A 144,179-nucleotide genomic window follows, 5' to 3' on the forward strand; every position below is an offset into this window, starting at 1 on the left:
TGTGCTTTATGGCTCAGAATGTCATTTATTTTGATAAATAGGCACTTTAAAATGTTATTCTACAGTTTTGGGGTGGATTTGTATAAATGTCAGTCAGGTTGATGGCATTGTACAGCTTTCCTATTTTCTTTCTGATTTTCTACTTGTTCTATCAAGTATTGAGAGGTGCAGTGAAGCTTCTGAATCTAATTGTTAATTTGAACATTGTCCTTGCAGTTTTATCAATTTTTTCATGTATTTTGAAGCTCTGTTATTAGGTGCAAAACTGTTTAGTACTGTTACACTCTTTTAATGAATTGACTTCTTTTTCATTGTAAAAAAACTTTTGAAAATTATTGGTAGTATTCTGTTGTTAACTTCACTTTTTCTGATGCTAATGTCACCTCTTAAACTTTCTTTTGAGTAATGATAGTTTTAACATAATATATATTTTTCCATATTTTATTTTTACTGAGGTATAGTTGACTTACAATATTTTATTAGCTTCAGCTGTACAACAGAGTAATTTGGCATTTTAAAAGATTATACTCCATACAAAAATGATTATAAAATATTGAATATATTCCCTGTGCTGTGCATTGTATCTTCTAATTTGTTTATTTTATAACTGGTTCTCTGTACCTCTTAATCCCGTTCACCTATTTTGCTCCTCCCCCCTCTCCTTTCCCCTCTGGTAACTGCTAGTTTGCTCTCTGTATCTGTGAGCCTGTTTTGTTATATTTGTTTATTTTTTCTTTTAGATTCCACATACAAGTGAAAACATACAGTATCTTTCTTTCTCTGTCTGACATATTTCACTAAGAATAATACCCTCTATGTTGTCACAAATAGCAAGATTTCATTTTTTATGGCTGAGTAACATTCCATTATATATATGAGATAATTATATATATGATAATTTCTATTCTTATGTCTCAAATGCAATAATCCTTTCTCCAATAATGTCTAACCACTATTAATCTCATCCAGTGTATTTTTCATCTCACACATTGTAGTTTTTATCTCTAGAACTTCAGTTTTGATCTTTTTCATATCTACCATAACTCTACCTAACTCTTTGCAGATATGAAATATAATTCTGAGAACTGTTTGCTCCTTTTGGATCTTGCTTTTAAGATTTGTTTAGTGGGATCAGAGTGAAGTTTAGAGTAGGGCTAATCATTCCCTTCTACTAACAGAAGACCTTAGTTCTTTACTCAAGCCCCATAAACTATGAGTTTCCATGGCTGCTCACACAGGCAATATTCCCAACCCTGTGTAAGTGCTGGATATTAATTCTTCTAATCTTTTAGGATGGCATTTTCGTGGGCTTTGAGCACTTTTCTTACACACATGTGGTGATTAGCACTTTGCAAAATATTCAAGGGGCAGTCTCTGAAGGTTGTTGGAGTTCTTTCTCTGTACAGCACTTTTCTCTCTGCTAATCTGTCCTGACAACTCTCATGTTGTTGATCTCTCTGAACTCTCAGCTCTGTCTTCTCTAGGTAGGAAGTCATCTGGGCTCAGCCTGAGCTCCCCTCCCTGTGTCATGCCCAAAATTCTTTCAAGGCAGTTATCTGGACCGTTACTGAGCTTTCTTGAGTAAAACTTTAAGTGATTTTGTTGGCTATATAGCATAGTTGAATTTCAGGAACAGTTTCAAGTAAATTTCCAACCACTATTTTCACATTAATTCCATTCCACATCCCTAACCACCCACATAATGAATTTGAGGAGAGAGCAGTGAGGATGGGCAAGTACAGTTCATTTGAAGTATCATTACTGGGGGAAATTAGAACTCCAGCTTTTGTCCCGGTTCCTTATCACACCATTTTAAATCCAAGTGGTCCATGGGAAACTCTGAATTCTCCAGACCAAATCTTTAATGTCCTAAATTTATATAGCAGATGGGAAAACAAGAATTCTTCATCACTTTCACCTGGGTTTTGTTTACAGAGGGCTCTATCTATAATTAAGGAAGCATTTCTTAGGATTTGACAGAGATGTTCTAAGGAAATTCCAGAAAATTGAAAGAAGAGTAAGAACAGCACCAAGCAGATGTCTGGCCATTCAAAGCCATTCTGTCTTAATTGTTAGCAGAGAGAAATGTTGCCCATGATTTTACATTTCCTTATAGTGGCTATCAAGCCTAACTATCTCAAGTAATGCCTGGCAGAAAATCATAGAAACAATCAACATTTATCTCACATTTGATATTTAACTGAGGAAAGAATTTCTATTTAGAGCAGTCCAAGTTGTGATATAAAAACCATGACATTGCCCAGTTTGGATAGAGGCAATTTGGGTAGACTAAGAAAAGAAAAACTGTAGCCTTTTACTAAATGGGCAGAGAAAGCTAAATTTTCCTTGGTTGTAAGAACTGTAAAATCATGGGAGAGATTATCCAGGCTGGCGGTGCAATTGCTTTTCCTGGAGAGAAATTTCAAAATAGACCAGTCACCCAAGTACTCTGAACAATTAAGGTGCAGGTGCAGCCGCACCTGCAGAGAAGCATGACTACAAGGAGCCCAAAGAGAGCATCCTTAAAGGGTCAGCAGTTGGTATTTGATGTTGGATTGAACTTTTCTACCACTGGTGAGTTTTATAACAAAACAGAAAATCCATTTGAATAATTCAAGACAAGCTTGTAAGTCTACAGCTAATCGACAAAGAAGGAGTTGAATGACTAAGTCAACTTTCGACTGCAAACAAGAGAAAAAAAATAGGGTGCAGCCGGTCTCTGGGAAAGTGTAATTTACAGTAGAGAGACCATCTGCTGAACCAAAAGAACCTGCTAACCGCCCATGCAGGTATATTTTCAACAGGGCCCCTTAAACAAAGCAAAGGAACATCTTGCAGATGGCAGTCTATGAAAGAGGACTCAACATGTCCTTTCAAGCAGAGCAGTTGTTTACTACATTTTAAAAATCCACGGTAGACTGGAATAGGGTACAGCTTGAGTGTCTCAGTAGAACAGCCTGTATTTTCACTTAAGGGATAAAGCATCTCTAATGTGAAGGAAACTGCTCTAGTGACCCAGGGGGGCTGTCAGTGTTCTCTTAATGAGGACAATTAACCACAAAAAAATTTTTTTTCTAATTTTGCTACAAGTCTTAACTGATTTAGAAAGTAGAATACAAACTTCGGCCTAATAGAATTAGGGACAGATTGTGTATGTGGAAAGGTTCAATGGCATCACTTACCCTCTGCAGCAGGAATCATTGAGAGATACACAAATTCCATGGAGATCAGGCTTATGTAGATCTGGTTTAAGCTACGTTGGGTTTCAGGGTATCGGGTTCTCCCTGAGACCAATGTTTCATGTTGAACTGTGCCAGGTGGTTTGGGATGGAACAGGTATTTCAGAGATGAAACAAAATGTTCACAGTATGAACTGCTTAACTGTGACAAAGTTATCTTTTTCCAAATGTTTGCAACTTGAATTCAACAATTGGTTTGAAACTTAAAATTTTGAAGGTTGGTATTCATTGTAAAATTAGTACAATCATAAAATTTTGAAGCAAGAAGAAGAACCAAAGACACTGTTTACTTCAAAGATTTCATTTTATAGATGAAGAAACCAAAGCACTGAAAGTTTAATAACCTATCACAGCGGGACACACATATTAGGGGCCGAATCAATGTTTCGGCTCCGTACCCACGCACATGATGAGGCTGAGAAGAGAGAAGCAGGTGTAAGTGAGTAGATTATAGTTGAGTCACTTCTATTAAGAGAATTGGAACTCTAGTGTCTGTGCAGGCTCATTATTTCATCCATTGCAATCCCAGGTGGTTCTTGGGGAACTCTGTTCACCATACCAAACCTCTAATTTCCTAAAGGGTAGGTCTGAAATAAAATACTCTAAAATCCCCATCCCTGTGTTCTAACAATATTCTAGGATAGGGTTTGGCCAGCTCTCTGAAAAGGGCCAGGAAAAAATTATTTTAGGGACTGGTAGACCATATAGTCTCTGTTGTACCTGCTCAACTCTGCCCTTAAACATGAAAGGAGCCACAAACAACACATCAACAAATGAGCATGGTTGTGCTTCAATACAACTTTATTTATGGGCATTGAAATTTGAATTTTATATCCTTTTCATGTGTAATGAATTGTTCTTTTGATTTTTTTCAACTGTTGAAAAGTGAAAAAAACCTTCTTAGCTTTTGGGCTGTACACAGATGGTGTCAGGATTTGGGCCATGTCTGTAGTTTGCTGATTCCTATTCTAGGAAGTCATGATGATCATGTTGATAAAAAGCCAAAAAGATCATGATTCAGAAACAGAATGGAAAGTGCAAAGAGCACTTTAGGGCACTGGAGGTGGATGTGAATCCCTGGCACGAGGCTGGACCTCAAAGAGACACAGACTGAGGTAAGAGGATCCCAGATTCCTTTGGAAGGACTTTCATGTCCTACAACTGGGATGGCAAATACTGCCCAGGACAGCTGTCGTAGCTCCTCTTCCACAGACGCCAACTCAAGAGAGCCTTCCCTGAAGCACCCAAACAACTGTTTGCAAAATGCACAGGACTTTAATGAGTGGCGGCCAGAAGCAGAGGAAAAAGTTAATTAGGCTTTCCTTGTCTCTAATGTGTCAGGGTGGGGAGGGGTACAATGTGCCACTGAAAGCAGAGAGTGAGTGAAGAAGAAACATTTGAATTTTCAAAAGACCCTCAGTGGGAGGCAGGGGGAGGCATCCACATTGATTCTTAGGCTAGGAGTACAGAGAAGTGTTAGAAGAACATCGCAGTGGAATGGATACAAACCACAGTTATATCTCAAGAGATAAAATATGTTTTCATGCACTTAAAAGGAAGAGATTAATTAGTGCAAGCTCTTGATATTTAAGAGTTCCAGGTCTGTTCTAGTTAAAAATTTTATGATTCACCACATAAGACATGGGGGTGGAGCGGGGGACGGGGGGAGGCAGGTGGTCCCAAGTGCTGAATTCAATTTCCTTCTTAACTTGAAAACTTCTCAAGTGCTGCACAACCTAATAGAACTTTTAACCACCTTTGGCTTTATCAGAAAATGCTCTTCTCTTTTCCTTTTAACTAGATGACAGGGACCAATTAAATTAATGAGCCTCACAAAAGTATTTCCCTTGGCAAATGGCAGACTGTATTAATGTTTGCACAGTGCAGTTTTTGAGCTATAAGCCGCTATGTTAAATGCCAATGTTTCACAAGATACCTCCATGTGCTATTGATGTCTACCAAACTATAGTTATGTATGTAGGTATGTGTGTGTGTGTATATATACATATATATATATATATATATATATATATGTATATCTACACATATATATGTACATAAATATATTCAGAACCGGATTTAATTTTCTGTTGTTATGCATAATGTAGATATACAGAGAATATGAAAATATGGCACACATGAATAGTGTCTTCATGTGAATCACCTCATTTAGTCAAATCTTTCTTTTTTCTATTTAACAGTCTCTAGATGATCATTTTCTCTACAATTAGTTATTTAATAGTGACAAGTAAAATTTCCCAAATGATCACAAGAATCTAAAAGATGATAAAAACCTGTCTATTCACATTGCTTGAATACTTTAATACTTTGATTGTAGTCTAATTAAATGCTTATTATAATCTCTCTAACATCATATTTACACATGCTGTCAGTTGGAGAGTAAAGTCAGAGTAAAATAGCAAAGGCTCAATGATCAGGAAGAAGCCTTCATCTTTATCCTGGACAAAAAGGAAATGAAATATATGCCTGTGTTGTGATCCCTTCAAAACAGCGCAATGCTCTTGCCACATTGTGTACTTTGGGAACTGGTTGAAGAGCTCTAATTCTTTAGCTAAGCTCTTCAGCAATATTATTTGAGTGTAGATTTTTCCTAAAATAGTTTTCAGTGTGGTTAAACATCCATGCTACTTGGAAGAAAACATCAACATGAATCTCTTGGTTTGTTTCAGCATGTACTGTTCTTACCACATACGTATATCTTAAAATAATACCTTTTAAATCAGTATTCACAATTGAAACTAACTAGAGTCAATACAATTAAAGAGATCTCTCTCATAAGGAAAATCTTTGATAGAAATAGTTATTCAATTCAATGTATTCTCTATAGAAAATTATTACATTCATTGAAAAAAGTAACAACAATTGAATAAAAAAAAGATTTTTTATTTAATACTGAATCTTTGAATTTATAGACATATGGAAAAAGGCTAATAGACCGGAGTGAAAATAAGCCAGTATCTCAAAGATTACTTGACTTTTTAATTTGTTAAAAATGCAAAAATTCACTGAGTACATACAAAGAAAACACAGAGCCAATTCCAGCATTCTAGAGACATTCCAATATAGAAGAACTGATTATTTAAATGGAATATACATATTGTAGAATTGTGTTGTGTTTTTATCAGATACATAGGTTTTATTTCTAATATGGGTACTTTTTAGTCTTTATAGTTACAACTTAATGTAGCTGATTTGCTAGTCTTCCATTGAAAGATACAAGTTTATCTGGAAAAAAATTTTGGATAGGAAACCTTCTCTTTTACCTGCAGGGCAACTAAGAATTGATACATAAGTTGTTATCTGGTGTACAATCACCACAAGGACTTCACTCCTATTAGTGCTTGGAATATGTAAGCATTGCATTTCTACCACTTATAAGTTCAACTCACTATACTCTGGAAAAAAATCTACTAAAGCTGCAAAAGTGTGTCTCCATGGGCTGTTAGTGCACTTCTAAGAACATGAAGTCATAGTTTTAAGGTAAAACAGACTAGACAACAGGTAATAAATATATTTAGGATGTGTATGTTCAAAATAAATGCATTTAGAGTTCTACTTTTGGCCCATAGATAGTAAGATGATCCAGAATTAGCCTTCCAACATTAACAACTAGAAACTGAGCAAAATACAGAAACAACTATATTCAGACATTACAAAACAGGCAACTCTGACTGTGATCCCTGGGAGAAAGGAAACATCACTCAGGCTTTGTGTCAAGAAGCAACTTCCAAAACACAGAAGAGGGAGAGGGACCACAAACAGAGCCTGGCAACCTTACAGGTGTGAGAAGACAGAAATTACAGTTTGAACAGACTGAGAGTCTAGAAGCTTTGAGGCAAATTTCAGAAAGGAAGGAGTTATGCAGAGGACGATATCTAGATATCTGTGTAATAGCCCAAGTGAGTCTTTGGCTGGATATCAATCTGTGTATAGGTAAGGTGAAGCTTCACGGAGCTGGCCAAGAACAACTTCTGGGATAAGAAGAAAAACAAATTGCTAGAGAGCTGTAATAAGAACAATTTTCAGAGCTTACATAAGGTTAGCAATCTTGATAATTCTCTCCTTCAGATTCATACATTTATATGAAATGCAAAGCGCCAATAAACTTGAAGAAGAAAAACAAAGCTGATATATTGATAAAAAACATGATATCTCATATCAAATATCAAGGCAATGACCAAGACAGTATTTTATTGATGCAATGATAGATAAATAGACCAACACAATATAAGACGAAATCTAGAAACAGCTCATACTCCTGAATTATGACAAAGATGAAACTAGAGTGAAGTTTGGAAGGCATGGCTTTTCAATAAGCTTTTCCACATCACTTGTACAGCCATATAGGAAAAATGAATCTTAATCCCTACCTCACAGCATACATCAAAATCAATTCCAGAATGATTTTACATCTAACATATAAAAAATAAAGCATTAAAGCCCTAAAATGTTGTTCGAGAATGAAAGTATATTTATGTGAGTGTGGGATAGGTAAAATTTTCTTAAACAGGACAAAATATCCCTAGCACAAAAGGAAAACAAAAGGATAATTCAGACTACACTAAAATGAAGAGTGTTCACCAAAAGACAGCCTTAGAAGGGTACAATGGTGAGACAAAAACTTTGAGAAGATATCTGTGGCACATATATTAACAAGAACTTGGACCCAGAACATGTAAAGACTACCCTCACTCAGTAAGAGAAAGGTAACCAACCCCAATAGAAAAAAATAAATGCCATGTGAGATAACAATGAAAAAGAACAGAATTGTTAAATAGGAAAAGAGAGAAAATATTAAGCATTGACTAGGGTATGGAGCAACTGAAACCCTCATGCACTGATTGTGGAGATGTAAATACTAAAACTGCTTTGGATCACTGTTTGGCAATATCTACTGAAGTGGCATCTCTTACCTTATCATCAATTCCACTTCTATGGTATATACTCAAAAGCATGAGTATATATGTTCCGTGTGCCCATAGCAACACAAGTCACGATAACAAAAGAAGTGTAAATAACTCAAATGTCCATCAACCATAGAATTTATAAATAAGTATAATATAATTATAAAGAAAAATGATTAAATTGAGTCTTGATTCTAATGTATAACAATTCTTTGAACTTGGGCAATTTAAATTCTCTAAGTATCAATTCTGTAACTATAAAATAGTCACCATATTTGTCTGGCTGGATTGGTGAGATTAAAAAATAAATAAATAAATAAAACTGTGTGAAACACACCTGGAATACATCACACCTGGAATATAGCACTATCATTAGCTCCCCTCCCCCAACACTCCCAGCCACATTTCTAATTTCATTTACTTGACCAAATTTATCTCTTTCCTTTTGCTTACATTCTGGTTTATCTAGTGGAAGAAATCATAGTTTGCATTTTTAATTTAAACATTTAAAATCTTTTCTACTAATTTGTACATGATTTGTGTTTATTTTCTTTCTATTTCTGCCTTGCTAGATCTTTCACACTTTTCAAACCTCCTGCTCATTTTTTTCTTCAAAGTCATCCTGCCATTTGCTGCCTTTTCTTCTGCTCAAATATAACAGTGAATTTCAAATGTAGCACCTATTGCCTTACTCTTGAATATTTTATTAATAACTTTGATGCTGGTGAGTAGGAGGGAAAGATGTTAGATTAACACATCAGAAGACTGAAATCTTTTCTTCAAATATGCATCATAAAAGACAGAAGAGAGAAGATTCCCTCACATTAACCCTCCCACTCCTCCTCCTTTAGTGATGCTCATGTTAATTTTCTAATAATAGCAATGTCTGGAGAAACCTATTACCAGTTGACAGTTTAGTGGGGAGTTTCACTTATGACTAGAGAAAATGGACTATAAAAATGGAACTGACATCTTGCCACAAAATCCTACAGTTTAAGGATTTTAAAAAATAAGAATAGTTTAAAAAATACACACAAATTTTACTGATTTTTCTTAGAATTTGACTGTGTATACAAGAAAAATAATAACTTACATGAATTTAGCAAAATTGTTATTATTGGTGCTCTCATTTTATACCATGGCACCAGCCACCTCCAAAGAGCCAGTTGTCTGGAACAGCCCACATGTAGTTGTAGGGGAGTTAAGATAGCTGATGCTAGGTGATGACTTTATTTTTATGACATTTTTTCTTTTTACAATTTTATTCAACTATAATAGATATACAATAAATGGCTCATATTTAATTGGACAATTTGATGAGTTTTGCCTTATGTATACACTTGTGAAACTATCACAGTTAAGATAAACATCTCCATCACATTCAAAAGTTTTCTCTTGTCACTTCGTAATCCCATCCCACTAACACTCCCTGCCCCATATGCAGGTAACCACTGTTCCACTATCTGTCCTTACAGTTTGGTTTGCATTTCTACAGGCTTATATAAATGGAATCATACAATATGCACTATTTTTAGTGTGGATTCCTTCTCTCAGCATAATTATTTGAATTTCACCTATTGTTGCATGCATCAATAGTTCATCCTTTTTTTAATTGCTGAGTACTTATTCCATTGTGTGGATATACCAAAATTTATTTATCCACTTACCTGTGTATGGACATTGGGTTGTTTCTACTTTTGGCTATTATAAATAAAGGTACTATGAACATTCTTGTACAAATCTTGGTATGGACACATGTTTCAGTTCTCTCGGGTAAAAATTGGAGTCGAATTGCTGGATTGTATGATAGGTATATTGCTAAATTTTTATGAAACTGTCAAATGGTTTCTCAAAGTGACTGTATCAATTTCATTCTCCCCAGCGCTATATGATCCACATCTTTGCCAACACTTGATATGGTCAGTCTTTTTAGTTTTAGCCATTCAGTGGATATGTAATTATATCCCAATATTTTAATTTACATTTCCCTAAAGATCAGTGATGTTGAGAAACTTTTCATGTGCTGTTATGCCATCCATAAATGTTCTTCTATGAAGTGTTTATTCAAATTTTTATCCAATTTTTCTTTGTTATTCTTAACTTTATGGATTTTTTCCAAAAAGCTGTAATTCATTGAAAACACTATGGCAAATAAAATATATCTCAAAATGACATGATGAAGGCTCCTGTAATCAGAAGTCACAAAGTAGAAGTATAACCTCATTTAAAAGTCAATGGAGTACAGAAAATTTCTTCACGGTGTCACATTGAATAATCTTTGAAATTGTTAATTTTCAATAGAGAACAGGCTATGTCAGGTTATTTTTCAATGCAGTTAACCTACATTTTAATATTCTATTCCTCTTCTTACCTCTTACTCTCCTTTCTGGCCCACCTCAAATCTCCTTCTTTAGCACTATTTTTGAACTTAGACATTTCATAAATTTTATTATATTCTTAGTTTATCTTTATGAATAAACATTTTATTTTGGAACAATTTTAGATTTACAGAAAAATTGCAAAGATAATACAGAGAATTCCCATATTGCCCTCACTCACTTTCACCTAATGTTATCAATTACATTACTTCTCAAAACTAAAAAAAAAAAAAAAAAAAATTGATGCATTACTAATAATTAACTTCAGACTTCTTTTGAATTTTATCAGGTTTCCCACCAATCTCTTTTTTCTATCTCAGTATTAAATCCAGGATATCACATTGCATTTAAACACCATGTATCCTTAGTTTCTTTTGGTCTGTAGTAGTTTTTCACTCGTTTCTTTGATGACCTGGATGGTCTCATGGAATCTTCACCAGGTATTTTATAAAATGTTCACCAGTTATGGTTTTGTCTGGTATTTTCTTTATGACTAGATTGGGGTAGTGGGTTTTAGAGACAAATACTATTGAAATGCCCTTCTAATCATATCTTATCAGGGCTGCATAATATCAACATGAGTTATTACATGGTTTTAACCTTGATCACTTAAGGTAATAGTTAAGCAAAATTTCTCCTCTATAAAGTTACTATTTTCCCTTTTCCATACCCTAGTCTTTGAAAATGAATCATTAAGTCCAGCTCACATTCAAAAATGGGTTTTTCACATTTTAAAATTAGGTTGTATAATAGTGTTTTCTTGTGCATAACAAATGGCCACAATCTGAATGGCTTATAACAACACAGGTTTATTATCTCACACCTTTCAGTGCTCAGGAGTCTGTGTTGTTTAGCCAAGTCCTGTGCTCTTGACAGATGCAAAAGCCTGAAATCAAGGTGTCTTCAGTGTTGTGGAATCAGCTAGAGTCCAGTGCCTCTTCCGAGCCCATTCAGGATGTTGGCAGAATTCAGTTCATTGTGGTTGTAGGACTGACATCCCCATATTTTTGCTGGCTGTTGCCCAAAGAGTGCCCTGAGCTCTAAGGCTACCCTCAAAACCTAGTTCCATAGCCTCTCCATAGGCCATTCACACATGGTTGTTTGCTTTCTTTCAGGCCAGCAGGCCTCCTGCTCCTGTTACCCCAGATAATATCCCTTTTGGATTAGCTGAAAGTCAGCTGACAAGTAACTTAATTATGAGAGTGAAATCCACCATATTCACAGGTTCTGCCTACACTCAGAGGGGATTATGCAGGGTGTGTGTACCACAGAAGAGTGGGAGGATCTATTCAGCTATATTATTATGCTTCTTATAACAGGTTGTCTTCCTATTATTAAGTTATAAGACTTCTTTATCTATTGCAGATACAAATTCGCCATCAGATATGTGTTTTGCAAATATTTTCTCCCAGTCTGAGACTTGCATTTTTATTTCTGTAACAGTGTCTTTTGAAGAACAAAAATATTTGTCTTACCCAAGGTCATTAAAATTTTCTTGTGTTTTCTCCCAGAAATTCAAAAATGCCAAGGCAATTAAATGAGGAAAGGAAAATCTTTCAATGAATAATGCTACAACAAATGGACACTATTTAAAAAAAAATGAATTCATCCTTTACCACACAGGTTTTACAGATTTTAAATAAAAATTAACCATAGGATGAAAACATAAAAACAAAACATAAAACTTTGACTTCTTTATTGATAATACGAACATTATTTATGATGAGCTGGATACAAAAACATAACAACTATTTTTGTTATACTTTCTATCATAACAAAAACCTCACTCTTTTAATAACAATTTCATAGCAAATATTTACTCTGTGCCAACTTTGTGCCAGATAATGGGAAGAGAATATTGAGGAAAAATAAACAATCTGCGTTCAGTCGAAGCTTAAAGTTTAAGGAAGAACAAATATTAATCAAATAACCAAACAGATAAGTATAATAACTAAAATAAATCTACTAAAATTGCATATGCATTTACCCTTTGACACAATAATCTCAGGAATGTATCCAAAGATATACTAGCAATAACCAGAACTTCCACCTTCCATCCTCCAGTTGAACTAATATTCCAGCAGATGACAGTTATAAAACCTGGACAAAATTTTTTTTTAATGATTTGAGAGAACTAGAGAGTAACCAGACATTGGACATCAAAATGCAGTCTCTTTTATTATCTTTTATATCTGCAGAACACACCACTGTGATTGACTTTTTTTTACTTCACCAGCTTCCTTTTTATAAGCAATTGTCTTATTTTTTCCTTCTGTCTTTTGCTGTAACAACAACAAAAATGCTGTAACGAATAGCCTTGTGCATATGTCATTTGATACTTTTGCCAGAAAATTTTAAGGGAAATGACTTAATGATTCACTGTTAAGTATAATGTTAGCTATAGTTTTTTTTCTTGTATATGACATTTATGAGGTGGAGTGATTCCTTCTGTTCCTAATTTGTTGAGAGTTTTTCTCAAGAATGAATGTTTAGTTTCATCAAGTGCCTTTTTATGCATCTATTATGAAAAAAAAGCTCTGAAAATATTATTGAAATTTTAATGTGAGCTCAAAACCAGACAAAGATATAATTTAAATTTTGGATCATTAAATTGTGGTTATACAAAAATGTTTTTGTTCTTATGTAATACACACTGACATATTTACAGGTTAACTGGATGCAATGCCTGTAAATCTTGTTTCATTTGGCAGTCTTCATTTCGCAGTAATATCAGTATTGCTATTCTTGAAATGATTATTTTATGATAAAACAAATATGTAATTTGGTAATATTAGTAGAAACATTGATTTTCCAGGTGATATAAAATAGATAAAAATATGAACTCAAAGAAGTAAGTAAAAAATCTCAGAATTTGACAAATTAGTATAAACTCATGAATTGTCTGCTTTTAAAATGTGTACTGAAAAGGCATAAAAGTAGTGACAACTCAACAAACACTTCTGGCACTTAGATCATGATCTCTAGATAACATTTTCCATTAGCAGGAACCAGGAGTGTTTGAAGGAATGTCTGATTTCTTGTCTGAGGAAAATACAGGATGAGCCTGGACATCATATTTTTTCAGAAAAAGAAAGGAGTGAATGTTAATGGGATCATGTCAAAGAACAAAGGGAGAAAACAAAGAGAGTCTGACTCCAAGTGGCTGAAGTTGAGATAATTTGAACATTAAGAATGCTCACTATTGTAGGTTGCTAGGGCAATAACTCATTATTCAGGAAAATTGATGAAGGGAAATAATTAAGCATTTAACTCTTCTTTCCAGTACAAACTGTTTTCAGGATAACCAATTTTATACAGGAAGAGTTTTTATTTTTCTTTGTGGAAACTAAAACTAAAAGCTAAAAAGCTTCTGCACAGTAAATGAAACCATGAACAAAATGAAAATCAACCTACTGAAGGCAAGAAAATATTTACAAGTCATATATCTGATAAAAGGTTAATATCCAAAATACAGGAAAAATTTATATAACTCAATAGCAAAAAATAAACAATGCAATTTAAAAAATGGACAGATGATCTGAATAGACATTTTTCCAAAGAAGACATACAGATGGCTAAAAGGTACATGAAAAGGTGCTCAACATCAATAATCATCAGGGAAATGAAAATCAGAACCACAATGGGATACCACTTCATACATGCCAGAATGGCTATCATTGAAAAGACAAGAAATAACCAGCACTGGAGAAGATGTGGAGAAAAGAAAATCCTTGTGCACTGTTGGTAGGAATGTGAATTGGTGCAACCACTATGAAAAATGGTATGAAAGTTCCTCAAAAAATTAGAAAATAAAACTACCATATGATCTAGCAATTTCACTTCTGGGTATTTATATATATAAAATGAAAACAAGAATTCAAAAATATATATGCACCCTCATGTTCATTGCTGCATTATTTACAATAGCCAAGCAACCTAAGTACCCATACATATATAAATGGATAAAATATATCGTATATATACATACACACACACACACACACACACACACACACGCGGAATATTATTCAGGTATAAAAAAAGAAGGAAATCTTGCCATTTGTGACATCACAGATGGACCCTGAGGGCAGCATGTTAAGTGAAATAGGTCAGACAAAGAAAGACAACTACCACACAATCTCCTTTTTATGTGAAATCTTAAGAACAAATAAACAAACAAAAGCCTGAACTCATAGGTACAGAGGACAGATTGCTGCTTGCCAGAGGTCAGGGGTGGGGTTTAGGTAAAGTAGATGAAGGTTGTCAAAAGGTACAAACTTTCAGTTATAAAATAAATAAGTCCTGGAGATGTAATGTACAGTATGGTGACTACTGTTAATAATACTGTATTATATATTTGAAAGTTGCTAAGGAAGTAATCTTAGAAGTTCTCATCACAAGAAAAAAAAACTGTAACTATGTGTGTGGTGATGGATGTTAATTAGACATTGTAGTGATCATTTCACAATATGTACAAATATAAAACCATTATGTTGTACACCTAAAACTAATACAATGCTATATGTCAATTATACCTCAATAAAATAAATAATAGAGGGCAAGGACTGTCCACTTGGACAGGCAGGCATCTGACATACATTGAGCCAAGGGAAATATTCAAAATAGTAACAACCTATGCTGCCTAGGTTCTTTGTATTTCTCTGGCTCTTAATAATTTATGTCCTGCAGGGGCTCCTGTTTACATAAATGGCTAAGTGAGGCCACCACTGGTGGCCACTGGTGGACAGTCAGGGCCTCCTGGAACACAGAAGTCTAAGACATTTGCTTCTGCCAGGAGCTCAGCCTCCTCCACTGAGGTCTGTGCCTGCGCTTGCCCAGAGGAGAGTGGGAACACAGGGTCCAGGGCTAGCATGCTGGGACCCCGACAGTGTCCCCGGGGGCTCACTATGGCCTAGGAGAGGAGGGGAGCTGGTGGGTCAGAAGAACAACCCGAGCTGTCTCTGAGGGTTCAACTGAAACCTACAATGACCAGGGATGCCATGTGACCAACTTCCACACTCAGAATAGACTCAGGTTCTTCCGGAGGAGCAAGCAAGTTGTGCAGAGAGAAGCAAACCCCCCTCTTGGGCATTCTTGGGCTCCCCTACCAGTGGGTTGGCAGGATATCCTCCTCAGAAGGTTGAGGTAGGAATATGGAAAGAGGAACAGGCTTCCTGCAACCCACTGCAGTCAGGAATAAACTGGATCAGAGAGCTCTTGGAAGACCCTGCTCTGCCTGCCATTAGCTCTTTAGCTTCTGGATCAGGGGGACATCTGGGAGGGAAAGGTTAATAAATCACTTTGGAAATATTTTAATATTTTAACAATTGGTATGGTGTGTGCTTAGTGGGTTCAAGTTCTCTGACTTTTGACGTGCACTGTGGAATCTTGAGCTGAGCTTCCCTATTTGCTGCTGGGTCCCTTACAGTAAGGACTCTGGGGCAGGCCCCTCTCCCCATGAGGCAATCTGCCATCAGTCCCATCCTGGAGGCACGCTGTGCTCCTCTCAGATGGCTACGTGAGCAGAATGAACTCTGCATTGCAGACAGAGATTTCCCCACAAGCAGGACTCAAGGACAGCCTTGAGGTGGAAGTAAGAGGCCTGGCTAGACCTCAGGTCTAAGCTAAAATCTCGTACAATTTACAAGAAGCCCTAAAATTTTCAATAATTGTGTACCTGCTCCGGGTATTAATGAAGCAACTGCTATGATCCTTTTCATCCACAATTTATGAATTCATTAGAATCCAGGGGGAAGGAGTGTCATTATCCCCAGCCTACCACCGTAACCACATTCACATGTTCCCTAAACTTATTTATAAACAACAGCTTCAGAATTCATGTCAGGATGTATAAAACCATCTAAATAAAGTACTGTTTCCAACATTTGTATGAGCCTATTTTGTGGGGAATGTATTTAGACACAAAGAGGAGAAAAGAGCAGTACATGCATTGCATCTCTGTTCTTAGGTACGTTTTCATTGCATTTGCCAAAATGTTCATAAGATTAAGAGTCAATTGACCTAGATTTCAGGGCACTAACAAATCCTGCTAATGACATCCTGTGCTGCCTTGAGCAACATGCCAAACCTCAGTGTGCCTCGCTTGCCTCTGTATCGGATGAAGGGTTTGAACTAGAGCTCATCTGAGCAGAGGCTGTGGACTACCTGGACGGCGCCCTCAGCCTCTCACCATGCACACAAAAAACGCCAAAGGCAACCTTCACGCCCTGCTTTGATTTGTTTGCCCACTGAATTCAAAGCTGCTTCTTAGGAGGAACGGAGGCAGTGTTAGTCTAGATCCTTAGAAGCATGCCAGGGTAGGCTTGCCAAAGCCAAGAGCCGTGAGGATTTCCAGGGAATGGGAAAAGGTGTAGAAGGCTGAGAGGAATCTTCCCAGGCCAGTTTCAGAGGATGCGGTATGACAGAACTAGGCAAGGAGCAGCGCTCAAAGTCATGGAAGCTTTCGGGAGTGGGGCAGAGATGCACACGTGCAGTTTGAGTGTCACTAGTAAAACTGATCCTTATTATTACCGAATGATGCTGTATTAGAAGCCAATAACTAAACAACAGCAACAAAATAAGTCTTCTGATTGTCTAAGCAGGGGATTAGGAAAAGGAGCCTGAGAAAGGAATATTCCTGTGTCTTTCAAAATGAGATAAACAGAATGCTAGTGTCCCACAAACTATTAATAAATATTAATCAGAAAAGAAGGGTCTGTGATCCAATACGTTTGGGAAGTTGTGGCTAAAAAGTGATGAAGATTTAACAGATTCTCTAATATGCTAATATGCATGATAATTCTCCAAGAGTATGTGGTGTTTCCCAAACTAATTTACTTTGAGGATTTCTTTTCAGAGCACCTATTAGTATATCATTGGGCATTTGTGGTCTGTGCCACTCAGTTTGAGAAACATTAGTGTAGTTCCATTTACATTTCAATGGCTGCCAAGAAATAAGCCCGGTGAGAGCGGTTTGAGTTTTCTGGCAATAAAACCCCTCAGAAGCAGACTTCTGCACGGACAGGGCTAAAGCAGAGAAAGGCCGTTGTGTGGATCTAGGCAATGCCTCAGCTGGAAAAACCCCAAACTGACCTAGATTGTTCCCTAATCGTCGTAACTGACAACAAATGTTAGGATCACTCACATTGGGTGCTCAGATATCTCCTGATCTTCAAGGTGCCGATAAACCCTGTGGGAAAACCCTTGCACCCTGTTTGACAGACTGGGGTGGGAACGGGGAGCAAAGAAGGCAGGAAGGGACAGGGGACTCTAGGATGCGTGAGAGACAACCAGGAAGAGTGGGCTGCAGAGCCAGAGAAGCTAGACTCTGGAGCTAGACACTTCCTCCGCCTCCTGGAATTCCCTTTAGCTCTTAGGAGCTGTGGGATGAGTGGAGAGAAGCAAGAAGCACACCGGGACCCAAGGAGCTTTGTCAGAACCCTCAAGTAAAGACAATTACTTATAGTCCAGAGAGACGAGAAACTTCAGCAATGAGGAGGCAGGAACCATGGAAATTGGTAGGAGAGCAGCTGCTCATGTATGGCATGGATATCAGCTGTCTGCTGGACAGAAGCTCATGGCAAATTGTTCAAGAAGAGAGTCAAATCTTGGTTAGTCGCCCCAGCCAACACATTGATATGAGTAACGGCAGAGGAGGACAGCAAGCGATGAGATGCCATAGAGACAAAGGTAGGGGCTCCCAATGAACGTGAGTCACACACCCCGATCATGACATAGACACCCACTGAAGAGATGGGTTCTTGACTTAGGACACCTAAAAGGCAGAAGCTAGAGAGATCTGTGGACGCTCCCCCAGGGTATTTAGAAAGGACTGGGTTTTAGGCACAAACAAATGGAGATTCAGACGTTTGGAAATTGTTGAACTGTCACCCATGTTTGCTGCCATATTTGTAATTCCTGGAGAGGGAGATGTTCAGAATTCAGTTACCTGTTAATAAAATAGAAAAATTAATACTTAGAAAGGTGTCATTTACAATAGCTATAAAAATTTTTAAGGTAACCTGAAACAATCTTTTTTAATGTTAAGTCTTTTTTTAAGGAAATTTTAATACTCAATTGAAATTCATTTAAAAATACCTAATTAAATAGAGAGACATACCATATTATTGCATATAAAGCGTATTATAAAAAATTGATTTCTCCCCAACTTGATCCATTACCCCAATAAAAATTTCAATAGAAGATTTTGTATAGTTTAATAAGCTGAACAAATGGTCAAAGTTAGAAAGACATTCTGAAGAAGAAAGAGAAAAATGTGAAGTAGAGTTTGCCAATATGGTGAGCATGAAAAGTTATCTTCTTGGGGTTTTAATTTACATTTTTCTGATTATTAAAAAGGTTGAACAAATATCCATATTTTTGCTCTTTATTTGTTTTTCTCCTGTGAGACGACTGAAAGTTATTTGCTCTTTTCTCAACTGGGTGATTTGTTTTTTCTTTCTGATCCATAGAAATCCCTTCTAATATTCTGGATTTTAAATTGTTTTTCAGTTATAGTTAAGTAGATATTTTCTGTTAGTTTGTGCTTGTTCTCTAACTCTCTTTATGGTATCTTTCAATGCACAAGTATCTGTCATACAGTGGAATTATCCTTTAATGTTTCAAAATGTGCTTTCAAAATGTATTTTCTTATTACATACAGAGATTTTCTTATGTTGTGTTTTACATTTTGAAAATTTGTCTTTAAATTTTAAGTTGTTAATACATATGTCATTTATTTTTGCTTAAGATACAAGGTAAGAACATAATTTCATTTTCCCATATAGATAACTAATTTTCACCATTACTTCTTGAATATCTCCCCTTTCTGCCCGAAGTGTAATAGTGCCTCTAACATGCAACAAATCTCCACATAAGTATGGATCTGTTTCTGAACTGTTTTATGATTTATTTCTGCTTTATGTCTCTATCTCTGCATAAATACTGTAATGTATTAATTTGCATATCTTTTTAAAACTGTGACTACTAGAACAATTTAAATTGCATATGTGGCCTGTATTTTACTTCTATTTTACAGTGTTGACGTAGGCATAGTAACCTCCTCTTCCTTTCCAAACCTTAAACCATTAATTCCTTTTTCTTGTTATTATTCTGCTGGGAATCCCTGAACCGTGTTGAATAGATATAGTAATAGGAGGTAGTCAGTTATGTCCCTGATTATATGGAAATATGTTTAATATTTCACCATTAAATAAGATGTAGTTGCAAGACAGTTTTGCTCACCCTTATTAAGTGATACATTTTTTCTTCTATTCCTAAATTATTAGGAGTTATTGTTTTTCTTTTGTTTTAAAACATTAGTGGATATTTAAAAGTATCTAATGCATTTTCTGCATTAATCTATTTTATTAATTTGTTTTCTAATGTCGAATCAACCTATTCTCCCTAAAATTCACTCAACTTGGTCAAAATGCATTATGTTTTTAATACATTAGATATTATTTATTACAATATTTTTTTAAATTTTGGTATCTATGCTCATAACTGAGCGAGTTTAGCTGGAAATTTTAAATGATGTTGTTCCCTGGATGGTACACACTCAATGAGGCACACACAGACATATTCACACACACAGATGGCATTCTTACCGTTTTATAAAATAAATATTTGTTTATACTTATACCCATGTTTAACTTTTTCTTTGATCAAGGTTCTTTATTATGCCTCAGACCTTCCTCTAGGATAGTCTTCCTCTTCTTGAAGCATATCCTTTAGAATTTTATCAAAAAGGGATTAGTATAATTTTTTTTAGATATTTGCTTGAAAATAACTTTGTTTTTACTCTTGAAAGATACATTTACTAAATTTAGAATTCTAAGTTGAGATCTATTTACTGTCATCATATTGAAGATATGTAAAACTACTCTTTTTGGCTTCTATTGTTACTGTTGGTATGTCAGCTATCAGTCTTATGGTCAGTTTTTGGCAGGTGATTTATTTTTTTCTCTGACTACTTTTAAGATCTTCTTTTTGTCTTTGGTGTTCAGCTGTTTGATTATGATATTTTTAGGTGCACATCTTGAATTTTTGTCTTTTATCATATTACAAAATGATCAGCCTGTGTCTCATCCTTTTGTTCAGTCCTTCTCTTATTATCTCTATTTCTTTTTTTCTAGATCTTGAATAAGGCATATATTTCATGTTATTCTTCTATCATCTATGTCACTAAAATCTTCTTTTTATGTTTCATCTTTCTTCCTAACAATGGACTTATTCTGATTCATTTCTTCAGTTTAGTACACTGAGTCTTTCTTCTGGTTTGTCTAATATCCTATCTAGTTCATCCATGGAATTTATAATTTAAGGTAGTGTGCATGCATGTGTAATCTATTTTGAGAAGTTATATTTATTTCTTTGTCAAATACACCTGCTCACTTAGGATAGCCTTTATTGTTTTATTCACTTCTTTATCTCTTATAAATATTTAAATATTTATTATATATTTTCTATTGGATAATTCAAGTATCTACAACAAGTATTGTCTGGGAATTTGCTTCAGTTCAGATCTATGTTTGAAATTTTTTTTTTTTAAAGTTTATCTGGTATATTTAGCTGTTATGAACCACTATGTTTTCTTTACCATATTCCGAGAAATAAAAGTTTCCTAATTGCTTTTTTTTATTATTAATTAATTAATTTATTGTTGGCTCCATTGGGTCTTCGTTGCTCTGCCCAGGCTTTCTCTAGTTGCGGCGAGTGGGGGCTACTCTACGTTGCAGTGCGCGGGCTTCTCATTGCAGTGACTTCTCTTGTTGCGGAACATGGGGTCTAGGTGTGCAGGCTTCAGTAGTTGTGGCTCATGGGCTCTATCGTGCAAGCTCAGTAGTTGTGGCACACGGGCTTAGTTGCTCCACAGCATGTGGTATCTTCCTGGACCAGGGCTTGAACCTGTGTCCCCTGCATAGGCAGGCGGATTCTTAACCACTGTGCCACCAGGGAAGCCCTCCTCAACTGCTTTTAAAGAAATTTTATTTTAATAAAATACTGGCTTTGTAACAGAAACTTTGTAAAATACTTAAAAGTATAATCTAACCTGTAAGAGAAATATTTTACATGCTTGCTTCAATGAGTTTTCTTAAAATATTTACATATTTGATCTCAAACAAAGTAAATGCTATTAAATGACATGGAGAAATGGTAATGATACAAGATAAATGAAAATAGCAAAACTGCTTCTCAATATGTCTGAAGTACTAAATGCCTAATGTAAATGTTAGAAAATAATCCCCTTTGCTTTCTGCTTACCTATTCATTTCAACCGTTTCTCTTTGGATTCAGCTGTAATTCCAGTGATGCTTGGCCTATTACTAAAGGATACTAACTGAATAAATCCATGATACATTTGGGAATCTGTCTTTAAAGAAAAAAGTTCTCAGGGTCCCAGTGTGAAGCAAAATTTGGAAAATTCTGGAGACAAAGATTAGATTTCTTATATAGAGATCCCATGATTACATACAGAGATTACAGTACTTTAATACAATGTGAAACACAGGTCTGAGCTAGTAGAAAAGCAGATCTTAACTCGCATTTAGTGGCATTTTAAAGTACCAAGAAAATATGATTTTAGTTCAAGTTATACATTGATTAGTCAAATCTTATATCCTGCCTTTTGTCCAACTGTCTGTAAAAAACAAATTAGGGTGTATTTGCATGTAAGAAAATAAAAACAGAGATAAGTAGAGCAGAAGCACAGTAGATGCATTCTTTGGAAAAGGAGGGTCTCCTCTTCCAAAGGCCAGATCAGAGGCACTCTGCTCCACCCTCAGTCACAACTCTTTCATTTAAAAAGGGTCAAACCTTGGGACTTCCCCAGCAGTCCAGTGGTTAGGACTCCACGCTTTCACTGCTGAAGGCCTGGGTTCAATCCCTGGTTGGAGTTAGGATTCTACAAGCTGCGCTGTGTGGCCTACAAATACATAAATACATTTAAAAAAATAAAAAGGGTCAGGCCTGCATAGTAGAAGTTTCCGGGAAAGTAAGGCACTTATTTTCCTCTTTAAATTAGTATTTCTTGATCAGAAGCCCTGGCGGTTCTTGGAACTCCCGTTTTAAAATTTAAATATTGAGCCAATAATTTTAAATGGCATGAGTTCTGTTAATAATTTTTTCACTCATCATACAGAGAAAAAGTGTGCGTATACATTTTAGATAAAATGTAGCCTGTGTTACGGTTTTGCTAAGTCAAACAAATAGATGTAAACAAAATGTAAATTAAGTACAACTTTCATTATGAGTTTTAATCCCATAGATCTTTCTAAGAATAAGAAAATTTAAAAGTTACTGTTTTTCCATTTAAATTCTTCATTCTGTGTCAGTTTTAATATATCTTCTTCATGCTGACACAACAAATGTTCTCTAGTAGTTAATGGGTATTGTAATCTTATTCATAAAGAAATTCTAAAAACTTGTATACAGTGAGAACACAGGATCCACTGGCTTTTTGAGGCAGTAACTGGTTGACTTTCTATAGACCCCATAAATCCAGTGAAACAGAAAAAGTTGTCCCATTTTGCCCCAGAATACATTTAATTAAATTCATGCCCTTTAGAAATCCGTCCCTTAAAATGGCATCAACCATGGAGATATATATCACAAACCTAGGGAGGAAAGTATGTTTTTCCTATGTGTACAACATCTGCGTAACAGAGGAGAGGACATTGTGGGAAAGGGCAGAACAGAAGTTGTATTTTCCAGTGACTACCCCACTTAGGGCTGTGACATATTAATGGAAAGTCTTTTGATGTTAGCCGATGGTCTTAGTAAAAGAAAAGAAAGGTTTTGCAGTTCATTTTTGACTCCTCCTGAAGTTTTCTTTATAAAATAAAATATTAAAAAGTAACTATTTGAAGGGATAAATAAATCACACCTATCTACACATGAAAATCAATAAACTTGGTGGTTATATAACAAACCTGTGAGTGAGCATGAGATGTTTTTTTAAATCCCCATAAAGTTGAAAGTTTATGGATTGAACGACAGCAGCTGCTATTGAGAAATCACTGATAACATCACACAGGAAACACAAATAAATATCTTCGGAGTCAGGGCGAAAGGGGAACATTTTCCAAGGCAGGAAGGAGTCTATAGTTCTTTTTTAGTTTAGCAAAGAAAAGGTTTCTACTTTCCCCACTCTGCCTCCTGTGAAAAGCATTTATAGACATTTGAGAGAAGAACATTTTTAAAGGATATTACCAGAATCCAGTTACATTAAGAGACCTGTGCTTCTAGCTTTTTAGCATCATGGACACAGAATTGGGCAAAAGAACGAGCAAATAAAATGCCTAAAGCATTTGAAGTAAAGCTTAGGTTGTATAATTTTATAACATTTTTAAATAAGACATGCTATTTGGAAAAGAAATTCGAATACACAGGTAAGAGAAATACTAAAAGATCAAAATCATTTGTTATACTACCTCTTAGATACAACCACTGTTGATATTTTGATGTATCGTATTCCAGACTTTTATATTCATCTATCAAGGTATTTAAATATCTACATACGGTGCTTTGTGACCACCTAGAGGGGTGGGATAGGGAGGGAGGGAGGGAGGGAGATGCAAGAGGGAAGAGATATGGGAACATATGTATATGTATAACTGATTCACTTTGTTATAAAGCAGAAACTAACACACCATTGTAAAGCAATTATACTTCAATAAAGATGTTAAAAAAAAATCTACATATATCTCAATCTCTACCTATCATAAAATAAGAACATATTAGATATCCTGTTTTATAGCCCATTTTTTTTTTTTTTTAACTTGAAAATATGTAGCACACAGCCACCGTTTTCTGGGAAATAAATGTATAATTTTCTCATCATTTTAAATCATTATATATTGTTCCATTTTATGGTATCTATATCTGTCTATCTATCTATCTATCTATCTACCTACCTATCCCTATATAGAGATAAAAACAGAGATAGATTAGAGATGTTATATAAATAAATTTTTTATATTTAATAGTAATTTGTATTTTCATAGACACAGACGAAGGGTTTGGAGAGTTCAGATGCAGATGTAGTTAAGATCAGACAGTAGAACAGTGGAAGAAATAGTTCAAGAAAAAAAAAATTTGGTTTTGTATAAAATTAGATTATTATTGAAAAGTCATGTCAGTATAAATATTTCAGTTTATACAGCAAAGCTTTTACATTGAAGTTAAAATGGTAAAGAGTCAGAAGAGAAAAGCAATTTGGTTTTTTAAACTAGTTTTTTTCCTTTGTGGAATTTGAAGTTTTACATATGGAGATTTCTGTATAACCTATCTCTATTTCTATCTCGTGTCAAAATTCCATAAATAGCAAAATTAACTACCTGGTTAATAAAATAGCAATTAGCAAGAGTTTATTGTGTACATAGGAGCAGTTTGCAAACTGAGACTTTCAAATCCAAAACTGATAGGAAGCTCAGGATACGAAGGGCGTGACATTGCGAGATGGCTTATAAAGTAAAAAGGAGGAACTTGCTCAACATTTACAGCGATTGGTTATTACAGCGGGGGTTTCCAGACGGCAGGGAATTACTTAAAAGTGATTATCCTATTCCATTTTAGGAAGATGAATTAACTTTCTTTCATGATTATCAGAGACATTTATAAGAAATGACCTAAGTTTCATACCTGTTTATGAAATAAGTAGATTTAGTTTTGCTCATGTGGTTTAAAAGGTTTTGTCTCCTTGGGGGATTTTCAAGCCTGGTCCCCATTTTATTTTATTTTAATGCTATCTATCTATCTACCCACCCATATATGCTCTAAACCTTTTGGGAACATTTAATTTGTTTTTATATTTTCACCTGAGTCTCTCCATGGATTGTTTAGCCTTCCTCACAGCATGGTTGCTGGATTCCAAGAGCAAATATCCTAAGAGAGTAAGGTGCATGGCACTTTTATGACCTAGTCTCAGAAGCCACTTAATGTCTGTTCTGATGTCCTCTGGGGTTCAAGGCAGTCACGATGCCCTATCCAGTTTCAAGGGAAGGAAATATATCTCACCTCTTGTCCAGGAAGTGCAAGATTCCATATATACATGCAGTGTATTTTTACAAAGATCTTTGGAAAATACAATCTGCCATACATATCGTCTCAAAGGACAGAGATTTAAGGAGGGGCTGGAAAATAGAGAATATCTTCATAGTTTGTCATAGTTGAGAGCAGAAACAAGACGTTAATTATTTCCTAAATGTATTTTTAATTTCTCTTTTTTGTTTACAAAAGTATTTTCACTGTGAAAGAATGAAATCATTACCTGAAACTTAGATGCAAAATTTAAAGGTGATCTGGATTTTTAAAATTTTTGATAGCTCTTAGCTTTGTATAGATTTTTAGAGATCTGAAAGCATGGGGCATTGTTTTTAAATCCTCTGCTCAATTCCTGGTTTAGTGCCATACACTGATGGATACCAAATGCACTCTTTTAGGCGTCTGAATCAGTCTTATTATCAATCAAGTGTTCAGTTACAATGTACATGCAACAGTGATACGAACTGTGAGTGTATTCCAGCAACCTGTAAGTTAATTACCTACATGGGAAGTAACACTGAATTCTTAATCGATGAGAGGTTTATAGGTGAGCTTTGAATGATTTTGACTCCTGAGACAAAAGGATTAGGATATGAGTGCAAGAATTTCTGGCCAATCATAACACACTTTTTTTTTAATAGTGAGAAAGATTCTGAGTATTTATGTGCTGTTCTGACTTCAATAAGCACCTAGCCTCTGGAATGACTTTCTACTCCTGACCCCTTCAAACAAGCCATTGTTGGTTGAAACTTCTGCCACTCTCCTGACAGATACTGAATAGAGAAGTTTTTCAAAATCCCCTATAGAGATACTTTGGGAGTTTTTATTAGCTTCTAAACAGACTGTCTTTAAATAAAGACATGGTATTTTTCAGTAGCTCTTGCTTTATACCCCTACCAATTGAGTAGTTAAAGACCACTTGTCTGAAGTGAATTTCTTTCTTTACAATGAAAAAATTATACTCCCTCTTCTGAAATATCTAACATTCTGACCCTAAACTATGACTTCACACTCTCCACTTTCTACTCAGTGTCTTTGTTGAGAGAGAATGGAATCCTTTTTCTTAAACAGCCACTAATGCTGAAAATAGACTGTCCTTTGTCATTGTTTTAAAAGAGAGAATTATTGACTGTTGCTTTACCTCTTACAGAATTCTTACCTTGTCATAATTTTTACATGTCTAATGAGAACTGCTGTTCTATGAATATTATATATTCTTATTGAAACCTGCTAGCTATCAATTTCCCTTCTTTCTTCATTTCATTTATCTTCATTTTAAGGGTTCTGGTTGTGCGATATGCTGAACAGAATCAAAGAAGCTGGATCTGTCCCTACTAAAATGTCTTATGGTCTGTGAAGCCTTTTGACATTTGTCTGTTTCTTTTTTTTTTCTTTTATTTGTTCGTTAGCATTCTAATGTTTTTCTGTTGGTAATGGCCAAATGACATCCAGCCCATGGAATAGTCTGCTTTCCAAATACACATGTGAAACATTCTAGTGTCTGATGGTCTCTTTTGTGCTCCTGAAAATACATAATGACTTGGTTCTAATTTCGGAAACCCTTTCTATATAATCATGTCACTAGAAGGCAACATAATGAGATATGTTGAAAACATGGAGAATTTTGTTATAATAGAGATGTAACTCAGGAATATTGGAGAGGGTGCAGTCAGTAAAAGTGTGGTAATAAATGTAATGAATATGAAAGTGCTTTTTAAACTATCAAGTGCTATATAAATATCAGCTTGCATGATGACAATAAAAATTAATAGTTTCAGTTAAGAAGCTCACTCTCAAAGGAGACATTTACTACAAGGAGATACATGCATATAAAATGAAAAGAGATCTAATGGAACACATCCTATTTTCTCATTATTTTTCTATAAGGATGAAGCAACTATTTGGCCATAAATAGTGCTTTGAACAAGTGGGATGTGATAGGGGACAATCACAAAGCAATTTTCAATTCTTCTCACCAATTCTTTAAACCTTCTTGATGAAGTAATCTCAAGTAGGTCCATTTGCAATTCTGGTCACTACTAGATAACAAATAGTTCTCAGAATCAAAGTCACACAAGCTGTATGATTCCTATAATTAATCTATAATAATGAAAACTCCAAATTTCATTACTCACCAGGCTTCCTTCTTGCCCCTGTCAGGCTGACTTCATTCAGCCTGGAGCCCTGCAGAGACGAACGTGAAACACCAGTTTTCTCCCTCTTCCAAATCTTGGTTCTTCCTGTCTTCTGCCGTTAGGCAGCCATTGGCTCTTTCATGATTGGGGTGGAAAGGACGTGTAAGGTAGAGAAAAAATATTGCCTGACTGTTATGTTGTGATGTATTGTAAGTGAATATTTGAAGTTGACTCCTCAGAAATCTCCTACTGGAAATATGCAACTGTACTTCCTGTGGTATGAACTCTGCATCTCATATGGCTGACCCTTCCCTTAGCCCCTTGATATCTTTTGCTCTCATCTTAGGCTCTACAATTAGTATGGAGACATGTTCGACCCTTGGACCCACCACTGGTAGCAGTGCAAATCACTACTACTTCTGCCATCTTTACTCTGCAGTTACAAGGTAGCTAGTTAGTCGTCTCTTGCTTTGGAGTTTGCCCAAGAAAAATTCAGATATCATTTCACTGTGTTCACAAACTCTAGGAAATACATATTGACCCTGCACTGGCCCTCACAGGCTTGAGATGACGAAGGAAAGGGGAAATTACCATCTTCCCCTCTATCATAAGAAAGAGAGAAATCATGCCACAAAACTCAAAATTTAACTCCATCAAAAGAAGTTCTTTTACCAGATTATACAGAAGGTCTACTCTCTTCAACAAGTTAGTAACATAAAAAAGGGATGGAACTATTGACACAGATTTAACACCTAGAAGAAATGGGCTCTAGTTGACAATGTTTGGACAAACCAGATATAAAAGATACCTTTGAAGTAAATGAAAACATTTGAACATGGTGTAGGCTCTAAATAAAATAAAAATTTATTGAAATGGAAAGTTGGAGAGTGATTGAAAAGAGGTAAAAACACAATACACGGTATGATCCCACGTAAATTAAAAATTGCATACATATGGGGAAGAATATATGTGTATACGATGTATATTAAGGTACTGACAGTGGTAATCTTTGCATGGTAGAAATATAATATTTATTTTGCCATTCTTGCTTGTCCTTATTATCTAGTTTTCAACTGTATATTTGAATAACTTCTGTAATACAACAATTTATGGAAGAAGGAGAGAAGAAAAGAAATTCTGTGCAAGAAGTGTTTTCTTTCCTCATTTCTCCAACTTTGTAAATATTCATTTATGGTAAGTTAGGGTCAAAAGTTTAAAAAAAGAAAAGACTAGTTGGGCCTCCTCTTTGCCAAATTCTCCATAAATGACCTAATTCCTCATGTTCAATTATGTTGCAGTGGAGTCATACCTGGTACCCATTTCTTTGTTTCCTTTGTTTGCCAAAACTAAGGCAAACATTTTCAATTTTAACATCCTATTACATACATCATTCTTTCATTTGACAATAAAAAGGCTTGGACCACTCAAAGAACTCTTCAAGAACATATAGACAAGCCCAAGTAGGTTTAATCTCTGTTCTATATTTTCTATTGCTAAAGCACCATTGTTTAGGCAGAGCCAGAGAATACTACCGTCCAGTAATGTCCCGTGGACAGTCATGGCTATGTTGACAACATAAAACAGATAGGTATCCTCCACTTAAAAAAAAACTTAAAAAAAATAAAGACAAACAAAGCCTGCAGTGTCTTCCCATTACAACAAGAGTAAAATCCGTGTTTTTCACCATGGCCCACATTGTGCATTTGTCACCTTTCATGCTCCCTGAGGACAGGGACCAGGGCTTTCTCCTGCTTTATGATGAATTCCCCATATGTATTCAGTATTTGGCACATACTAATTGCTTGATAAATATTTGGCAAATGAGTGAATGGATGCCATAGACACATGGGTTCCAATAAATATGCTGACTGTAGCAATAACCATAGTAGGTATTGCATTCAGCCAAGAGCCAAAGCTAAAGGTAATTTGTTGAGAAACAGAACTGTCAGCAAGCATTTGAAAACATATCCAAATATGAAAATGAAATATATGAAAAAATAAAGAATAAAATGACACTTTCCCCCTACTGTGTTGAAAAAGGATTAAAAATTTGACAAACTGGTATTGTCAAGGTTTTAATGGAAATGAGTATGATCCTGTTATGGTGAAGAGGGTGTAAGTTAGTATAATCTCTCTGTTGAGAAACTTTGAAAAATGTACCAAGATGCAAAATGCTCAGCAATCACCATTTTGGGTATCTTAGGAAGAAAATGTCACAAGTGGGATTTAGACAGAGGCTATCCCTGGCTATTTTCATAATAGTGAAAAATTTATATAGCTATTCCATCAATAGGGAATTGATTTAAGTGAAACAGTATAGATATAAAATGGAATAGTATGCAGCCATTGAGATGCTGAAGCAGAAGAAATAACTATGATTATTTCTGGTAGTGGATTTGAAGTGATTTTTTACTTTTTTCTCTGTACATTCTCAAGTGATTAACTTTTGTATTTAATATTCCTATTTTAAAAAATAATAAAGCATTAACAAAAATCACATTTTCATACCTTTCAAAGGCTATGGTGTATTATACTAAGTGTAGTATTTTAACAGTCCAATATAGTGTTCAATGATGTACAAAATAATGAAGAGCCTCACTTCACAATTTCCTCAAATGTGGATGTAGCTTTAACCTTGAATTAATTGAATTTTAGAATTTAATCTGTGTATATTCCATGAGGCTAATATGAAATTTATGTCTGCTATTCAGAGTTGTAGTTTCTTTTATTATGCTTTTGACAGTCTAAGCAATAATTATAGATATCTCTTGTAGAAACCTCTGAACTCCTGCCTGGATTTATAGTACTATTCATGTTGATCCAGAATTCTTTTGAATAGCCTTGTACCATGATTAAGTAGAATAAAAGATGAATCATTGCATAACAGAAACTGCAAAATGAGGCTATATCTTTTCAGGAAGAAGTAATCTCCATTGCATTATGATTTGGGGATAGCTATTTAGCCTCTAGCCTCATGTTTACTTTCAAAACAACAATATTTAACTTACATTAAAAATCTAGGGATTCTTTGTTCATAGTTTTTTCCTTGTGAATGACTTGAAAACTGACATAGCTGAATACACATCAACATAGGAAGTATTGACCCTGAGATCCAAAAAAAAAAAAAAAAAAATCCACATACAGCAGTAGATTTATAACCAGCCTGACTTAGAATTCAAAAAATTATAAATAAAGGGTATTCAGTGTGAGTCACTGAGAAAATTTATTCTTTAGTTTCCTCTCCTGGAAGAAATTTGTTAACACTTTTTGTGCAATTCCCAAGGTACTGTGTAGATATTTTGTTTTACTGTGATATGCCAAGATAGTTTTTCCATACAAAGTTTGTTGTTTTAACATAGTCCTCTCTTTAAGCACTAGATGGTTTTATAGATATAGCTTGAGCCTTGCTTTTTCTTTCTAGTGGCGATGAGTGAGTCACTGTGTATTTTAAGTGTACTTTAACTCTATTGGGTATAACCTAAACTCATAAAAAATCCCTTAGTTCTTATATCCTTCTACCATGTCAAATGGGAAGAAGACATACAACTTAAACACTATAGTGAGAACCAGCCAGAAAAAAAGATATTGCTTATCTTCCATATTCATCCAACTAACCAAAACAGTAATTTTAATAAACTTTCTACTGAGAAGGTTCACTGATGTTTCTCTCATTCTCTCCTTGTTTTAAAATTGAATCATTATTTCCTTTCAACCATTTTACTGACTTAGGTAACATTTCTTGAGGAAAACCTTTGCTTGGTCTTGATGCTTCTTCAACTATACCATATAATGTCATTCATGTTGGAAATGTCAAAGAGAATAATAATAAATGCTTCTGTTCTCTCACTGCTCTCTGTTAGGTAATTCATGCACTCTAAAAGACGAAGTACAATGGAATTTTCTTACTTTATTCTATTGGATCTCTCTCCAAAATGGTTATTAGTCTGGGTTCTTTAACACACACACCATGGATTACTCAAGTCTTCTCTTCTTATTTGTTCTACTTTGTCTCTCTTACTTGCCTTCTTCCTGCTCACCAACCAAAGACATTCATCTCTCAAGGCTGAAACAGTGATCTGTTACTCAATTCTGTTATAATCACCCCTTTTCCATTCTCTCAAACTTAAACTATCATCTACTCCTCTCTCATATTTCTCATTTAATCATCATAGACTGTTGCCAAGTATTGCTCAATTGTATCTTTCATGCATTTTATTTCTTTTTCACTTCTATAGCCACTAGCTATATTTATACATTTATAGTCCTATGTAGAGTTCTGATCATAGAAAGTTGAATATGACATGGCTTCTTCCATCAAACACTCACAGTATATTACATAAATTTCCAAACGGCTACCAACCTCTTCTCTTTCCTAGATACCTTATAGTCATCCACTAAGATAGTTCTACAAGTATGAGAAAGAAAAACTCTCAATTACTTACAGTTTATTGAAAAATAAAATTAAGCTCTCTAGTCTAGTCTAGTATTTAATGCTTTTCATGAATAGACTTCCAAATTTCAGTAACATTTTTTTTTCAAGTTTTAGAATTTTGATTTTAATTTACCCAAAAGCAAAATTATCAGTAACATTTTAAACAGAGATTCTGTACTTCCACCAAGACATTCTCTAGCAGACCTAGCAGACTACATTGAAATATCCCTGTTACATCCCAGGTAGATAGATAGGTAGATGATAGATAGATAGATAGATAGATAGATATATAGATAGATAGATATAGATACATAGATAGATACATAGTTGATGCATAGATGCATAGATAGATACATAGGTAGATACCTGTCTGGAAAATAGACTGTCTTCCATTTAACTTTTGAGAACTAATTCAAGGCTTACTTTTATCTATAAATAGACTTTATTCCCATTAAAAATATTGTTGGAAATTTGTCATGTACAAGATACTGACAAAACCATTACTATATACAATACAGCTGGGGTAGTAATAAATATTCCTATGAAAAATATAACTACACAATTACATCATGTGTTATTAGTAAGACCTGGTATAGAGAAGTCCTTTTGTCATCATGTTACACATAGAAAAAATATTTATAGGATACCTTGGTGTAAACAGAGAACTCTGCACATCCAGGGGTGACCAGCCTGGAGGTTTCAGCAATCCACTTCACATCTGGACATCCAAAGGGTTGAGGGGATCAATATCTTGAGTATTCCTGCAATTACTCATGGCACACTCTGTACTCCCCAATACTGGTTGGAAAGCTGTGGTGCAGGAAACCCCAATAGAATTGGTCTCTTTTACCTTGAGTAGTCATGGAAGTAGGATTTAAATGTCCTTGAAGGAGTTTTTGGCGCTTAGCTTTTTAAATAGCATAGAAAGAGGAGAAAACCTCTGGTGCACAAACGTTCAGGGTAAATAAAAAACAAAGTATGTTTGCAAAGAAGAGAGAAATTTTCTGGACCAGAGAAAATTTGGTTGCTATTCATTCATATCTAATTATATTGAATACGTTATTTAATGTCTTTTAGAATGTTTATTTTAAACTTTTGGTCTTTAATTTGCATTTTAAAATATTGCATAAGGTTAATAGCTAATTTTTTTTCATTCCTTTTACCCTATTTATTCCTTTCCTAGCACCATACTATTAGTGCATTATTGAGTATTTGCTACAATAATGACTCAGAGGGAGGGTAAATAAGACACTGAACAAAGAAGACAATTGTGCTGAACATAGTTTTGGTAAATCTATACTAAATAATTGGATACATGAATAAATGAATGAATGATAAATGACAAAGAATAATATTAAAAACAAGGTTTTTATTTGGAAAAGCCAATCTTTTGTGGGTTTCAAGAAGAAAATTCTTGCAAAACTGCACAGAGCATTTATATTATAAGTCACAGAGTTTAACAAAAGTAAAAATCATCTTCTTATTAAAAGGGAAATAAGAATTTCACAATCAACTGGAAGAGGGAGATAGGAGAGGGTAGGCCTAAGATTTGGGCCCAGTCTGAATTCTAGAGAAAGGATCCAGTTCTTCACATTCCTAGGATTATTGGGTTCTGGCTACAAAGCAGAGTTGGAAAGAAAGGGTTAATATACACTAACAGAAATCCAGATAGACTAATGAAACATCTACAAGTTTAAAAAAGAAATCCCAGGTCCTGCATGCCACATAAGCTGTAAAAGAAGGCTAAACTGACAGTGCTGGGAGACTGAAATAGGTCTTGGATGGAAGTCAGGCCAGAACCATGGACAGCAACAGCAGATTCTTTGTCCTTCCAGGAATGGTAAGCAGGACTTCAGGGACTGTTAGCTTATGACACCCACCAGGATAGTTGGGATGAGCTTCACTGCAAGCTCTGCGAGGAAAAAGGATGGCACGTGGATAAGAGCATCTCTTCCCAGATGTAAGGACAATATATAGATCAACTGGAAACATATCCTCCAGAGAGGAGTGAAGAACAGTGGGAAGAGAAGAATTCTGAATTTGATTATTTATCCAATAGAACCCAATTTAAAAGTGGAAATGGTTGAGTCACCCTGATTTATTATATTAAACTTTCAACTATTATGTTGAATAGGAGCTCATGAACTGTAATGAATTCATTTATAAACAAATAAAGAAAATTAGATTTATTCACTTATTGTTTTATAACTATGAATTTTAAACTTGTTATAATGTGTTCCAGAGTCCATCCTCTTATGGAAGGACTAAGCTCTGGAGCAAACAGGTCAATAGTTTTAAATCATTGGAGAAAGTACAGGAGTTATATAACTCAGGTTCAAATTTGAATTCCTCTATTCACTAGCTGTGTGACTTTTGTTGAGAATAAATTCTCTATGGGTCTCACATTTCTGCATATCTTACGAGCAGAGGCACTGCATTCTGTGCTCTGTACTTTCCTTTTACTGATGTTTATAGACAGCCCTGAAAGACAGAGATCATGTCTTCCTCTGGGACAAAGGACAGGCATGCTTACTTCCTGTTGTAGAAGATCTGGGTTCCCAAGCTCAGGGTCCCCCTCTTATAATGCTGTCCACTGCATGTGAAATAGTCACCTGCTTCTCTTCCTTTCACCCTGTTAGAATTGGGGCTTAGGGAACTGGCACGCAAATAAAAAACCCTGATATTCTGGCTACTATTATTACTGTGAGTAATAAAGTCCTTTGTCTCTAACCTAGGAGTCTCTTGTCTTCCATCAGTATCTGTGAACCACAGGCAGGATAATTTGTTAGCGTGCATGACCATAAGCCTGATTTTTATCATCTGTTAAATGAAGACTGTATTTCGTTCTTTACAGGATTGTTGTAGGAATGAAAGAAGATAATGCAAAAAACATACGACATACTGATTAAGAGCTTGGACCCTGGAGTCTAATAGCCTAGGTTTAAATTTCAGCTCTACCATTTACCAACTAAATGACTTTGGGTAAGACACTTTATGTCTCTGTGCCTCAAGTTACTCATAAGTAAGATGTGGCTGGGTAATAATATTACCAACCTCATAGTGTTCTGATACATACTATGCACTGTATCAGTGTTTGCTATAAAGCATTGAGCAAAGAAATTTGTACCTAGCAGGTTTGCAATAAATGGTAAATTAAAGACAGACACAGACTGAAAGTAGATAGATAGAAAGATAGATACATACATACATACATACATATGTAGATGTATAGATACATACATGCCCATCTACATTATTGAAAAATAGAAAATGTTGGTTCAGAAAGGAAAAAGATAACTCCTGGTCACAGATTCTTATGTAGAGGACTGGGTGTTTGAATTGCCCAATGAATGATAAATAGAATTCAGATATGTATAAAGAAGAGGAAGCATGTGCTGTCCAGAAAAATACTCTAACACAGACACATAAAAATTTGAAGCAAGAAGGGACAATAGTAGGTTACAGCTACTATGCCTGTTTTGCACTTCTCTCATATCAAGTTCAATGTAAAACACACAGTAGGTGTTAAATAATGTCATTGACAAACTAGAAAATTAAGGTCTTTAAATAATTATCATGCCTGGTGAATCTTTAAGTTAGAACGTAATATGAATGACTTCTATGTGCATTGATTTTTCGAAGATTTTCCAACTCCACTGGCTGGCAAGACTGCACCCAGTGCTATTTAAGGCCAAAAAACAGAGCTTCAAACACCACTTCTTTAAATGCAAATGCATAATCACTCTCTCTTCAGTCCATTGAATTGAGGTTTATTGGGCACTTTCTCTGTTGCATTGATCTGGCACTAACGATGTGCTTCAATCTTAGAGTTAGATTATTCCACTTTTCTCTAAGAGAACATAGTGATAATCTTAGTTTTTCTGTCATCTTTTTCATTTTTAAAAATTCTTTGCTTCTGTACTTTTTGTTCCAGTTTTATGTTATGAACATCAGGTGGTAGCCTCAGTGAAGAAATACATTCTATAGCAGCTGTGAACGTTATCCTAGATACATACACTTCCCTAAAGAAATTAAACCATCTGGGTATTTTTCCAAATGCATTGAATTTATTGAAAAAAAAAAAAACCCATAAGATGCATCTTATTGGAGAGAAGAGGAAACGAATAGGTCTTTATCATAAATTGCAAATTGATGTTAAATTTTAGCAATCTAGAGTAATTTCACACACATGGAGAAAATAACTGATTTTTCATGTTTGCCCTTCCAATTTGTTTTGCTCATCTGTTTGAAGATTTGAACAATCTGTATAATTCTGAAGGAAATGTTTTCAAGTATTAAATGTCATAATTGTAGATGTCTATGCCATCCTGGTAGCAATAGATAGTTTTGTAAGATTCTGCTGCCTTATCTGGCCAATCCTAACTTTATAGATAATGGCGTATAAGTATGCCAGCTTTGCCAATTGGAACAGCAATAGCAGAATGACAAATAACTATCTTCAAGAAGAAAAGTGAAACAGCTGACTGCATGAAAAGTTAGTGTTCCAGACAACACTAGCACTTAGCATATATTTCTAGTGTACCCTTGCTCTCTCAGGTCATAGTTAATGAAATGTATCTTTTGATTCTCTGTACACATAGTAAATTGCATGGAATGGCATCAAAAGCCTTTGCTCTCTCCTTCCACCTTGCACAAGCTTCAGAAACAGTGAAGACCCTATTGGATATGAGGAAATTTTGGTTTTCTTAACCAATTCACACTGAAATCTCCCTGTGCTATTATGTGTCTGGCCAAAGTTGGCTCAGTCTATTTCTCATACTATATTGAGTGAAATAAATCTGTGTAATGGATCTTCTGGATGTGGTTTGCACCACGTGGGGCTACTGAGTGGCAGAGAGAGAGGAGATAGTGCTGGGCAGGAAGAAAGATTAAAAATCTTTTCTCATCTGGAGCATTACTGGCATTTGGGGCAAGATACATTTTTATTGTGAAGCACTGAACACTTCTGAACATTTAGAAATGATAACTTCCCTGGCCTTCACCAACACATGCCTGCAGTGCCCCTCAGGCTCATATTTCCAAGCCTTTCTCTGTAGAAGGTGCTGGTATCATACCTCATACCTGGTTCAGAACCTCTGGGCTTTGGTTGATCTCACCCCCCCAGCACCAAGAGCCTTGCCCTACAGCATTTGCAGCTATAGCCTAGAGAACAGAAAGATGACATTTCTTCCAAAAGCTAGTTTGGATCAAGTATAAAGGATCCAGTCTATTCAGACATTTATGACATTTTTATTTCTTTAAAAATATAATTTTTTTAAGTTAAAAGGGGTGCCCTACCATTTTAAGGCCCGGTTCTAAACCATGTGCTTCCTGCCCAAGACCAACTATATAATGTGCAGGACTCAAGGAAAACAAAATTTGAGACTCCTTGTTTAAAAAGCAGGGGAAAAGAGTGCAATTAAAGGTGTTTAAAATGTAAAAATTTTTCCTTTAAAATGTTTTATTACTTACAAAACGTAATAGAGTAATAGTGATATATGAATGTAAATTGTAAACAGAATTTTGTCATAATTTATATGATACAAAAAGACTTTATTAATGTATTAATTGACCATAAGATTTTTCTGGCTCCCTTTTCTTCAAATGTATTCATTAGGTCGTCAAGATTTATACTTTTGGCAACTTTACGAAAACTCCAGCCAATTGCTACTTTTATCGCTATCATTTTACAGTTTTACAATTTTACATTTCTTCTTTAAAGAAATTGGATATCTGACAGGTAATTGGTATTGATGAAATACCATTTATATAAAATACCATTGCATACCACTGTGTATTTCACAGAGGGCCCCGGCACTCATTTTGTTTCCTTTTTAAACTATTATTATCCAAGTAGAAATTTGGGAACCACCTTCTAAATGCTGCACGGGTATTAGCAGAGGAGCTTACTTGTTGAAAATCTCTGTGAGGAAGATCTTTCTCTCTTAACTGAAAGCAACATTAGTCTCTTTTGGCAAATGTAAAGTTACAAATCATCATCAAAAGTTTTAAATTTTAAGAAGTTGATGGAGCTGTCTTATGAGCATTCCTTTGTACATAGTGAGTCACTTTTCTCTTTACTGCTTTCAAGATTCTCTTTGTTTTTGGCTTTCAGAAGTTGAATTATGAAATGTCTAGAGGCAGATCTCTTTAATTTATTCTATTTGGAGTTTATTGAACTTCTTGGATATAAAGATTAATATTTTTCATCACATTTGGGAAGACTATGCCATTATTTCTCAAATATTCTTTTTGACTTTATCTCCCTTTCCTTTCCTTCTGGGATTCCCATTATGCAATATGTTGGTGCCCCACAGGTCCTTTAGTTCTGTTCATTTTTCTTCATTCTTTTTCTTTCTGTTCCTCAGACAGGATAATCTCAATTGAGCTATCAGCAAGTTTGTTGCTTCTTGATTCTTTCTTCTGTCTGAAGCAATCTATTTTTGAGCCCTTGTGGTGAATCTTTCTTTTCAGTTATTGTATCTTTCAACTCCAGAAATTCTATTTAGTTCTTTTTTAAAATAATTTCTATCTCAGTATCTATATTCTCCGTTTTGTGAAACGTCATCTCCTATTATATTTACTTTTCCAGGCATGGTTTATTGTAGTATTTTCTGCATATTTAAAGCAGCTCACTTAAAGTCCAACTTATAGTGTTCCTCAAGTACAGTTTCTATCAATTATTTCTTCCCTCATGTGTGGTTTATACATTCTTGTTTCCTTGTATGCCTCATATTTTTTAATTGAAAACTAGATATTTTAAATAACATAACGTGAAAAATCTGGAAATCAAATTCTCACATCTCCCCAGAGTTTTTTGTTTTAGCTGTTTGTTACAGTTGTTATTGTCTTAAAGAATTTTATGAACTATCTAAATCTGTATTATTTGTCACGTGTGGCCACTAAAGTCTCTGCTCAATTAGATTAGTGTTCCGTTAACGGTTAGACAGAGATTTCCTTAAATGCTTGTAACCAATAAGTCTACTATTATTTACCAAGCAGCTCTGTGTGGGTGCTGGGACATGTCTTCAAGGCTTAACCTGGAAGTCTGCACCTCTGCCTTAGCCTTTGCTTCCTGCCTGGGCAGTTTCAAGATCAACCAGAGATGCGAGCTTGGCACCTGCTCAGGACTTTGCTTAGCACGTGCACTGATCTGTGCACGAGCACAGCCCTGGGTATGCACACAGCCTTCTAGATTTTTGGAATAATTTCAGAGCTTATCAAAGTCCCTATGGACATCTCACTTCCCAACTTTCCCTTTTAAGCTTTTCAGTTCATTTGTTTGCTCCAGCTGTCTACCACCTCAAGCAGACATGAAATTAATCAACTGCCTGTTTTTGTTTTGTTTGTTTTGATTTTTTTTTGACATTTGCCTTCAGAGAAAATGATCATTTCACTGGGAAAGCTAAGAGGCAAGTCAAATACAGACAGTCTTGTGAGTGGAGGTCTCCTGGGAACCATGGGTTAGGACAGATAAGGACATTTTCCTGAAAATTAGACTTTTAAGAAGCTCCAGCACCATTCTGCTCCTTTTGGTGACCGTCAGTCTACTGATTTTCACCACAAATGTAAGCTATGATTTTTCAAGGTTACCGTGGAAATGGAGAGTAGTAAATGGGACTAGGGCAAGTTAAAATGCCACAAACCCGGTTGTTCTTAAAAGGAGTCAACCATCAGTTCCCGGTGTGGACCCGCTGTTACTGTTTCTGTGGTCGTAGCTATTGATAGGACCTCTCCCTCCAGCGTTAGCCATCAGCAAAACTGTTCAGATCTCCTTCGTTCAGATACCCTCCCAGACTAGACTCCAGGGGAAACTGGCCTGAAATCTTCTCGAGCAGGAATCCCCAAATTTGGCAGATCACTATAGAGGAGAAGGAAAGTTTATGAGAGGAAACTGAAGAGATATTTAACGGTAAACATGTTTCAATTATACCTCTGATACAGGGACAATGTGATGGAAGGGTCTCCAGAGGAAATGCAGCTGTCCTCACTCAAGTTAGTATAAATTAAGCAATATTTGCAGAAGGACCTGTTGACAAGGATGCGGGTGGAGTGCAGGGGAATCACAATGGCTGATGCAATAGCACAGGGCTGATACCAGTGGAACAGCACATCTCTGAGCCTAGGAGATGGGCAGGAACTGGAACCCAGAGAAAACCTGGAATAGGAGACAAGTGCAGAGAAACCAACATGAGAAGAGACTGATTACTGAGACAATTAAGCCTTTCTATTCTGTCGTCAATTTTGTGTAACATATTAAATAATAATGTATTTTACCCATGGTTCTGAGTCAAGAGACATAGCGAGCCCAAGAAACCTCACAGGCAGAGAACTCAGGCAATAAATAACCTGACCTTAATAAATACCCTTCCCTCTAATCTCCTGCCTGCGTCCCCACTGGCCAAACCCAGTTGGAAGTCAGAGGGTGGTTGAGTGCTTCGACTGTCCTTGTTGGGGTCAGTCTCCTGGGCAGAGCACAGCGTGGAGCTGGAGGCCAGTGGAAGGCAGGACTGAAAAGAACAACGGGAGAATTCCTAGGAGCCTGTGTTCGATTCCTAGGATGGCTGTAACAACGTACCACAAACTAGGTGGTTTAAAACAGCATAAATTATTTTGTCAAAGTTCTGGAGACTAGAAATCTCAAATCAAGGTTTTTGTAGGGCCATGGTCCCTCCGAATCCTGTGGGAGAATCTCACCTTGCCTCTTCCTAGCTCCTGCCTGGGCTGAAGGTGGTTTGCTGATGAGCTCTGGCATTCCTTGGCTTCTAGATGCATCACTCCAACTTCCTATGGCAACCTCCCTGTGCCCCTGTCTTTTCACATGGCCTTCTTTTAATAAGAACACCAGTCATGTCAGATTAAAGGTCCACCCTACTCTAGTACGACCTCAGTTTAACTAATTACATCTGCAATGACCCTACTTCCAAAGAAAATCACATTCCAACATGCACATATCTTTTTTGGAGGAGCACAGTTCAGCTCATAACAAAGCCAATGGGGAAGAGAAAGGCATCTTATACAAAAATTCAATTAGATCAGGATATAAAAATAAAAGAAACAATAATATCAGCATACTATGAGAGACTCAGTTAAACTGGAAAATAAATATGAAGGAAAGAATGATATTAGAAAACTAGTTGGCAATGATTACAACACCTGCACATGGGATTGTTTGTAATATTCACACTGTCACTGAGACACTAAACTGTATTCTATGGCCAGCAGGATTGGGGTCCATATAACCACTAGGTAATAAATTAAATATTTTCTTCTGTCATATTTGCAAAAAAAGTGGTTCAATTATAAAAATTAGAAGTTAAAATTCTATGCAGTATGGGTGATTTCTCTTTTATACTTACATGTTCTATCTACATACAAAAGATGATAAGCTTAGAAAATATTTTAAAGAAGTTATTGCTACATATGTGAGTCAACCCTTGTCACCGTGTTCCAATTCTACAAGATATTGATTTGGAAACTGTATCATACATATCATTTAGCTTCTCAATTCCTTTACTTTCTTGATTCACTTTCATGGATATGTTTGTCTCTGTGACTAAAATGATCAGACATAGCTCTTGGTTTGGTTGTTACAGCTCTTCTAAGAGGCAATTTGGACCACTGTAGAGTCAGTGTAATTGTTTGTAAGAAACTTACAAGCATTCCAGAAAACACAGAAAAATTCTGCTGCAAGATTATCTGAAGGTTGTCATGAACCACTGCCTCTGTGGGAACTCTTGAGTATGTCTTCTGCAGCCAGAGTTTGTGTTTTCACAACATTAAGCTATGGAAATCACTGGGAGAGAAGGCAGTCGCTAGATGGGGCAGGGCAGAGCCCTAAGCATTAATAAAGCCAACACACTCTTCAATAGCTCACAAGACCTTTGTGAATCAAATGTCATTCGAAAACCATTTGTGAAGCTGAGTTAAATGCCTTCAAATTTCTCATATTTTTCTAGAAAGGAAAAATAATTTAATGACATCTTGGGGTTTGCTTTCCTTTCTATAAATCCTACAAATTATACTTTCAGAGAAGCTTTTCTGAGCTTACAAAGTCATTAAGTATGTAGGGACCTATTCTTTTGTGAAACAAAAACAAATTTCTTAGAGACAGAAAGGTGCTCTGACCAAGAACACACATCTGCTGCACTAATTTGATGAGCCCTTTTATCTTCAGGGATCCTAGGTCTACTTCTGCTTTTATCTAACAATCATATAAGCATGAAAGAATAAATGGGCTCATTGTTGAGCCAGTTGGAAAATTACATAGATAAATAAATACATAAACAAAATAAATAAATAAACTGATTTTAAATGGTAGAGTGTTTGCACCAGTTGGGGGAGCAGAGGGGTCCTCTTGATCACTCCCTGGGGATGAATCCAGCAATCCCTGGGAAGGATATTGAGGGTTTTGCAGAGTTCCAAAGCCAATATGGGATCCGACTGGGAAGAGATCTGCAATTAGTGCCTCAGGCTTGGATAGCACAGTCCCATCTGGGAACAATGTTCAGTCCAGAGAAACAGAGTGCAAATAATAATAATAAATTAGATTGACTTCCATGTAATAGAAAATTCCAGGTTCTCACTGGGAAATTTGGGGCACTTGATTTCTAGGGGTACAGAGTATCCCCTAGTCTGTTCGAGGTAGAGGTAAAATGAATAAGTCATAGTCTGTGGTCCCAGAGCCCCATATCTAGAAGTGAAATTTCAGATAGCAAAAGATAAAAGAAAGGCTAAGTGTTGGAATGAACAGAAAGAAGGCAAGTTTGAATTGAGAAAACCCAGCATGACTTTATAATGAAGAGAAATTTTGAAATGGGCCCTGAAAGAAGAATAAGACTTTAATATGCACTGAGGAAAATGGGAATTTTGTGAATAGAGACAAAGGCGGTGTGGCTATTCCTCCACCTGTATGCATGCATTGAAATTTTTCCTGTAAAGGGCCATATAGTAAATATCTTGGGCTCTGAAGTCCTCTTCTTTGGGGTTTGCTTTGTCTTCTATAAATCCTACAGGTGGTCTCTATTGCAACTACTCAACTCTGCAGTGGTAATGGGAAAGCAGCCTAGACAATATGAAACTAATAGGTGTGACTGTGTTCCAATAAGACTATTTATAAAATAGATGTCATGTAGCCACAGTTTTCTACTTATAAACTCCATGAAGACAGTGGTTTTTGTCTGTTTTAGTCACTAATTTATTCCAAACACCTAGGCAATGCCTGACACATAGGGCATGGTCAATAAACATTTTTTATTCAGATATAATTGACATATAACATTATATTAGTTTCAGGTGTACAACATAATGATTAGATATTTGTATATACTGTGAAATGATTACCACAATAAGTCTAGTTAACACTTGTTAAACGATGAATAAATGAAAGAAATAGAATGTGAAGCTGAGCAAATAAAATAGGACCATATCTAAGAACTACTGACTGTCATCCTGAGATGTAGTTTTATATCATAGGTAACAAGAAACCACTGAATGTGTTCATAGCGTGGTTATTTTCTGCATTTCAGGATGACATCTGGCAGATAAGCTTGATGGACTGAAGAGCAAAGGTATGTGAAGCAGAAAGGCTGGCATGTCACAATCATGTAAGAGACAAGAGATTCTGAGCTAGGACCTGGGACGTTGGGCATAAGTAAAATATAGATTTTAGAGACTTAACCTGTAGGATGCAGCCATGTGCCAAAAATTAGAGGAAAGAATTTAAGATGACTCTTGGCAACTAGGAGGAGCATGGCTGGCCCATTCTGTAATTCACAGAAGCCAGAATTCTTTTAAGGAGGAGAAAAAATAGTCAAATGTAGGTAAAAGTGATATACCCACTTGTAAATATAATATCCAGTAGGTCATCAAAAAGTTGGTTTATTAGAAAGTTCTTACCTTAAGAGTTAAATGTAACATACTTTCTCATATGGTTGTCAGTGAATTCCTCTGCCCATAGTAGACTCTCTTGCAAGGCATTTAGAGGGTGGTTCCCAAACTTCTACTTAGGCAACATAGGTCAAAAAGGAAACACATAAAATGAGAGCCAGGGACCTCTATTGAAATCATTTCTATCTTGCATACATTTTTTTATCATCATACACAATTACCTGTTGGATATCTAATTTATTTAAAAGCCTTGAGTTTTTTGTTTGTTTTTTAGGTTTGTTCCTTAAGAAGTGATAAAAGTAGCAATTGGCTGGAGTTTTCATGAAGTTTACATTTATGAAGCAGGACATGTTTTGACATTTGAGGTCATGTGCTGGACCAAAAATAAAGTTTTAAGTTCTTTGCCATATGGATCACAGTGCAGAGGCTAATGACAACTGTCACTGATAAGTGCCTTGTGCCCAAGAAGGAGTCCTCAGGGGACCAAAAGTACATGTAGTTGCAATTTTATTTATGATTCTATTTCTAAAACATCGTTCTCTGTCATCACAATTGCAAGAAGAAACACTGATGAGAACCACAACGAAATTAGGTCACAAATTAAAGAATGAATTTGGTGCTATAGAAGTCAAATAAAGAATAACTTAGAAATCTAAGCAGGGAATCTAAAGTTCCATGCCCTTGATTCTTCCAGAAGACCATGGTTTGAGCTTCACAACGGTTTGCTCCTTTTTCTAGATTTTCATCATCAAAATGTTATCCTGAATATTCTATTTTCTAGAGAAAAATTATAAATTCAACTTGCTACAGGGGCCAAGGAGATAACATCAAGGTGGGCAAAGTGGGCCAGAAGTAACAAAACGGCAATGGAGGTCAGAGTGAAAAACACACGTCCATGTGAAAGACTGAGGGATGGGAAACTGTGGTTCAATTCAAGCAGAATATGGCTTTGTGTCCCTAGCTCTTACAATTTTTATGCAAGGCAAGACAAATGTATGTTTTGTCTGAAATCTATGAATGTTTAAATGTTGTCAATTAATTAATGTTTTAATGTGTTGGGTCCAAAAAATTTATATCTATGTGTCCCCAGTTTGCTGTCTCCTGTTTCGAATCATTTTCTTGTGAGGAATCCTTGATGAATTGTTCAATGATTGATCACCAGTAGCTATTGTTTTGAGCAAATGTGTTTATAAAATTTTCATAAGGCCTGATTTAGGGAAGAACAGAAAATTATCATGATAGATTAAAGAACAGAGAATTATTATGATAGCTAACACTTTTATTGAACTAACTATGTGTTATAAGAACTTCAGTATAGTAACATCTTTAATCCTCAGAACAGCCTTGCTAGTAGGGGACTATTAGATGAAAATATTGAGGCATAGAGAGATTATATAATTTATACAGCTTGAAAGTGGCAAATCCGCAAGTTGAATGCCAGTAGAATAAGTCCAGTTTCTGTGCTCTAGCCTCTGTACATCCTGGCATGTATTAATCCCGGGATGGCAGAAAGGCATTCAGCATATTGGATCTTAGTTTTCTTATTGCTAAAATGGGAGTTTATAACTGACTATCTACCCCATGTGGTTGTTGTGTGGATAAAATTAGACAATATAAATGAGGTTCTTGTATACTACCAAGTGTTATTTAAACATAAAGTGTTATGAACAATTTGGTATAAGGTTCTTAGCATTGTTAAGACCAAAGGCTATGTCACCATGCTTTATTAAAACAGCTATTATCATCTTTGTAATTCTGCCACCAAAGCATGGTATAACAAGTTGGTGAGAGGTCATTCAGTGTTTGACTTGATCTTCTTGCTCTGCTGGCATCCTTAGACTACTAAATGTTTTAAATAGGTGCTGAATATGCAGGGAAATTGAATGTGGCAAATTGTGTAGGTACAGTGACATAAAAAATCATAATCAGACTGTATAATATGTTTTGCTTAGTGGGTCTCCACCACCCTGCCACTACCAGCTATTTGAGTTACCAATGACTGAAGAAGTGCCAGGGTGCTATCTACAGTTTCGTACCCCTCATTCAGGATCTTGAATGTAATAGCCCACTGTATATATCGGAATCACCTTTTACAAGTTGACAATCTGTAGGTCTTTTAGTAATTATTTCTGCTGTACTATACCACATATGTAACCATGTTGATTTGCTTTAAAGAGAAAACTGAATTACTAATCAATAGAAAGTAGCTAGGGTGTTATTATTCTTCCTGCTTTCTGAGGATAATATGTTGCCAAGGACTGAGGAGGAGAAAAGAAAAAAAAAAAAAAAAGAAACAGCTGAACTTCTAGCTCTACTCAATGTGCTAAAACTCAACTGCATCAATTATAGAGCAAATACCAGGAAAGGATGAGAATATTTTTTAATGAGCTTCTGATGTCTCAGCCAGGGGAAACTGACAATTTAAATCGAGTCAGTTTTGTGAGATAGCTAGGCTGACAACATACCTAAATGGTTATCTACAGGCTTGTCATCCAAGACAGCTCACCCAGACGACCGGGCACAACAGGAGGAATCCCACGGGCAGTGAGAGGGTTGTCATAGCGTTGGCCTCTTAAAGCCTTCCCACCAGCTCCCCTGAGAATGACAACTGAAATGAGCTCATGTGGTAAACTACTTAGCTCAGTGCCTGGCACGAGGCATGCAATCAGTGATGGCTGTGGTTATTATTAACTCAAGAAGCTAGAAACATAGACCAGGTCATCTGAAAAACAAGAATAACAACATTTAGTCATAAGGCAAGGTTTTGAGCTAAGTGACTGTCAGAAAGGGGCATTGTGACTCATTGTGGAATGTGAACAATTATTTTATTTCTAAAAAAAAAACTTACTCGCTTTTAAGGCGGTAAACTAGCCTTGCTGTTCAGATGATGAGTACTTTATACTCTCTGCAGTAGATGGCAAAGATGGCCAGGATAAGTTACCTTCCTGCATCCACACTCTGTAATGTGCATTGTCCCGTTTCATTCCTCCACCAAGAAGTGAGTTCCTCTTCCCACCCCTTCAATCTGGTCTAGCTGTACTATTTCTGAGATTCATTCTTAAGAGGCTTGAACATTTCACGTCCTCTCTTGGAAACTCACTTCTGCTATCTAAGTAGCCTCCACTGACCTGTTGAGGCTGTGAGGCCAGTGAACGTAGCTGAGGATGACCTTTACAGCCAACCTGCCAGTTGACCTTAGATACTTGGAAGAGTTCCGCCCAGGCTGCAAGAACCACTCAACGGAGTCCAACCCAGAACTATAAGCTAAATAAATGTTTATCCGTTTAAACCACTAAGTTTCAGGATGGTTTGTTTTCCAACAAAAGCTGATGATCTGTTCTCAAACTGGAGAAGGCAGTGAAACTGAGTTTACACTCCATAGTAGGCTGAGTCTGTGACAAGCCCTCACTTTCCACAGTCAGTGACAGACCAGCACTACTAGACACTGGTCAAGAATGGTCTCTTAATTTTAAAGGGGCACTAAATAATGTTCTGTTATTGATCCAGGTGTGTCAATTACTAGACTAGAGACAAAGAAGTTCTGAGAATGTTGAATAGAGAGGTTGCAGATTTCTTCACTCAAAAAGCTTGGATATTCTTAGAGAGAGACACACTTCAAATTAGTCATAACTTGACATGAACAGTGACACTGAAAATAGTAACTGGAGATGAAGTTAGGTTCATTGATTTGTAAAACTGAGAATATATGTATTTCTCAGTGTGCATTCCTCCTCCTTCAGAGTCATTGGGGATAAACTAAAGCATCAAATTAATGGGAAAACACAATATAGTTCTGCTTATTCAATGATGTTTCTATTTGTACTGAATTTAACTATAGGGATAGGTTGTGTTAGTTTGTAAAGTCTGCCATAACAAAGTAGCACAGACTGCAGAGTTTAAACAACAGATACTTATTTTCTCAAAGTTCTGGAGACTAGAATTTCAAGATCAAGGTGTCAGAGGAGTTGGTTCCTTCTAAGGCCTATCTCCTTGTCTTGTAGATGGCCATCTTCTGCCTGAGTTTTCACATCATTTTCCATCTATAAGTATCTGTGTTCAAATTTCCTTTTCTTGTGAAGACACCAGTCATGTTGAATTAGAGCCCATCCTAGTGACCTCATTTTAAATTATTACCTCTTTAAAGACTATCTCCAAAACAGTCACATCCTGAAATTCTGAGGGTAGAACTTCAGCGTATGACTTTTGAGGGGCACAGGGCAAACTGACAAAGTAAATATTAAATGCACAGCCAAAAACGTTAAAAAGAATGAAATGGTCTAAAACTCCTCAATGTGAAACTATCAATGGCTTTGCTTTTTAAGACTTGGGTAATTTCAACACAGATTATTTGTTCCACAAAGCAGAATACACTGAATCTTATTTTCTACATAAGACAAGAGATAATAAACACTGCAAATACTTAAACAGACTTGGTAGAGAAGAATACATTATCACCTTCTTTTTTATTTTTGTATTTTTAAAATAAATTATATTTAGGCATAACTTACATACAGTAAAATGTACCTATTCAAAATGTAGAGTTCTATGACTTTTGTGTGACTGCCATCACAGTCAAGATATAGAACATTTCTATCACCCCAAAAGTCCCCTCATGCCCCTCTGAGATCAATCCTCTCATCCTTGCTACCAAGAAACCACTGAGCTGAGATTGCTTGTTTTAGACTTTCATGTAAATGGAAGCATAAAGTATGCGTTCTTTTGTGAAGCGTCTATTCAAACCTTCTGCTTGTTTTTGACTGTGTTGTTTGTCTTATTATGGAGTTGTGATAGTTATTTATATGTCTGAGCCATTTGTAAGACATACGTATTGTGAATATTTTCTCCCAGTCTATGACTTGCCTTTTCATTTTCTTAAAAGTGTCTTTTGAAGAGCAGAAGTTTTTAATTTTTATTAAGTTCAGTGTCTCAGCTTTTTATTTTTTGGTAGTATGTTTGCATTCTAAATTATAAATATTTTTCTTCTATTATTTCTTCTAGAAGTTACATAGTTTTATCTTTTGCATTTGGGTCTATGATCCATTTTTAGTAAGTTTTGTGAAAAATGTGAAGGTTTATGGATTTACAATTGTTCCAGATCCATTGTTGAGAGGACCATCTTTTCCCCATTGAATTACCTTGGCACCTTTGTGAAAAATCAATTGACCATATATGTGTGGGTCTAGTTCTGGACTCTCTACTCTGTTCTATGGACTCATATCTCTCTCCCTATACCAATATTGCACTGTCTGAATTATTGTAGATTTATAGTAAGTCTTAAAATGAGGTAATGTAAGACCTACAAATTACGGTTTCTTTTAATGTCATTTAGCAATTCTAGGTCTTTTGTGTTTTCATACAGGTTTTAGATCATCTTTATTTTAAAATCAATTTCTGTGAACAAGGCTGCTAGTATTTTGGTTGAGCTTATGTTGAATCTTCAGATCAGTTCAGGGAGAATTGACATTACAGCAATATTGAGTCCTCTAATCTATGATCATGGTATATCCTTCCATTCAATTAGAACTTCTTTAATTTCTCTCAGCAATATTTTGTAGTTTTCCATGTATGGGTCTTACATGTAACAAATTCTGTTTCATTAATCTCTAAGTATTTTATGTTTTTTAATGTTAGCGTAAATTGTAGAGATATTACTATTTTTATATCAATATATTTACCTTGTATTCTTCAGCTTTGTTAAATTCACTTACTATTGCTAGTAGATTTTTTAAAATTCCTTAGGATTCACAACAAACACGATCATTCTGTCTATGAATAAGGACAATTTTAGATCTTCCTTTCCAATTTGTAGGCCTTTCATTTATTTGTATTGCTTTCATTGCACTGGCTAGGACCTCTCATATGATGTTGAACAGAACTGATAAAGGCGTGCATCCTTGCCTTGTTCCTGACCTAGAGGGAAAGTGTTCAACTTTTTTATCATTAATTATGGTGTCTGTTGTAGAATGTTTTGGGTTTTGATGGGTATTTTTATCAGGTTGCTGAAGTTCCTTCTATTCCTAGAAGGAAAGGTTTGTTTGTTTTGATCATGAATGGATGCTGAATTTTGTCAAATTGCTTCTCTGCATCTACTGAGAATCTCCTATGACTCTCCTAATAGAGTGAGTTGCATTGAATGACTTTTAAATAAGACTTTAGTTTTTTAGGGAAGTTTCCGATTCACAGAAAAATTTAGAGAAAGGTACAGAGAATTCCCATATGTCTCCTGTCCCCACATGTGCACAGCCTCTCCTCTTATAAACATTCCCCACCAGAGTGGTATGTTTGTTTACAATTGATGAACTACATTGACACATAATAATCAAGCTAAGTCCATAGTCTATATTATAGTTCATTTTTGGTGTTGTACATTCTGTGGGTTTGGATAAATATATGTTAAAATCTATCTATTATTATGGTATCATACAGAGTATTTTCACTGCCCTAAGAATCCTCCGTGATTTGCCTATTCATCCATTCTTGCCCTCCCAACCCTCAACCACTGATCTTTTCATTATTGCCATAGCTTTGCCTTTTCTAGAATGTCACATGGTTGAATCAAACAGTAAGCTTTTTTTTTTTCAGATTGCCTTCTTTCACTTAGTAATATAATATGCTTTTCATGGCGTGATAGCCCATGTATTTTTATCACTGGACAATTTTTATTGCCTGGATCTACCACACTTTATTTATCCACCAACTGAAGAACATCTAGGTCGCTTCCAAGATTTGGAAATTATGGATAAAGCTCTTGCAAAAATCTGCAAGTCTGTGCCTTTATTTATTTATGCAATTTGAGTGTCCAGTTGTTCCAGCATCATTTGTTGAAAAGGTTTCTTTTGCTCCATTGTATTGCCTTTGCTTCTTTGCCAAAAATCAGTTGAATACATTTATGTGAGTCTGTTTCTGGACTGTCTATTCTGTTCCATTCATTTATTTGTCCATTCTTTTTCCAGTATTACACTGTTTTGATTACTGTAGCTTTATAGTAAGTCTTGAAATAAAGTAGTGCCAGTCCTCCAATTTTCTCTCCTCTATTGGTATTGTGTTGGCTATTCTGGGTGCCTTGCATCTTCATATAAGATTTAAAATAAGTTTGTTCATGTCCACATAATAACTTGCTGGATTTTGATTGGGATTGCATAGAATCAGTAGATCATTTGGGGAGAACTGATATCTTGACAATATTGAATCTTTCTCTCCATGAATATGGAATAGCCCTGTATTTATTTAGCTCTTCTTTGACATTTTTATCAAATATCAAAAAATTTGTAGTTTTCCACATACAGATCTTGTACATATTTTGTAAGATTTATATCTAATTATTTTTGAGGGGCACTAATACAAATGATATTGTGTTTTTAATTCCACTTGTTCATTGTTGATATACAGCAAAGCAATTGACTTTTGTATATTAATCTTGCATCCTGCAACTTTGTTATAATTGCTTATTAGTTCCAGGAGTTTTTTAATGGATTCTTTTAGCTTTTCTCATTGATGATCATGTCATCTGAAACAAAGACAGTTTTATTTCTTCATTCCCCATAGGTATACATTTTATTTTCTTCTCTCATCTTATTGCATTAACTAGGACTTCTAGTGTGATGTTGAAAAGCAATTGTGAGAGGGGACATTCTTGCCTTGGTCTTCGTCTTAGTGGAAAGTTTCAAGTTTCTCATAATTAAGTATAACATTAGATGTATCATTTTCTTTTCCAAAACATAGTGTATATTAAAAGAAGGCCAATCCTGCTTTTAAATTAAAAGTCTGTTGTAAATTTAGCTTTTAGGATTATTTGGCAGCTAAAAGGTCTTTGCTTGTTGTTATTGTATTTTTTTTTTTCCAGCAGAGAAGTCTGAATTAAAAACTTTATGGCAGAGGAAAGAAGTTATGTCTATGCACTAGGCTGAGCATTGTACAGCTGGCATTTTTCAAGCTAAACTGTGCTGGGATATCATGATATCTGCTCTACCTCTTATGGGAGTCTAAAGTAAGCCAGTTCACTCATATTTATATTCATGGAGTCCTTATTATTTCACAGGTGATTATATTACATAAATAAATAAGACACATGTTGGCCGTCAATGAGCTTTTGGACTAGTGGAGAAGACTAAGATGTTAAAAACAACAAAGAAACAGGTCCATAAAATGCTATGGGGGTAAATTTAAAATAGCTGCAAATTCTTTGCCACTCTTCCTATCAATAAGTAGAAATCTATTTCCCTTCCCATTGATTCTGAGTAGGCTCAGTTAGCCTGCCTAGTAGAACAGTCATCCTACTCTGTGTCAGCTTCCAAACTTAGACCTTAAGAGAATGGTAACCTCCACTTCTGTCCCTTGGTCACTTGCTGTTGGAACCCAGCTGTCATGCCATGACAAAGCACATGTGGAAAAAACAAGACCTGCAACAAAGGCTCAGCTGAGATTCCAGCCACATCCAGTATCAACTGGCCGGCCATGTGAGCGAGGGGACCTTGGAAATGAGTTCCATGATGGAGTGGAGATTCCTGCCGAGCTCTGTCCAAATCACACATCGTGGGCAAAATCAATGAACGTTATTGTTTTAAGCCATAAAGTTTTTGGTGGATAAATAACCAGAACATCTGTACATTTCTATGAGGGAAATATTCTGGCAACCATGAGAGCAAATATAGTAGACATTTGACTTCTTACCTTCTCTGAAGTTTTAACAAAAATTGCTCTCATAAAGCAGTATATACATACATATATATAATTTACTCTATTAAAAGGTAAAGACTTTCAGATTACAAGAGTATCATTGTATCATTGAATAGACATTTGTAAAAAAATTTTTTTTTGATATATCACAAATGTTTGGACATGTCTACATGAACCTAGATTGTTATTTAGTTTTTCAAATACTTCTTACACTCAGTCTTGTCACCTTTTTTTGGATCTGTATTATCCTGAAGATATTATGAGTTTTTATAGGTATAAATTTTCCTGTTGTTATATCTTATTTATAAATTACAACTTTTTATTATTATGAATATACTTCTCTCCTTGTTAAATTTTATCTTTTTTTAAACTGCATTTTCCTGGTCCACCTTCTCTCAGTCCTTTTCCCAAGAGTTTATCTCTCAAAAGCAATATATTGTTAGACTTTCTTGTAATCTGACAGTCTTATAGAGTTACTTATTTGTTTATACTTGTTATGATTAATACATTTGGTTTTATGCTTTCCTCTGTTTCATTAAATAGGTAAGGAGTGCCTAGCTTATCCTTTATTTCAAGTAATCTTAAAAGAACTAGAAATAGTACATGACAAATTTTTAACATTTTTTTTAACATCTTTATTGGAGTATAATTGCTTTACAATGGTGTGTTAGTTTCTGCTGTATGACAAAGTGAATCAGCTATATGTATACATATATCCCCATATCTCCTCCCTCTTGCGTCTCCCTCCCACCCTCCCTATCCCACCCCTCTAGGTGGTCACAAAGCACCAAGCTGATCTCCCTGTGTTATGCGGCTGCTTCCCACTAGCTATCTATTTTACATGAGATAGTGTATATATGTCCATGCCACTCTCTCACTTCGTCCCAGCTTACCCTTGCCCCTCCCTGTGTCCTCAAGTTCATTCTCTACATCTGAGTCTTTATTCTTGTCCTGCCCCTAGGTTCTTCAGAACTTTTTTTTTTTTTTTTAGACTCCATATATGTGTTAGCATACGGTATTTGTTTTTCCCTTTCTGACTTACTTCACTCTGTATGACAGTCTCTAGGTCCATCCACCTCACCACAAATAACTCAATTTTGTTTCTTTTTATGGCCGAGTAATATTCCATTGTATATATGTACCATATCTTCTTTATCCATTCATCTGTCAATGGACACTGGTTATTGTAAATAGTGCTGCAATGAACAATGCGGTACATGACTCTTTTTGAATTATGGTTTTCTCAGAGTATATGCCCAGTAGTGGGATTGCTGGGTTGTATGGTAGTTCTAGTTTTAGTTTTTTAAGGAACCTCCATACTGTTCTCCACAGTGGCTGTATCAATTTACATTCCCACCAAAAGTGTATGAGGGTTCCCTTTTCTCCACACCCTCTCCAGCATTGTTTGTAGATTTTTTGATGATGGCCATTCTGACCGGTGTGAGGTGATACCTCATTGTAGTTTTGATTTGCATTTCTCTAATGATTAGTGATGTTGAGCATCCTTTCATGTGTTTGTTGGCAATCTGTATATCTTCTTTGGACAAATGTCTATTTAGGTCTTCTGCTCATTTTTGGGTTGGGTTTTTTGTTTTTTTGATATTGAACTGCATGAGCTTCTTGTATATTTTGGAGATTAATCCTTTGTCATTTGCTTCATTTGCAAATATTTTCTCCCATTCTGAGGGTTGTCTTTTCATCTTGTTTTGGTTTCCTTTGCTGTGCAAAAGCTTTTAAGTTTCATTAGGTCCCATTTGTCTATTTTTGTTTTTATTTCCATTTTTTCTAGGAGGTGGGTCAAAAAGGATCTTGCTGTGATTTATGTCATCGTGTTCTGCCTATGTTTTCCTCTAATAGTTTTATAGTGGCTGGCCTTACATTTAGGTCTTTAACCCAGTTTGAGTTTATATTTGTGTATGGTGTTAAGGAGTGTTCTAATTTCATTCTTTTTCATGTAGCTGTCCAATTTTCCCACCACCGCTTATTGAAGAGGCTGTCTTTTCTCCATTGAATATCCTTGCCTCCTTTATCATAGATAACACAACTTTTTAACATTTTATGATATAAATTACCACAGAAATTTGACATAAGAACGGACATGAATTTCATATTAATCTCTAACTAATATATGTGAAGTTTTTATCACTTTAAAAGTACTCTCATAAATATTATCTCTTCTCATTCTTATTATTGTTATTTTATCCCCATTTTTACACTTGATGAATTCAAGATTTCAAGAGGTTTATTGACTTTTTTTTTAAACATCTTTATTGGAGTATAATTGCTTTACAATGGTGTGTTAGTTTCTGCTTTATGACAAAGAGAATCCGCTATACATATACATATATCCCCATATCTCCTCCCTCGTGCGTCTCCCTCCCACCCTCCTTATCCCACCCCTCTAGCCAGTAATTATGAAGTGGAGAACCAAATGCCTTTTTTATTTTTTAAAAAAGAAAAGCCAGGACACTTTCATTCGTTCCACTCTACCATAATCAGGAGCAAGCGCTGGGCCAGAGGCATAGCTGGTCCCCTTCCTGCCTCTTACCTTAATACGTGTGGTCACTGGTCACCCCCAAGCCTTTGCTCTAACCTCAGCCTAAAAAGGAGGCATCAATTCCTCTGATGGCCCAGCTTGGCTCAGCCAGGCACATCTCTCTCCCTCTCCAAGTTTAACTGTTGCTCACAGAGAACGTCTCCTGCTTGGTCCCCAGGTGTTGAGTACATATGTCTTTGAGTTCAAGTTCTAACCATGTGGGTGGGTGCCTGCCTGGGTCCAGCACTTCCTGTGACTAGATAAGTCAACCTGTCTGAGTAGGTGATTCTAAGACTACAGCTTGTCTACAGGTGTAAATCACTTTCTCCACAATCAGATTTGGTAGTAATAAAGGCAATATTCTGTTCACCAAACTACCTAACTCTTGGTTCAGAATTTGGGCAAAAAAGAGGTGTGTTATTTTGAAGGACCCTCTTGAACCTCAATTGATGATGTGTGAAATAATCTGAATCCTCTTACTTAATTTTAATTTTGTGGGGAAAATGGCCTGCAGTACCCTTTAACTACTCTGAAACTATTATCTCGTCTGCAGTCACAAATGTTGACTCTGGGAAGGTTTTCTCCACCGTTTCAAAAGTAGGTCAGCAAAAGCTCACAGTGATTGAAATAATTTGAGGGGAGGAAGATTATATTTAGATGATCCTTCAAACAAAGGCAATCCATTAAGTCAGCTAAGCCATTTAAGGAAGCGTTTGGGGGATGAGATATGATAATACCAGAGGATGAATATTCTGTAAGGTCATCTCAACGTCTGTTTAGGTCAGAATTTAAAAGTACAGAGCTCTTTGAAAATGAAATACACACACCCATGCATTCTGGTATTCCCAAATCAGAATATAGAAAAACAAGATAGAAATGCTTACATTCAGCAAATATTTAACCAGTGTCAATTACATGTAACAAACTGAAAAAGGAACACAAAATAAGTCAGATATGGACCCTGACCACAAAGAATTTATCCACTAAGAGAGGAAATATAGCAAGCACATACAATTCTAAAATACAGGGTAATTTGCCTTTAAAATGTATAAAGATATTAGGGATTTGGAGAAAGGAGGTGCAGCTTCCATTCCTGGTGGAAGAGGGTTCAGTGGTTAAGGAAGGGAGAGAGGAGGTGGCATCAGAGCCAAGCTCTACAGAATGGGTGAGATGATTTGAGGTGGAGAGTTGGAGGAATCCGAGAGAAAATCTTTAAGTCAGAGTGAGCAGCATTAATACAAATAAGGGGAACTTTTCCCTTAGTTTCCAATAAGGCAAAACAAGCTGTAACAGAAGCTCTTGGTACATGGAAGGACTGCCAATCCAAGTGTGCGAAATTATGAACCAAAACAAGAATGGCTCCACTTCTGTGGAACCTAGTGTTCGTGAGGGGATGAGAAATGAAGGTTAGATGCGTAGATTGGGGCCAGTTTACTGAGAACTTTAAATATCAAGTTAAAAAGTTTGGACCACCTATTCTTTACGGAGAGAGTTATTGAGGGTTTTGAGCAGGTTTGTGACAAAAATCAGTATTGTTCCTGAAAAAAAAAAAAAATTAACCTAGCAAGAGTGCATACGAATAAAGAAGAGGTGAGAGGGGCCACAGGCAAGGCTATAGTAAAGACTAAGGTCATTAATGCAGGTATGGAATGCTTCAGTGGCAGCCGGATTGATGAGAAGAGGAGAGAAGTGAGAGATGTTATAGAATGAAACAAAGAAGAGTGAACAACAGACAAGAGATCGAGTATGAGGGAGAAGGAGCTGGTGGAGGGAAAAGAGAGATGTTTCCCTCTCTGAATACACCATCGATGATTTACCTTCTCTCTCTTCTCAACACATAACCTAACACCTGAAAATGAAGCTCTGAACGTGCTTCCTAAATTAATTAAATGTCACTATGTTCCCTAATTTTATGAGGCCCAAGTGTATCTAACATCATAAGAATTTCCCGAGGGAAAAAAAGCCCAGTGCCTTCCTGGGGAACCAAAGTCACCTACCTGCCTGGCATCCAGCCTGCTGGCCAAGGACTCTGCCCTCATGCCCATTCTTCACTTTCTAGTTCACTCTGTGTTTAAACAGAGTCAGCAAGAATCAGGATACATCTTACATTCCAGTTTCCCCAGGAGTAATTGTACTTCACATATTTTTTAATAGGTGTCTCATAAAGGCAGTTACCTTCCAGTTGGACCTACCCGGGAGGATGGAATCTTACTGACTCCTAGTACTGTATTGCTCTAAGTCAATTTGTCAGGTGCAGGGGTTTACCACTTGATAAAGCTGCAGTTCATTTGTCACTACCAAGTAGCACATCAGTTTATTGTTTGTTTCCCAAAGTAAGCAAAACAAACTTCAACAAACAGTCATAGCACATGGATGGAATGCTAACCTAACCACTGAAAGTATTTCTTTTTCATACAAAAGAGCATCCTAGTAAAGGAACCTTCTCCAACTGTGCTACAAAAAAAGAGTGAAGATAACAAGCTTAATACTAACCATGCAGCCGAAGAACTGATTTCCTAGGTCTGCTCATTTTGTCACTGGCTTCCATTTTTCTAGATTTCCCAACAGACAGCCGTTACTATTAAATGGTGATCATTACTGTTAATGACTGCCTGATGTAGAAATGGGTTATTATTATTAATTATGAGCTCACAGAGCATAACTCTGAGATCCAAAGAGGTTAAGTAACTGGCACAACTCACAGATTGTGGCACGTCCCCTGATTTATTAAAAATAAATAAATAAAAGTTTATTTTTAAATTTCTCATTTTTTCATTACATTGATTTGTCAGCTCCCATCACTTGTTATTTTCTCCACATTTCTAAAGATTTCCCACAAAGAAGGAAATTGCATTAGCTGCATTTTCAAGAAAGCACAGAGGAAGTGAATCTGAAGTTTCTTTCATTATGTTGTGACATTGGAGTTGACGTTTAGAAGTAGAGTGCAGGTGTTTATAAAAGATAGAGAGACCTGGAACATGGGTGTCTAGAATGGTCTTATTCTGCACATCACAGAGTGGGAGCCGGCATTACTTATACCACAGAAACCCTCCCTAAGTTACTCAAAGGGCAGAACTGTTCCGATAATAGCATGTGTGGTCCCATTATCTCTGAAGGGACTGGCATAGAAGCTGCAATTTATTTTATAAAAATGAATAAATACTTACAATGAGCTGGGCACAATGCCCAGTGGAAAAGTACACCCAGTCCTATCAAAAGAAGACACTTTATGCACATGGGCCAGTATTGTCTCTCTCTCTCCACTCAGTGATGAAGGAGAATGATTTGTGTTCGTAAAGAACATCATGGTACTGGGAACAAATTATTTTTTAAAAGAGGCATTTCTTTGTAAAGGAAAATAAGGTTCACCTTTGAATGACTTTCTGGGTTTTTTAACCCTCTCTTGGGTGGAAGCAGAAGAGGAGGTAGGTGAAGGACAAAGAAGAATGGAGCATTTTTTCTGATCCAGGCAATGATTAAAAAAAGTTTTTGTTAGTTATGGAAATATTTGTTCAAAGTCTTTTTGGTTTGTTCCAGTGTTTAACATTTAATAGAAATCCATGTTATTCATGTGACCATAGGGATCTCATTTCCATAGCAAATTCTTTCTGTTGAAATAGCTGACAATTTAGAACATCTCAGACTTTTAAAACATTTCCTTTTAATTTTGCAAGCATGATAGGGATTAATGCATGACAGTCCAACTAAAGCTTTGTTTTGTCCCCAAGACTCATGGATCAAACAACAGAATGACTTTCTGTGGCCGTTCTTCCTGCAGCTGAGAAGGATGAGAGGTGCCTTTGGCTCATGGACAATCTGTCTGGAAGCCTCTAGCCCGCAGCGGGTGTAGTACTCTCATCAATAGATGTCTGGACTCCAGCTGGATGTCTGGGTGGCAGTACCAGCACCTCAGCTTGATGGAAGAGCCCCACAATGCCATTACTAAAGGTGATGTTTTAATAGCAATCAGACACATCGCTCTTCTCTAAAACGTCACTAAGCTTCCATCAAACTGCGTATCACCTGCCTTAGGAGCACATACCAGAAATCCCTTGTGCTACAGCCACTTAGCCTTCCTTAGAATTGTGACCAAAATGCATGTTTTAACCTCTGGCAGCTGCTGACTTTGACTGAGTCTCTTGTCTTTGCTTATCTTGTCACAGGAACAAATTTTCAGGCTAAGAAACGGCGACAGTCCCCATCAGTCATGGGCCTTGGCTTCTTGGCTTCTCCACGCATGATAGTTGCATGAAAATCCATTCACAGAAGTCTGGATGGTGGGAGACCGCGACGCTTGGTAAGCAGAAGGAAAGAAAGACTTTGTGTAGGAATACACATTTTTGATAAAGCAATCCAACTCTTGTGACACAGAAGAAAGCGTGGCACTTTTTGCAGAAGTGGGTGACACAGGATTTGGGGGAAAATCAGAAATACAGAATCAGTTCATGAGGGCTAAACCAAGGTCAAAGCATTAAAAAAACAGATTTTATTGACTTCTTGGTGCTAACTTCAGAGAATGAAGCAGGGGAAAGATATAAGTACACCTCTTTTTTACTTGAAAAAGAATACATGTAATTTGGAATGGAAGCCAAATAAGAATTAAATTATCATGTTCTTCATAGAGAAGACAAAGACATTTAAGTGAAGTAAACAGGATATAAATAAAACTTAAAAATCATGAAAAGTAATGAAGGACACAAATATCTAAAATCTTGTCATCAACAAGAATTTACTGAACATCCAATAAGTTTAAGGCATCATGCTATGTCTCTACCAGGAAAAATAATGTGAGGGAAGGCTAAAGTTTCCAAAGTCTTGAAAGCCTGAGATTGCGTCCCATCTGTGCTCTTACTAAAGAAAGCAAATAATGACACTATCCCTGAACTTAGATTCCCTCATGTAATAATTGAGAATAATATTTACCATTGGCGCTATTGTGGGAATCAAAACAATCTATTAATCATTTATTTTATTAGTTTAATTAATACTTATAGAGCACTGTCTGTTCATTTGGATCCATTCTGGGAATTCAGAATAGTATGGTTAATAAAAGAGGCAAAACTCCTTGCCCTCAAAGGGCTTAAATTCTGGTGGGAAATATGGTCAATAAACAACATAATCATAAATGTATGGTAGGCAGCAAATAGTGCTAAGTGATAAAGTAAGTCGGTATTGGGGGATAGAAAAAGTTTGGTAATACGAAAATTTATGTAGGGTGGCCATGGAAAGCCTCACAGAAACTGTGAAATTGGGGTAAAGGAATAAAGATGGTGAGAAAGTGAGTCAGGCAGATGTCTGGGTGAAAATTCAAACAAGAATTTTATTGGATTTGATGTACTGATTCTAAAAATTTATCAATATATGAGAAAATGAAGAGCCAAATAGTCAAATGAGTGAAAGAAAAAGTGAAGATTGTCCCATTGTCTGCTGAAACTTATAAAACTAGGGTAATTAAAAATATCATGTCCTGCAGAGTTAAAGAAATAAGCAAAATAAAAGACCCCAAAAGAGATCCACACTTATGAAGGCTGGACTTGGGATCATTCTAGATCATGGGGAAAAGCATGGACTGTCCAAAATCTGTTACGGAACTGGTGGTTATTCACATGGAAAAAAAAAAAAAAAAAAAAAAGAAAATGATTTTCCTATATAATACCAGATATAAGAACCAATTCTGAGATAAATTGAGATCAAAAGTTAACAACAAATTTGAAAATTTAGAAAGACAAAATAAATGTTTTTTAAATTCTTGGGTTCCAAAAGATTTCTTAAACATATTTTAAAAAGCACAAAACATGAAGAAAAATGACTGATAAATCTGACTGTTAAAATATAAAACTTCAGTCCATCAAAAGATATTATAAAAGAAAGGCATAAACTCAGAGGAGATATTTATAATACATAAAACCAACAAAGGAATCGAGTCCAGAATAAACATTTACATACAAACACATGTATAGACACATAAACATATACTCATTATATATATATATATATATGTACATATAAATACACACAGGTGACATATGTATATATGGGTATATGTATGCATGTGTATGTATCACATAAATCATTAAAAGTTACAAAACAGCCAACTGAAAAATGAGCAAAAGACTAAAGCAGAAACTTTATAAAATAGGAAACAGGAACAGCCAGTAAAATTTTACATACCTTATAAATAAAAACTTAGGCTCTGTCAAAATCAAGGGCCAGGAGATGTCACTATTGGTCACTATTGGTAGAAGTGTAAATTGGTACAACCACTTTGGAAATGACTTTATCAATATCAGCTAAAGTTAATAATCACATACCTCTTACACTGTGATGCCACTTCTCAAAAAACTTACACATGAGCAACAGGAGGTATATACAATATTCCATGGCAGCATAGTTTATAATATCAAAAAACTCAACATCTGTTAACACAAGTGTGCTGTATTTATACAGTGGAATACTACACAGCAGTAATAATTAATGAATAGCAATAAAACATAACAATACAGATGAATCTCCAGAATATAACATAACATGGAAGCAAATTGTAGAATACGTATATCTATTTACATAAAATTCAGAGCAAGCAAAACCAAGCTACAGGGCAAGAGGGAATGGGATCTGGAAGGGCCATTCAGAACCTTCCAGCATCACTAGTGATTTATTCTCTGTCTCTTAAGTTGGTGAGAGAGTATACCCGGGTCCACAAAATTGTTATTCTTTCCAATTTACACATATGCTCTATTATTATGTATCTCTTCACTATTTACTTCAACCGGTATTTTTGAAAGAGTGAATATCAAGTGAAATGAGAAGAGAATGAGCGTATTTTGGTTGTGGAGGGGAAAATATCTCTCAGAATGTAGGTATAGGGATGCTGAAGGAATCGGAGGCTTTTATTTTCCTCGCTTTGTTGTTACCTTGGGAAAGATTAAGGATGTCTCATTACTGATGATAAGGATCCAGGAAAGAGTTTTAAGACACAGAAGAGAGAGGAGCTATTCAATAATATTAGCATCTTGGGAAGATCAAAAAGGCAGATAATTCAAAGCACAGTGTAGGGGTGGTGGTACTGAGAATGAAGTAGACAGTTCCGGGAGGAGGGGATGACAGTGGTATAGACAAATGGTGTGAGCGACAGGGAACTCTGCTCAATGTTCTGTAATAATCTAAATAGGAAAAGAATTTGAAAAAGAATAGATATATGGATACGTATAATGGAATCACTTGGCTGTACGCCTGAAACTAACACAACGTTGTTAATCAACTATACTCCAACATAAAATAAAAATTAAAAAAAGAGCTTGTGGAAAATAGACTTTGCGAACAGCATGTGGACAGCACCGGTCCCCATCCTGAGGATGCAGAAAAGGAGCATCCGGGTTTCCTGTAGACACAGAAGTGGAGGAATACCCACGGATGTGAGTGTAGTTGATGACGATGGGCAAGAGGTCCCAAGAGTTAAGCAGGAGACTGAGGAGGAGCCCAGGAAGTCAGCGACGGGCGTGCAGATGTGTGAAGGGAGAGGTCAGGAAATGGTCAACCGTGAAAACAGGAACCTGGGAAAGTGGCTGCCATGAATTGTAGCACAGGGATTACCTCTGAGGAAAGATAAGCGTAGGCTACTGGGTCAGAAATCTTTTATTCCATTAAGATTAAAAGTGATCTGAAGTAAACATGGGGGAAAGTCACCTTTCTTTAAATCTGGATGTTAGAAGTGAGTGCTTATATTATTCTCTATCCTTAGAGAGAGATTTTAAATATTTCTTCGTGTAAAATATCCTACCTATTATTTTAATTTTCTAAAAATAAAATGGTGCAAAACGCTTTGCATGAAAAAAAAACCATGGAATTGAGGAAGTTGCACAAAAGTCGGGATGCCCGGTGTCCTTTCTGCCCTCATAACCCCGCTATGCCCATGGACTTGAAATTTAAATGTCAGGAGGATTCAGCCACCATCTCCTCACCTGTCTAAATGGAAACTCTTCCATTTGAACCTTGGTTTTCCAGGAAAAGGAGGGGGATTGACACAGCTGCTCGAATGATCATTTTAATAAATATCAATAAGCTGCTCTGGTGATGTTTTCAATAGGCTTTCACATAAAAAGGAACTTGAAGAAATGAAAATGATGGAAATAAAGTACCCTGATGCTGGGGATTGGGAGAATTACTTTAAAAAGCCCCAAATTCTGAAAAGCAGTCAGTGTGCTTATTGACCTGTCTGAAAAGTTACATATGGGCTGCTCCCTCTTGCTATGCCAGAAACCCTCATACCTCCAGAGCTGTAATCCTCCTTAAAAATGGCACATAAGGGGACAATGACACCGTGGTCCTAGCCTGGGTGCTGATCGAGGGCTGATCGATCTTATCCCTTTGTTCCTCAGAGGGTCCCCTGTACGGTATTTCATGTCACTGTTACAACCATCCATCTGAGCCACTTAATGCTCAATTTAACTCAGGAGGTGGTAAATTCTCTTTGGGCAGTTAATGACATCTGAAAGAGTCATCTCTCCCTTTGGGGTATTTTTCTCTACCAACTCTGTGAAGAGAACCTGTCCTTGGCATCGTTAAACCCAAGAGAAAGGGGATTTAACTGCACTGGATAATTAAAAACAAAAGTTTAATGGATAAGCTAGTGACACAAAAATGACAGAAATTTACCGTTGTTTATTCACTGAAAGAGACCCAAAAAATTGTTGGCTTTATCATCAAGGTTTGCATCCAAACACAGCGAGAGTCTCATATTTTTTTAAGTATATTCCATTATCAGTCCTCTAAGTGGGAGTACAGCTCCTAAGGGGAGGTGACATGGAAAATGGACTCTGAGAATATGCACACCTTTACGAGATTTACAGAGTCAGAGAGAAGTCTCATTCTTACCTTCTGTCTATATTACTAAAGCGAGAAGATATGCAGATAGGGAAGACATGCTAAAGGACGCATATTTATGTTTTAATAGTTATTAATGTTAATTATCTAGACTCCAAGTGTTCTGGTATTTCACTTCTAATTAGGACGTAAAAAGTCACAAGAAAAATATTACTCCCACCCTAATGATGACCAAAAGCCAATAATCTACAAAATCCTAATTTTCTTGAGTCCATCAGAAAGCTGAGGCCACGGGGCAACAAAATGGACTGAATTCTTGAAAGTAAAAACACCCCTCCTCAAGGAGAAAAGGGCCATACAGACCACTTCTTTGCAGATCACGAAGGGGGAGGCAGCTTCCACAAAAGAGAAATAAGCAGCTAATATCTTAATGAATTATTGCTACCAAACATGAACAAATACGAGAGTTTAGAATAACTGGGAGCCCCCAGATCAAGGGTCAGTAAACTTTTCTTAAAGGACCAGATAGCAAATATTTTAGAATTTACAAGCCATGTGGTCTGTGTTGCAGCTACTCAGTTCTGCTGTCGTAGTGCTTAAGTAGCCACAGATAATGCGTAAGTGGGTGACTGTGGCTGTGTTTCCACAAATCGTACCAACAAAAAAAGGCGGCAGCCCCATGGGCAATAATGTACTGATTTCTGATCAAGTGACTCCCAGTGTCTGAGACGGAATCCAATCTGGTATCATCCTATTTTCTTTGGCTGCCTGAGATGGAGGAGCAATGGTGGCCAAGCAGAAGCTGGCCTCCGCAACTTTCGTGAAAATCAAAGAAGCTGAGTCAAGTCCCCAACCTTTTCGAAGCCAGTTTTACCTTTTAATTTACACTTACACTAAGTAGGCTCCCGGACAAACAGGCCTGTCTCAGTCTGCTCAGACTGAGACCACACAGGCTGGATGGTATAAACAACAGACATTAATGTTTCTGGAAAGTCTGAGATCACAGTGCATTCAGATGTGGTTCCTGGTGAGGACCTTCTTCCTGGCTTGCAGGTGACTGACTTCTGGCTGTGTTCTCACGTGGCAGAGAGAGAGAAAGAGCTCTGGTTTCTTCTTCTTCTTATAAGGCCACTAATCCCAGCATGGGGCCCCACTCTCATGGCCTCATCTAAGCCTAATTACCTCCCAAGGGCCCACTTCCAAATAGCATCACATCAGGGGCTAAGGCTTCAACATATGAATGGCAGGTGGGGCGGGCACCTTCAGCCCATAACAAGCCCAGACCATGCCATTGAAAGTATCCCGAGCTCCATCAGGAAAGCAGAGTCACTGTGAGTGGATGATGGACTCTGGAACACGATGGTGAGTATGTACGCTAATGATACCCCAATTCCCTTCCAAAGGGTCTTACGGTCACTCTCCTGGGTGACTGTACGTGGAGAAAATAGAAAAGACCCAGACATCTCACGGTTGAGTGGACTCGAGCTGGGTTGGCAATGAGCTAGAGAGAAGCAAAGGCATCCTCATGGCATGCCTGTAACAGTGAGGACACACAGGGCTGAAGAAGACATGGAGCTCTGGCCAAAGCCCCTTTCGGTGCCAGGTATGTAGTCCCAACCATGCATTCAGGGTCTGAGGAAAAGACCTCAGGGCATGTCCAGCTGACAGAGTAGGGCCACAGAAGAGCTAGAGGTGATGTGTCTGAGTTTCTTTGTAAGTGCTCCTCTAGGTCCACAACCAGGCATCACGGTGGTCCCAGGGCAGCCACTGGTCAACAGGACCTGTAGTCACAAATAAGGTCTGGCAGAGAATGAGGCCAAATGGAACCTCGGGGGACCCAGTCTCTCTGCCTCCTTATGTCACCAAGACAAGTTCCAGAGAATAATAGCTGCTTCTTTGCTTTGGCCACCAAGGTTTTCACAAATTCCTCTCTTGGCCAATGCTAACCCTTTAGGTTATTCTGGTTAACATAGTTCCAGTTTTATCAAGTTGAGGCAGAATGAACTGCCAAAAAGTAGTATTTTTCTATGGAGTGAGGTGTTTCCAGCCAAACTAGCCTGGGAGCTTGGAACTGATTTTGTTTTTTTCATTTTTCACCAGGTAAAAGGGGCTTCCTGTTGCACTATTAAAACTTTAAATTCCCCAAGTCCTCAAAGGCGTAGAAGGCTCGGCATTTAACAGGAAGAAGCTTGTGCCTGTGAGTATCGCGTGTGCCTCGGTGGGTGTGAGGTTAGGAACACGGGGAACACGCAGCCTTCGGAGGAGACTCAGTGACCGACAGCACCACGTCTGAAGGGGAAAGGACCCAGTGCCGTGGCTGTAGGGCTGCTGCCATCTGTTCCCAGTGATCAGGTCTGGGCAAGGGACATCGGCTGAGATATTTTCTTTAGCTACTCGCACAGGAGCTGGTGCAGAGCCCTTTTCCAGAACCCAAATACCATCCTGGGCTGAACAGAAAGGGTTATGACACAGGAAGATCAGCTCCTTCAGTTAACTTACAAAGTCACCTCCAGGCATGCAAAACTCACCCCTGGAACACACAGCCCCATGTTGTCTACCTAAGGGACCCATAACGATTATTCTCCAATCTCCCTTATAAACAGCTGCTTCTGAATAAAGACAAATTTATTGATGGTGCTTTCTTTTTTTTTTAACAAGACACATTTTTAAAAACAACATATGTGGGTTTTTGGTTTTATATAAATACAATGCCTTATTAGGCTAATCTTAGTTACACTTTGCTGTCAGTTATTTCCTACATTATAAAGTATGACACTCCCTTTGTTAAGAAAGACACACACACACACACACACACACACACACACAATCTCTGGCTGCCACCCCTTTGGGAGGTGCCAGTAAATGCAGCATCTGTTTTCTTCCTGAGGCAGGAGGTGAAGACATGGGAAAGGAGGTGGCAGGTGGAAGCAGAGACGTGACATAACTAGCATGGCTAAGGTGTGCACACTCAGGGTGGTGTAGACATCTCCATGCCTGGGCAATCACAATGGAAGAACAATGGGGGTGAGGATTTAAGGAAATTGTCAAAAGAATGATTGAAACAATGGAGCTAAAGAGCTCAAACCTGGCAGGAACAGGGACTGTTCCATCCCCATCTATATGCTGAGCATTTCAGCTCATGTGGTCACTTCTCAGATAAGGCTCTTGTTCGAAAAATGCCATTTGAATCTGTAGTGTTTAAGTCTGACTGTGTTTGTAAGCATGTTCTATGTATAAGAAGATAGCACTTTCTCCTTTAACAAATTCCCCTGGAAATGTACAATAGATCCAACACCAAAAAAAAATTGTACTTCTTGTTCTTTTTACAATTTTAAATGGTTCCAGACTGGTAGGGTAGAAGATTTGGAGAGTTGAGAAGGGGTCTGTCTAGCCATGAAATCATGCAGTCACGGGGACTCAGGCTCTGTTGCTTTCAGGACGTGTGTTTTCCATCTGGTCAGGGGATAGGAAAAGATCACAAAGGAGCAGGTGTGGAAAAACGGAAGTGACACTCATCACTTCCACTCCTGTTGTGTTGCTTCCATCTAACAACAAGGGAGACGAGGAAATGCAGGCTGCTGTGTGCCCAGCAGGAAGGGGAGAAGACAAACTTCTGGGAGCAGCTGGCTTTTGCCACAGAAGAGAAGCCCAGAGAAGACTGAGATATAAGAGAAAGAAAGTACCTGGGACCTGAGATTCTGTTGCAGTTGAAGAAGTAGGTGGGGATAAGGGAGAGTTGAGAAAGTTAGGTTGAGACTAGAAGGAAATAGATCTGAGGCTAAGATTCAGAAGCAGAATAGATCAAAGCCAATATAAGGATCAAGATTTGGGTGTGGAGTGTAGAGCATATGCTCAGGAGGAGAGAGTTGAATTCAGCAGCAGGAAAATAACAGCCAGCATGTACTGGGCATTTGCCATGTGCAAGATGCTGAGGCCTTAGCTTGTATTGATTCTCAAAACAACCCTACAGGCTGGAAGAATTATTACTTTCATTTTATAGATGAGGAAAATTAGGCACAGAAAAATATCAATTAACGAAATTACCAGAATGTTTAAACCAGAATGTTTAATAAACAAGGCCTGGATTCCTAACCAGTGACTATACAATCTGTACAAGAGAGCGGACCTCAGTTAGAAAAGATATGTATACGTATAAAATGGTGGCCAATTAATGACAATGCCACTCACTGAAACATACATACAAGCAAAAATTGTGCATTTCAGTTTTAATCTGAGGTGTGATTGAGACTATACTCTAGGGTGATAGTAGACAATTTTAAAATTTGGACTCTGGGGAAGAGCAGCTAACATTTTAATTGCTTATCTAAAGCATTAATTTTCCTAAGCTATAATCCTCTGGAGTTTCATGAGTTTGAATGAAGAATTTATGAGTGGATTTTGTTTTGTTTTAGTTGTTTTTTTGTTTTGTTTGTAACTCCTTCTATTCTCTATATCATTTAAAAGACAACTGATGATGAAATAATTATAAATCAACACTGATGATACACAATGAATTAAAATGTAATTAGTGACAATAACAGCTTAAAGGGGGTAGAAAGCAGTATAGAAGCAAAGTTCATATATTACTGAAATTAATTTGAGATTAACCTGAACTATATTGTTATAAATTAAGATGTTAATGGTAAACCCAGGCCAAACAATAAGAAATATAAATGTGAATAAGTGAAATAAAATGGTACATTAGAAAACTAGTTTACATAAAACAAAGGCAGTAATGAAGAAACAGAAGAATAAAAACGAAGCACGTAAAGAAAACAAATAGCAAAATGACAGGTATAAATCCTAACTTATTAGTAATTTCATTAAATGTAATAAGATAAGAGTCTCCAATTATACCTCAGAGGATAGCAGAATTGATTAAAAAGCAAATTTAAACCAATTATACGTTGTCTATAAGAGACATGCTTTAGATGCAAAGACAAAAATACTAGTTTGAAAGTAGAAGGATAGAAAAAGACATTATGTGTATACAATGACCAAAAGGGAGCTAGACTGGTCTCAGTAATATCAGACAAAATAGACCTTAAGAAAAAAAATGTATTATGTGAGACAAATGATATAACAGTAAAAGGGTCAATCCGTCAAGAAGACATAACAGTTATAAACATATTCATCCAAAAAGAGAACCACAGAATACATGAAGAAAAACTGAAATTATTGAGAGGAAAATTAGACAGCTCGACAATAATAGTTGGAGAATTTGATACCCCAGTTTTTCAATTAAAGGGTTTTGTGTGTGTGTGCATGTGTGTGTTTTTATTTGTTTTCATTTTGTCCTTAAGTAGAGCTCCCCACTCCAGTCAGCTACCGCCACAAAACTCAGTAACTTAATATAACAGCCATTTTATTTGATATCAGTTATGAGTTAGGAATTCAGGCAGGGCTCAGCTGGGTGATTCGTTTGCTCCACATGGTATGTACCACAGTCGTTCAGTGATGCTCAGCTGGAAGCTGGTTGCTCTGGAGGCTGAAAGATAGCCTCGCTGCCATGGTCTAGGGAAAACTACTTTCTACATGATGTTCAGAAAAGTGTCATCAAAGTTCTCATGGAGTCTCTGGGCTCCAAGAGACCAAAGTCAGAGCTGCCCGTTTCAAGTCTTGATATGGTTTAATTCAGTTCTCTGCTCACCATCTGCCCAAGGTTGTAATCAAGGTGTTAGCCACAAAGACCTAAGGTCTTCTCCAAGCCCACTGAACTTGGCAGAATTCAGGGCCTTCCAGTTGTAAGACTGAAGATCTCAGCTCCAAGAAGCCACCTGTCATTCCCTCCTGGGCGAACTTCTCCACAATATGATAGTTTGTTTCCTCTAGGCCAGTGGAGGAATGTCTCTACCACTTTGAATCTCCCTTAAGAGAAGGCCTGGACTCACTTGAAGGGGTCCACCTCATTAAGTCAGGCCCATCCAGGATAATCTCCCTTGTGATTAATTCAAAGTCTATTCATTAGAAATCTTAATTACATCTGCAAAATTTATTTATTTTTGCCATTGGATAGTCCTGTTCATGGGAGTGAAACCGCATCATATTCACACTCCTGTGAGTGTATGGGTAGGAATCTTTGGCGCTATCTTAGAATTCTGTCCACCAAAATACGGAATTGAAAGAAAAATAATTCACCTAAGAATCTTAAATAGAAGAGCGCAGTAGTGAAGTTCAGTAGTGAGGCCAGAAATGCTATTCTTGAAAACTCCTTTAGAGGGTGACGGGAATTTTTGAAGCCTTCTCTGACCTTTGGATTATGAACAGTGTCATGCATTAACCGTACTTTTGCAACTTGTAAGATGTGGTCTTTCTGCTGTATCGGGTGGCCTAAAGTTTCATGAGATTAATATCAAGCAGAAAGGAGATATGGAAAAGGAAAATAGCATTATTTAAATCAAGACTTCACTCTCTTTGTCTGATATTTATTACCATTATTGCAGAGCCCTCTGGATAACGAACCTGATGTGGGGCTGCTTGAAAGCCCAGGAAAACACTGCACTTTAACCTCCTAATCGTGTTGGGATCCTATTATCCGTTATCTCTACATCAAATAGTTGCTTTGTCTTTTCCTTGAATTTTCACATTACACATTACTATCATGGTCCTGTCCTTACCTCTCTGCAAACTCTTAGAGTAGCTGTCTATAAAAATTGTAATGATGAATCTATGTTAAGGTAGAAAACTGAAAAAAAACTTCTGATGATTAGTACCATAAGCCAAGAGCTATACAAATATTGCCTTTAAAAAGACAGCGAGTTTGATACCGAAATCAACTCTACTTTGAACATGAGGAATGAGACTCTTGAGGACATATAATTTGTTCAGGGTCAGACAGTTTGAAAACAGCAGAGCTAGGCGTCAAACAGGTAGTCAGACTCCAAAGCCCACGCTCATAATCAAAGACATAATTTCTCCTCATTGTACTTTACGAATGCATAAAGCTGAGCCCCAGGCATGGTACAGAAGACAGCAGGAAACAATAGGAGTAAATTTGGAGAATGCTGGAAGAATGGAAGATATCAGAGAAGTCATCAGTGAAAGATATCCCTAATTCAATTTTTTAAATAAACTTTTTATTTTAAAAGAGATTTACTTTTACATAAAAATTTCAAAAATAATACAGAGTTCCCATATATTCCACACCCTTTTTACCCTATCATTAGTATCTTACTAATGTTAAGATATACATACAAATTAATAAAATGATGATAAATTTATCAAAGCATGGGGGATTTTGCCTCTTCCACCCCATGAATTTATTTATTTTTATATCCTTTATTTACATCAATATTGATATCAATTTTATTTGCTGGGTTATAATCCAATACCACTTTATTTTCTTTCTCAAATTGTTCCAGATTTGTCCATTGGGAGTTCTTTCCATTGGTTCTTGTGTACCTTTGACATACACCCACCCTCGTGTTGGTTGTTCATGTTTTGTTTTGAGCACATTCTTGTATTCCGGCACCACAAGATACTTCAGGCTCATCTTATATACTTCGTGCCCTAGTCCTAGCGTCAGCAGTTTCTCTAAGAAGCCTGGGTTTCCTTTATTAGATCAAGGTATTAGAGACAAATATCTGAGTGCTAGGTGTGCTCATTGTTACTGGGACGACATTGCTTCGGAATCTTTTCAGCTGACAGAGGAAGAAAATATATGTAGGTATACTAACCCATGTATATACTCCTCTCTATAGATATTTCTGTATGCAACATCTAGATCTGTATGAAGCTAAAGATGAATTCATATTGATGTTTCCAATTCTAACCCATCATCACATAGATTGTTCCAGCCTCCTTCTCTTTCGTATCTGTAAATTTCCACTCTGACACTCATAAATCTGCCTCTCACCATCCACCAACGACTTACTTAATTGTTCAGCTGTGGTATGCATGTATAGTAGTATCAGAATTGTTAACCCGTCCCTCATGGAAAATAGCTTTATCAACTAGAGTCCAGTACTTGTGTATAATTTATTTTGCCTTTGTTTTATAAAATTGACTAATTTCCCAAGGTATTTAGGTCAGCACCTTTCTCCCCATACCCTCCAGTGAGATTTTTTCATAAATTTTTATACAATTAGATTCTTTTGTCACATTCTGTCCTCTATACTGGCATCCCATAATTTCTTCAATGTTTTTAAAATGCATACGTTAAATTTTATTATTTTTGTTGTAAAGTTCTATGGGTTTGGATGCATGCATAGTGTCGTATATCCACCATTATAGTATCATACAAAATAGTTTCACTATCCTGTCCCCAAATCCCCTGTGCTTCACATATTCAACTTCCCCCACCCCAAACCCATGGCAGTTAGTGACCTTCTACCATTACCATAGTTTTGCCTTTTTCAGAATGTCATATAATTGGAATCATAAAACATGTGGCTTTAAGAAATAAATAATAGGTTTAATTTTTAGTACAGTTTTAGATTTATAGATAGTTGAACAGATAGAACATCCTGTTACTCTGCACCCTTATCAGCAATTAAGTAGTCAGTGTTTCAGATTTTGGCCATTCTAAGAGGTGTATAGTTGTATCTCATTGTTGTTTTAATTTGTAGTTCCCTAATGACATATGATGTTGAGCATTTTTCATAATTGCATTTGCCATCTGTATATCTTCTTTGGTGAGGTGCCTCTTCAGATATTTCACCTATATTTTAATTAATTTGTTTATTTTGTTATTGTTGAGTCTCAAGTATTGTTTGTGTATTTTGAATACCTGTCCTTCATCAGATATATGTTTTGCAAATACTTCCTCCCAGTCTGCAGCTTGTCTCCTCATTCTCTTAACAGTGTCTTTGTCAAAGAAGTTTTTAATTTTAATAAAGTCCAAATTATCAATGTTTTTCTTTCATGGGTCATACTTTTGATGTTATATGTAAAAACTCATCAGCAAAACAAGGTCTTTTAGACTTTCTTCCAGAAGTGTTATTGTTTTGTCTAATTCAATGTTTTAATCATTTACAGTGCTTCAGTGTAAACACCTTCTTGTGTCACAGAAACTTTAGCACAAATTTGTTATAATACTCATATTAGTAGACTAGAAGTCTATAAAATAGTTTGAGCACTTAATGCAAGATAACATATATGGAAAATAGGCATGCTACGCTTGCAGAAATTACCTAAATACAGAACAAATTCAGCAGAAGCAAGAACTCAAAATCAGAAGTGCCTAGGAACCATACAAACTTCTCCAAGAATCCCCAGAAATCCTGGGAGCACATTAAGCTTCCCCTTGTATGAGGAATGGACATTTGAGCCAATTTAATTTGAATCTCAAAGGACAAGAAGACACTGACATTTAAGTTAGAGTAGCAAGAGCACCTTCTCTTTCTTACAGTTATTGTTACAAAAAAAGGACCCTTGTGAAGGATTGCTAGAATGATTTCCTTTATCTTACTGAATTAGAAACCCTTGTAGAGAAACTGAGTAGGTGAACTAGGGGTGTAATAAAATCCTGGAATTCCAATCTCACGTCTTATTCATCACTGCATGGAATAGATAGGCACTAAATAATTGCTCCTTAAATGTCTGCTTCGTGAATCCATTTATTTTAAAGAAACTGATCCTATAGAACAGACCTTCAGTAACAGAACAAAAAATAATCTATTTTAGATACATCTTAACACAATTCTCCTAGAAACAGGATTTTCAATAGAAAAGTAATTTTATCTACCAGTAAAATTGTTAGATCATGATTACCAGTGAACTTTAGCTACTTTAGCAAAATCAAATCATAATGTGTCTTAATGGTATCTTTAAATTAAGACTATTTCAGATCTTTATTCCTCTAGGAAATAAGTTTTCCGTAATTCTGCAGCAAGAATTCTATCTGTCAGCACACACCTAGCTAAGCCTTATTGCCCACAAGTCTATTTATCTTTCAAGCACCTCTCCTACAGCAAACTCAAGGACCACTTATGGACAGGACATATTCAAACAGAAGACGTTACGCATTAACAGAGATCAACACAGCCCTGGTGTTTCACTTACAGAATGTGTTACTATACAAAGAACAAATACCGTATATTTCCAGAGCCATTTTGTAAAGTACTCTCACATAAATTATCTCCTTTATCCTTATATATAAAGCAGGAAAAGCAAATGTGTTCCTATTTTTAAAGATTAGGAAACAAACACAATGAAGGCTAATTGGCCTGACCAAGGTCACACGACTGATAAATCTTAAAACAAAATCCCTAGCCTATATCTATTTTTTTCACTATATTCCTCTGCTTCAAAGAAACATAAAATTGCTAAGGGCATTGAATAAGAAATGCTGTTCACTTAGGATATTTACCCTCAATTCCAGTAAAATCATGTAGCAGAATTTCCAAATACTCATTCTCTTCAGAGGTTGCTCTGTACTGTTTTGAAGGGAATCAATAGTGATTTAAATTACGGTAAAACAATTTGTAGAAAGCCACTTTAGTAGGGAACATGAAAGGCTCAAAATTCTTCAGTAACAGAAAAATATTTAATATTCATAGACGCACAGTAAAATATTCTACAGAAAATAATTAATAGCATCATGACAATGTGTCATGTTTTATTAGTTAAAAACTATTTTGACTTGCTTTTAATACCTAGATTTATATATATTGATGGGTGGAATGATTCATAATGCCATTTTACCATTAAACTACCCAAGTTTCACTTCATATTTTTAAACTAAACAATTAATTTTGTCCATGCGCACCCTCTCTGAACAGACTGACATGAATTTGTCTTTATTCTAATTATGCATGCAAAATAAGTTGCAGACTGCAACGTAGCTGAGCTATGTGCTTATTGTTTAATATTTATAGGGCTCCAGCAATGATTAAGCAGCATTTACAACAAAATCCCTGCTCCTCCAGGCATGTAAATTTCAGTGTTTTGATGGACTTTGTAGTCAAGATACCTGTTTCATACTGACCAGCCGGTTAGCTCTGTGAATCTGCAAACCATGCTGCTGGGCCTCAAGGTCACGGATTAACTCCTCCTGTTATGCAGTTAACTTTGCTTTATGTTATAGCCACTAACTGCACCAGTAACTCCAGTCAACCACCTGAAAAACACACTCTCTTGGTTGCAGGGGGAGGGCAGGATGGATGAATCAGTACAAATTCAATTTCACTACTGGAAAAGGAATTCAAAGCAACTGACAAATCTGTAGCACGTTTATGAAAATCCACACACTCTAATAAAAGAAGCTCAAGGCCCTGCCTTTGTTGATTTCTGTGTTCATTACAAGTATTCTGGCATTGAAAACTTTATTTTTATTTTCTATTGGTATCAAACTCAGTTCAGTTTCTACCTTGGTGAAGAATAATTGCCAAATGCCCTTAGAGAAGACTGAGAAACACGTGTGTGTGTCCTCCTGCCTTGCAAAGCTGTCTGTCCGGGTGGCCTTTGAGAACATCCTTGATGAATGAGACAGTAGGTCTACAGAAGGAAGAGATGGCCAATTGAGGCACTCAGAACAGAGATATTAGGAAAGGGTCTGCCTTCAAATGTAGAAGATAATAAAGTTTTGGACAGATAAAAGTGCACACGCCTATCAAGGAAATACAGTCAAAAAAGGGAGAGAAAGAGGCAGGGGTAGACTCTGGATTTGAAATAGGTTATGGAATAATCCAGAATGGTATGTATACAAGAGAACCAGGGCAGGCTAGCAATGAGGGGAATGCAATTAGGAAAGAAGATGGGAAAAAGTTAATTCTTATATTATTTCTTCAAGCTAATCATTTAGGGACCATGGGTGGGTTATATGTGTAAAGGGGGGGAGGGTTACAGAAATGAGGGTTGTACTAGTCCAGGAGTTAAAGCCTAAAATAGAGATGGAGAGGAAAGCAACTCAGAAAATATTATAAAGTTACTATTTTTTGATTACCTCTTGTAGTCCTCACATCTAAATTCCAAATGTATTCTTCTATATCAAGAGAGAGAAAGAAAGAAATGACACATGCCCTTGTGGACATGTGTCATTTAAGTAGTGTACATATTCTTTTTCTTTATAATAAATTTATTTATTTATTTATTTATTTATTTATTTATTTATTTATTTATTTATTTATTTATTTTTGTCTGCATTGGGACTTCGTTGCTGCACAGGGGCTTTCTCTAGTTGTAACGAGCAGGGGCTACTCTTCGTTGCAGTGTGCGAGCTTCTTATTGCGGTGGCTTCAGTAGTTGTGGCACTTGGGCTCAACAGTTGTGGCTTGTGGGCTTAGCTACTCCACGGCATGTGGGATCTTCCCAGACTAGGGATTGAACCCGTGTCCCCTGCATTGGCAGGAGGATTCTTAACCACTGTGTCACGAGGGAAGTCCCCCACTCTGGTATTTTAAAACTACATTACCAAGTGATGGTTGTGCTTCTAGAGCAATTATGATGGTGATAGTAATGTGTGTGTGTGTGTGAGAGAGACAGAGACAGCACATGGAGGTGGAAAAAAGAGAAAGGAGAGAACCCTTCTTTCTCCTCTCAAAGAGGAAAGAATTTTAATATGACTGGGTCAGATTCCAGGTTATAGACGTGTTCACATATTTTAATCGGCAGAGTTACTCCACTAAAAATGTGAATCTTTTTTCCCTTTCTTGTGATCATGTCTAGGTAGGTATGGTGCCTGGGACTTACCTTTTTCTTTTCTTCTACCTGGTATGCTTCTTATTGGAAGAAAGACTTTCCACTTGAGTTTGGGGCTTACGTTACTTGTTCCAGCCTAGTCTGTGAAAGTCTCACATCAAATCATTAATTAGTGACCCAGCAAGTAATACATTCAAAATATTATTTCCCTTTTACCATCAGTCCCTGAAGGAAAGGGAGAGTCTATGGGAACAGGGAAAGAAACCCTACAATAGTGCCTTAAAACCCAACAGTGTGAAGGAGAATTCTCTCCAGAAACTTACCCCCAGAGAAATACATCTTCTTCCTACACTTTGAGATGGTAGTGAAATAGCTGGAAAATTAGAATTAAATATCCTCCACACACAAAAAATATGGCCTCTAATAGCCGGAAAAGATCAGATGTGAAAGTGTGAATTTGGAGAGATGTCAGTGGTAAGCAATTACTGAAATGGAGAGGAAAGTGCGTGCCCAGGAGAACATGCTCAGTTTATGAAGATCTGACTTCAAAGGTGATTATAGGTAGCATGTGGATGGATGGTAGGGAAAGGGAATTGAGGGGCTTTGGGTGGAGGCCCCAACTCCTAACCAGTGTGTATCCTGTGAGAGCTGGGAGAACAGAGGGGAAGTAAGGCAGGGAAAAGACAATGGTTTTTGTAAAGGATACAAATCCACGTTTCCAAGGAATAACAAGATCCCATTTATGTTAGGAAAACAGGTAACTAAAGGGTTATTTCTTTATCTAAAAAATCTAGATCCCCACCGAAGAAACTACGTGAAAATGATGCATTTCTCAATGGACAGTGGGGGGAGCCAGAAGGGGAGGTATTTTTAAAAAGACCATCTGCGACCAAATGCTCGTAACACAGCAAACTTTGTATTTGCTATGAGGGCACTTGGTCAGGCATTGTGTGATGCAAGCACTGATGCAGCGTATCTCTCACACTGCGTTTTTGATGGTCCAGCTCCTCTCTCCCAGGATGTAGCCCTTTCAGCTCTCAGGACTTGAGCGGTAGCAGCCCTGTTCCACAGTCTCCCTGACTCTGAGTATCACTTCGAAGTTTTGACCTTTGAGAACCTTCCTTGGGGCTTTGAAACTGGATTGAGTTTTGATCTAGGCTCTGTCTCTGGGAGACTGACCAGTAACAGATCAATGTTGAAGCTGCGTGTGGCCATTCTTTATTTTCCCACATTTATCAGATAGGCTGAGGAAGTCCCTCTGCAGACACAGAGAAAAATCAAGCAAATATGCTCAATGAAGAAAAGATGAAAGTAATTTTGATCTTATTGACACCTTGATTTCATCCTGAGGTCCAGCCACTCTCCTCTCAACCTCTGTTTAAGATAGCACTAATGTTTCTGACCCTTTCGACCAAAACCGTTCTAATTAATGATGGAACATGATACAGGATCTTCTGTAGATGCTGGAAACCACAAAATTATCTCCTTTGCCGCTCAGTGCAATCATAAGACTATTACTTCTTCTCAAGCCATAGAGCTTACCAAATCTGGGGAAAATCATCACAACTTGGGTCAGTGGTTAGAAATCATTCTTTGATCTTTCTAAAGTAATGAGACTAGTTTTGTGAATGACTTAGGGAAGTAATATCATTGTCTTGAATTTGGTAATCTTTAAAAGTAATTAGGGGATTTCTCTGGAAGTGAGAACTGTTGTATCAGCAAATCAGCATCAACCCACAAATAAAAATTCCTTCTGAGACAAACCCAATGTTTTCCCTAGACTTAGAAGTTTCTGGATAAATGACAGTTTTTGAGTGACCAATAGCAATAGGTACATTCTGGCATATCAGTTGGGTGGACTTTGAATTCTAGCACTCTGACATCCTGCATGCTCCTCCTAAAATCAACTTTAGCTCAATAAACATCCTGTGCCAAAAATGAATATACGTTCTTGATAATACTTTCGTTTGATTTTAGTTTAAAAAAAACTATTTTAAATTACTACTTAAAATTTTTCCACCATTCAGAACTTCTATATATTATTGAAAATTCATCCTTTCCCTTTTCTAACTTCAGTCCGCCCCATTCCAAATAGTGGTCTCTTGTAATGTTGATTTAGTAACAAATGTAATATTTTATGTCATTTGGCTTTTTTATATTCAAAACGTCCAGATATAAGGGGAAAAAATCGCTACAGGACTTCAAATAAATCCTCCATGAGAAGATTTTTGTGTGTCAACGAATATAGAAAAATCTGCCCTATTGTTGTGCAAACAGTGGCTCTTCTCTAGCCTATAAATAGCGGAGAGGAAAATCTCAGAAAGGGTTTTCTAATTCGGCTGGCTTCAGGCTAACTACCCAGCATGCCTTCTTGTTTACAACTGCAAGTACAAATGTATGATTTTTCCCCTTTTCGCTCAAAACGTTAGCTTTTTGGCTTATGGAATTAACCTCTGCCATGCATCTATGCTGTTTGCTTGCTGTTGCTATTTTAAACACTGAATCTGTTTTGCACTTTTTTACCATAAGGCTCTTAGGGTGTTATATAAACTGCTACTCCATGAATTTTCTTTTTGTTTCACATAAGGTAAATGTGAAATCCTCAACCAAATGTACTAATAGACAAACTAGAAGCTGTGTATTCTACTGGAAACCTTTTGAACACAGGTAGCTGTAGTAACCATGTTTCTAGCTTCTGAAACAAGCCTGATAATATGATCATATAACAAACATGCATCTGATAGTTTGCCCAAGTCTCCTTGCCTTGATCTCCTTCTTCCCTCATCAACCCCTTAGGAGTCTTCCTCCTGGGGTGTTCTCAAATACAAGCCAATCAATCCAAAGTTCACACACCAATTACTGCCTCTATCCAGTTCTCACACTTGAGCTCTGCCTTTATCACCAGACAACCAGGGACAGCCCCTGTGCCTCAGAGCCTGCTGAACTTAAACTAGTTAATACTAAGCCTGCTTCCCTTTCTTCACCTGTCCCTTCCCAAAGAAACCACAGTAAGTGTTCTAGCTCAGAGTTCCCGCTCTCTCTCTGCTCCGTGGTTGACCCCCGTGCTTTCCCCTGTGGCCTCCGTGCTCTCTCCTCTTGGTTACTGGAACTAATAAACTACCTTTTCAATGGAAATTGTTTCCTCATCTGTTGGCCTTACTATAACTCAGATTTCCTGTTAATACACTATATTTTAAAAGAGCAACCTAGTTGAAGACCAAGGGATCTCTCTTTATCTCTACTCACCAGTTGCCTTTCTCTATTACAGATCTTTTGCTTGAACTATTTGAATTATGTGATTCACCTATTAACCCATTACTATGTTTACATAAGACATGCTACAAAGAACTACGGCAACCCTGAGATTTAGTTGTACCCCAAAGTCAGGAAATGGAATTAAATAACTCTTTCCACATCACTTTTACTTCTTAGGTCCTGAGACTTAGTCAAGTAATGAAAAAATGCTAATACCTCTATTTGCAAGGCTAAAATAGATCTGTTTACTTTGTCATTCCTTCCCTATCTCCATGTGTTTGTTTTTTATGTAAATTTTGCTGAAAGAAATCTGATGTAACCACTGTCACTAGTCTAGGAGGAGGGAAGAATGTAAATGTGGCATGCAAAATGGAACTTTTTCCAGTTAATATTTTTTTAGAAACTCTCTGTGATGTTTTTTGCTGCCCTTACCAAAGTAGACTGAGTACTGCTCAATTATTTTGATGGAAATCTAATTCTTCAAGCCCAGGTGCATTTAATAATGAGATGAGATGGTCTCTAAGGTCCCAACCTGCTCTACCAGTAACCTTCTGTCCTCTTATGAGGAGCAAATTGTCTCAGATGTCTTGCTGAGATTTAAGCCAAATCAGAACAATTTAGTTTGGGACTTTCTTGGCAGTCCAGTGGTTAAGACTCTGTGCTTCCAATGCAGGGATGCAGCGGTTGCAGATCTGATCCCTGGTCAGGGAACTGAGATCCCACATGCCGCGTGGTGTGGCAAAAAAAAAAAAAAAAAAAAAAAAAAAATCTGCTAAAAAAATAACATCTAGTTCGCAGTGGTATGAAAAAGTTTCTTCTCCACTATGATCACTGATCATTTTGTGATGTGTTCTCTAGGATATTTTAACTTTCTTTCACTTACACAGAATGTTTACTTATTATGAGAAGAGGCATATGTGGGAGCACTGCGAAATAATCACCTTTTTGGGGTATTGAGACTAAGCCAACATAATTGTGAACACTCACAGGGATATATCAAAAATAAGGGTTAATTATTTGGTTGTAGATTTTCATAAGCCTATGTATTTTTACAAATGTCTTTCATTATTCATTATCTGCCCTGTTTTGAAGAATCTAAACCACTCGAAAGACATATAAACATGTGCTTCTTTGAATGTTACGTCAATAACTTCCACCCACTTGCCCTTAACATAGACTGCAACAAATGACTCAATTATTGTAGATTTAGGTGGTAGAATATGAGTTGTAAGCACCAGATCTCAGAGAAAAGGTAACTGTTTATTTAAAATTGGATATTGGGTTGACATGAGGAAATGAAATCTCCATTTCCCATGATGTTTCAGGACAGGAAACCAACAGCCTTTGGTATTCAGGGGTAAACCATCTGATCAAGAGCTCAAGAGTTGATTGTTAAATTTTCAAGATGTTTACAAGCCTGTTGTTTGACAGAAATGAGTTAGTAATTAAATTATATAAACTTACAATCAAATAAATTGTATTAAATGCAAAGGCAATAAGCACTCCAAACTTATCATTTCCCACTTCTTCTCCTACTTTGTTCCATTACCTACGTTCTTGAGGCTGTTGATGTCTATTGTCTTTTGTGGTGAGAATACCACCTAATAGCGCTACCACACAGCTCTTTCCATTCCATCTTCAGGAAAGCCATTTTGGCAGCTTCACATCAGCTATGGTGGGAGAATTCACAGCACAGAAGTCTGCAAATGCTATACCTCAGGGCTTGATTTGCTGTTTTGTTGATTATTTAGACATAGAAATTGTTGAAAAACACCTTTTGCACAGCAAAGGAAACAAAACAAAAACAAAGGAAACAAAACAAAAAGACAACCTTCTGAATGGGAGAAAACATTTGCAAATGATATGACCAACAAGAGGTTTATATACAAAATATATAAACAGCTCATACAACTCAACATCAAAAAACCAAACAGCCCAAGTAAAAAATGGACAGAAGACCTGAACAGACATTTTTCCAAAGAGGACATTCAGATGGTCGTCAAGTACATGAAAAGATGCTCAACATAATTAATCATCAAAGAAATGCAAATTAAAACCATAATGAAAAAAACACACAATAAGACATCACCTCACATCTGTCAGAATGGCTATCAACAAAAGAACACAAATAACAAATGTTGGCGAGGATGTGGAGAAAAGGGAACCCTCATACACTGTTGCTGGGAATGTAAATTGGTGCAGCCACTATGGAAAACAGTATGGAGGGTTCTCAAAAGCTGAAAATAGTATTACCATATGACCCAGCAATTCCACTCCTGGGTATATATACCCCCCAAAAGTGAAAACACTAATTCGAAAAGATATATGCACCTCAATGTTCATAGAAGCATTATTTAAAATTGCCAAAATATGAAAGCAAGTTAAGTGTCCCTCAACAGATGAGAAGATAAAGAAGATGTGAGATATATATATGTGTGTGTATACATATATATATATATAAAACATATGTAAATACAACAGACTACTACTCAGCCATTAAAAAAGAATGAAATTTTGCCATTTGCAGCAACATGAATAGACTTGGAGGGTGTTATGCTAAGTGAAATAAGTTAGACAGAGAAAGACAAATACCGTATTATACATCAATAAAAAAGCAGATTGTACTTAAAAGTACTTTGTGTCTATAGCTATCACATTGTAAATGGCACCAAAAATTAGAGCGAATGTTGTTCCAGTATGCAAAACTATTTTCCAATTCAAAAAAGGTCTCTTATTATTGATGAATTACCAAAGTACATCCATTTTTGTTGTTTCACATTCACCTTACTCATTAATGTAAATGAAAGTTTTAATGAATATTCACTTTATGAATACACTTGGTAGGCAATTGCAACCATAGGTTGGTCATGGAAATAGTTTTTCAATAATCGATGGAAGCATTCTGTGAGATTGAATTTGCTCTTTGAAATTTACAGTAAAGTATTATATATTTGTCAATTGTTTGCTACACATCTTTGTTATCATTTAAAAAATATTTCTCACTTCCTCTGAGACACAACTGTTTAATAATTTAAGTGCTCTGAGATAACTAAAGGAATTTGTGTTACTTTCCAGAATATCAACAAACCTCGCAAAAATATTTCTTGTGGCTTGGATGGTGAAGTAGTAAGGTCTTAATGTACTAAACCTTGCAGCACTGCAGGTGGAAATTGGATGAGCAGGAAGAGACTAGTAATGTCCACCTGCTATGTATTCCGGTATATTTACCGCCCCCAAAATACTCTTAAAAGCAGTGAGGGGGAGACAGAGTTGGAACAGATGGGGCATAGCTCTAGATGACTTATCTCCTTGCCCTACGCTCACAGACAGGCGCCTGTAACACTCTCTGTGCCCCTGGAATTCTGCCAGGCTTGAGAGAAAAACCAAATCTTCCCTGGCATTGCGCTTGCACACAAAGCTTATACCACTGGTCTATAAGAAATCCCAGGAACGACCCCTGCCCTTCCATGAATAGAAATGCCTGCACACTCTGGACTCTTCTACAAGAGCCAAACTTAGGAATTTGAGAGCCACAATGCCATCTGGGGTGGGACCAGGGAGGCTGCATTGGAGCCAGTCTCTTTAAACAACATCTTGACCACAGTTTTCCAGGCCCCTCAGGAAACCCTAGTCTTCACAGCATGCTTCCCAGGTAAGTAGATCTGAAAGCATCACATAACGGACAGTGCCAGAGGTCAATGCATTCATCATCTTCCACTCTCTCCTGTCCTATTTCTTCAGTGTTGTGATGCACCCAGCTTTTGGGGTTTGAGTATTGGGTGCTGTGACACTGTATGGAAGTCCCCACTGCTTAGATTCCCTGCTTTTTTTTTTTTTTTTTTTTCATGTAGACAATTTACTGAGCTGCAATGAGAATGACCTCTGTTCTGATGAATTGATTATGTTGACATTTGGTATTCAAAGAGAACAAAGGTGGGTGGAGAACGTAGACAACAAGGTAAAGGAAAGGCTACAGAATAAGCAGTCGCTGAGGGTCAGCATTTTCCTGCCAGGACAGCATCATGGCTTTCAAGGGTTTGTGTAGTGAGGACATAGACCTTAGTTTGTTTTATGCTATTGAGAACCATCCTCCCCCCAAAAATCCCGGCACATATAAAAATGCTGGTTTCTCAATAATTCTGCAGAGAAAGTTAAAATGAAAATTTTACTTTTATCCAGAGGAAATGGTGCTTGAAAAATTCCTAGGTAGATATAGATGTAGATGTCGATACAGATATAGATATAGGTATAGGTATAGATATAGGTATAGATACAGATAGTCAACTGAAATAAATGCACAATATGAGAGTTGTGAGTTAAATTTTATTTGGGGCAAAATGAGGACTATAGCCCAGGAGACAGCATTTCAGATTGTTCTGAGAAACTGCTCCAAAGAGGTAGGGGGAAAGGTCAGTATGTGATTTTGGTGAAGGGGAAGTACATGCAATTCAAGCACATATTTTTTGTAGGTTTCTTCTAGTCATGAGGAGCAGACGTCACCACGAAGGATTTTAGTACTTTTCTAGATATGAGGAGATGCAAGAATTGGTCTCATAAAATCATCTCCTGAAAATATCTATCTGAAAACCTGTTCTGCCAGTTCTTCCCAGAGCACAGAGTGCTTCATTCCTGAGCTCCACCCTGAGCTCCTTTCGGCGGGTGTTGAAGGTCAGCAGCTGCAGTGGCTCATAATTTGATCCTTGTAGAGGTAGATGGCAAGTGCCAATTTGTAGGTGACAAGACATTAATATAGATCTCCAAGCATTTATTAGGGACAAGTCACTAACACAAAATAAATAGGGGGTGGGGGAGAGAATTACCCAAGAACACCTTTTTTGAAACTTCCAAAAGTATCTGTTTTGTTCTAAAATCTAAATTCATTGCTTTGAAAAAATATTGCGTCCCCTATTGACAGATCTTACAAGTCGAGACATTGTAATTATCTGTAGAAGTTGTTGCAAAGAAAGTCAGGTCTCTGACAGTAGAGGGAATAAGAACCCTCTCAGACTCCCTCTAATTTTAAGATCCCGGGATGTGATGAATGTCTTCATCACCTTCTTACTTAGCCTGTGGTGTGTCGGGGTTAGATTTTGTAAAAGGGATCAGTGCTTTACTGGACCTGGAGAATACAGAATATTAAGGGTGGAGTTCCCATCTGTCTTGGTTTCTGAACCAAGTATTCACTTTAATAAAACCAAGACGTAGCGACACAGCTTATGACAGTTTGCAACTGGCAGGCAGGGCTGAGTGCAGGCTACCCTCAGGAGTGACAGGGCCTCAGTCTTCCAGCTTGCAGAGCCAGGAAATTTGCTCACTTCAGAAAGGACCATTTCAAGTGGGGAAAGAATCTGTGCCTTTCCAATCAAACTGCTTCCTTTGAAGCAGAAGACACTGGCAAAGTTGATTTTGCTCCTTTCTGCGTGTGTAGTTAAGAGCCCACGACTGCGTTCATTTTCTATCTTAATTTGAAAAATGTAACACAGTAATAATTTTGGTTTCCAATTTGTAAGTAGGCCATTATTGATAGAATTGAATTTGACCAAAATTCTAGGTTTGGGGAATTTACCACAAATCCCCCAAATACAAAATGTGTCTGGGTCACCAGATCAGAGAAACAAGAGCCCTTCTTTATTGCCACTACCCAGATGTTTTCCTGTCCTGTAAATGTATGAACCCTACCACTAAAGATCATCCATCTGGTCTAACAGCTGCTTAGTGCCTCTTCCAAAATCCAAAACTGGGCTGTGAGGTTGAGAACAGCAGCATAATTTTGGCAAGCAGGGGACATTCCCAGGTAGTAAAAAGGATGTGGGTAATACTGCTAATGGAGATTACAATGATATCCTTTAGCATAATAATGGAGAGTAATAGCATCCCTGAGGGAAGACCCAGAAGTGAAAGTGGCATTGCCCATTAAGATAATGCTGCTGTGGTGTCATTTAAAGGATTGTGTGTGTGTGTGTGTATGTGTGTGTGTGTGTGTGTGTGTGTGTGTGTGTGTGTAGAATTTAATACTGGGAATTACACTTTGTCTTAAATTAGTGTGGGTTAAACCTAATCTACATTTACAGTGTTAGCAACAGGGTCTGTTTAAAATGTATTGATAACACAGTACTGCCATGCATCTAATGTCTAAAAATTAACTTGTGAGAGTCTTAGGGAAAAGAAAAATGGAACTGATTTGCCCATATTTATTATCTACAAATGCAGGTGGACAAGTAACTTGCATATACATGATCATCTCTTAGTGTAGGACACATAAAACTGTTGGCATCTGTGAAATACTTCGAGAAGAAAAGCCGATAGAGAGCAGGACCCTCCGGGGCTCCTGGGCACATCTGTGTCCCCCATTTCTTGATTACAGGAGATAGGCTTCATTCAACCTCCTTGACCTACCTACCCTGAGTTCCAACAGCAGGTTCAAAGAGCTGCTAATTAGGGAAGGGAGGGGATACAGAGACAAGGGAGGAACAGTCAAAAGAAACAATAGTGCAGCCTTGGGGCAGGGTTCTGGCTCCCCCTCAAGGATATGCAGAACAATATCTTTGAGCTGTTTTGCAGATACTGAAACCCCCGCCAGGTGGGAGAAGTTAACTCTATGCTGCCCGCAAGCATGTGGACCCCAGACCGGTTGGAACAAGAAGGTTGATGATGCCGATTCCCGCTTACCTCCCCACCAACCAATCAGAAGAAGAATGTCCACCAGCTGATCACGCCCTCCTCTTTGAACCATTACTATAAAACTCCTCGCTACCCCCTCCAGGTTGGGATACACAGTTTTCAGGGCAATAGCCTACTGTATCCCCCTTTTCCTGGCAAAGCAATAAATCTATTCTTTTCTATATCACCCAAAACTCTGTCTCCGAGATTTACTTTGGTGCCAGGTACAGAGGCCGGATTCGGCTTCAAAGCCTCTGTCCATTAATGAGTGCTTTCCACTATGGAAAAGGAGAATGTGAACAGTGGGACCTTACAAACTAGGAAATAGAGCCAGCTCTGGGTCCACCCTGCTTAGCCAAGACCACAAGAAATGTCCACATTTGTGAAAAGTTTCTGGTCAACTCTAATGGCTATTTTAACACATTAGTGGCCTCCCAAGATTAAGTCCTCTGGGCAGGTATCCCTTGAAACAGTGTTTTGTGGTGCACCAAATAAAGCAACACAGTGTGCTCTGAATATCTGATAAAGAAAAATGTAAAATGTGAAAGTGGATAATACCTGTCAGTGACAAAGACAAATGAAGCACTTTATTATAAAAGTTTAATGGGGGTAAAAATGAAAAATTTACACTTATTATTGTATAGCTCAATAGCCTTGCTGCAAATTTTGTTTGTTTACTTAGACCCTATGCCCTTTAACTGGGAAAATAGTAGTAGACAGAATGAATGATACGGAAGGATCCTGGGTGCAGGCACACCACCTCAGCCCCCTTGTCTCAGACTTCCAGTATCAGAACACTTCCACACTGGCGTTATAAGGATGATTAAATAATCCAAAGTCATGAAGCCAGAAAACCTGCACACTCACTAGAATCTTCAGCAGCTTCCAGGCTCTATGTAACCATCTTGGGCTTGGCTTTTTTTCATCTGTAAGATGAAGGAACTTTGTAGAGCCCTGTAGATTTTGAAATTGTGTAATTGTGATTTTACACACAAGAACTGCAGTTCCCCATGCTCTGAAATCTAACACCACACTCCCTCCTGCCAGCACCCTGGCCACCACAGCTCATCTGCTCAGGGCTCCATGGCCCTAAAGGAAGTGCAGTCCTCATGGCACACTGCCACCAGGGAGATCTTTCTTTATATGATGCAAATCTAATCATGTTATCACTTTAAGTCTTCTTTTATCTACCCATTACTGTGCCAAAGGGAGATCAAGCTCTTCAGCCCAATGTCATACACCTTCTTTAAATCTGATCTTTGGACCTCAGCCTCAACTGTCACCAGTCTTCCCTCCACACCTTTGTAGGCTAGTCATGACTGCAGCTGGTGTTTTCACTCTTCATTGTGTTTCCATGTGCCTCCAAGGCAGAGCCTGTGCTGATGTCTGGGTCTGAGATCACACGCTTCTGTGACCAGGGGCTAAGTATCTCTCCTCTGGAAGAGGAGAGAAGGTTTAGCCCTGTTAAGAGAACAGGGATTGGAATCTTGAGACCTTGTTTTAATTCCCAAATTCATCACTTACAAACTGGGCATGTCAATTAATCTTTCTAAGCTTTAGTCCCTTTCAATTGTGGATAAGCACATTTAATTCAAAGAGATGTTGTTGAGAATAAATATTATAATGAATGGAAGGCAACTAACTCAATGCCTGGCACAAAGAAATTATTCGAAAAATATTAGATAGTATATATATTATTATTAGATTAGACCCAGCTAGATCGTTTCCTCCTCCAGAATGATTCCCCTAAATGTCTCATCTCTCCTCAAACCCTAACCCACCCATACCACTGGAGGAATCAAGAGTTCTTCAAAGTACAGTGGTTCTTCCTTGGCTGAGTTGTGACAGAGTCTTACTGGCTGTGCTCTTTCCAGGCAAGAAGAGGAAGTGTCTCTTCTTTCTGTTGGTCTCCGCTGTCATCGTAGGGCCTGAAAGCTCCCACTCTGGCCTCCTGACTCTATTTTGATTGAGGTTTCTGCTTATTAATTTTTGCGATGTGTATGCCCACATTGGTGGAGTATATTGCCACAATTGTTTTAATGTTAAAGTATTTTAAATACTTTTTTAAAAGGTCATACCTTTCCCTCAAGTTTTGGTTTTCATTTTGTTTGTTTGTTTTTGCCTTTGCACTAAATTCTTAGAGTTAAGGCTCAGCCAAAAAATCACATTCTCAAGACCTGGAGTAAATATTTTATTTGTTCGATTTTCTACCTTTTATTGGAGTTAGTTGCATTTATTTTTCCTCTTTTTACTTGCTTGTAAGTAAGAAGAAACAGCAAACAGCAGCCAATTTTTAATACAACTCTATATCCTTCGCAATTTCTTGCACATTATAATTCTCAGTTAAATATTTGTTAAATGACTTATTGACAGATTGAATAAAAGACAAATGATTGACGTGTTACATATTAGAAAATATAGTGTTTGTCTATATTTAGCTGATAGATACGTAGTAGTATTCACTTACCTCTTGCAAAAATCTTTTGAAAGTTGTAGAAAAAGTAAAGCTTACAACATACTTTTTTTCTGCCTACAGAATGAACAGCAAACTACCATGTTCTTTTATCATAAAAAATATCCATAGTGTAACTGTGGGAATAGACTTCTTTGTCTTTCCAGGATCTCCAGTACATATGTTGCATGCTGAGGAATTATTTTTCTTGATTTTTATCATGGCTTTCTTGTTAGGCACGAAGAGGAATCTTTATAGACAAAGCATTTAGGTTTTGTTCTTTGAGAACATGTCTGCAGCAGCTATTCTTAGAAACCTTGTGGGAGGCCAAGATCCACCTCTGTGTAGAGTGAGCCACCACTGCTTCACTAATTATGCATTATTCCTACTGCAGATTATGGGTCTAAATATCTACAAAACCAAATCCAAGGAACCTGGAGGCTAATTGGGCTGAAAACAGCCCTTTGCTCAAGCCCGAAGGTGGGAGATATGCAGTCAATTAAGCTCTAATGGGCAAACACAGCAACCACTGCCCCCCTGTCCCCACAGCTGCCAGACTCAACGTGCTAGCTTCAAAACAGTGTGCGCCAGTTGTATGCCCACTTAATTCCGAGAAGCAATTTCCTGGTAAGATCTGATGCTCTATTGTTGGGATTTCCTTTTCAAAAATATTAGTTAACAGTGTTTCTTTCAAGAAATCCTGTTTGTGAGGCACCATAATGGCTCCTGGGGTGACTAAGAGCATTTGCCTCACAGAAACCTACCTTCTAATGGGGAAGAAACAGACACATACACAATTAAAAAGAGCTTCTGATGAAGGATGGGAGACAAAATAGGGGTGTGCTCAGAATAGGCTAAGCCTTCAACTCCAAATTGGAACTCTGACATTAGGGCAAAGGCCTCCTTTAATTTCTATTCCAGGGTCTTACATGGGTCTTAGGGCAACAGGAAACTTCAGACAGAGAGTTTTTTTCTACCTCTTTCACCTAAGGTACTGGTTAGGTCCAGAAGGTATCAAAAAGCCACAGGATAGATAAGACACAGAACATTAACTTTACCTGATGGATATTTGAAACAGTCTTGCATAGAGACACAGATTTGTCCAAAACACATTTATAGAGTGGCTGCGATGTTCCATGTGGTCTTCTAGGCACTGGGGATTGAGCACTGAACTCAATCAAGGACGACTCTGTTCTCATGGAGTGTCATTCATAGGGGAGTGGGGGGGGGGGGTGGGAGAATAAATGAATAAATAAGGGAACATACAGTACTTCAGAAGGTGAGTGCCATGGAACACAACAGATCAAGATGTAGAATGTGAATAAGGTGACCAACCATGTGGTTTGCCTGAGACTGAGGTGTTTCCAGGACCTGGGACTTTCAGAGCTAAAACAGGAAAGTCCTGGCCAACTGGGATGAGTTTGTCATCCTAGGTATGGGGGACACGGAGGAATCAAAGGTGGCTCTAAGGATCTGGAGCAATGGGAGGATGGACTTGCCAGTGAACAGAAATGGAGAAGACCAGAGGGTTACAGAAATGGTGAAAGAAGGAGGGCAGAACCAGGAAGACTTTTGTGACATCTTAAGTTTAAGATGCTCATTAAATACCCCAGTGGATATGTAGGGCTGGTAACTAGATACAAGTCTGAATTACAGGGGAAAAAAATCAAGGCAAAAGAAATGAATTTGGGTGTCATTAGAATATGAATACATAGCATTTATTGCATTAAAGTCATTGGGCTGACTGAAATCACTGAGGGGCTGTAGTTATAATGCCACTGGGAATGATCCAGAAGAGGAGGAAATTTGATGATGCAAAAGAGAAATGATGATTTGCAAAAGAGCTGCTCTTGAATGATTCAGAGGGAAAAGGATGCAGTGCACAAAAGGAGGGATGATTCTAGATAGGAGAAGGAACAGCTTATGCCTGCTTATAGTGGGATGGGTGATGGTGTACGTGGTACAGATACTGGGAAATTGGAGACGGCAGTTCTGTTTTCTCAGTGAAGCAAAAATGTCAACTGGGAGTGAGGAGCTGTTGGAAGTTTGAGGAGAGAGAAATGTTGAGAGGGACCCAAGGAGAGGGGGGCATTGGCTGCCTAAAGGAGATGTAGGAAGACTGATAAAAAACACTAAGGTCAGTCATAATTAAAAGTAAGATGAGTCAATGTGGCTGCATTTTATCCAGCTGCATTTGGCTGTATAGATGCAAGTGTGGAGTAGATAGAGGATTGCATTTATCAGAGCTGGTGTCTTGCCAGACTAGACTCTGGTTCTTAAGTACTGGAGAGAGTATATAATATACTCATCACAATGATGGATTGTGGAAGCAAAGACATTAAGGAAAGGGTCACAACTGTTGGACTCAGGGTCACTGAAGGGCATAACTGGAAAGACAGGAGGTGTTTACTGTCAATGGAATGCCTGTAGTTGAGATCATGGGGAAGCACAGGTATTGAGAACAATGAGGTGTATGGTGGATCACAGTGGAGAGGAAGACAAGATAACTAGAAGGGAGAGAAATTGAACTAAGCAGCCAGAATATCAGAAGTATCATTTATGAGAGTGTTTTCAAATTTCAGTTTATAATCAATAGTGAGTTATGATGTAAATTGAATGGGTACTTAAAAATCTTTTTTGAACTAGAAGAGTAGAGTAAAAATAGAATAGAATAGAATAGAATAGAATAGAATAGAATAGAATAGAATAGAATAGAATAGAATAGAAAATACAGGAGTTCATTGCATTTAATATGAATAAGGATGGTTTTCTGAAATGTATGTGTGTGTGCGTGTGTGTAGCTCAGTCATGATATAACTTATTAGCTACTCATTTCATACTGGGGGTCTCTGTAGTGATATTTGAGACCTATTGCTCTGTGTGATTATCAAAATAATCATAATAATGGCAGGAGCAGGGCTGAAAAAGCATTCATGTTTGGATGTCACAATCTTCAAGGAATGATGGAGGGTGACCCGGGACTCTGACGGACTATGCCAGGAAAAGGTTCTAAGTTAAGGGGCTGTGGAGGGAGGAGGGAACATGACCTGGAGCTGACAGTGATGACTAAGTGAATCTCGTCCTCCACTACAGGCAGTGGTGAGCAGTGTGGGAGAGAAAGCAGCTGGTATTGAAGCGGGTCGCTGGGGAAGACACATCCTTAGGACAGAGCTGGTATTATGCAGGGAATTGCAAATGTACATGTCTTTTCAAGATAAATATAGGAGACAACAAAGAAATTTGTCACTTAAAGGTGGAGAATTCTGCAGGTTCCGCCCTTGGGCTGAGAATTGCATGTGTTCTCTCCCTTGCTCTTGGGGCATATTTCATATTCCTTGAATCACTATGAGAAGCACTGACCTAAGGGGGAGTGACTAATATCTTTTGAGTGTCCATTAACTACTTGGTAGTCATTATTTTATTCTCAGGAAAGAAATATATTCTAAATGCTGTTCTAATTTTAGAGATGAAGAGACTGAGACACAGCACTTCTGTTTTGTCAGATTGTACATATGAAGTAGCAGAGGCACAATTAGAACACACCTCTGTTTGACCTCAGAGCCCAGGTTATTTTCACTATGCCACCATGTGGATTTGGAATGTCTCATGCACACCCACCAGTTATACTCAATGATATAAGGTTGAAAGATTTTCATCTAAGGTAAGGAACAAGATGGGGTGCCAACTCTCAACACTCTTATTTAACATAATGCTAGAAGTCCTAGCCATAGCAATCAGGCAAAAGAAAGAAATAAAAGACATTCAAATCAGAAAAGAAGTAAAATTGTCTTTGTTTACATATAATATTATCTTATATATAGAAAATGCTAAGGCCTCCATTAAAGAACTGTTAGAAGCAATCAACAAATTTGGAAAATTGCAGAACCCAAAATCAACATACAGAAATTAGTTGCGCTTCTATACACTAAAAAGGAAATACAGTAAGTCCCCTACATACAAATGAGTTCCATTCCGAGAGTGCATTCCTAAGTTCTATTTGTTCATAAGTCCACCAAAGTTAGCCTAGGTACCCAACTAACACAATCAGCTATATAGTACTGTACTGTAGTAGGTTTATAATACTTTTCACACAAAATAATACATACAAATAAACAAACACGAAAAATAAAGAAGACATTTTTAATCTTACAGTACAATACCTTGAAAAGTACAGTAATAGTACAGTACAACAGCTGGCATACAAGAACTGGCATCGAGTGAACAGGCAAGAAAAGTTACTGACTGCAGGAGGGAGAGGAGGTGGGAGATGATAGAGCTGAAGGATCGTCAGCAATAGGAGACGGAGGGTAAGCTGCAATTTCACTCATGCCTGATGTTGATGGCACAGGTTCTGGTTCTTAAGGGATTCAATTCTATCTACCTTCTTGAAAAAATGATCTAGTGATGTCTGGGTAGTAGCTCTTTTATTCTCATCATAGATGACATGGTAGCACTGGAGTGCATTCTGAATGGCATCTGCCACGTTCATGTACCATTCTATGTTCGGGTCCTGTGCCTCAAAAACTAACAGTGCCTCCTCAAATAAAGAAAAACCCCTTGGCATTTCCTGTGTTGTGAATCTTTTCAGTTCTTCAGTTACTTCTTCCTCTTGACTCTCTTTTTCCTTTCTCTGGGCCTCCAATTCAATCAGGTCCTCATTAGTAATGCACGTTCACATCTTTGAAAGTTCGCAACTTGAAGGTTAGTATGTAGGGGACTTGCTGTATCTAAAAAAGAAATAAATAGAAAAATCCTGTTCACAATAACATCAAGAAGAGTAAAATGCTTAGGAATAAATTTAACCAAGGAGGTGAAAGCCCCATACACTGAAAACTATAGGACACTGAATAAAGAAATTAACAAAGACGCAACCAGAAAAATATTCCATGTTCATGGGTCAGAAGAATTAATATTGTTAAAAGGTCCATACTACCCAAAGATAAAGACATCTATAGATTCTATGCAAACCCTTTTAAAATTTCCAATGGCATATTTCTCAGAAATGTTAAAAATAATCCTAATATTTGTATGGAATCACAAATGACCCCAGATAGCCAAAGCAATCTTAATTAAAAACAAAGCCAGAGGCATCACACTTCCTGATTTAAAACTATACTGCAAATTATAGTAATCAAAACAGTATGGTATTGGCATAAAAATAGACACATAGACCAATGGAACAGAATCAAGAGCCCAGAAATAAATGCTGGCATATACGGTCAACTAATATTTGACAAGGGGACTAAGAATACTCAATGGGAAAAGGACAGTCTCTTCAATAAGTGGTGCTGGGAAAACTGGATACCCACATGCAGAAGAATAAAATTGAACACCTATCTTATAACACTGATAGAAATTAAGTCAAAATGCATCAAAGACTTAAACATAAGACCTGAAACTGTAAAACTCCTATAAAAATGGAGAAAATTTTCCTTAACATTGATCTTGGCAATAAGTTTTTGGGTAAGACACCAAAAGCACAAGAAATAAAAGCAAAAATTAATAAGTGGGACTACATCACACTAAAAAGCTTTGACACAGCAGAAGAAAAAAAATCAACAAAAGAGTAAGGCAACCTATGAAATGGGAGAAAGTATTTGCAATTAATATGTCTGATAAGGAGTTGATATCCAAAATATATAACTCATATAACTCCATACCCAAAAAATACAGACAATATGATTGAAAATGGGCAAAAGAACTGAATAATCATTTCTCTAAAGAAGACATATACAAAAACAAGAGTTATGTGAAATAAATGATCAACATCACTAATCATCAGGGAAGTGCAAATTAAAACCACGAGATGTCATCTCACAGGTCTTAGAATGGTTATCACAAAAAAGAAAAGAGATAACTAGTGTTGGTAAAGACATGGAGAAAAGGGAACCCTTGTACACTGTTGCAGAGAATGTAAATTGGTGCAGCTACTATGGAAAAACAGTATGGAGGTTTCTCAAAAAATTAAAAATAGAACTACCATATGTTCCAGAATTCCCACTTCTGTGGGTATATATATATATATATATATATATACACACACACACACACACACACATATAATGGAATCAGGATTTGTAAGATATATTTGCACTCCCATATTTATTGCAACATTATTCACAATAGCCAAGATGTGAAAAGAATCTGTGTCCATCAATGGATATATGAATAAAGAAAAGGTACCCCCAAACACACACTGGAATATTATTCAGCCATGAGGCAAAAGGAAATCCTGCCATTTGCAACACTGATGAAACTTGAGGGCATTATGCTAAATCAGACAAGGAAAGAGAAATAAACTGCATGATTTTATGTGCACATGGAATCTAAAAAAAGCCAAACTCATAGAAACAGAGAATAGAATGGTGGTTGCCAGGAGCTGAGGGTGGGAGAAATGGGAAGATGTTGGGCAAAGAGTACAGACTTTCAGTTATAAGTGAATAAGTTCTGGGGATCTAATGTACAGCATGGTGAATACAGTTAACAATACTGCATTATACACTTGAGAGTCACTAAGAGAAAATATCTTAAATGTCCTCACCACAAAAAAGAAATAATAATTATGTGACATGGTGGAGGTGTTAGCTAACCTATGGTGGTAACCATATATGTGTACTAAATCAATGTTATATACCTTAAACTTACACAATATTTGATGTCAATTGTATCTCAATAAAGCTGGAAGAAATAAAAAAATAAAGTTAAAAAAGGAAGCAATAGCTGTGGAACAAAAAATTATCAAAATTGATCAGGGTGGCTTGAAAAGGAACAAATTATACATTCTAGAAATTAAAAATATAATAAGTAAAATTAGAAAAAAAATTAGGTGAGTGCTCTGGCAGATTATTTATAAAAATGTTCAAAATGATCTCCCAGAATCCATGTTCTTAGATGGTCCCTTTTCACTTTGACTGTAAACTTGACCAAAAGAACATTAGCAAAGGTGCTACAAAGAGAGACTTGAACACTGCTTTCATGACTGCATATTGGGGTGGCACTCTTTGTGTTCTTGGGAGCCCTCCACCTACCATCTTCTCCATGAGGAAAACACAGCCAAGTGATCTCCAACACTCTAACTTACATCTAAGTGTTCCCCAACACTCCAGCTTACATTGAGCCAACCTCCAGGCATGTGAGTGATATACTGTCTCACAACAAAAATCAGACAAGTGATCCCTGACCAGGAGAACAACTCACCTAAATCAGAAAATTGTCAGATATGGTAAATGTTTGTTGTTTTAAGCCACTGACTTTGCATCAAAAACTAACTGGTACAACAATGTGTGGGGCAAACAGAAGATTAGATATGGTTAAAGAGAAAATTCAGACCTAGAAGATCTAAAGTATCCAAAATGTATCATAAAGACACTAAGAGATGGAAAAGATGAGAGAATGATACATGCCGGAAAAACTGAAGAGGTTCCATATGTGTCTAATCAGAGTTCCAGCATGAGATAATAGGAATGTAGATAAGAGGAAATATTTTGAAGAGATAATGGCTGAGAATTTTCCAAAATTGTTTAAAAACACCAATCTTCAATTAATCCTCAATTCAGGATGCCCAATGAATCCCAACAAGTAAGAAGTAGATCAACATAGAGATCTAGACACACCCTGGTTAAAATGCAGAACATCAAAAGAAAAAAAAAAAAAAGATTGTGACAAACCACAAATTGAGGGGCATTTTACAAAATAACTGGGCTTCACTCTTCAAAAGTGTCTTATGAAAGACGAAGAAAGACTGAGGAACTCTTGCAGATTAAAGGAGACTAAAGGGCATAATTAAAAGCTAAACATAATTAAAACTGAATGATAATAACAATGCTAGTTAAAACCCATGAGATGCAGCTAATAAGATACTTAAATTCTCATAGTCTTAAATGTTCTTATTATGAAAGTAGAAAGACTGAAATGAATAAACTAGGTCTCCAACTTAGCATGTTAAAAAATAACACACAGAAAATAGAAAAAGTCAATAGAAGCAGAAATTAATAAAACAAACATAACGTTAGATAGAATCAACAGAAGCCAAAGAGTGATTTTTAAAAACACTACTAGGAATGACAAATCTTTGGAAATATTAATCAAGGATAACAAAGAAGTTACAAAATTAACAGTATTAAAAGTGTTAAAGAGGAATATATCTGCTGAAGTAGCTGAGATAAAACAGTTGTAAGCAAAACTACAAAAATTAGGTTGATACATTTGAAATTTTATGTAAAATGGATAAATTCTAGAACAATTCAAATTACTAAATCTGATTTGAGAGGAGAAAGAAAATTTTCCCATTAAAGAAATTGAATCAGTAGGTAAAAATCTCCAAAATCTTTTTTTCAGACCCAGAGAGTTTTTACAAGAAAGTTCTAACAAACATTCAAGAAACAATTATTTCGAGGGGGGAGCTTCAAGATGGCAGAAGAGTAAGACGCGGAGATCACCTTCCTCCCCACAAATACATCAGAAATACATCTAAGTGTGGAACAACTCCTACAGAACCCCTACTGAACGCTGGCAGACCTCAGACCTCCCAAAAGGCAAGAAACTCCCCACGTACCTGGGTAGGGCAAAAGAAAAGAGAAAAAACAGAGACAAAGGATAGGGACGGGACCTGCACCAGTGGGAGGGAGCCGTGAAGGAGGAAAGGTGTCCACACACTAGGAGCCCCTTCGCGGGCGGAGACTGCGGGTGGCGGAGGCGGGGAGCTTCGGAGCCACGGAGGAGAGCGCAGCCACAGGGGTGCGGAGGGCAAAGCGGAGAGATTCCCGCACAGAGGCTCGGCGCTGAGCAGCACTCACCAGCCCGAGAGGCTTGTCTGCTCAGCCGCCGGGGCGGGTGGGGCTGGGAGCTGAGGCTCGGGCTTCGGTCAGATCGCAGGGAGAGGACTGGGGTTGGCGGCGTGAACACAGCCTGAAGGGGTTAGTGCGCCACAGCTAGCCAGGAGGGAGTCCGGGAAAAGTCTGGAGCTGCCGGAGAGGCAAGAGACTTTTTCTTGCCTCTTTGTTTCCTGGTGCACGAGGAGAGGGGATTCAGAGCGCCACTTAAAGGAGGTCCAGAGACGGGCTCGAGCCGTGGCTATCAGCGCGGACCCCAGAGACGGGCATGAGACGCTAAGGCTGCTGCTGCCGCCACCAAGAAGCCTGTGTGCGAGCACAGGTCACTCCCCACACCGCCCCTCCCGGGCGCCTGTGCAGCCCGCCACTGCCAGGGTCCCGTGATCCGGGGACAACTTCCCCGGGAGAACGCACGGCGCGCCTCGGGCTGCTGCAACGTCACGACGCCTCTGCTGCCACAGGCGCGCCCCGCATCTGTGCCCCTCCCTTCCCCCGGACTGAGTGAGCCAGAGCCCCCGAATCAGCTGCCCCTTTAACCCCATCTTGCCTGAGTGAAGAACAGACGCCCTCAGGCGACCTACACGCAGAGGCCAGGCCAAATCCAAAGCTGAACCCAGGAGCTGTGCGAACAAAGAAGAGAAAGGGAAATCTCTCCCAGCAGCCTCAGGAGCAGCGGCTTAAATCTCCACAGTCAACTTGATGTACCTGCCTCTGTGGAATACCTGAACAGACAAGGAATCATCCCAAATTGAGGAGGTGGAATTTGGGAGCAACGATATATATATTTTTTCCCTTTTTCTCTTTTTGTGAGTGCCTATGTGTATGCTTCTGTGTGCGATTTTGTCTGTATAGCTTTGTTTTTACCATTTGTCCTAGGGTTCTGTCTGCCCGTTTTGTTTTCTTTTTTCTTTTTTTTAGTATAGTTTTTAGCGCTTGTTATCATTGGTGGATTTGTATTTTGGTTTGATTGCTCTCTTCTTTCTTTTGTTATTTTATTACTTTATAAATTTTTTTAATAATTAATTTTTATTTTAATAACTTTATTTTATTTTATTTTATTTCGTTTTATTTTATTTTATCTTTTTCTTTCTTTCTTTCTTTTTTCTCCCTTTTATTCTGAGACGTGTGGATGACAGGCTCTTGGTGCTCCAGCCAGGCATCAGGGCTGTGCCTCTGAGGTGGGAGAGCCAAGTTCAGAACATTGGTCCACCAGAGACTTCCCAGCTCCACGTAATATCAAATGGCAAAAATCTCCCAGAGATCTCCATCTCAACGCAGAGATCCAGCTCCACTCAATGACCCACAAGCTACAGTGCTCGACATCTTATGTCAAACAACTAGCAAGACAGGAACACAAGCCCACCCATTAGCAGAGAGGCTGCCTAAAATCATAATAAGGTCACAGACACCCCAAAACACACAACCAGATGTGGACCTGCCAACCAGAAAGACAAGATACAGCCTCATCCACCAGAACACAGGCACTAGTCCCCTCCACCAGGAAGCCTACATAACCCATTGAACCAACCTTAGCCACTGGGGACAGACACCAAAAACAATGGGAACTACGAGCCTGCAGCCTGAGAAAAGGAGACTCCAAACACAGTAAGTTAAGCAAAATGAGAAGACAGAGAAACACACATCAGATGAAGGAGCAAGGTAAAAACCCACCAGACCTAACAAATGAAGAGGAAATAGTCTGTCTACCTGAAAGAGAATTCAGAATAATGATAATAAAGATGATCCAAAATCTTGCAAATAGAATGGAGAAAATGAAGAAACGTTTAATAAGGACCTAGAAGAACTAAAGAGCAAACAAAAAATGATGAACAACACAATAAATGAAATTAAAAATTCTCTATAAGGGATCAATAGCAGAATAACTGAGGCAGAAGAACGGATAAGTGACCTGGAAGATAAAACAGTGGAAATAACTACTGCAGAGCAGAATAAAGAAAACAGAATGAAAAAAATTGAGGACAGTCTCAGAGACCTCTGGAACAACATTAAACACACCAACCTTCGAATTATAGGGGTCCCAGAAGAAGAAGAGAAAAAGAAAGGGACTGAGAAAATATTTGAAGAGATTATAGTTGAAAAGTTCCCTAATATGGGAAAGGAAATAGTTAATCAAGTCCAGGAAGCACAGAGAGTCCTATACAGGATAAATCCAAAGAGAAACACGCCAAGGCACATATTATTCAAACTATCAAAAATTAAATACAAAGAAAAAATATTAAAAGCAGCAAGGGGAAAACAACAAATAACATACAAGGGAATCTCCATAAGGTTAACAGCTGATCTTTCAGCAGAAACTCTGCAATTCAGAAGGGAGTTGCAGGACATATTTAAGGTGATGAAAGGGGAAAACCTACAACCAAGATTACTCTACCCAGCAAGGATCTCATTCAGATTCAACGGAGAAATTAAAAGCTTTACAGACAAGCAAAAGCTAAGAGAATTCAGCACCACCAAACCAGCTTTATAACAAATGCTAAAGGAACTTCTCTAAGCAGGAAACACAAGAGAAGGAAAAGACCTACAATAACAAACCCAAAACAATTAAGAAAATGGTAATAGAAACATACATATCGATAATTACCTTAAATGTAAATGGATTAAATGCTCCAACCAAAAGACATAGACAGGCTGAATGGATACAAAAACAAGACCCACATATATGCTGTCTAAAAGAGACCCCCTTTAGACCTAGGGACACATACAAACTGAAAGTGAGGGGATGAAAAAACATATTCCATGCAAATGGAAATAAAAAGAAAGCTGGAGTAGCAATTCTCATATCAGACAAAATAGACTTTAAACAAAGACTATGACAAGAGACAAAGAAGGCCACTACATAATGATGAAGGGATCAATCCAAGAAGGAGATATAACAATTGTAAATATTTATGTACCCAACATAGGAGCACCTCAATACATAAGGCAAATACTAACAGCCATAAAAGGGGAAATCGACAGTAACACAATCATAGTAGGGGACTTTAACACCCCACTTTCACCAATGGACAGATCATCCAAAATGAAAATAAATAAGGAAAAACAAGCTTTAAATGATACATTAAACAAGATAGACTTAATTGTTATTTATATGACATTCCATCCAAAAACAGCAGAATACACTTTCTTCTCAAGTGCTCATGGAACATTCTCCAGAATAGATCATATCTTGGGTCACAAATCAAGCCCTGGTAAATTTAAGAAAATTGAAATCTTATCAAGTATCTTTTCTAACCACAACGCTATGAGACTAGATATCAATTACAGGAAAAAAATCTGTAAAAAATACAAACACATGGAGGCTACACAATACAATACTTATTAACCAAGTGATCACTGAAGAAATCAAAGGGGAAATCAAAAAATACCTAGAAACAAATGACAATGAAAACACAGTGACCCAAAACTTATGGGATGCAGCAAAAGCATTCTAAGGGGGAAGTTTATAGCAAAACAATCCTACCTTAAGAAACAAGAAACATCTCAAATAAACAACCTAAACTTACACCTAAAGCAATTAGAGAAAGAGGAACAAGAAAACCCCAAAGTTAGCAGAAGGAAAGAAATCATAAAGATGAGATCAGAAATAAATGAAAAGAAATGAAGGAAATGATAGCAAAGATCAATAAAACTGAAAGCTGGTTCTTTGAGAAGATAAACAAAATTGATAAACCATTAGCCAGACTCATCAAGAAAAAAAGGGAGAAGACTCAAATCAATAGAATTAGAAATAAAAAAGGAGAAGTAACAACTGACCCTGCAGAAATACAAAGGATCATGAGAGATGACTACAAGCAAATATACGCCAATAAAATGGACAACCTGGAAGAAATGGACACATTCTTAGAAACGCACAACCTTCTGAGACTGAACCAGGAAGAAGTAGAAACTATGAACAGACCAAACACAAGCACTGAAATTGAAACTGTGATTAAAAATCTTCCAACAAACAAAAGCCCAGGACCAGATGGCTTCACAGGCGAATTCTATCAAACATTTAGAGAAGAGCTAACACCTATCCTTCTCAAACTCTTCCAAAATATAAAAGAGGGAGGAACACACCCAAACTTATTCTAAGAGGCCACCATCACCCCTATATCAAAACCAGACAAAGATGCCACAAAGAAAGAAAACTACAGGCCAATATCACTGACGAACATAGATGCAAAAATCCTCAACAAAATACTAGCAAACAGAATCCAACAGCACATTAAAAGGATCATACACCTTGATCAAGAGGGGTTTATCCCAGGAATGCAAGGATTCTTCAATATATTTATTTTCTATATATATATATCAAATAAGACCTATGCCCTACTAAAATTAATACAAAATACGTATATATCATTCAGTCCCCTTTTGGAAGGGATTATTCCAACAACCAAATATCTGAGAGGCACTCTTACCCAGCACCATCTTACTTGATTGAAGGTCACTTAACCAGCAGCCTCAACTATTTGGATTAAAAATGAACTATCCTTCAAGATGGATGATTTGGAAAGTCACATGTTTTATTATAAATTAGTTCATCCGTGCTCACTCAGGATCCTGAGTCACTCTCACTTTACAAACGTTCTGAAAATAATTGGTCATGTGGCACACTTACAGATTGGAAGTGGGAGAAGAATGGAAGCAAGGGGGGAGTAAGCGGGAATTGTGGTGAGCCGAAAGAGAGGTGTGGGAGAGAACCCGGAACACTGTGAGAGTCAGACACAAGGTTTCACAGGCATAGAATAAGGCCACTTGAAATCAGGACTCATGTGGCACCATTGTATGAGAGCACAGCAAAATAACTGATACTCAAAGTTAGGACCCCGAGACATGAAGCAATCATTGAACCATATCTTGTAGGCTATTTGAAAGCAAAAAAGAGTAAAAGGGTGATATTTTAATTAATATTACCAATCTAAGTAGTGAGTTTTGATGGCGATTCAGAAAGTATGCATGTATAAAACCGTTCATGTCCTACCAATTCTAATAAAGTGGTGGACCAGAAGATTTCAGGTCCTAGTAATTCAGAACTCTAACATGTATGGCAAGAGGTGAGTTACTAAACCTATCAGGAAAAGAGGCTTGAGAAGGATCACTTTTAATGGAAAAAGAGTATGAAATTTCTAGTAAAAAGCAAATGGTTTTCTGACATCTGTATTCTTCCACGTGCCTTGTTGTTGTGTGACCTGTGTAATATCCTTAAACATGCCCTTCTGACTCCCATCTGAAGTAAATGATGTCCTCTGTGCACACCCGTCCTGGCTCATTCATCAAGAATAGTATTTAGTCAGAACGCTAAGTCTAGCAGAGAAGGCTCGTTAAAGCAACGGCAGGTTAGAAATTCAGGCTCAGAGCTGTGGCCTTATCCATAGGCTGCTGTGGTCTTTGACTTGCCAATTATTTTCCTAAACCTCTGACCTCCTGGCTCCTGCACTAAGCACACATTAAGCTCCTTCACTTCTGGGAGGGGAGACCTTGAAGGAAGGTCCATCAGCACTGCTGAGAGTCAGGAGTGGGTGCTCATTCTTCAGGGTCACTGCCAAACGGACATCCAGCTCAGCAGTCTGCAGGGGCTGCTGGAGAAAAGCTGTCTGGATGTAAGATGCAGTAAAGGTCTCCAGCTACTCTTTACACAAGTAAGACATTAGTTTTAGTTCTGTTTCATTTGCGGCAACTGTGTTCTTTATTTCCTCTGCACTGTTATGTGAATGCAATATCCTTCTCCATTTTGGATCCCAAATTGCTGTTTAATATTGCATGGGAGACAGCTGCCACATTGCTCCCTTTCCCCACCAAGTGGGTGACAGACACCCTCAATGTCTGCAGTGAAGTGAAGAGACTTTTGGGTGAGTGATGTTCCATAAAGGACAAAATTATTAAAATGGCAATAAACACTGAGTTCTGTTCTCACTGCGACTGTAATTGGTCCTCAAATTTTGCAAAGAAACAGATGGGCTAGAACTCTTTCCTTGATCTGGAATTAACAAATTCGACTTTCTGATTATGCTAATCTGAGGAGAGTTTAGCACAGAGCATATGTGTTTGGATTCAGGATATTTCTTATTTACAAGCAAAACTAAATTTAATTTCTCCTTCCCACTTCCTGAGGCCACTTTTGCAGGTTTTAAAAACTTGTTTGGGGACCTTGAGAAAGCATCCACCTCTGTCTCAAATACCAGGATTAGGCCCACGTTTGTTTCACACCATTATCAAGTTTGTATAAATACATTTACTGAAATCGTTCCTTTAAAAATCACACTAGAGAATCAAGTCTTCTGCCCCCCAACCATCACCCTTTTTCTTCAATCCAAAACCTACAAAATAATATTTTGTCTAACACCACCCTCAACGTGAAAAGAGTAGTCTTATGTTTGCATGATGCTTAATGGTTTACGAAGCATTTTCTTTTCTTTTTCTTTTTTTTTTTCAAGTCTTTATTATTTTTAGAGCACTTTAAGGTTTACAACAAGATTAAGAGGAAGGTGCAGAGATTATTTCTGTCCCCCCAACTTTATGCATAGCCTCCCTAATTATCAACATCACTCACCAGGAAGTTACATTTTTTTAAATCAGGAATGAACATGCATTAATGCATCTTAATCACCCAATATCCATAGCTTATCTCAGGAGTCACTTTGGTGTTATACATTCTATGGGTTTGTATAAAAGTATAATGAGGTACAGTATAGCCAACACTATAATATCACATAGTATTTTCATTGCCCTAAAATCCTCTGTGCTTTGTCTAATCATCCATCTCTCCCCGCAACCCCTGGCAAACATGGCTCATTTTACTGTCTCCATAGTTCCGCCTTTTCCAAAATGTCATATATTTGGAATCATACAATATATAGACTTTTCAGATCACATTCTTTCACTTAATAATATGTAGTTAACTTTCCTCCATGTCTTTTCATGGCTTGGTAGTTCATTTCTTTTTAGTACCAAATAATATTCTATTGTCTGATGTACCACAGTTTATCCATTCACATACTGAAGGACACTTTGGTTTCTTCCAAGATTTGGAAATTAATTGAGAAAGCTGCTATAAACACCCATGTGCAGGTTTTTGTATGGACATAAGTTTTTAACTCCTTTGGGTAAGTACCAAGGAGTGTGATTGCTGGATTGTATGGTAAGAGTGTGTTTACTTTTGAAAGAAACCATCAAATTGTCTTCCAAGGTGGCTGTGCCTTTGTGCATTCCCACCAGCAGTGAATTACAGTTCGTGTGGCTTCACATCCTTGCCAGCATTTTCTGTTGTTAGTGTTCTGGATTTTGGCCATTCTAACAAGTGTATATATTAACCTGCAACCTCACTATAATCTATTATTAGTTCCAGGAATTTTGGGGTTGATTTTTTAAAAGATTTTCTACATAGATGATCATGTGATCTGCAAACAAAGACAATTTTATGTCTTCCTTCCCAATCTATATAGATTTTCTTTTCTTTTCTTACCTTATTGCATCAGCAAGGACTTCCAGTATTATGTTGAAAAGGAGTGATTATAAGGGACATCCCTGATTTGTACCTGATCTTAGTGGGAAAGTTTCAGGTTTCTCACCACTAAGTGTGATGTTAGCTGTAGGTTTTCTTGTAGGTAGTCTTTATCAAGTCAAAAAAGTTCCCTCTATTCCTAGTACTAAGTTTTTACCATAAATGGGTGTTGGATTTTGTCAAATGCTTTTTTGCAATGTATTAATATGGTCATGTGATTTTTATTTTTTAGTCTATTGATGTGACGGATTGCGATAATTGATTTTCAGTTGTTGAACCAGCTTTGCATAATTGGGGTAAATCCCCCTTGATTGTGGTGTATAATTCATTTTATGCTTTTTTGGATTTAGTTTGCTAATATTTTGTTGAGGATGTTGTGTCTATGTTTGTGAGAGATATTGATCTGTAATTTTTTTTTCTTGTAATGTCATTGCCTGGTTTTGGTATTAGGATAGTGCTGGCCTCATAGAATGAGTTTGGAAATGTTTGCTTCTATCCTCTGAAAGAGATTACAGAGAATTGGTATAATTTCTTTCTTACACCTTTGTATAATTCACCAGTGAACTCATATGGGCCTGTTGCTTTCTATCTTGTAAGGTTCTTAATCATTTATTTAATTCCTTTAATAGATACAGGACTATTCAGATCACCTATTTTTCCTTGTGTGAGTTTTGTCAGATTATATCTTTCAAGGAATCTTTCTGTTCCATCTAGTTATCAGATTTGTTGGCATAGAGTCATTCATAGAATCTCTTGATTATCTTTGTAATGTCTGTAGGATCTGTAGTAATGTCCCCTCTTTCATTTCTGATAACAGTAATAAGTGTCCTCTTTCTTCTTTTCTTAGTTAGCCTGGCTAGAGACTTACAAATTTTATTGCATAAAGAAGTTTCTCATGCATCACTTAATTCTAATATTTATTTACTAACATAAATAGGCTTGAACCATGTCTTTGCCTCATAAATCCAGATTCTGTTTGATCCAGTAAAGTATGTCCTAAAGTCTTTAGGCTTTTATGTTCAATGCAAAATAACAATTCCCCTCAGAAAGTAGTTTTCAAGTTTTGGTCTAAGAATGACCTGAATCAGTACCACCTGATGAGCTGATGGTGTGATGGTTGGTTAAAGTGTTTGACTCTTGCTGCAGCCAGATATCAAGCATCAGGTTCTCTTCAGGTAGGGCAGGGACTCTGCATTCTAAGCCTTTTCCAGAGTGACATTTGGCACACTAAAATGTGCCTTATTCTTCACAAATATAATGGCTACATAAATTAAGTTTTTTCTTTCCTCACTCCTGTCTTTTAATCACTCAGCTGGGATATCAAAATACATGTGGGAAATATAGTGATAGTACTTACAACTTTCCAATATGATTACTTAAGATGAAAAGTTTATTAAAAAATTGAAGGCAATTTTAGTAAGCCATAAAGTATACACAGTGTAGTATACAGAGGAAATATTTTACGTGGTCCAGAGTGGGAAAACTTGCTCCCGTTTTTGTGTTCAGAAAGTTTTTAGCAGAGAAAAGGGATTAAAAGTAGACTTTGAGAGAATGGGATTGACTTGAAATCAAGATTAGGAAAAAGAAGGATTTAAGCAGCAATGAAAAAGAACAAGGCAAGTTCACAGATCAATCAATGCTGTGCTAAGAACGAGGTCTTCCTCAAGTTTGGGTAGTAAATGGGGACATTCTCTGTGTCAAATTTTCAAATAATAGCAACCCCCCAAAAGCCAATCTGCTTTTTTACTTTTAAATTTTTCCTGCTTTAGTTAGATATAATTGGCATACAGGATTGTGCATGTTTAAGTTGTATAACGTAGTGAATAATATATCTCCATATTGTGAAATTATAACCACAATGAGGTTAGTTAACACCTCCATCAATCACCTCACATAGTTACCTCTGTGTGTGTGTGTGTGTGTGTGTGTGTGTGTGTGTGTTAAGAACACTTAAGATCTACTCTCTTGGCAACTTTCAAGTATACAATACAACAGTGTTAATTATAGTTACCATGTTGTACATTGGATCCTCAGGACTTATTTACTTTATAACTGGAAGTTTACACCCTTTGACCACTTTCACCCACCATACCCCCACCCCCAGTTTGCTTTACATAATAACAAAAAGCCTACAATTCTAAACCATTTCAGTGGTAAAATAGTTAATCCTTTAAAAAAATTGTTGGTCTAAATTCTATTACTGTTAGGATTTAATAACCTATATGTAAGCTTCAAAGGAGAATTTTTAAATTACCTATCCTTAATGTAAGTTGTATTCCACATGATAGTTATTTCAGAGAACTCAGCTACATGTGTCTGTTTGGAGAGTGAGACTGCAAAGTTTGGGGATCATATAAGCTTGCTTTGGGCACAGTTCATGTCTCCAAATCCTGTGGTAATACATATACTTGTGTTTAAACAGTAGATCTGAAGTAGAAATGATAACACAGTGCTTGTGAAAAAAAATAAAGTGATAGAACTTGAATTACTCCAATTTTTTAATTCTGTCACCACTTTTAGTTTTCACCGCATTTAAAATGTAAAACAGTGAAACAATACAAAGTGTGAGCAGTAATATTTTTGTTTGGCAAGTACAAAGTTTAGTTAATGCATGAAATACTTTTATAATTTTGAGTAGTACCAGTCTGGAACAAAGTACAGTGACACACGGTGTTTTAAATGTTTATTAATAATCAGTATACTAAAATTACAGAAGAAGCAATTAATTGTGACCACAACAAAATATAATGAAATGGACATTACATAACAAAGAAATCAAATTTTGAAGAAGAATGTCAGAAAGGATGACCAAAAATACTGGTCATACATGACCATAAAAATTTTAAAAGGTAGTACTCGAATACCCTTATGGTTTCCACAAAGAAATAGACACTCATAAAAAGCAGTAAATAAAATAATGTCAATGTTGGCTTTCTTTTTTTTTTTTTTAAATACCCTATTTATTATGTGGTAATGTGTTTTGGGGTCTATTTCTGGATTATCCATACTCTTACACTGATTTTTGTGTCTATTCACATGCTAGTATCTTACAGTTTTAATTACTGAAGTTTTTATAATAGATTCTAATAACTGATAAAGCCAGCTCTTTACTTTTTTTTTTTTTTTTCAGGTTTTTCCATGCCATTCTTGCATATTTATTTTTCTAAATAAATGTCAGTTTCCTACAGGTATCTTTATTTAGATCATATTAAAGTTATCAAATCCACATCCTTAGAATGATGAGTTGTGTGTTCCAACCCAGGAATACGGTATGGGTTTTCCATTTGTTCAAGTCTCCAATTAGATCATTCCTCTTAGTGTTTTAAGTTTTCTTCAAAAATATCTTGCATGTTCCTGATAAATTTATCCCTAAGTCTATTATCATTTTTGTTATAGTTAAAATGGGATTCTTCCGTTATATATCATAATTGTCTATTTGTACATAAAGGAAGTTAGTCAGTTTTGTATATTAATGTTGTTCTGAGAAGTCTTTCTGAATTATGTTTATCATATTTAAGTTGATTCCCTCGTGTTTTCTATGTATTCAATTACATCATAGAAAAAGATCAATAATTCAATGTTTGCTTTCATTCTGTCATTTTCTCTGATTTTTGGAGAAAAAAGTTTGAAATTTTAACAAAAAATAGTAATTTATAATAAATTTTCTTTTTTTTAGAGATATTATTGACATTAACATTATATTAATTTCAAGTATACAACATAATGACTCGATATTTGTATAGATTATGAAATGATCCCCACAATAAGTCTAGTTAACATTCGTCACCATACACAGTTACACATTCTTTTCTTCCTGTGATGAGGACTTTACGATTCTCTCTTAGCTCCTTTCAAATATGGAATACAGTGTTATTAACTATAGTCACCATGCTGCACGCTACACCCCATGACTTATTTGTCTTATAATTGGAAATTTATACCTTATACCTTTTTTTTTTTTTATTAATTCATTCATTTATGGCTGTGTTGGGTCTTCGTTTCCGTGCGAGGGCTTTCTCCAGTTGCGGCGAGCGGGGGCCACTCTTCATCGCGGTGCGCGGGCCTCTCACTATCGCGGCCTCTCTTGTTGCGGAGCAGAGGCTCCAGACGCTCAGGCTCAGTAGTTGTGGCTCACGGGCCCAGTTGCTCCGCGGCATGTGGGATCTTCCCAGACCAGGGCTCGAACCCGTGTCCCCTGCATTGGCAGGCAGATTCTCAACCACTGCGCCACCAGGGAAGCCCACATCTTTTTTTATGCATCTTCCTGTCGGTGAATATTTATGTTGTTTCCAACTTGCTGCCACTGTCTCTCTAGGTTCAACCCATATAGCTATGAGTAGAGCAACTCAGTTAGACGGTGTACATGTCTTAAACTTTACTAGATATGCCATATTGTTCTTCAACATACTTATACAAATATATATTCTCATGAGCAATGAGTCAAAGTTCCCACTGCAAGTAGTTTTTAACTTTTTCAAATGTGCTTGCAAAATGTTTTATCACTGTGGTTTGACTTTTTATTTCTCTGATTACCAGTGAGGTTGAACATCTTTTCATATGTTTTTTGAATTCAGGTTTTAAGCCCTTGTTCTAGAAATCTCACTGTTGCTTCTCCACATCCCCTAACAACCATTATATTCTTGGTATTGTAATTGTAGAAATTGATATTTATTTATTTGATGACTGTTCTTTTATCAATGGCCAATAGTACTTAAAAATAAGAATAATTTATTGAAGTCAATTATATGTTAACTAACCAGGACGTTATTAATTTTGTAATTCTTCATACAGATATTTACTATTAGATTTCATATGTATCTGTATTTTTCCTCTACTTAGAATGATTTAATATGTTACAATTTTTTGTTAAAGCAAAAATATTGAGAAATACTTATTTTTTGCCATATTCTTCAGCAATACAGAGAGAATTATCATCTTGGGACATAAAAATAATTCCACAAAAAAATCTAAACCATTTAAACACACATGAGAACTTGTGGAAAATACAAGTCAATGTACAGACCTGTGTTCAGTGTTTTGTGAAATCCAAACTTCTGATCCTAGCCTCCAAGTCTCACTTTCCTGACTTCATGTCCTTCCAAGCTCCCCTACCTCATTTGGAGGAAGCAGCCACTCTGAGTGGTCCCTCTCCTTAGAACTACCCAGCTCGTGTCTGCCCCCAGGCTACAAAACTGAGGTTCCCCTCTTCCTGAAATCCCCTCGAGATCTTCTCAGGGCCTGACTTCTAAACCAAATTAACCCCAAACTCTCTAATCTCTCTCTATCACATTCTTTTTATTTTCTTCATATTGCTTTTTTCACCCTCTGATATGGTCCCTTTTTACTTTTTATTATCTGCTTCACAGACAATAAAGATAATAAAGATCACCGCTGTTCCAAGAGACCAGGGCTCCCTGTATCCCCGGTGCCTGGAACCGTGCCTGGCATGCCAGCATGCAGTAAAAGTACTTTGAAGGCTTACTCATTCAAGGTCGTATTAGAAGTCACACACTTCTCACATTAATATATTAAAACTCATACAAACCTAGGAAACTGTACTAGTGACAATCACAGTATTGTCCTGGTGGCTTTTATGACTAATGCAATGCAATTCAATTTACTTCCTGTATTTGGAATGCCAGACCTTGGCTTTCATGTTGAAGAATGATTCTCCGGGACTAGACTAATTGAAGGGCATTTGAATTACAAACACTTGACTATGTTCTTTGTATATGGAGAAGAAAGATGTGTGAAAATAAAGCCGACTAACCATTTCAGTGGTCTCCTTATCTGATAATGATGCTTCAGTAATAGCTGCTCAGATGCTGCCTGCAGGAAAGAGCCCAAAGTCATAATTATTCAACAAATAATATTGAATTCATTATTCTAGCTCAGTCTAAAAGGCAGATGACACAGACATTCCAGGTACATCTTTAAAGCTGCTTTCTATTCACATTGCTGAAGAAACCTTTTAACACAGAGACCTGAAAGAAGGTTAGTGGATTGGGTCTTTGCAGATATTTTTGAGTGCTAAAAATAAATAAAACAAAAAGTATCATTAGATGTTGAATCTTTATTTGGATTCTTTTTAGAACATGAAAAAAAATGGCCTCTTGTTTTAAGTTGTACACATTAATGCACTGATAACATGAATGTAATAGGCTATAGAATCAAACCACATTTTTTAGATCTACTAATTGCAAAAAGAAAAAAAAAACATACTCATAATTCAGATAGTTGTGTGTTGATTCTTGTCTTTGCAAACATTTTATTCCAGTTGTGACTAATTAGTAGTATAAACAAGTTTGCTCAGGGAATGTTTATATTACTTAGTAAAAAGCATAATTAGGAAAGAAGCTGCAAAGAACATATCTCTGGGAAAAGCTGCAGATTTGGGTGATTAGCATCTTATTCTGAACATCCCCTAAAGACCCTTTGTGGGGATCATCTATTATGACTATTTGACTATTTTTTTTTTTTGCATTCTTAGTGTTAATATATAAGCATTTCCATGGTGCTTATTCTTATATATACATAGTAATATGTAGTATTTGTTTAATATCACCAATAACACCACACAATTATCAACAAGGAACTGAATTTTTGAGAAGTAACTCAGAAAGATCATTTTTTCTATTAGACTAACTAGAAGTCATGACTCCTAACTCCAAAACCTGAAGTATTTTTATACAGGTTTCTGAAGGCCCTTGCCTACATGTATATATCATTGTCCATCTAAACTCATGAGAATTTGGAATCTCTTGATATTTCCTATATTATTATTTTAAAAGCATAAAAATAATAATTAAATCATGCCAACTTAGCTGATATCAGCTGAGTATAGAGACACTCACTTTCCATATCTAATTAAAGAATTATTCAGACCAAATGGATGCTCCCTAACTGACAGCATATTGTTTATATTTCAGGTAGTCAATTTTGTTCTCGTATCATTGGCGATACTAATCCGCTAGAGCAAAGCTCATCTATAGGTGGATTCCAGGTAGATATATCTTCCAAACTGAGTTCTTTAGGGCTTTCCTCTATCCCATGAACCTATCCCAATCCGTTGAACTGGATCTGATAGTCATTGAAGGAATGAATGGATGAAATTTTCATTGCACAGTTACAAACGGATCTTTCATCAAAGGAAGTATTGCTGACCAAACCCTAGACAGAGAACAAGCTTAAGTGTATAATTGAGACAAACTTTGCTTCTAATTGGCAGTTAATAAATATTTGGGATTATGCACAGAAATGACCAAACAAAAAAGAAAATCCCACCATGCCTTACATACGTCTCCCCAAACACAAGTATATTCCACGTGTAGTCCTTATATCTTTAGCCAAGGCTGTAGAGTTTTTGCTTTTGCTTCAAAGTCACTTTCATTTTACATACTAAGACTTCAGTAAAATTCTGAACAAGTTTGCTAGGTTACCTATTTTAAAATTTCAAACTAATAAACTAGAGCGTTTAATATGTTGTTTTAGCCAATTGTGTTTTTGGAAAGAAAAAAATAAAGCCTTCACATGGAGTCAATTACAGTAAAATTAAGGGAGACAGATATTATATTATTTAAATGTGCAGTTTAAAGCTGCATATTGAAAGTTACGGCCCATTAATGTAAATTATTTTGCGGCGGAAATATCTAATTATCTCTTGCAGATAACAAATATAAATGTAAATGTTTCAACCTAATCATAATAACCTGCCGGGAGAGAAGCTGTACAATTAGAAATCCATTATGTGCCCCAAAGTTGAATTGTCTATGAAATTCACCTTTGGTGTCTCTGCTGTGCCGTTTCTGGATGTCTTTTGTATAGATCAAGGGAAGAAAATATATTCGATTTTTTTGTGTGTTGAAATTACATTTTTATAAGAGCAATTATTTGGGGTGATTAATAATGGCAGTGATTTTTTTAAACTTGCAACTAACATGGTTCTCAGTAAAACGCATCCCCAATAGTGAATTATATAAATTAATTCCAAGGACTTTTTTCACCCACTGATTTCATGTCAGAATTGTTAACTTTGCCATAGTTAAAGGCAAATAAAATATTACAAGCTTCAGATCTAAAATATATACTGAAACAGATCATTTTGTAACACAAATAAGAATTTGGACACCCTTTAGAGGTTGTGACTTGCCCATGTTTCATTTATAGGCATTTTCAGACTAGGTGCTGTATGTATTTCTGTTTGGGCATTACAGCAGCAAACCCAAACATCAGGAAGGCTGAAGTCCTGGATATGCAGCCGTGATCTCAAAAGCGTCATTTAGTTAAGAAAATGTCTTGCTGTTAGCAAGCGAAGAGCCTGAAAATAAGGGCTTCTGTTATAAGGAGAGTGGAAGAAAAACTTACCATACAAGTGGAAGAAATTAAATATTTGGTTTACCTTCCCCTCCTCCTGCTCCCATTTTTAAGATATACTCTTTTGTTTAATGAATTGAAAAACACAAAGTTAACATGTATTTTCACAATACTGTGCTTCAGAATTTTTCCTATGTCTTCATGTTAACATGAGCACCCTAGGTTGACATGAGCCAGGTTCTTGAATTATTTGAGTTTCTTTAGGTGGCAAGACACAGTGTTCTTCCAGGATGACCACAGGAGAAGGAGTTCACTGTAAAGATTCACGAGGGAGAACAACAACTTCGTCTGCACAGCTGAACCAAACAAGAAGGTCGCATAGTCTCATGAAAACTAAAATATCACTGGGAGAATGGAATGGTGGTTTAAGGCGCAGCTTCATGAGCTATATTATTGTCACCCTGACTCTAGTTTCTGACATTAAATAATTCAACTACTGTCCCTTTTTTCCTACTACTCCATCTACCGCTTACTGGTTGGTTCTCCCTGCAGAGTACTCATCTGACAGATCTGACAGGTGACTAACCCCTGGGGCAGAGGATTCCTCCAACGTTGTCTTTAGGTCTGAAACCCATCTCTTTTCCATTTGACTGCAGCCAGTGTGATCACAACTGGATTCAGAACATGTAGATTCATGGCTCGTAACTCTTCAGAACATAGCTGAACAGAATCTTCCCCAAATATTACTGGGGTTTTAAAGTATTCATATTTCCGGCATGCTTAGTCTTTCCCACAAGATTATTAAACTTTCAAGTACTTTACAGCTCCTTATGACTTGAGTCAACAACTCTGGTCTTTCAACTTGCCATATACCACACGCGTCCTCCCATATTGAAATAATTTTAAAAGGTATCTGAAAGTACCATGTTTTCTGACAACTCTTTTTTTTTTTTTTTTTTAATCCCTGATGCCTGGGCCCTACCCCAGTGATCTGATTTCAACTGGTCTGAAGTGGGGGAGCAGGATTTTTTTTTTTTTTTTAAGAAATTCACGTTCTTTTATTTATTTATTTATTTATTTATTTATTTATTTATTTATTTATGACTGTGTTGAGTCCTCGCTTCCGCGCGAGGGCTTTCTCCAGCTGCGGCAAGCGGGGACCACTCTTCATCGCGGTGTGCGGGCCTCTTCGCTATCGTGGCCTCTCTTGTTGCAGAGCACAGGCTCCAGACGCGCAGGCTCAGCAATTGTGGCTCACGGGCCCAGTCGCTCCGTGGCATGCGGGATCTTCCCAGACCAGGGCTCGAACCCGTGTCCCCTGCATTGGCAGGCAGACTCTCAACCACTGCGCCACCAGGGAAGCCCCGACAACTCTTTTTTTTACATATCTGCGACCTTTGTCTGGAATGGCTTTCATCAACTCTTCTACTTGGCTAAATTCTACGCATCTTTCAAGATTCGGCTCAAGCGTTAAAACAAGTATATCTTGTTTCCCTCCTGTCCAATGGCTCTTCCTCCTTCTTTTGGTAATTTTTTTCTTGGGGAACCACTGTTCTCTCACTTTCAGCCTGTACTGTCTGGATGAAGCTTACCCTGTGCTCGGACATCAAGATTGAGGAGATAATATTGATCAACTAGTACTTTTCATTCTCATAGTCACGTGTTTGGATCAAGAGTGGATGTGTGCCCCAAGAACTCGAAATCATCTGGGGCCATTTTATAGAATTATTAGGAAAGAAGTTTTGTTTGTTGGCTTGCTTGTCTTTATAAAGTTGATTAACTGGTAAAATTCAAGCCTGGAATTTCTAATGTCAATCTTTGTTACCACATGGGGATAACCAATGTATGAGAAAGCCAAAACAGACATATTTGGAGGTGAGAGAAAGGAAGAGGAACCTGGCAACATTACCTACTGGAGCACCTAGATCAAACTGCAACTGAATATATACTGCTCCTGTAATTTTCCCTTATGCACGACAATAAATTTCTCTCTCTTTTTTTCTTTTTTGGCTCAAATGAGATTGATCTGACTTTTCTACTACCTGCAATATAAAAAGACCTAACTAACATGAGTTGTTTAAGCCAGGTGCCTTTTTATAGCACTTACTACGAGGTATCACATATTTTTCCTTGTTTTTTTCCTGCTCTAGACTGTGAGCTCATGGAAGGCTGTAGCTGTGTCCCATCTTCATGGACCAATGCCTGATGCATTGTATGTTATATCACTGGCATTTTTTAAATCTTTGCTGAACAAATGAAACAAAGATGGATAAACTTTTTAGCTGTTTGGCCAGTAGCAGTATTTTCTAAATTGCTAAATGTGTTTATTTTAGTTCCAAAAACACCAAATTTATATTATAACTAGTAACACATGTTTCTTAATCAAATTTAAGATTTTTCTCTCTTCAGTGTTTCCTTACAAAAAAAAAATCCAACAAATTTAGCACTGTGTTTTCTCAGTAGAAGTATCATTTTTCAAGCTTCAGTCTATAGATCCCATTTCAGTGGTTCAACAACAGTGAACAATTTAATAGAGAGAGAAATGAGGTTGATGAGGGAATCAAGGTCCGGATCATGGAGGGCCTCAATTTCTATGCTAAGCAGTTTGGATTCGGCAATTTGGAGCCATTGAGGAGTAACCATGCAAGATTCGCACTTTAGAAAAGATCCTCGTGGCAGGTTCAGGATGTAGGAAAGAGTCAAGGGATTCCCCTGATGTAGAAAAGACCCAGCCTAGCTGAGCATAATCGTCCAAACCACCGAAGAGGCAGCTGAGAATAAAAAGGGAAGACGTGTAAGGAAGTAGATGCTGAAATGAGGGACTGGATATAGGGGACGGGGAAAGAGATCAAAGATGATCTCAGACTTCTGGCTGGGGTGATAGCCATTCATTAACATTAAAAAAGTAAATAGGATAAGTAGATGGAGAAGAGAAACTAATTTGATTTTTGGACAAATCAATTTAAAAAAATGGAGACAGAACTTGCCAAGAATAAACTTGTGGGCTTCATTTATCTTTGCCTTTTTCTGGCAGTAGCTCTTTATCTGGCAGCTTGAGCTGGGCTGCAGGTTCTTCCGTCTTCAGGATGTCCTGTCCATGCGACCCTACCCTGTCCAGGACGTGAAGACAGAGCTCACCTCTGCTGACCTGGGTTTACAACATCCTCCGAGCTGCATGCTCATGGCAAGCTTTCTGAAGATGCTCTCATGTCCAAGCTTTAAGGAAGCTCTTATCTGGCATTACACAGATTGCTGAAATTGGTCATGGTAAGCTGCATTCCACTCTAAGGTCTTCTTGTATGGGCTTTAAAAAAAGTTGAAAGAATGTTGAACAGTGTTTGACTTATGAAGTTTCCTTAATTCCCAATGAGTGTCTAGCATCGCGACATTTTCCCTCTGCTGCTCAGCACCAGGTGGGAATGCTGCAGACAGACAGACTAAGGAAAGCCTTCCTCAAGAGTGGACAGTGGGCCGGGTAGAAATCCCAAATTGCATTTGATCACTTGTATCTGATTTCTCCCTCTTTCGCCAATAGATGTCCCTGTAGCAAATGAAAGCATTTTGAAAGGAGTCCAGGGGTGTAATTAAGTGAGACAATACAGATGCCAGAATTTAAACGCTGCCAGTTTTATGTAATTTAATTAATGCTGTGGAGAGGAAAAAAGGCTTGCCTGTGCAGTATTTTGTGAAGTAAAGAGCTGCTGATTAAAGGGTATCATTCTGACAGAATCCAGAGAAACAGAGAGTTGATCCATAGATGGCTCTATTAGATTAGAAAGAACAACCACATGCAGAGTCCTGTTTATTATTTTATGTCTGACATTTGAGGAGTCTGTGTAATGTCATTATCTATAGAAATTCCAACAGCACACCAGTTGTCCCATACAGGTGTACCTGTCTTTTCAGACAACCTTCTTAGACATCCATTACTTATAACACCTGTTTCCTTCATGGGAGGACTGGACTTTACAAGGGGGCTTTCCTTACAGATGAGAATGGAGGAAAGAAATTTTGAAGTGGAAGGACGATTCTTTTGCTTAAAAATACAAATATGTCAACATTGTTATTACCAGCTTTTACTCAGCTTTTATTCAGCCAGGACATTTGGATAAATATATATTCCATCTTCCTTAGAGAAGTAGTGGATAATGCTTTAGATGCAGACTCAAAATCAATTCTGGTAATAACTGTGGGTATAACTCACAGTTCCCTAAATGAAAATCAAGTAACATGAAAAGAAAAAGCAAGCCTGTGATCAGCAAAACACCCAAATAAGATCCTGCTGTCTCAGGTGACTCCTCATTTACAGCTTATGGATTTTAAATGAGGGAAAGCTATTTGAAAGTTCAAAGAGTTTGGGGTTTTAAATTTGTCTTCATTTAAAGTGTTCCTTTTTTCTCTTTGTGCTTTATAGTTCTTTTCAAAACTTTCATCCACAGTACACAGTACACACTGCGTTCCAGAAATTAAAAAAAAATAGGATGATAAATAAAAACAATGAAAAATGAAAGGATGACAGTGAAGGTCAGAGGGCTCCCATGACATGAGGCTCAGTTCTTCACTCTGGATACGTCATCCTAAGATTGCTTCTCTCAGTTTATTTTCATCAAATACGATTGTAGTTAAATGAAATAGTCAGATTAACAGTTCTAGTTAGAAATACAGATTCAGCAGAACCAAAATAAAATATGGGGGCAATTGATCAGCTTTTGATAGTTCAATAAATACATGCCATATAATTCAAGTGCAATCACAATGACACGTCCCTTCTATTTTAATTAAGCATATTTAAGATGCACATTCAGTCACACTTAATGTAGCTGAAATTTCAGAAACTTTGATCACTGGCTAAGGGCAGCAACAAAGGCATGAACAAGGCCACTGGATACCGTCTCCTTTCAGTTGCTGTTTGATTTATTTGCTGTTGAGTAACAAACTACTCTCAAAACTTTGTGGCTTAAAATGACAACCATTTCATCTGTTCACGATTCTGTACATCAGGTATTTAGACAGGGCTCTGCCTGGCACTTCTTTTGCTCCATGAGACACTGGCCAGGATTACAGAATTGCAGTCAGGTGGCTTCACTCGCACGTGTCACCTTGGAGGGGAGACTGCAGGGCAAGAGCCTCTCCCTCTCTCCACTTAGCCAGCTTGGGCCACTTGACACCACTGCCGGATCCCAGGAGAGGGTTTCAAGAGGAGCTAAGCTTGAAGCTTCAGATGAAGGCCCAGCTGTGAACGTTATATCTCATCCTTCCACTGCACTCTCTTGGCTAAATCCACACAAAAGTCCAGGTCAGATTCAAGGGGAGGAAAATAGACCCTGTTTCTCAATTGGACGAGTAGCAAGAATTCACAGCCATCTGTAATCTACCAGAAACCGTCCTCTGGCCATGAATTACTTATCTTCTCTGACATGCAAAATACACCTTTCCCTCCCAAGAGCCCATAATTCTCATCCCATTATGGCATCAGGCACTAACGCAGTGACCAGGATCTAATCTTCTGAGTTAGACACAGGTGCTCATAAGGCTTCTGCCATGAGGTTCCTCAGGTAGGGAGACACTTGAACTTACAAAAAAGTCACAGACAAGACAGAATATACATGGAGAAACAGGCACCAAATGACTACAGTCAACACTTCAACTCAAAGAGGGGAAATGGGAAGCACGTACACAGTGATTCTGAAACCCAGCCATGCACGTCCTCAAATTCCTTTGCTCATTGAGGAGGACCTAGACCTCCTCACAGGGGGGAGAACCACTCAGCACCTGGCTTCTCTCTTTGGACTGTGGGCTCCCCCATCTGACTCTTCCTTCCTTTTCTATAAAAAATGATCTATGGTTATGATACATTAGCTTGCTGCCTACCCACAGAATATTAGGGGGGGAAAAAAAAAGAGTCCTCTTTCTGTTTTGTACTTTTGGCCAAAAATGACACAGCTTCCTAAACAACTTGGTGGGATGCCAGTGTATAAGACCATTAACCCAGTCCATTGGACAAATCTCATGCTCACATTTTTCTTTGAGACAGGCTTCTCTCTACCTGGGCTCTGAGTCGGGGAGCTATGGAAAAATGCCATTAAGATTTTTAGAAGAAATTTTGTCCAGCTGAGAAGAAGTAACAAGCACCTCTTAAAACTCTGAGATCTTAACAAAGCGTTCTGCTCCCACACACCTGAGGCCCCGCGGCCTTGTGTTCATGGCAACATCTGTCTTTGATATTTGCCTGAGTCACCTTTTACCTTGAGAAATGTTTGCCCAATGGACAGGCTAGAAGTAAGAAATAGTTTAATTTTTCAACTTAGCAATTCTAAAGTTGGAATACTTCTTTAGAATTTGGCTTAAAAAAGCAAACAGTTCCTTTTCAAATCCATCTCTCTCCCCGCCCTTTATGATTGAGAGCTAAAAGAAGCCCACCGGCACTTTCAACATCCTGCCTGGAACTCCGGTCTCCTAGATCCGCAAGTTCACCAGGTACACATTCTATCTTCTGTGTTCCTGCAAGTACCAGTTTGTCAAGTGTTCTTCCACTGCAGGTCACATGTCACCACCCTTCCAAGCTTGAACAGCAGTTTGCTCCCTGCCTTCCCAGTTTGCACTACCAGTCTTCCCGATACCCTTCACAAGAGCCATTGCCATCTCTTTTAGGTTTTTGTTACTGAAGAATCCCACTTCGAATACCATGTTCTGCTTCAATTTTTCTATTGCTGTTTAACAAAACACCTTAAACAACAACAACAATTTATTATAAGTTACAATTCTTTGTATGACCAGAGAGTTTTTCTGCTTTAGTGGTGTCATAGGGAGTGCTGGGATGACAGAAGTTTCCAGAAGGTCCTCACTCACACAGCTGGCAGTGGTACAGATCACTGGCTCAGTACAGCAAGGGTTGGGGGGCTGAGAGTTTTTCCATCAGAGCTTCTCCACATGGCAGCTTGAGCTTCATCCCAACATGGTAGCTGGGTCCCAGGGAAAGACATTCCAAGAGTTAAAGGTCGAAGTTCTAGATCTCACAAAGCCCAGCCTCAGAACTTATATAACATCATTCCCACCACATTCTGTTGATGAGAACAGTCCAGGATCAGTCTAGAATCAAAGGAGGTAAAAAGAGTCTACCTCTCAATGTGGAAATGATGAGGTCAAATTGCAAAAACATGTGGAATGGAAGAGATGGCACAGCCATCTTTGGAAACACTTGGCGATGCTGGGATGGGGTGAATGTATTTTGCATGTGAGAAGGACGTAGATTTGGGGAGACTAGAGGAGAGAGTGAATTGTGTCCCTCCCCAAATTTACATGTTGAAGTTCTAACCAACCACCAGTTCCTCAGAATGTGACAGTATTTGGAAATAGGGTGATTGCAGATATAGTTAGTTAAGAAGGGTCATATTGGAGTTGGGTGGGCCCCTACTCCAATAGTGATGCCCTTATAAAAAGGAGAAATTTGGACACAGACATGCACACAGGGAAAATGCCCTGTTAAGAGAAAGGTAGAGATCTGAGTAAAGCAGGAAAAGCCAAGGAATGCCAAAGATCACCAGCAAACTACCAGGAGCTTGGGGAGAGGCCTGGGACAGACTGTCTTTCAAAGACCTCAGAAAGAACCAATCGTCCAAACTGCTAGAGAATACGTGTCTGCTGTCTAAGCCACCTGGTCTGTGGCATGTTGTTAAGGTAGCCCTGAGAAACTCATACTAGTAGCCATGGGATCTTAGTTGAGCACCTATCCTGGTAGGGAAAACAAGAATACCAAAATTCCCTTCCCTTCAAGGATCCAGGTTAATAGAAGTAGCAGGGTTTTCACAGAAATACAAATACTCAAATGATTTCTTTTCCAATGCAGTTTCTGCCACATTTTAGCAAAAAAAAATCTCATGTAGTGTTATAATCAGGAACAAGGCATGCATGTTTGTGATGTGTGTGTATATTGTGGTTTCCCCTCAAACCACAAAATATAAGCATCCTCAGTGACCTACAATGGAAAGGCTTTTTCCCTTGGCACTACTGGTACTTTCATCTTAAGGCTATATACAACATTTAGACCAGTGTTAAATTTCAACTACCTGTTCTATGGAGGAAACCCCTCCAGAAAGCCAGGATTAGCCAAGTAGATGCCGTTCACACCCAAGTCTTCAGACTCACAGGTCACTGTCGATTTTGCAAAGAACAGCAATTTCTTGACTGTTTTATTCTGGTTTCCCGGGCAGCTGCTTTGCTAGTTCACAAACGTGGTGCTGCTACCTCAAGCCAGTACAGCACATCAAAACTCCAGTACAGATGCTGGAATATGTATGAGGAGATGACAAAGACCGATCTGTCTGTGGAAGATTCAAATGTGAGCATCTGCTATCATGGCATGAAAAAGAATTAAACTCATCAAATACAGTGATTCATAATGATGGCTGTGTTTGCTCTCAGAATATTAAGGGAATCAACCATTCACTTAATTGCCAAAAAGGACTCTTTTTTTTGTAAACCATACACCATCTCTCTCTCATTCTCTCAATATATAGATTTTTATAAAGATAGATATCCCAAAACGGTCTCACTGGCTCAAGCATAAATGTAACAAAGAAAAATTAAAAGGAGCTAATATATTTGATTAATGCTAGGTTCTGTATCTGAACTTAGAAGCATAAATATCTCTTTATAAGTGATACTGTCTGCAAATAAGATCAAATCAAATTTCAAGGCACTCTGTTAATGAAAAGTATTGATTTTTATAGCACTTGGGCCAAACCATCGCCAATTTTCAATCTCCTTGATATCTCTTTTAGCAATGAGGGCTTCATCCTTGAATATACAGATGCACTTCTCTTTCTCCTCCTCCTCTCAAGCTCTAGGCCTCATGGCTTTTCTCTTCACCTTCTCTTCGGTGTTGATCTAATTTGTTCCTGCAACGTCAGTCGTCACTTCCAGGCAGATGACTCCCACGTCACTGTCTTAATAAGCTGATACCTTCTTTTCCAATGTCTTTGTCCACATAGCCTGTCCTTTCCAACTAATCTGCCCTGAGTGCTTCCTGCACTTTCCTCTCTACCTTCCTGTTCAAACAGTTTTAAGCCTCCACTCCACTCTTTCAAATTTCACCATCCTTAAGAAATTGAGCTGAAGATCCAAGTCATCCATCCTTCCTGACTCCTTCCTGGTCCATTAGGACTCACTGCATGCTCCTTCTTCTTCCTGAACACTGGGACACATCAGCTGCTCATACAGAGACTGGCCTTGGTCTGTCCCGGGCAGTAGAATTCAATGACTGAACATGATATTTTGAGAGGGTACCTGATGTGGGGTAAGATAAGTGAGGGAGTTGAGGGAAGTAGGCACAGCCCAACCAGTATGATCCATCAGATCAACTCTAGCAATTATCAGGGTGACATTTATCTCTGCAAGACTACTCACACTGAAGTCTCAGAGTCAGCCTCGCCATTCAATTAAACATTAATCATACACTACCACGTGACACCTCATGTTTTATTGAAGATTTCTATTTAAATCTAGTGTTTTTAATTAGCTTCAGTGTGTTTATATTTGGTCTCCCCAGCTACAGCATAACTCTCTAAAGAAAAGATGATATCAGGTTTCTAATACCCCTAAGAGGGCCTAGATCTGTTGAACCAGTAAAATAATAAAGATTCACCCAGAAGATACTCCATTTAAACACTTGCTACTTTGATTGATTTAATCAACCACTAGAACCTCTTAATTGATTTGCAGTTATGACTGAAATGGAAATATTTCCTTAGACTGAGTCACGGAGACGGGAGAAAAGAATGAAATGGAAAAAGTATCACTTGCGGTTTTTTGAACTCAACAGTTAAATGAGTGTGCTGGAACCAGGACTTCTTTATTGTCATAATAGAAAAACACATGTGTTTAGAAATAGCCCAGACTCCCCCCTTGAGATACCCCCTTATGGATCTGCTTTCAGCAACAGGTAACAAAGATATTGATTTAACCCCACTTCCAGAGTAGAATGTGATTTCTAAAGAAAACACCCTTTGAAAACGGTAATTTTTATTTGAAAATAATGTATAGAAGCATCTTGCTTGACAAATAGTAGTGTCCTTGTGTGCTAGGGCAGTTGATGCCCAGAAACAAAAAAAAAGTTATTAATCAGCTCAAAAGAAAGACATCGTATCCTGTGAAAGACCTTCCTACAGAAATCCTTGTACTAGGCTACAACTGCCCTTTCTCTCCCAGAGCCGCTAACATAAACCTTCACAAAGTGCATGTGAAAGTGAATTACTCCTTTCCCACATGTTTGCTTTCTCCACCCTGCAGATATACGTGGTTCGGTCAATTTAACAAAATGTTATATTATACGGTCAACATCACAATAGCCTAGTATGGATTAATCATTGTTGATATACCTTGGATGAATAATATGAAACAGGGAACCAGAAAGTAAAAGTGACTGAAACCAAAGACTCTTTAAAAGAAGAGAGAAAGCAGGAGTGGACTGGGAGGTGGTAACCAAATTGAAGTCACTGCAATTTCTGAATCTGAAAGCTATCTTGCTTCTATCCCTATACCCACCGACGGGCTCCATGAATATTGCATGAAACAGGCTGGCTTGGGGGCCTCGGGAACTTAGTCAACATAGATCCTGTGTATACAGCTGCCAGACCTTTTGAGGTAAATCTCCATCTTTGTTGCTTAAGAAGATGTATGACGGTTGAAAAATTATGTGATGAACATGCATAACTTGGCTCTTTTTTGCCTGCATCTTTTTTTACACTCGGTTAGGCTGGAATTCCGCCTGTAATTACAAGTGAGTATTGTAACCGTGGCTGGACTGAGGCAGGGCCGCCCTCCTGGAGAGATTCCTCCGATTTCTGAGGCTTGTCGGGTACCAGGAATACCTGTGCAGAGGTAAATCTCACAGACATATGGCCTGTTTGCCACCTGAGGCAGAGGGACTGTACCTTCCATTTTAACTCTCATAAAACATGTTTTGGGACCTAGACATTTCTGATGCATAAATCTCGGGCACTGAAAGTTCGATCTTGTTCTCTTGAATCTGGAGTTATCTCAGGCCATGTGCCACTGCCAATATTTCCAGTACAACAAGTGATGTGAGTGAGGGGGACAGGGGAGGGGAGGGCGGCAGTACGTTCACACATGTGAAAAAATAGCATTTTCTCCCTTAAAGGTTTGTTGTGCTTTCATGTCAGGGATTAATTACTCTAACAAGCAAAAGAACATGCCCAAAGGCAGAAACCACAAGATTAGTGAATCATGAAATCATCACTGGAAACCACCAGCAATGGAGCCTGTCCCACGGCAGCAGTGTCGTTGTTTTTCGTGTTGAACCTCTGCTGGGAAAACGCCAGAAATTCGGAACTCACCACCTCCCTGGCAGCTCATTCCCACTTAAGACCATGCTCTGTCTTCTAAGAACATTCTTTCACTTTGAAACAAAATCGTCCCCTCTTCAACTTGCACTCCTCCGAAAGCTGGAACTAGAGTCTTAATGAGAAAGTGAAACATTCTTGAAAACACAAAAATAAAATTCGGTGATAAGAAAATAAGAGTAAGTGGCCAGAGTAAACAGAATTCAAAAACTTCCTGTTTTAACTTGGAATGCCATTCACAATGAACATTAATATCTCCTAATGAGGATGTATAATCCTTTTAATGGACTGCTGTCAGAAATGAAGCCTGGGGAAGGAGGCATCTCCTATCAGGCACATTTTTAGAAGATGGAAGTGCCCAGGCTCATTTAGCAAACCCACAAATTCAGGAATTAAAGGTGAGATGATTTTGGCTCTCCATCAGTAGCCCCTGCAGAAATGACTTCCCTTCATTACACATTCGAATAATATTGTTTCAGACCTCGAAGCTCACCGGAAACATTGGTTTTCAGCCCAGCTCCTTTTAAAATATCTATCTTTTCTCTCCTTCTGGCTATCTGTACTTTCTTTTTAAAATTTAATTTAGTTTTTATTTTATATCAGATTATTGCTGATTTGCATTGTTGTGTTAGTTTCAGGTGTACAGCAAAGTGATTCAGTTATACATATATCTATTCTTTTTCAGATTCTTTTCCCATATAGGTTATTGCAGAATATTGACTAGAGTTCCCTGTGCTATACGGTAGGTCCTTGCTGATTATCTATTTTATACAAAGTAGTGAGTATATCACTGCTCCCACTTCAAAGGGCAAAATAAGTACCTATAAGGACGGACCCAAGGGTCCCACCACAAATACAAATTCCCATAAAAGGCAATTAGGAAGGGAATAAAGACAATAGGTAGAGTCTAGCAAATTTCTTTTACTCCAGCTGTCCGATTTGCATTAGTCCTGCCAAGATTTGGGTTAAGTATAATCCATTTACAGCCACACTCATTTTCAGAACTCTGTGAAAGTATGATGGAAATGAACTCATGTTGCCTCCTTCCAAAAATATCCCACGCTTGCTGTCTCAGCCCTTGTAATATATCCTCAAGAGTATCATTAGCAGGTTTGTAGGTTTGCAATGAAAAAGGCGGGAAACAAAGGTTTGTAAATAAGTTAGGTTACCATGTGCTAGTTCTCCCAGTGTGCTCCCTGGACCAGCAGATCAGCCACGTGAGAACTCTTGAGAAATGCAGAATTTCAGAACCCACCCTGGACCTCCTGTATCAGCAACTGTGGGTGGAGCCCAGCAATGCATGTTTTAATGACCCTGAAGGAGAATCTGATGCACCCTCAAGCGTGAGAACCACTGCTCTGGGCCACAGGGAAAGAGCAAAAACGCTTTTCATGTTAAGAGTCTGGACTAACCTTTCCCCAAAAGGCAGTAGTTATGAAATTCACAACAGCACAGGATTTTGCAAAGGAGGGGGCTGAAATTAAAAGCTGGAAACCTCACTGGCGACTGCCAAACTTTAAATTCTCACTCTTAATTTTGTGGTAACAAAGCTTGCTGCCGTGGGAATAATAGGATGTAGTCAACTGCCCTCAGGGCTAATATTTCATCCAGGCTTGATGGGGCAATTTGAAAATATCATTAAAGAGACAAGTTGTACAATAGAGGACGACAAAAGTGTAATTATCTTTGGAGAATAAATCCCCAAACATCATGTGGCTTCTAAACGTGCACCTCTTACTGATTTAAAACTCTTGGCTAATAGCTGAGTTTCTCACATACCGTTCCAGATACGTAGGCATGTGTATCTCCACGCACACTTTTTAAAGGGTTTTGAAAGTTTCTAAAGATCTTGAATATTCTTGAAAACCATAGTCTGATTCAGTTATCTTCCAACATGAATATAACTTTTTTCTTTACTAAATTTGACACAAACTAATAGCAGAAGGAGGAGAAAACATGGGAGAGAAGGAGGAGGAGAAGGAGGGGGCAGGAGAAAGCAAAGAAGGAAGCAATCTAACACATATAAGATAAAACGAAGGTAAAATTCACCCGAATTCCCGTAATTCAGAGAAAAACACTGTTTCTTGTTCCCATCTTCCAGACAGAGGCCTGATGGATACACTGGTGGTGCCCATGGAACAGAGCAAGTCTACAAAATAGTCATCCTACTCGTGCTGTCCTCAAATGTGCTTTGCTTTTCAATACACATCAGAGACATTCTTTAAGTTAATACCCATATATCAACATCACCATTTTCTTTGTTTCTTTTTAAGATTTATTTATTTATTTTTGGCTGCGTCGGGTTTTAGCTGCAGCACGCGGCATCTTCGTCGAGGCATGTGGGCTTCTCTCTAGTGTGGCCTGTGGGTTTTCTCTCTCTAGCTGTGGCACGCAGGCTCCAGAGCACATGGGCTCTGTAGTTTGCGGCACGCAGGCTCTCTAGCTGAGGCGCAGGAGGTCAGTAGTTGTGGCGCACGGGCTCAGCTCCCCCCCGTGTCATGTGGGATCTTATTTCCTTGACCAGGGATCGTACCTGCATCCCCTGCACTGGAAGGCGGATTCTTTACCACTGGACCACCAGGGAAGTCCCTACATCGTCGTTTTTAATGTTACATGGTGTTCCATTTTCTATATATGGCATATATGCCATGATTTATTTACTAATTTTTTATTTTTATTTTTTGCTACTGTAAACAATATTGTTACAACTATGCCCAGACACTTGGGCATACCTATGCCCTGTCCGTGGAGAATATCACTGGAAATTTGACTTCTACATCAGATGATGTGTCGCTTTTAAATTTTGATGCATGATGGCAAACATCTTTTCAGAAAAGTGTGCCAATATCCACTCTCTCCGATAATGCAAACTTGTGCACATTCTTCTAAACCTTCAGTTATATTTGGTTCTATCAGTGTTCTAAATTTGCAGCAATTGGATGACCAAGATAATCTAGTTTCTTGGTTTTTATGTTAATGTTTTAACTCTCTATCTTACTGAAATCTCTTACTCTTTCTGGTAGTTTGTCAGTTGATTTATTATTTTCCAGCTACACAATCTACAAATAGAGAAGAAGAAGCCTACAACTTTCTGGTATCTCCACTTCTTAATTTGCACTTTTGTCTAATTTCCTTATTTACTTCCCTTATTCCTGGCTTTAATGGGAATGCTGTTACTGCTTTAAAATTGCTCCTCGTGCTGGCTTTCAGTTCAGACATGCGGTTTTCATTGACTTCTTCTTTCATCATTTTAAAAAGTATCACATATTTTTAAAACATAGAGTAGATACAGAATTTTATTGGATGTTACTTTAGTACTTATTGGGGTGAACATATAACTTTTAAGGTTAGTTTTATTAATTAAAATTATAAAAGTGAAAGAGCCATTCTTTCTTAGATCAACTAATATTTGATTTTCCATTTACTGCCAACTTTTAAAAAATTATTTTCTACATAATCTGTTATTGCTGTTGTATTTTCATGTTTTGCGTCATTTGCTTTTTGTTCTTTCTTTCTCTGAGGGAGAGAATTTCATCATGCTCAGGAGTCAAGGATGTTTTAATTGTTTCTTCTTTTGGTAATTATTTACAGACTTACCTCACTGCAGTCTGTGCTAGACACCTGGTCCTGGACCCACGAGAGCCTGCGTTTCCCTTCTTCTCATTTCCTCTGTCACTTCACCGCCTCCAAGGTGTAACTCAAGGAGTCCCTAGCCAATGAGGGGACCATCCAAGTCAGACAAGCTGACCTCTGGGCTGGGCCTGGAATTGGGAATGCTGTGGGTCAAGGAGGAGAGGTGGGAACACATAGCTGCAGAATCTGAAGAGATGGTCAGGAGCCTCCACCACCACCACCACCCCTGCCCCCTGCCCTGCCCCACCCAGCCACAGCCCTGCCCCACCTCCACCCCCGTCCCCGCCCCAGCCCTGCCCCAGCCCTGCCCCAGCCCCGCAGTCCTCTGGCTTCCGTCCTCTCAGGAGTTATCAGTTCCTTCCACGAGGCACTTCATGCTGTTTATCCATTTCTCACCTCTCGTACATGCCTCATCCCTCTGACTGGGCTACTGTGCATACTACAAAAGTGCTTATTTTTTTTCTGCCTGGCATATCTTTACATATTCGTTTTTAAATTTCAAAATATCCAAGTTACTGTGACTCAGGTTATTGATGGGGGGAAATAAGGTCACATCTATTTTCCTTTTAAATTTTTAGATATTTCTCTTACTTTTCTAATATTTAAATTTGTTGAGAAGTTTATGATCAGTTTTTTGGTTTTTTTTAACCTTTGTAAACAACTTGTCTCTTTTGCATTGTGGTCTGTGGGGTTCTTTCTGTAATCTTCAAGTTCAAAAGCTTCACCAGGGCATGTCTTCTTTGTACTGAAGAATTTTATCACATTTTTCAGGAACATGACAAGTTCCTTTGACAAATGTTCATGTCCCTTTATTTCAGGAGAGGTTTTTTTCCTAATACGTGTTTGAATAGCTTTTGTTTTATCACTGGATTTGATGATTGCTTATTGATCACTGGAGTATCAGTATTTGAATCTCTATTGTCTATATTCTTCTAATGATCATCATTTCTTTGCATCTTGTGTGATTTTTGTCAAGAGAATTCCCCTTTACCAATCTAGTTTTCTGTTGGTTTCACTATTTACCATTTCTAACTCATTTTTAATTCCATAATGTTGTTATTTTCTGCACAATTTCTTGACTCAATTATGCCAGACTTTTCAAAAATATTATTCTGCTGGCATCTAATTTCTTTAAGAATCTGATGCAAATCAGTGTTTTTCCTGTTTCCTAGGAAAAGCATTTCTTCAGCTCTCACTGATAGATCTTACTGATTTATTTCTTTTTAGTGTCGAATATCTTAACCTACACCATACCATTTTATTTTTGTGTTGAGTTTTGTTTACCCATTTTTGATGGGGCAGTTCCAGTGGGTCCTGCTATTTGCCTAAACTTAATAGAAGTAAAAGCTTCTTGAAGCTCCTTCTATTTTCCCTAAGCACCGTTTGGGTCTTCCTCTGAACTCTTGTTGGAGGACCAGACACCGATGTCGTGTGTTTTCTGTCCAGCTGTGCGGTTGCCTGAAGGGATTGGAAAAGCATTGAGAGCCTGGAGACAGCTGGGGTGGGAAAGGCTTTGTTTCGTGGTTTTCCTCAGAATTATCAGAAACTCTGCTTCATAGGTCAGCTCCCAGGTGGGAGGATGGCTTCTTCCAGAAAGCCCCACATTTCAATGGGTTGTCCTGTTCTGAGATGGGAAGCTAATGATGGTGAAACAAATTAGACCGGTGAAGCACAAGGAGGTTTACTGCAGACCCTACCCCTCTTCTTAGCGAAGACAAGTCCGAGGGAAGATGACTCTGACTGTGCTTCGAGGCTGTACTTAATGCCCTTTTTTGTCCTAAACACTATTTGGCTGCATTTGTTTTCTTTCCCATCTCTGCTGCAAACGTGTTCAGGGAAATTCCTCAACACAAGGTGCCCCCATCCCTCCCACCATCTACCACACCTCTCCCACTTAGCCAGGGATCCATAGGGCTTTTTAGAACATGATGTGGTCACCACTTGTGTGTCCAGAATGTTTTCCACTTCATCCAAATTGTATGCTCTGAAGTTTTCTGTTCGAGCGAGGAATTTTGCTCTATTCTTAGTTCTTTGTATTACTTTCTGAGGACATTATTTTTGTGGATTGAAGAGAAGAGCCAGAGTTTGTAAACATATAATTTAGCGGACATCTTTCCCAGAAGTTCTTGTCTTGTCATTTAAGTTAACTCAGTGTAAGCAGATTTGATTCCATTGAATATATGCATGACTGTACTAATGACATATCTCCAGGGGTCCTTTAACATAAATATATGACATTTTCTCTAAAGTCTTTTTAGAAAGAGCTGGAAAAGAATTCATTTGGCTGAAAATCTAAAATTTAACAGGTGAAAACAAACATTTTTTTTTTTTTTAATCATGCAGTCATAGACACTACTCTCATGTTTATCAAATAATGTCTAACAATTATATTCAGATAATTGGATTTGTTTTCAGGACTTGAGTAAAAGTTTTGAAATATGTGCTTGTGAAAATAATTGGAATTTTTCTTATTACAGGATTTAGCCTTAATTATGTACATATATTTACATCGTTCTTATCATTGCTAACAGCACAGGATTCCATCACTTCCTACCTTCAAAGAAAGATGCAGAACAAAGAGTAGAAAATTAGCCAATGATTTCTCACTCCCTGTACTTGAAGATAGAGTTACCACCTTGACAGGCGATAGGGTAGCTTACGCTTTACATAAGCCTTTCTAGTCGTTATTTTGATATATTCCTGTGCTTCAAAAATGTAAAATAAGTACCTAATTGCATACGACATCAAAGAGATATATTTGCCCGGCTTTTGGCAAGTTGCTAGGCAAACACTTTCCCAAAAACCCAATCAGCCTTCCGAATCTCTTTTCCAAGGTCCTTCCAACCCCTGCTCCCAACCATGTATGACAAATTCATTGAAGTGAGCAAATTAATGCCTTATTCTGTCTCTAAATGTTGAGATTGAAATAGAGAGATTTTAATAGGGGCATTAATTTGGTTTGCTCTGGGAGGTCCATGATGGTGGGGCTACTTCTCAGGGACCAGAGCAAGCGGGTTAAAGAGCGTTATGAGTAGAACCACTCAGGTGAGAACACCATTCAGAGGTGCCCATACCGTCCTCCAGTCACAACAATGAGCAGATGTGCTCCTGTCCTGCTCTGGAGTTCAGGTGGTGGACACACTCTATCTCCCCAAGCCTCGGCTTCTCAAACGCAAAGGAGGTAATACTTACCTCATAGAAATGATATGACTATAAATTATATGTGCTTTAGAAAAGATGTTTAAAGTCTTGGATTAAATCAAAACCTAGGACTCAATTAAATGGTTTTTACTGCTGCCCTTACATGTATTATATCAAAGCCAGAAGCAGGGGTGTTTAGAAGTTGTTCCATTGTTCCTTTTACGTGCTTATGTGCCAGGTCTGTGCTAAGCCATATAAGCAATATAATGAATTGAAATGCATGAAACTGTACATAAACATTTCTCCTTTCTCTTCTGAGTCCTCTGTTGGGTTTTGAAATGAGTGGGCTCTGCACACACTGAGAATCTCAAGGAACACAGACAGAGAAGGCTTTCATCGTGTCTCATCCCCGAGTGGGTGCATCAAGATGAAAACTGAGATTTCAAAACCAAAAAACAAAACTGTAAACCTATCTCTTCTAAGGAGTTTTCTTGGCAGGATGTCATTATCACTTACATTTATAGGATGCTTTATCGTTTAAAAATATTGTAATGTAGATATATTGTTGTCCTATATCAGTGTGTGTGTATGTGTGTGTGTTTGTACATCCTAACACAACCTTGGACTGGACAGGGCTGGCTTTATGACTCCACCACATGAATGAAGGAACTGAAGCCAAGACCTCCTGGCCAAGTAAATGGGAAGCTTGAGAAAACACAGACATTCCCTGACTGTAAGTTTATGGAACCTCATGATCTCTCCTGGTTTGAACGCCCACATCTATAAAAGCTTCCCAAAGAGCTTCTCAATGCTAACAGGAGAAAATGTAATCTATACTCTCTCTCTTTTGATCTCGTCTAATACTCTTCCTTAAATACCAAGGTATTAGCAGATAAACCATGTGGAAATGGGTAAGTAGATGAATTGTTTTTTGTACTGCATTACACGATGGATTGGAGTGGATTAAAATTCCATCATTCATCTTCCCCTGCTTCCAAACCCCACTGTTATTTTCACCATTTTGTTTAAGCCAAGTGGATATGCTTACATGACTTATGCTCTTCAGCTATGAAATCAATTTACTTTATCCATTATACTTTCCGAATGATTGATGCAGTACAAATACATAATAAAAACTAGTAATTACACAGGAAAAAAAAAAAAGTCCCCTGCCCACTTATGGCTAACTTACAGTGGAATGCAGGGCACATGTTTTGATGGTCTTGCTCATACATTTTTTGATTAACATGTTAGAATCCCCAGGACTTTTTCAAGACAGCAGTGCAATTTGATTGGCTGGTTGAGTTACACGTTCAGCCTTGAACGAAGCCATCTGTGCTCACGCTGGGAGCCATATTTACTCCTTCTCTCCCCGGGCTCTCTATCGAATAAGTAATGCATCGGGAGAGCATCCTAAGGGGTCCTTTAGGCAAAATGACTTCTTCAGTGTATCAGAGAAAAAGTGTGGACAGTTACCTGTGGTACCTTGGGAATAAAGAAAGTGTTAAGAAATCAATGCATCTCACACTGCTGGATATGAATGCGTACCTTTTAGATTTTTAGAAGTTATTTTCAGATTTGTAAGTAGAGCACCTTTCAGTGCTTCCTTTTAAAATTCCCCATGGATTAATGTCATGCAAACAAAAATACTTTTTCTAGGACAGAATGAAAGGGCATGAATAGCAAAGTTTACGTGTTGGCATTCTGATGTATTACTGATCAGAAAATAATTTTAGGTAAACTTGCCATTTTTGAACCATATTGCATAAGAAAAGAAACTCAACCAAATGTAGACTTAAAGAAATGTACAGACGTCTGGGTATGGGGCTTCAGCTCCATGTCACACAAGCCAAAGTGCAGCAGGAAGCACATAAAAAGAAAGGAAACTTCACACCACCATTATGATCACCTAATTTCCTTTCTATTGGTCCTCTTGATTTAGACCTGAAGGTTTCCTGGCTCCTAAAGGCTGTCAATTAATAGTTCCCAGATTGGAAGAAACATCTAAGCTAATTCTCCATGGAAAAACAACTCTGCGGTCTCTGCCTCGACTTTGCCTCTTATGTCTATTTTGCATACACGGATGCTATGGTTACAACCCTGTTGTTCCATTTGTTTAGAGAATTGCTTGGATTTCCAAGAGGAAGTTTGAAAACTCCTATGTGGACGGGGGTCCCAAGTCTACCCTTAATAACTGCTCTGCCACAGACGGTTGGAGGGAGGGAGGGGACTTCGGGAGTGACAGTGTGAGCAGGGTAGGTAAAAGGTCTCTCTTGCTTTTGTACGGGTATGTGTTGGCTCACTTCATATTCATTTTAATTTAGGCATTCCTTTTCTTAGGAAAAATTGTTTCCAATTTCCAAAAATTCCTGAGAGATCACCCCCAAGGTGGAAAAAAGCTTTCTTCCTTCTTAAGTGCAATTTCCTTTCAAGCATTTTATAGTTTGGTAGACTTGACACTCAATGTGCAATTTGTCTCTTTCATAAATGCTAATTTCAAGTATTTGCAAAAGGCGTGTATTTTGGGAAGCGCTCATACATTTTGGAAGCAGCCGACCAGAGAAGGAAATCACCTCTGTCTATAAATACAGCTTCTGTTGCTGTCACAGGTTCAGTAGCAAAAAGGAGAAAAATAATGTCACTTTATTCCTGCCAGAAGATTTCCAAGGCTTGAGCATTTCTTCGGGGAAGTTATAATGAGTCACAGTTGCTACCCTTGTGCCCAAATGTTGGGTCTCCGTGGCACCTGGAAATGAAGGCACTGAACAGCAGTCCCGCTAAAGAAAGGAGGTCTGCTTGAGTTCTTTGTGGAAAAGATCTCTACTCTCTCTTTCCCTTTCTCACGCTGAAAGCGGAAGGGGCAGAACGTATTGAAGAGAGAAAAGTGGTTAATTGGTAGAAACCAAAGCTCCATCTCCTTTGCTATAGTTAAAATATAAGAAACAGAGTTATGTGCTCATAGAACCATTAGCCTCAGGCCTTGAATTTGCAAAGGCACTAAAAAAGAGAAGGTACTATTTTACTGCCATTGATCCAGTGCACTGCTGAGATTCAGAGTTACTGCCGGATTTATTATATGGAGGTAAACCCAGTAGTAGCTAAGTTGAGGTTGCTCTCTTGCACTAAGTTAGCATTTATGACCTATCACAAGTATACTTTGTCCACCTTTTAATGCTTCACCCGGAAATATAACTTCTCATTAAAAAATTATTAATCTCACTATGTGGTAAAATAGCCAAAACAGTTAGAATAAATAGGAAGTATGTGTAAAATGCTGGGGCCTATGAAATAACCTAGACATTAATATCATCTTCCATGTCAGCTATGTCTGCAATTAGACAGGTTTGCTGGGTCTGCTTGTGAGGGTTACTCCCTTTTCCTTAGGAATCTGACTTTTTAATTCACCAGTAGTTAGACTCTGATAAAATAAAGATTCCCTCATTTTAAGAGTGATGTACAGAATGAGGTAAGAGGACTCTTGAAAGCCAGAGGAACTAATGCCATTGATGCACCTGTCAAGGCCTCTATAGGCAAAAATAAATAAATGGAAACAAAGCAATTCTAAGTAAATATCATAAATATCACGCAGCTGTTAAAATGAATATAACCAAAGCTCTATCAGTTAACTTGAGAAATTTTTGTAAAGATATTATTATTTAGTGAGAAAAGTGAGATGCTGAGAAGGACATGTAATACACACCCCATTTTGGTGAGGCACCAATCCTCACCCCAGGTGTGCGTTTGCACAAGAGAGATTGTGAGCAGGAAACAGGCAAAGGGTTCACGTGGTTGCCCTGGAGTGGCCGCCGGGGCAGGGAGCTGAGTGAGGAGAGGGAACAACAAAAGTAAGAATAAGGTGCAGAAGACAAGGAAACATACATGATGCAGTACTGTTCCTGTAAAATTAAACACGCACGCGAATACCCATAAAGAGATGTATGAGAACATATTTGCCAAAATAGTAATGGTAGCTATTCCAAGGTGGCAAATACTCAAGTGATGTTCCTTTCTTTTTATACTTTTCTATATTTTAAAATGAGTATGCATTATGTATTTAAAAAAACAAATTTATTTCACAGTGATAAAAATAATCAGTATGATAAATATTCTTTTTAGCAAAATTCTGCTGAGCGGGCATCTTTATAAATGTAATGCATGATCAAACAGGTAAAAAATTTTTTAAATCATCCTATAGCCAAAAAATCCACATTGTTAGTACAAATATGCAGAAGTCTTCAAAATATTATAGCACAGGGGCTTTCCCAAGAAAAGTATACGCTTAATGTCTGATTATTTGGGGCATTAAGAGAAGCTCAAACAGTTGTGTACAACAAACCAAAATATGGAAGATGGCACAGATGTTTGTGCCTGTCCGTGGTTTTCTTTAAAGGAAGCTGTAAAATGCATGCATGCAAGGTCAAGGATTTTCAAACCCAGCCTTTTCATACAAGTGTTTAAGGAGTTTTACAAAAGGTGTCATCTTAACAAAGTGACTATTTTCAATATTGAAAAAATAACAACAGTATATACAAAAAAGTTCTACTTGTTACAATCTAACACACTGAAGGCCACTAGTACATCAGTTTGTACTGGCCACTTGACTCAGTTTCTCTAGGGCTCAGGAATACAGTTTTTCCAAATATTTACCTGTGAATATATTTGAAGTTCTTGTAACCATGTAATTGCTAGAAAGCCTATAGCCCTACACTCTTTCTTTTTTTTTTTCCTTTCTGTTATTTCAGTCTTCAAACAGAAATGCAGAGAAATGCACTACATCTCCCACGGATGCCAGGCACTTTTGGATGGTGGGCTCTGGTGCACCCTCACCAAGGTGCACCAAGGAATTGTGTAAAACCAACAAATACAATACGTGTATCACGTTCAAAATTTTAGAACTTAGAATAAATGTGTACACTTCAAATATGAGTTTTAATAAACTAAATAGCATACATTCAATGTATCAAATTATTAGCACACTTGGAAATTCAGCTCAAGTGTTAGTAATGAAACTAAACCTTAAGTTGCATAACAAATCAAATAACTGTGAATGATTTTAACTTGCAAATGAATATTGAAACGTAGGCATCTGTGATTTTAAAAACAAGATCACTAAACGCCTCAAAATGTTGTAAAGTACCTTGAAGGCTATTTTCTACCAAGTACTAGGAATGTTGTAACTTGTTAAAGAACTTGGCCTTTGACTTTCTCCAATTTGAACACTTTGCAGTTAGGGAATGCAAACAGTTTTCAGATACCGTATTTCATCACTCTAAGATACACTTTTCTTTGTCAAATTTGAAGACTTCTGTCCCCAGCGTATGCCTCACAATTGATGGCATTTTTCCATAGCAGTCAACCTGACATGGGTTGTGATGGCTTCACTGCCTGGACGTACCTGGTCCTGCTGGTGTGATTTCTTCAGTGCTCACCACTATTTCTAGCTTTCCTTGCTTCCTTGGACATGTGGAACAATTAAACTTAACCGCTCCTTTGAAATCGGGGGTGGCTATGAGACTTGGTCCAGTGGGATGTGAAGAGAAGGATTATATGCCAGTTTCAGGTAGAAGCATATTTTCACGCTTTTTTAGCACAAACTTCTTTTGCTCAGTGGCCAGCGTCACCTATGCAAAGGAGATCCAGTGCATTTGAGTGACTTTTGAAGATAAAATGATGTCACATGATAACTGAATTCTAGAATTCACTCTCTACATAGCTTCTGTGTTAACCTATTGGGCATATACTTTCAGAACAAGTTAACTTTATTGCCTTATTAAAGTTAATTAAAGTTAATAATCAGATAAATATGACTATCTCAGGAGGAGAGGAAAATGAAAAGAAAAAAGAGGTAATGAAAAAAACCTCACACGATTTCCCTGGAGTTTCAGATTTAACAAATGCCATTTCACATTCAACAAGTGTATTTGTTAAATTCCTACTATTTGTCAGGCACTGGATTAGGTTATAGGTGGTGAGGAAAGTAAGATTCAGTGGGTTTCCTTACAGAACAGAGAGCTTATCAGGAAAGATGGACAATTCAGGGATGACAATCACACAAGTCCCCACCTGCTGGGAAGTGGGTTCCATAAAGTGAGTACTAGGGGGTGAAAAATTAGGCAGAGACCTGGAGGAATAGTGCTCGGATATTAAAGGGGAATAGAGAGATTATTTTCATCAGCGGGAACTAGACATATGAACGCCCAGGAAAAGAACAAGGCACATTTAGCCACCAGACTGCCAGAGCCCAGAGTGTGGCAAGACTCAGGGGGAAGCTAAGTGGCTCAGCTGTGCAGAGAGAAATATGGTTTAGATGCAAATGACTCAGGTGCATTTCCCTTATAGTTTTTAAAACTACCTTGAGTTTCAGATTTCAAAGGGAAAAGTCTGTGAACCACATCTTAAAAGGAGAAAAATGTATCATTCTAGGGAATTTCTCAAAGACTAGTGAGAAAGTAAGTTTTAAAGTTTCCTGTAATCTACGAAGAATGAAAGCATAGAGCTTCCAAAGCTGAAGATGGTAGGGTTTTTTAGTAACTCACAATCAAAGGTTCGCCAGGCTGAAGCAGTATCGTTCTGCCCACCTTAATGCCAATTACCTTACATTTCAGAAACTATTGGGTGCAATAATTCTAGGAAACTTTTTAAAAGTATAATATAGTAACTGTGTAACAGAACCATAGTTTCTAAAACAGATTAAGACACTTAGCAACTGCTGAATGGTCTGAAATACGCTCTGGATAGTTGTGAGTTAATTACTGCAAATGCATACTTCTCTTGCATATTAATAAAAGAATATTCCAGAATCTGGACTGCATCACTTAAAAAATAAGAACTGTAACTTCTTCTCTATAGCTTCTGTGTCACTGTCAGAATTTCCTTAAAATTGTAAGCTTCTAGAAAGTGTGAACCAACTCTGCCTAATTCTTTGTATAAATTTTGACATGATATTAATCATTAGTAATAATGATTACTTTTTGAGAGCAGATGATGAAATTAAGTGCCGAAATGATAACAAATCTGGGCCACAGCTACTCAAAATGAGCTGCATTCAGCAAAGAAGAACAAGTGTAAAAGGTCTCAGCAGATCTGCAGGAAGTTGGCTCGCAACATAATTAGCAACTAATATTGACAATTGTCAGTTTTAAACTTTAGCCAGAGGTATATTTGCTCATATCCCACAAAGTGGACATCAGCTCAACAAACATGCAGCATAACCCTAACTTCTTTATTTAGTTTTTCATATATTTATATTTTAAAGGAGATTGTATCTATCCTTTAACGCAGTCAGATAGATTAACAGGTCTCAAAACCAGAAGTCCCACTGACACTTGAAAAATTCATTTGAAGTGGGAATTCTGGGATTTCAGTTCAAAATGGCACTTACTTCTTTGTCTTTTTCACATGTCTTCCCGATAGAATATGCCCAGATTTTTTTTTAAAAAAGGGAAATATTAAAACATTTCAAACAGGTAAGTATGCCAATAATGGACCAGAAATTTGGGGTACTTTCAGGACTGTTTGGGAAGAAACTCCATTCCATCATATACCCTCCCGTCCTGTGTAAATTGACCAGCAGATTTCAGCAGGTTTTGACACGAGTGCCAAAAACTACTCTATAAAGAGAGTTGTCTCTGTTTGAAGGAGAAGGTGACTCCAAGGCCTGAGAGAGAAAGAAAGAGCAGGGTGTGAGGCAAAGTAATGCTCCAGTTCTGAAGTAGGGCTTCCTTGCCCTTGAGAGTCTGGAATTCCTTGGATGGACTTCCATCCAGAGGAGCGGAACTTAGAAGCCAAAATTTGAGTTCTTGCAACCACTATAAAGGAAAGACCACAAAGCAAATACCAGGCACTGGTGAATTTAAAATAAGATTATAAATATACCCGAAGGCGTAAGGGAAGACAGTTGTGTTATAAAGCAGAAATAAGAGACCATATGGGAAAATAATTGGTACGAAAAAGTATAATAATTTAGATAGAGAACACATTGATGGGGGAAGTAGTAGATGGATAGAACCAAGAATGATACAGAGGGCTGGAAATTCAGATGGAGAACTGTCCCAGGATGCAGTAGGACAGCATAGAATAGACACTGTAGAGAAAAGCTAAGACACATGGAGGGTGAAATAGATTTTCCAAATCAAGATAATAGGGGCTTGAGAAGGAGAGGAAAGAAAGGAAAGAAATAGAAGAAGGAATAGTGACAAAAGCTTCTCCCAGAATTAAAAACAAAATTTCAGATTTCAAGTCTTCTCAAGTTCCAAACAGGATAGAGAAGGAAAGCTCACATTTGGATATCACAGTAAAATTTAAGAGCAACAAAGATTTAAAAAATCTGAGCGTATCCAGAGGAAAATTAGATGGATAGATAGATAGATATATACATACATGCATACATTCATACATACATACACTTACAAAAGAACAGACGCCTGTTTGACACCAAACTGCCCTCAGCTACACTAGAGGCAAGAAGACAGTAAAGCAGTATTTTTTAAAATTTCAAGAGAAAAAAAAGATGGCAACTACTTTGCGTAAGCATGAGGACACATCCTCTTCAGTCAAAGTCTTATTTTCTCCTTCACCCACCCCCATCCAATCCCATGTCAAATCTCTTGACTCTGCCTCCAGAAACACCTCAAATCTAATTTCCCTGTTCTATTTCCAGTGCTTGGAACCTATTTTATACCCAGATAAGGAATCCTCTGACCAATGGGTTGCAAAGGTCTCTAACTGATTTTCTCGCGTCCAACCTCGCCAGGTCAACACTGAGCACGGTTGACCTTGTCTTGTCGTATCTGATTCCCAGCTAGACTGTGATCCCCAAATGAGCAAAATTGAACTAAATTAATTTTTTCGATTTGCTAAAGTGAAGGGAAATGCTTTTGAATGGCAACACATTCAAGAAAGACACCAGGAATCTTCTTCCCTTTGAGGCATCCATCTCCATTAAGTCCTCTGCAAAGATAAGCAAGTTTCTGTAATAAACAAGGCCCAGAGCAGTGCAAACAGGAAGATCTGCTGGGGTGGTCACTCATCTGCATGCAGGGGACATGAGAACGTGGCAAAGGAGATGTTGTAAATCACCCGAGAGCTCTGTGACGGGGCCTCTCGGAAGGCCTGGCTCAGAATTATTAATTAAAGCTTCCTCAAGGCTGGTTTGTTTGCACATCAGTTGAGCTAAGCCACACTGGTATCACTGTAAATAATAAGACAGCCTGATTAGGACTAGTCATTAATTAAGTGTCTTTGCTGTGAATAAACAGTGAAGTCTTTCAGTCTGAGGGGGCCTATGGCGCACTGATAAATATGCAGCTGTTGACACTCGTGGAGCACAGCTTGACATCTTCATCCGTTAACCAGAGCTCCCTCCCCGGGGATGGGCGGCTCCTGTCACAGGGAAGATGACATTTCCTCTGCACTTGGCCCCTAAACTTACATCATATGCAAGTTTACAAACAATCTGCGTTGGGAATAAACAAAGGGGAAAAGGGTCCAAACCCTTAACTGTGACCCATAACTGTCGCATTTAATTGTCTGAGGCACTGGCATGTTTGTGGTTCACAAATTCGGATGAAAACAATCTAGTGCTTTACTTTTATGGAAATGTCCAAGTCTGTTATTAAAAAAAAAAAAAAAAATCATTTGGGGTCCAGTTGCAGACTCTTTCAAAACTATTAGCTGTTTTTGAACTTTTTTTTTTTTAAAATAGTTGCAGCAAATGCCCTTAAACTGATGAAGGAAACTAACAAGCACCATGTTTATACCATTTGGAAAATAATCCTCTCTACAGCAAACGCTCATAAGTTTCCTCTGACTCTTCTGCCTCTGGAAGTGCCTTGTAAACTATAAAATACATACAACACAGAAGGGATTGATTCTTTTTCATTGTAATTTCTCCATGAAGCTGTAGCTGCTAATAGGGGTTAGGTTACAATGTTGGTGAACCTAGCCAGCCTTCTAGAACCAAGGAATTCTCAAATTCTCCCAATAATCACCTCTATCCCAAGACTGCCAAGGAAGCTGTAAACAAGAGCCAGCACGATGGGGGAGAAGCATCACCGTGTTAGTAATCATTCAAGGCCAGTTGCTGCAGGTGGATCCGCTGCCAGCATTTGCCATGGAGATGACCAGCACGATCTTCCTCTCCCCAGGACCCAGAGCCTAAATCTCGCAATCTCTGGGCTGCAGTGTGGAGAAAGTGAGCAGAGGAAGGTGGGAGGTGCAGAGACCACCCACCCCATTATATAGGATGAGGTTGATGGAGGGAATGTCCAGCCATCCAGGCCTCCAAGGGTTTGTCCACCAGAACGGCCAGAGCAGGAAGTGCAAGGACAGAAAATCTGAACCTCCCTGACTTTCCCACCCTTGGACTGGGTACCACCTGAGTGGAAGATTCTGCCTCATCAGATTCGCAGCAGTTCTTCACTTGGTGAAGAGACCATTCTGGGTGGGTAAGCCGGGCCTGATACAGCCAGCTCGGCCTGGAGTTACCACTTTCATCTTTTCTTACCCCGCCAAGCACGATGATCCTTGAGGGTAAACTCTACATCCCGCTCATCCTGTACCCACTATAGACTCTGGCATGGGCTTAACCTGTGCCGGTGCTCAGTGCTTGCCGCCTGAGTGGACGCAGTCAGAACGGGCCAACAGCATTCTTTGTGTATGGGGATACTGAGCAATTAGCTGGCCCAGGGACACTTGAAGGGAATTTTCTCAGGATCACCAAAGGCTACCTTCCAGGCTCACCTAACACGGCATTATGAGAATCCTTGGTTCTAATTTGAGGCACCTAATAAGTAAAAGGAAAGTACATTGGACTGAGGGCCAAGAGACTATATTTATTACTAAACAGCTGTGTAACCTTGGGCGAGGATATTGCTGTCCTGGAGAAGAGCTCAGGGAATGAACCAGGCCCTGTCACGAGCCAGGAAATCAGCTAGTTCTTGATGAAAATGCAACCACAGAACAGGCTTCTGTTCTCCAGGGCCTTAAGGTTTAGGCAGGGAGAGACTTCTGTGATACCTAACAACCCAGCTCTTCATCGCAGAGCACATCCAGGGGCGGTTAGAGCAGGGCCAGCACTCTTTTCTTGACTGAAGTGGCCTGAGATGTGTATGGCGTTATTAGTTGGATATTTGAGGATTCTGTCACATTAAGGAAGGACAGGGTGAAATTCTAGTTGGGATGAGAGGCAATACAAAGAGTGAATAGAATTTGAATGTCACATTAGAGAAAGAGAAAGAAAAAAAAAAAAAAAATACCAGCCTGGTTTAGTGCAGAATAGGAGACCAGATAAAGGTGTAAAAAGTCTAAACTGAGGTCAGATTGAAGAGGGCCTTAGATGCCAGGCCAAGCATTTGGGTTCATAAATTAGTAATAAAAAGCCATCATTGAAGAGTGTGATATGAAGGCAGTGATTTGAGTCAAGCCGGCAGCAGTGTGTAAAATGAGCCAGAAGGGAGAAAAACTGGAGCTAAGGAGATGGGTACAAAGTCGTTACAATAATCCAAATGTGAGTTGGTTACAGCAAAAGCCAAGTTCATCGTAATATGGTTTAAAGGAAATTATGATGTCAGAGACATTAAGAGGCAAGAATGCACAGCTGGGAGAGTGAGAAGCAAAGCCTGAACAGAAGGGCTCATGTCAGCTGGTTCAGGAAGGTAAGATCCCTTGAGCCAAGGTCAGATGTGCTCGCAGTTTGCATTTCTGAAGCATCCTCCGGGGAGCCCATTAAAACGCTTGTTCCTGGTACTATTCCCTGCAGATACGCATTTGGTGGGTTTGGGATGGAGCCCAGAAATATGCATTTTAACAAATATTTCTGAGTGGCACTTTGACTACACTTGGAGAAATTTTAGCTTAAATTGTAAGGAGTAAAAAAGAAATAAGTTATATCCTCAACAATCCTAAGACTGTCTCTGGTTGACACATACTCTCCAGGCTTGGACTTGAGCTTCAGACTTTTCTGTCTTCTCCATGCAAATCAAATGCCTCTGCATCTTGATCAGGGCCAGCCTTTCCATGTTTCAGAGTGGCCACGCAGGGCTAGTCTCTCCTAACAAGCATTTGTGCTTTCACCCTCCTAAAGAATCACACTTTGTCTTTCCTGCGAGATGTCCTTCCTTATCTTTATAGAAAAGGAAACTGAGGACTATAGAAGGCTTTTGACTTCAAATCCCTTACACTTTCCACTAGAATGTGTTGGCCAAAGGAGTAACTATTTTGGCCTTTCTGAAGAAAATAGCCCTGTTTCCTGACCCAGGGGTGCTCCACTGATGGTGCCAGAGACCAGAGGTTGTGGAGCCTGTGACATTCTTCATACCTGTTGGGCACCCACAGGGCCATCACACCTGAACTGTTAGCTGCAAACACTGGT

Source organism: Eschrichtius robustus, chromosome 9, assembly GCF_028021215.1.
Source record: "Eschrichtius robustus isolate mEscRob2 chromosome 9, mEscRob2.pri, whole genome shotgun sequence".
NCBI lineage: Eukaryota > Metazoa > Chordata > Mammalia > Artiodactyla > Eschrichtiidae > Eschrichtius > Eschrichtius robustus.